General features: G+C 42.5%; 1 protein-coding gene across 2 annotated transcripts; it reads right to left on the reverse strand.

Annotated features, from left to right (window-relative positions):
* Positions 1-17,487: 17,487 nt before the first annotated feature.
* NCK2 (NCK adaptor protein 2) lies at positions 17,488-100,185 on the reverse strand. Of its 2 annotated transcripts, none has more exons than XM_084306001.1 (5): positions 100,080-100,185; positions 69,243-69,314; positions 46,224-46,465; positions 25,952-26,673; positions 17,488-18,542 (listed from the first exon to the last, which is right to left on the reverse strand). In XM_084306001.1, exons 3-5 carry the CDS (start codon positions 46,447-46,449, stop codon positions 18,348-18,350), a joined length of 1,143 nt encoding a protein of 380 aa, XP_084162127.1. In that variant the 5' UTR covers positions 46,450-46,465; positions 69,243-69,314; positions 100,080-100,185; the 3' UTR covers positions 17,488-18,347. The 2 variants fall into 2 exon arrangements, with proteins under 2 accessions (XP_084162127.1, XP_084162128.1); XM_084306002.1 differs by lacking the exon at positions 100,080-100,185 and adding an exon at positions 93,898-93,957.
* Between the last annotated feature and the right edge of the window lie 43,994 nt (positions 100,186-144,179).

Here is a 144,179-nt window from a genome sequence, read left to right on the forward strand (position 1 = left end):
TGTGGCAGATGCTGGGTGCCCACTTGACTCCTTTGTATCGAGGCAGGAAGGAAAAAGCCCTCAGATTTCCCAGAGCATTTCAGTTTCAAGACTAATGAAAGAAGAAACAGCCCCAGAAAGGGAATCAATACAAGCACATCAGCAATTTTTGCCTTAAACGGTTTGTTTCAAATGCTCTCTGTGTAATAAAAAAAAAAAGCTGTTTTTAGAAACCCTTCCCAAGGGGGTGGTTAATACCTCAGCAAGAAGCACTCTGCTTGTGAGCCTACCCCATGGGTGTATGGAGCGGATCCATCCACAGCTTTCAGCAAATGTGCTCTCAAAGGGGGCATTCTCTCCTTCCTCTCCAAAAGCCTCTCCAGCAGCACTCAGTCATGGCATACAGGCCTGTTAAGAGACACCGAACCAATTACACGTGTTCATACTTCAAAACTGTGCTCGCAGAATGACTTAATTCCCGTTATTGGCACTTGACACAACAGGCGGTTTCTCTCGACGTGACCACGGTTCCTCTCAATGCTCCCAGACCACTCCAGGGGCCACGATCCTGAGCTGCTTCAGGAGCCCACTCACATGGGGGCAAGGTGGCTCTCACCTCCAGTAGGATCAGTGCTGGTTCCTGAACGATGCAGGGCGTGAGGCACCACGCAGCATCCCCAAGGCTAGTCGGCTCCAGAAGCCATCGCTGCTGCTCTGATCGCCCATCGCTCGCATTAGCTGCCTTGCTGCTGGCATGGTCCAACCCTAAAAGGCTTCCCTACTGTGCTGTGCATCTTAAATTATACAAACAGAGCTCTGCGACAGGAGAAGAGCCATCAAAATGATTTATTTCTGGGTGAGCAGAAAGCGTCCCCCTTGTCTCAAAACAGTAATTACCGCAGGCCACATTCCACGACTGTCCTTAGTCATGTCAGAAATGCCTGGAATAGAGATCATTTAGGGAGCGAGGTATTTCTTAACAGGTACCAGGATGTAGGTTTTCAGCCCTGAAGCATCTAAGTTAAATACCACGTCTTTAAGTATTTCAATTTACCTTTAATCAAAATGCGTAACTGTAGTGCTTTCCTTTCTCTTTGCTGATAGCTGTTCCCTTAGATACACAGAAAAGCAATTAATTAGTGCAAATTTTAGAACAGAAATAGCTATGCAGATATCTGGGAAGATGCTAAAAATGTCAGGAGAGAAGGAAGATAAATGTCGATGTTATTAAAAATAAATGTCTACTTAATGCAACATTTACCTAAATGTTTGCCAGGAAAACAGCAAATACAGGGTTGAAATCCTGCTGTAGCACCATTACACACACAGGCTCAAAGGATAAACTCCACCCCTGCACTGAGAGGCAGCCTAAGATGAAAATCTCATTCAAAGCTGAGATGTTATCTGCGCTAGTCCCCTGCACAAAAGTGGATTTTATCCAACGTGCAGTGGCTCTGTAAACAATCTACTTCCTTTTACCAAGACTGTGCTGAGCTTTCTAATGGTTCCCTCCACATCTGCAACCGTGCCTTATCAAACGCTACGTGTTGGTGAAGCATCAGGATTTATATCCCCTTTTCTATGTCAGGATCCCCCAGTTACTCATCTCCAGGACCAAAGCCTCGGGGCCCACAAGACCTGCTGCCCCGATCGCTAAATACGAGCCCCTTCACTGGGCAAACCATCAATGAGCCCTTCCTGCATTCTCCCAGCTTATTGAATAATCCAGATGGCTCCTCAGCGAGCCGAGTTATTCGTTACCTCAGCAGTCTCCAGCCTGCGTGCACATCTGCAAGCATTATCAGTAATGGCTTTGTTTTCCAGCGAGCTATCGACGCAAGTGTTAAATAGTGAAACGCCAACAAATGACCCCTGGGGACCCATGCTAAACACACACCAGCTCGGAGATGATTCCCTCCATCCATCTCCGCGCGGAGGCCTGTCGGTGTCGAAACCACTTTCTGTTGGATGTTGTTCGTTTTGTCTCTTGATCAAGATGCAAAGGAGTCGTGCTCCAACTCTACCGCGCCTTTTATCAGGAAAGCTTGCAATCTCAGTAAAATGCACCATTTTTTAACAAAGTCTGTTTTCCTGAAGCCCAGGTAGATAGGTTGACATTAACCAAGTGGTCCTCCTTTAGCTCTTTATTCAGTCTTATTTCAGTCGTTCCATTATTTTGCTTTGGATCAATGTCAAGACTTGTATCGACCGCCATCACTCCATTTTCATAAAATGTTAACAAAAAGCTTTTTTTCCACTCGGTAACTAAAATGCAGGGTTCAGAGCTCCAAAGAGCTCTTCTCTCCAGCTCCTTAATACAAATTCCTTGCATTTGATGATTGTAAAACGTTAGGCAGCAGCTGTCCTGTGTAACCTTGCTGTCTCGATGGAAAAATACTTGACTTTCGTCTTCTGTGTTACAGGTCTGTCTCCTGTTTTCTAGAGCATACAAAGCCCTGGACTTGAAGCATTGGCTTCAATATGAGTCTCAAGAGCAATCCCTAAGGGTTTGTTCAACATTTCCACCTGAAAGGTTCCTGAGAGGTGGGTTTTGGTGCTGCCCAAACTCATCTTCTCGGCTCCACAGGAATAACTGCTGGTTGAGAACAGCTGAAAGCTTTTCTGGCTGAGCTATAGAAATTTCTTTGACATCTGCATGACGGACTAGGAGGGAGCTTAGAGGGCTTAATGCCAAAGAGAGTTAAACCTCTTCTAAATTAGACCAAAATAAAAGCTTTGTTTTACTTGATTTGGGTTACGAGCAAGACCTTAGATCCCTTCCTAATTTGAGCGGGCTGATTTATTCACCCCCAAAAAGCTTTGCTGGCAGCGATCACTGTGACACCAGGGCAATGCTCAGCTTCACACACACCCTGAGAATCGTGGCAGAAAGCAGCAAATGTCCTCACATGCACTGGCAGCTCCTAACCCTGCAGGGGTTTCGCTGCCTGACAGGACCTTGACACTGCTCAGACTAATAAGCACATGCTCGACTGAGATTTGGAAAGCATTTGCAATTGCCATCTGCATTATTCACCTCCGCTGTGGTAAGGAGAGCAGCAGGCCCACGTTTCTGGAATATTAGGGGAGGAAATTCAAGATGCTCTTCGCAGGTTGAGGGTCAGGGCATGCTGTAAAAACTTCCCTTCCCTTCCCTTCCCTTCCCTTCCCTTCCCTTCCCTTCCCTTCCCTTCCCTTCCCTTCCCTTCCCTTCCCTTCCCTTCCCTTCCCTTCCCTTCCCTTCCCTTCCCTTCCCTTCCCTTCCCTTCCCTTCCCTGTTGCCCTACAGAAAGGAGCTGAGGGAAAGGCTCGGTTCTGCTGAAGGAGAAGCTCACATTGCCAAAGCTCTCAGAGAACAGGCACCCCCCCTTCCCCCGTAACATTTTTAAGTCAGCCACAGACTTCAGTGGATCTGCTGGTGGGGCCAGAAAGCACAAATCCGGTGTAAGAAGAGGGAGCTGCACTTTAAGGCAGAGCGAATGCCCGCTTTTGTGCAAGCGGGCTGTCCTAGAAAGCTACACAAACACGCTCCCGAACAACAGCCCTTTTGTCTGGCCGTGACGCTGCCCTGCTGCCCTCGTGGTGTTCGGTGTGGCTCGGCAGATAGATGAGGCGAGCCCGTGTCAGTACGGATGATCTCAGAGAAAAGCAGCTCCGGGGAAGTTTGCCTGCAGAGGAGGCTTTGAGCCGCGAGCCCCGCTGCCGGCTGCCGAGGAGGGGTGTTTGCTCAGCACATTCCCGTGGTTTTGGGACGAAGCCAGCATTCCCGGGACTCGAGATAATCAAGCGGATGAAGTCATGCTGTCCGGGTGCTGCAGGAGGGAAAATGGATGGTGCCAGTAGGGAAGGGGGGGAGGAACGCGTTCAGCGTTACCACACGGAAAAGGAGGGGGAAAAACCTTCCCCTTTTACCGATCCTACACACGAGCACCACAGCTGGGGCTGCTGACAGGAAAGTACTGGAAGGGATGAGCTGTTTAACACAGGAGGACCCAGACCCGCAGGCCAAACACAGGCCCTGCAATGGGGTAGCCGGGCCTACACACTCTTCCCAAGGGATGGCAATCTTGGTGACTACAGAGGACACCATTTCCTTTAAGACCACGTTGAAATAAGGGGAATCAACATGGTCACAGCCCCTCCTGTTTTGGGAGGGGTCCAGGGCAGAGGAGCCCCTCTCAGCAGCGAGGCCCAGGCTGGCAAGCAGGCCGGGAGGAGATATCGATGACCACAAAGCAGCTTCAAAAGCAACCCAGACCTCCATCCCCCTTGGGTTTTGGAGTTCAGCTCCACGTGCTTAAGGGAGATAGATTTTCAGCCCTTGCTAGAAAATCCTACACGAGTTGCTTAAAAGCTGGGAGCTCTGCGCTGACCTGCCCCTGAACTCCTGCGCCTCCTTTCTACATTCGTCTCTGCCGGGTGCTCTCTCCGGGGAGGGATCTGACCTTCCAGCACAGCACATTTCTGGGGCTTACACTGCAATTATTATAATGGACAGCTTTCTGTTCAGGCTGGGGGAGACTTTGGTGAAAACCCTTTCCACTCGCATGTGTTTCCAATCATTATTATTTTTTTTTTTTTACCTCCTTCTTACACACACATCTCTTTCCAATTCGAAAATACATCATTTCCCTGCAGATAGCACAGCTGGAGGGGTACAGCTCATTACTTTCTCAGAAGTTTATTTTCTTCCAAATTTCTTCTTTTTTCTTTTTTTTTTATTATTTTAACTCTTGCTTTGTTATTTCTTCCATCTGTGCACGGATCAGGGACACGGTCTCTACTGCTGGAAGCTGAATAGAGGAGTAGCATATTCCAGCTATCCGCTGCGCATTATATACAGCCACCTCTGGATAAAAGGGAAAACTGCAGAGGGAGCGTGTTTTGGAAATAAAGCCCACACCTTACCATTCCAGAGATTCTCTCTGTAAAAAACAAGCAGCTCCAGCGGTGCGTAATTCACTCGTGTTTCCATTGCTCCCATGCATCAGAGGAAACGGCAGTGTAAAATTTCATCAGCAAAAAGGATTTAGGCTTCAGCATCCCAGCCCCAGATAAAGCACACCTCCCATCTCTGTCATCAAACAGCCCGCTGCCTCTCACCGCAGTGATTTTGTTCCCCGCTGAGTCTCGTGGCAAAATCCCGGCACTACTGAAGTTAATGGGAGTCTCACCCTTGGATGCTGCAGGGCTGGGATTTCGCTCAGACCCTGCAGCCATCAAATTAGTCCTGCTCACCTCTGAGCAGAAAGGATGTGCCCGCTATGCCCAGCGTGGAGGCTCGGGGCTGAGCCAACAGGCCTTTCAGTCAGTGGAAAGGCTCCCACCAACTTTAACGAGGGCTGAGATGGATGGTTAGCGGATGGGAACATTTTATTTGACAGAGCAAAAAATACACTAGGAAAAACAAAATCTGCCTTAACGTAGTTGAGAATGTGGCACTGCCTCAGTTACGTACTCTGCACTGAGCAACCCCTCAGCATTAATGTCTCAGCTGCCTCAAAAACCTTGGTTTTCCCTTATCCTTACCCCATGCTCTGCTCTTCTTCAAATACTATTCTACAGAGCACCTCCTTCAAAGGGCTTACCTGTATCGCTTACTACAGCCAATTTGTTTTCAATCCCAATCCTAAAACTGGGAGGGCAATTTCTTTCATTCTGGATGATGCAAGACACAAGAAAAGGGGTTGTGCTGACCATCTGGTTAAACTAGGTCTGACCCAGCTCCCTGAACCCGTGGGACAACTCTGGACAGAGCTGGATGACACCAAAGCCCATGGGAACCTCAGGCAAATCTTCATTGTGCATTTCCTCCAACTACCCAAATGAAATAGGGCTGTTCGGTTTGTCATCTCTTATTTTTACCAGTCTCTTTATGCCCTATCTCTGTATTGTGGTATACTTGAAAACAGGGTGTAAGGTGGGTTTGATCTGCCCCAAGCACAGGGCTGAAATGGCAGTAACCATTATCCAAAGCAACAGCCAAGGGTTTTTAATTCCATGCCTTTGGAGGGAAAAGCAATTCAGTCTTGACTTTCCTACCTTCGAGCCCCCACATTCCCATTATTATTTTGGGATTCTGAGTGCGATCTCTGAGCAATGTATTCAAATAGAAATGAATAATCACCGGCTTAACAGAAGTCATTAATCCCCTGTAAGCACACTTCTGCGCAGATCTATTAATTCTCAATTCCAAGTTTTCAGAATTAAAGCATTTGATATAGTACATGCTACCTATTCTCTTTAATTAAAAAACCTCCCACTGTAGAAGTGGGTAAAATATTTCATCAGTCAACAGCACACACAGTTGTCATGGAGAAAATTTCTGGGTTTGTCTGACACACAATAAAACACTGAGCATCAGCCGAAGTTTCTCAATTCGCTCTAAATCCAGTTTGTGCCAGAATCAGCAAGGGAATTAATTCCCTTGCATCTTTACAGTATGCACCTAAAGAGAGAACTGCACAGTTCAGATTCATCTTGAACAGCCTCTGCATCCTTCTTCACCTTCTAAAGCGGGGCTCAGATCAGCAGCAAAACCACATGATTAATAGCTCTGCTAATTAACTGAATGACAGCAAATCAGCAAGCTATATGAAGCAATTCTGCATCGGTGCAATTTCAGGTCCATTCTGTATTGCAATTCATCACTTTGAAGGCCGCTCTCGCAATGGAGGAATACACCAGCTATGCAGTGGTGAAAAACAGAGACCAACAATATCCGTACATCGTGCTGCAAAACATGTGGATGAAATGCAAGCTCTAACAGCAGGTAGCAGAAGACACATAGTGCCACTTAGCTTTATAATTCCATTTTTAATTTTACCTTTTTTTTTTTTTTTTTTAGGGTATGTGTTGGGTTCTATAAGAGGCTTACACTGTACAGAAGCAATCTTGGATATTTTTATTCATTATCAAAACTAATGGAAACACACCACTCTGTCAGGAAGGTGAATGTTCATCTATCTGATGCAAGCAAAAGTCTGTGGAGGGTTTTTAGTGGTATCTCACCCACAGTCCCCCAAATTCGTGCTTTTTGTCCAAGATGCCACCTAGAAAACTCCCATTTTAAGCCCACAGACACTATAGAAGGCCATGATATAGGATGCATCAGGGGTGGTGTGGACATTTGAGGTTATCCGACACAAATGCCCGTTCCAAACGGGATGGTGACCCTGCACACAAAGAGGAAGCATCAAGCTCATGCACAGGCAAGCAGAGCTTCGGAGCACAGGGCAAGATGACATGTCCAGAAGAGCCTGGGCATGTAAGAGCAGTGTTCCAGTAACTCGTGTTTTGGGGCCCAGAACTGACAACCGACGATTGCTTTGAGACTTCTGAGCTTTTAGGTCACTTTGAACAAGCTTCACTTAAGTGTGTGCAACTCCAGCCAGTCCCCAGAGACCCAGAGGCCTGACACCAGCGCCTCGCTGGAATTGGATTACAAGAAAAACTTGGGTCATCAAGAAGCATCATCTAATAACAAAGCCATCTCTGGCAGTCCCAGTAGACCTCAGTGTAGGAGGCTGTGAGTCACTGAAGACGTGGGAAAGTAGCAGCAAAAGGAAGGAAAAAGAAGACCGGTTTGCAACAGATAAACAGGTGTAAACCAGCTAGATCCTTCTGCAAGCAGTCGCCAGAACCTCATCCCTGCACAAAAAACTCACCGTTCTTCTCTTTAGGTAGCCAAGCTCTGATACTAAAAATCCTACAATGAATTCTGGAATGAATACTGCATCATAAAGGTGTGAATCCAGTCAGACCCAACCAGCAGAGAAGAAAAGAGCATTGCTAAGCAGCAAGAACTGTGAAGGGGAAACAAAGAGAAACCCAGAGGGACAACCCTGAAACTGCCAGACTTCGTCTAAGCTTTATGCTCTATCACCAGCTCATAACAAAGACAAAAATCAAAACCCAGGAGATAAACAAATTGAAACCCATCACTCATAATCGGCTTTTGTAGCTGATTCACATATCCATGAAGTTTTCACTACAGTAACGTAACAAGTGATTACCTCGAACATGAGGCCTGAAGCTGGGACTGTCTGCTGTATAATTCCAGAAGAATTGATGGAAATAGGTTTCTTTACTTTTTTTTTTTTTTTTTTTTTGTTAAATGCTTCTTTTATTTATAGGTGAACAAAATGTGCAAATTCCCTATGGGATGTGAATGTAAGGTTCAAGGGTGCAAGCATGATAACACATAGGCATTCCTTCATTTGAAACTTGAAATAAATAAAACATGAAAGCAATAGCATCCTTTTTTTTTTTTTTTTTTCCTCCTCCAATCTGAGGTCTGTGTGTCCAGAAGTGTGATACTCTTTAAATTCTTACTAGGAAGAAGGTTTTGTTTGATAAAAACATATCTATCATTTAGAACACTCTCCTCTAGCAAGGATAAAACAGCATCAAAAAAGGGAGCTCTGGAGCTGGAGGGCTGAATTTTAATACCTGGAAAATCTGGAAAAGGCCATAGTTCTGATTGTACAGCAGAAACCCCAGAAAGTCAGGTTCAGTTAAAGAACACTGCAACAGTTCATAGCAAAGCAAGCATGAAATCCTCTTTCATAGGACATTTTCTTTGCCAGTTTGGCACCGTCTCCACTTTTTACCCTTTTTGCCCCATTGATAAAGGACATATACTTCCTGGATAATAGTTTAGAAAACATGATTCAGTCAGATTCTCAGAACAGAAGTTTACATTTCTGATGCCCTCTATCCCCTAAAATTAGGCCTCTTAAAATCATAAAGGTGAAGGCCTTAGTACTTTTCTGATATCAAACCGAAGTCAGTAAGAAACAAATTGTACTGGAGTTTGATCCCAAGCCAACTGTAGTCCCTTTGATCTTTCCATTAAATTTCAACCTGCCTTGGTGTAAGTCCTTGGAAAACATGCATGGTGAATGTTGGTGCTCTCTGAGGGTACCGCATGAATGCTGTGATTCTCTTTACAAATTGTTTTCTGGTTTTGTGTCTCAGTTCCGCTGTCTATTAAAACTAAAACATGACCAATGTTTTGGTACCAGCCGAAGGGTATGAATCTGCAGGCAGTACCTAGGTGTGGAAAACAGCGACATACACAAAGGTTCAGGCAGAAGTCTATAAAAACACTCCAAAGATTAAGTAAATGCTATCATGTTCTAACATCTGAAAGAAAAGTGCTCAGAAAATATATGCAGAGGAACCTTTGTGCGTACCAGCGTAGACAGCATCACTGGGGGTCAGCAGTTTTGTGTCTGCGCTTGAATGGCTGTACAAGAGAAGAGTCTTGCTGATGTTAACCTGTTTGCATATTCAGTACACGCGGTGAGTGCAAATTGGAAGCATTTACCTTAAGATTGTAGTAGGACCAGCCTGTAGGACCAGAACTGACGGGGAACCAGCAAAGAGACAGGTTCGGTCAATACCAGTAACAAGAAAGGTGTATTTAGGTTCACAAGTGAAGGAGATGATAAAATGAAAAGAAAAGAAAAGAAAAGAAAAGAAAAGAAAAGAAAAGAAAAGAAAAGAAAAGAAAAGAAAAGAAAAGAAAAGAAAAGAAAAGAAAAGAAAAGAAAAGAAAAGAAAAGAAAAGAAAAGAAAAGAAAAGAAAAAGAAAAGAAAAGAAAAGAAAAGAAAAGAAAAGAAAAGAAAAGAAAAGAAAAGAAAAGAAAAGAAAAGAAAAGAAAAGAAAAGAAAAGAAAAGAAAAGAAAAGAAAAGAAAAGAAAAGAAAAGAAATCCAACCTACTGAAGGTAAGGAGAAGATTCACAATTATGTTCTCCAGCTTTACCAAAAGCACCACAGTGAATTTTGGTGCTTTTCAGGCATCACATCACACGTCCACCTGGTTACAGCAGTGGTAAACCAGGTTCTGTGGCTGGCATGTGTACGACTACAAAGCCGGTAATTTTCCATATCCAGTGGGAAAGGCTGGCGTGAAGAGAAGCAGGATCAAGGTTTACTTCCAGGCAGCAGACTTAAAAGTTGGGATGAATTTGGACAAGCAGCAGGGCTGCCAAACAGATCAGAGAAGCCGAAGGGATACGCTTCCTAAAGCAACCAGGATGGTGGGGAAGGTGGAAGAACAGAGGACTTTGAAGGCAATTGTGGGCACAACTGCATTTGTTCCAACGCTGGCCCTCCCTTCAGAGAGCACTGAGCTCATCCAGAATTAGTCACCCCGCTGCAGCCCAGGGCAAGCCTGCACACATGTCCAAATGCAATCAAACCTTTCCCCAGCGATCGCGCTGCCGCAGGAAGGTGTGTACGGACTCTGCAAGGAGAAGCAAGTTAATTCTGGAGCGATTCAAATCTGAAGAAGGCTTTGAAATGGGCGAAAAGTAAGCCTGCGTGCACGCATCTATCTGGGACAAAGGGGATTTCTTAGATGTCTTCATTTCCTGCTGCAGAAGCCGAGACTGATTGCTTATTCAAGCCTGCTGTTGTTTATAGCCAGTCTCTGCATCTCAAGAGAGAAAGCAAGAACCGCTTCAGAACAAAACTGCATTTCCTCCCGCACGGGCCCGCGGCGTCTGCGCTCTTAGCAAACGCCTTGTGCAATCGCCCGCAGCTTCCCTCCTGCTCTGCGGTGCCAACGCACGTACCAGCGCGTTGGGGTGGGCCAGCGCGCTCCTAATAGCGCTATCTGTCACCAGCCCTTGATGATACTTCATCTCCACGGCTCCTCGGTGCATGCTCTTTGTCTGCTTTCCATCATTATTATACCGTACGCTGCAATTATTTTGGCTGCTCTCTTCAGTTTGAGTTGTTCCTTCCTTTTGCACGTGGGCTGAGGGCATTTTTTTTTCTTTTTTTTTTTTTTAATTAAAGGGTTTTGTTTTCCGTATATGGTTCTTGACTGAGGATTTATAGCAGGCCCCATAATTATAATAGTCCCAATAAACTGCACGGACTATCATTTACAGCTACAGCAGAGTGTTAAAAGTTATTTATATGCCAGGAGAACATCTCCACTATGTCGGACTAACCATGCATCAATGCACTTCAAGCAAACCGGATCTCACAAAACCAGCTACTGTTGAATTGCAGCTCTCTTAGAGGACTCCTTTGCATTTCCTCTCCTCAGTGCCAGCAAATACCATCCAGTAGGTTAGGGAGAAGAAGCTTAGGCAAGCAGAAAAGGAGGGATGGGCACTAAATTCCTTTCTTTATAACAAACCAAATGTAGCTGTACTCCTCCTCCCCTAAAATACCAGCACAATGCCAGAATTTCACTGCCCGTTTTGATGAGCGTGACGTGAGACTTTTGGGGTAAACACACAAATACTGACCATGTCTTTTCCCCCTCCCTGTTGCAGAGTTGCAGCCACTTGGCCCGTTTAAATAGATTAATATTTCAAGATTAATAGATTAAATAGAGGGAAGGAGAAAAGGCGTTCTTGGAGACCACGTGCAATGGGGCAGGAAGTCAGTAGAGAAGAGCCAAGCACAGGAGAAGCAGGATTTCTGGAAACTCAACCACTTGAATGGAAGCAGTGTCAGTCCACACGGAACTGCGTTAGAAAACACACAAACAAAATCATTCATCTGACCAATCATAAAAATAAAACCACTGCACTAACAGAAAAACAAGAAAACAAATCAACTTGAACTAGAACTGAACTCACCCCCCCCCCCCTTTTTTTTTTTTTTTTTGAAAAATGGCCAGAGTTCATTCCATTAGCATGAAGTGCTTCAAAGGATGAGCATTTAGTAGGAAAGCACTGCCAGTTCTTACTTACCTCACCAGAGGATCGTGCCATTCAGCAAGAATGGCATTACTTCTCGTTAAGCCACCATTCAGTGAAAACTCCATCACTGCAGGTGGTTTACAAAGTTTCAGAACCGACAAGACGACTTTCCAGGGAGCAAGAGGAATGCCAAAGACAAATGCATGTGCATTTTCAAGGAAAAAGTGTCAGGGGGGATGAAAAGAAAAGAGAGAGGAATGAAGAGGAAACAGAATAGGGAGAAAAAAACAAAAACAAAAACAACAACAACAAAAAAAACCACACAACTAATCTAATGTTAATTTAGAGACATGAGTCTCCAGTATCACAGTTAAAAACAGGAGATGTTATTACCATCAAGGGGACCATGATTGATGATTGGCACTCTGACAAACATTCACCACGTGGCAGAGGACTGAGCTAAGACGGCTAACGTCTGAAACACCTTCAGACCTCTCCCTTTTGCAGAAGAGGTAAGACCAAACAGCATCAGAAGGCTGACAACGTAGGCGTGTGATATACTGTATCAGAAATGACAATACTGACAGCATTGGCTAACTTGCTCAGTTAGCAAGGGTAAAGGACTGAAAAGTAACCCAATTAAAAGACTCCTCCACGGTACCCATCTATTACTGGTGAACATTCATTTATCAGCTTGCTCTTCACCTCAACTCTGTGCCTAGCCAGTTGTACAAGCGCCGCGACTGCATTATAGCAATTTGCTCTAAGACAATCACTTTGTCTTAATGGAGACAGGTTATGCCAGCACGAGGTCAGGCTGACACCGGTGCAAAGTCAGGTAAACACCGAGTATCCCACTTTTTACTGGGATATAAACCTAAAAGGATTTTCAGCAGGAAAGCTGGCACCAAAAAAAAATAAAAATAAAAATAAAAAAATCAGTACTCATATTCACTTTCAGACACTGGCTGTGCATATTCAGATGGAAATAAACGTTCCACAGAAACCTTCAGATACTTGCTTCATGATCCCAGGAGCCTGTTCACACTGCCTGTCTGCTGGTGCCCTTACCCTTGACTCCTTCTTTGCTGTATTATCATCATCTACAGACTTAGTATTCTAAACATACCAGCCACCACAACTGAAGGACTTCTTTGCATTACAAATTGTAATTGCTCTGAATGCACTACTGGTTCTGCAACATAAAAAGGAACAAAAAAAAATAATCATTACCAAGCTTATTTCAACTTTACCGAGTTGAACTCAGGTGAAAAGCCAAGTCAGTAACCCATGGTATACACTGATCAATTACCATATAGAAATATGTATCCTATCTGAAGGAAATCAAAATAAAAAAATAATAATAATGTAACCCATTATTCACTACCACAGTTTCAATTACAGCTGGGAGGCTAATTCAGTTTTTATCAGTGAACTGGCTCACACCTTAAGAGATGCTTCTCAGAAGGCAACATAAAATTTGTTCAGACGCAGAATTTGGTTTGAAATCTGAAGCGAAACACCTCTTCATAGGCCTTCCTTCCACAAGTGTTTCCCTCCACCCACCCCCAAAAAAATCAAAATCGAAGTTGCTCCCTTTTGAAGATCAGTATTGTTTTCTGAGTATGACATTGAGATTAACTTTTTTTTTTTTTTTTAACTTATTATGATTTTATCTGTGAAATACAGCTAGTGGTCACTCTCAGGGCAAAACCACCTTTCAGGGTGTTCAGAAACCACACAATGCTTTGTTTCATCAGTAAGAGATACAGCAGCGAGGTTTAACATGTGACACATTAATTTGTGAACCTTTCTAATGCTTCATGCATCAGTGCCATATGATGTCAAGCTGAATTCCAAGCTGAATTCACTCAAGGAAATAGAAGAGAACATTTCTTACCTGTAACTTTTTCCTCATAACTGTGGACTCCCACTACTGAAGATAATCTGTCAATTTAAAGACCTTTTTTTTTTAAACCTCCCACTCCTAAACCACTTAATATTACCACATAGGAAAGAAAAAGCAAAGAAAAACGTGTCTAATATGTGAACGGTTAAATGCCACTTCTCTTAGTCAGCTTCTGCATAGGAGCTTGGGTAGGTACTTCAAATAAAAGAGGAGACAAAAATCTGTTTTATGAAAAGAAAAGAAGCATCAAGAAAACATGGAAGAGAAACTGGTATTTTAAAACATTACAGCAGCAAAGGACCAGAAAAAATAACCTCTATATAATATGGCTTAGGCTATAATCTTCCACATTAGGTCATTTCTGCTCCATAAACATTCTCTGTATTTATATATTATATCCAACTGCTGCAGATATGAATACCCAACTAAACCAGACAATACCAGACAATCTTCCTTTCATCCTGAGACCCTTTATTCACGTGGTCCAGGTGATCTATAGCGCTACCAAGGCCTGTGCACTCTGCACTCTTGCTGCTGTACACTTTTCCACTTAAAAACCAGCAGCACATTTTGTTAGGACTGAAGAGAAAGGAGTAGGAAGGCTCACGGCGCAATTTTCAAGAGCTGAGAGTTACTTCAGCAATTTATCTTTCACAGCTTATCGGGATGAACGTGTTAACAAGTTTCCATTTAAAAATGAGTCAGCCTACCCTCCTGGAGTAAGAACACAGAACTCATCAGATTCAGACTCCGGAGAGATTGCGCAGGTTTCCCTTACTTCCAAATTACTGAACTGAACTTGTTTAAGACCAAGAAGAAACAAATGTCCTTCCAATTACTTAGCAGGTTTTGCCAAGCAAAATGCCAGACTTAATCCCAAAAGAAGTGTGGTCCCTTTTCTGGTTTTATTTATTTAGAATTTAGGCAAAACCTGGTCATTTTTTTCTAAGAAAAATTGTACAGTGGTTTCAGCTTTGATATAACAAAACTCATCATTTAAGTGTAGATCTCGATTTGCCCTTGGTGAAACCATTAAACCAGGCAGTGAGCTTTACAATATAGGAAAGCTACAATAAAGGCTTGGAAGAACAACTGTAAACTTAAAATTTCAGACAAATTTGTAAGATAAACAAACCTGAGAAAACACTAAATAGAATTATTAAAGACCATGACTTTATAGTCCATTCATACAGTCCGTATTCATGTTAATTACCCAACCATCTCTTCTCTCCCAAAAGGGAAGGCTAAACAAACCCTTTGCTTTTATGGTACAGTGGGACCAGTCAGTTTACTTGGCATGCTCCTGGTTCCTCCTTCGCTTAATCCTTCAATAATCTGCCTGCAACTGCTGTGTGACTACCTCAGAACTGAATCAGGTCAGCCGTGGCTATCTGGAACCAAACTGTGTTGTATTTTGCTGACAGACACCCTAAATCAGCTGAAAGCTGCAGAGATGTCTTTAAACAGTTTCTGCTGTACTTCCTCGCAAGCCTTGTGGGCTGAGACTCAGTGGCGTGCTCCAGGCTCACACTTCTTCCAGTCTGGAGCTGGCTAGAAACTGCCTGGCTTGGGGTCTAAGGAGAAGCCTATGTGCATTGATCTGCCAAACAGGGTATATCCTGAAGCTCTCCCAGCTCTTTTGCCAAATACCACCATCGGTAACAGCAGCATGGCAGCAGAGGCACTTTGACAACCAGCACCAGCTCCGAGCTACACACACGGCTCCAAAGCGGCCAGAAAACAGAAGCAAAACATCTCTTTGTCTTCCTTCCAAAAATAAAACAAAGCACTGGTGATAGCCAGGCCCTACTCCACACCCATCTGGAAACTTTGTGTATACACATACTTTTGTAAGACTCCACAGCATAAAAGCTTAGACCAAGGACTAAGATATTTAGGAAGAACAGTAACCACAGCATCCTTTAAATATAACATCCTTAGGAAAAGAGTGCTACAGAATTGAAGAGCAAGGATGTGCAAGTTCAGAGGTGACAGGATTTGACCATTTTTTTGTCGTCAGAAATTATTTGAGCCTTTAATGAAAACTGCAGTTGAAGAAACTCAGGTAACCACAATTCCTATAATCTACCAAAAACAGACCCTAAGTTTTGGCAAAGAGGCTTTAAGTAGTCAAAAACCAGGAGTGCAGTTTTGTCAAAAGATAGGAAAGGGAGGTAGAAAATGAGGGGGGAAAAAGATCCATGTCATATTACACCTTTATTAAGCTGTTACCACTGAAGATTTTTAATGCTTAAGGCCCAATCCAGAGAATGAGGTCAAAAAGGCAGCAAAACTTGCAGAAACCTATCTTAATTAGCAAAGACTGGGAACGACTGAAGACCTATTAATGAGCTCGCTGAATAGACATCATGTTGATTAAATACAGCGTGGGCAAAAACAAGACGAAGCTTGTTTCAAAAAAAATAATAATTTGAGCTAGTCGTTCACAGTGCTGGGTCATAAATTAACTAACTGCTTCCAAAACAAAATACTTCAACAATTTGCACCTCTATACACAGAAGCTCTTCACAAGGCACCAGGTGAAAAAACAAACAAAATTCAACAAGATTAAAAAACCCTCAAAGTATAAAGCATACGCTAAAAGCTTCACTTGGAAGTCTATTTGATTTAGTTCTAAGTTAGCAGGACTAGAAAGGAGTTAGGAACTACCAGAGCTTGTATAAGGAAGCTAGAAAAAAAAAGTGGATTTTTTGTTTGTTTAAAAAAACAACAACATAGCAAGTGTATAATTGACTTTCATAACATCACTGCCATGCTCAAGGTACATGCTTAGATTTACCTAAATAAAGAACTAGATGTTAGATGGCAAAAAAAAAAAACCTACATTCTCAGCAGAATTCACTTGTGAAGATTCAGAAGGAAGCCACTGTGCTGTCCTTCTGCAAGCAGACTGTAAACAACTGGCGCTTCTCAGCAACTCCCCAAGGAAAGCTGCTCTGTTCCCAGAACACGGCCATAGGTAGCGCTTGCCAGAATAACACACGACTGTTCTGGGCTGCCCTGAATCTCTGCTCTCCTTCATGAGGCTGGACCAAGCAGGAGTTTCAGTGCCCAGTTTTTAGTTAACACACATACAGAAAACTACAGTTGTTAATTTGGATAATCTTACAGAAACAAGATTTCAAAAGCACTGGGAAAATAATATGCATGTAGAACTTGACAAATCATACTTGCCTGCCAGGGCTGAGCAAGAGGATGATGGCACTCCCAGAGGTACCAGTGCAGTCTCCTGGCAATGTTACAGTTTGCACCACAGCAGGCCTGTGTCTGCTCTGCCTATGCTGCAGCTGTGCACATAACACTACTGGCTGAAATATAAAATCTGTAAGGAACGTGTTTTAATCGAGAAAAGGTACCAGAAAACATCTCCCTCTTGCAGTTTTCATTAAATCTTTGAACAGACTTGTCACAGAAAGAATGACCATGGAGGTCGTTAGACACTGCCTCGTATCAAACTGTACTCCACAGTGGCAATTTTTTTGTTTTATGTCACACAAATTCCAAGAGAAACAAACCCAGATTTTACTCCAGTTCACCTTGCTAAAGGAACACCGGGACTACCACCCAAGGATAAATGCAGTACTCCATCGTGACATAATACCTTTTTTATTACAATATCCAAAAAACTGAGTATGCAAGATTTAGGAGATCCTAAGATCCCCTTCTTCAGTCTCAGGAGTGTGCCATCTAAAGACTGTATATTTAAACCATAAAGGAGTTTAAATGTAAAGAAAAGAGAGAAATGCATTTTCTTCATAAACATTCTGTGTGTCTCTTCCTACCAATCACACCATCCTCTGTAAAACCTGAAGATTTCTTTCTGTAAAGCAAATATATATATAGTGTTGGTAGCCCGCCCCACCCAGCCCAAGATCATTTTTTTTTATTAATCTTCTGTATTAGTGTCAACAATCAGCTACAGATACATATTACTTTGAGAATTAAATACATAATTGTTTAATTCAAACAAGCAGAAGGGCAAGAGGAAAAAGCATTATGTGGATGGCACATTTGGTTGTAGATTACCAAAACATTCAGTCTTTACATTTCAATGATTCTTTCTCTAGTAATCAACTTTCAAATAAAATTTCTCTTTGTTGCAATTACAGACCAAAATACACTAGATAGTTTTCTTTTACTACAATCTTACCATAGTAGTTTAGGAAGTACTATTACAAAACGCTTTTAATTAGTGTACTCTTTGCGAAGAGTCAGAGAGGCAATGTAATAGCAGAGTACAGTGTAAAGAGTGCTTCTAGGAGCTAGGAGTTTCTGTAATATGGGAAGCAAAAGAGCTACAGAACTCACAGCCACAACCGTCATGTCTACTGCGTCTCACTCACTCAGCTGCAGCCTCAGTGCATTCAAGCTGTGCCCGGTGTCTCTTAGCGAAGAGTTCTGTCTGCGGGAGCCGCTGGAAGGGGGTAACACTGGGTTGAATTGCAAACCCCCCTCCTTCATCCGAGCTACCTCCGTAAACGTACACAGGCAGAGGAGGGGGGTTCAGAACTCGCTCCCGGAGGCGAGCGCTGGCAACGGCCACCTGGTGAAGGGCTCGACCTGAAAGGAGGGGATCTGAGATGGACAGAACTGAAACACAAAGGTAGGCAAACGAAAAAGGACAAATAACAACCAACAGAGCAAACACGTTGGAAAGAGCCTACTCCTTAAGCCTGCTTCAGATATTGCTCTGCTCTATAAAAGTGAATTTAGGACCTAAGGCTTGGAAGTTAGAAGAGGCCTGGGCGGCCGAGTCCATCTTCAACGTCACTGAAGTGCTTTCACAAGATATAGCTTTTCCCCGTGTTCACTGGTGAAGATGGGAGCCTTTTTGTAGTGTTCCACCAACTCATCCATAGTATTAAAGCGACGCTGCCCAATACAATAGACATTGTCCACGAGCTGCACCTTGAAATGTTTGTTCTTCCCCGATGCCTTTAGAGATACCGAGAAGTCACTGGGCTGTTGAGAAGAATTCAAAAAAAGGAAAAGAAACAGAGGATTACACAGAAGTCAACAAAAAGAAGGCACGATTTTGCTGTTTCGGGAACAAACTGTGTAATATAGCTGATGGTGTAATTTATGCTAGCCTTTGTGCTCCACAGCTCAGTGCTTTAGCTACTTAAGAAACCCAATAGTCTATTATTCAATAAATAATTGCCATTGTTATTAACATGCACAGTTAAGTCAGTTAAGTGAAAGCTCCCCAGATGCACAGTCTGAAGTTGCCAATTACCTGACTAAATTGCAAAAATTACCTTAGTTCCTCCATCTAGAAGCACGAGAATGTCAAGCAGAAGAGAAAAAACTTTCATCATTTTGGTTTCTTTGCTAGTTAGAGTGCCCTGGAGAGACCAATTATTGCAATATCGCTTGGGTGAGGTGAAGAAAATCCCCCTATCACTTCTTTTTTTTTTTTTTTTTTTTTTTTTTTAAATCCGTGACCACTAGAGGGCCGTTCTTGCTTTGTATTGCAAAAGAATAAAAAAAGGCACCTTTTATCTTCATCACCACATGCATGAGAAATAATTTCTCCTATTGAGCACACCTTTTTCTTAACACGATAAAGCTCCAGAATTAAAGCACGAAACGCACCGTCAAGCCCCCACCCACAGAAGACAAAGTTTCAGCACTAATTAAATTATCCAGAACGGAGTAATTTTGCACGGTAAATTTCTTAGGTCTTCACAACAGGTTGCTTTAAGGAAGAGAAGGGACAAGAGCCTTCCCCTTTCTGCACCACAGAGGCAGAAGGGGAGGAAGGTGCCAGCTCCCCAGCTCCCACCCTGCTCAGCACCCTCGCCCAGGCAGAACGAGACCCATGAGGCTCTCGGTACCGCTGCTTGGGGCTGAAGCAGAGGTGTGCACACACACGAAGCTCTGAGCAAGCCCTGGGATGCTGATGCTTCTGACGGTGATCCTATGTCAGAGGAAAACCAGCAGCTGGAGGGCCCTCGTTTAAAATGGAAGTTCACAACCTGAACCAAAACCATGCTTTGTTTGGTGTCAGAAACAGGAAAAGTCTTTACGACAACGGTTAAAAACCAAAATAATCACTTTGTGCTTCACAAATCTGTAATGTTTTCTAACCACGCAGTTGTTTCCAGTATGCTAACAGTATGGGGTTCTCCAACTTCCTTGCACTCACTACGAATCGTCGCCTTTAGCCCAGCAAGGTCGCAGCACTGACAAACAGAGAGGTGCTGGAGCAGCCCCTAGACCTCTCTCCCAGGCTTAGATCTTTGTGAGGTGGCCTGCACAACATGTTAAACCCATTTCCTGCCATTTTGGTTAGGCACTTTAATGAATGAATGTCCTCCCGAACTGCTGTCCATTCTTCCCAGCCTCTGAGCTGCTAATTAGATTCGTGCATAAAGAGAAGATATCGTTATTGCTGATTTTTTTTTTCCCGGAATATATGTCACAAAGTTGCTCTTTTCATCCCCTAATTTAATTTTTAAAATAGCGGAAAGGCTGATCTAACTCTTTTGAGAGTCATCATCCGGTGCGAGGAGATGGAGGAGCCTGAACAGCTGTTGCAAAAGCCCCGAAACCCCTTCTTGGCCTCCAATTAGGATACGAGAACAAACAGCAAAAGCACCCGGGCCTTGCGTTTCCTTTTATTTTGGTACTTTCCCACTGTAACAAATATGCAAAATGATTAAAAAGATTATCTCAAAAAAAAAAAAAAAAAGATAAAAAAAATCTGCAGATCAAGTAGTGCTTTTAACACTGCTGTTCCAAAGTATGCTGGTTCGATGCAGCTTGAATCGGTTCCCTGCTGTCCTCCTTGGATCTGCTCCAAGCCTGTTTATTTTATTTACTGTTTAAGCTATTTTGTTTCAACTGCTGGCCAATTTTTTTTCTCCCTTCTCCCTCTTCAATTAATTGCTCCATTCGGGTGTTTGCACACGAACTTTTCCAGGGCTAAAAGCCTCACGCACGCTGAACAAAGGCGCATCAGAAGTTAAGCTTCAATCCCTGCGATCTACGGGGCTCCCGATGACAATGCAACAGAAGCACAGAGCACAGCCCCGTGGCAGGGAACCTGGGAATATTGTTGAACTGTCATCACTGGGGAGACCTAGACCTGAAGTTAAATCGATTCCTACCACAGACTGTTGAAGATCAGCTGTTACGCGTTTGCAGCTCCTCAGTTCAGGTGTAAAATTTCTGATGTTCTTTCAGAAACCTTTATTTTAACTCTTGCTTAAGGATTAAGGCAACGACAGGCTGCTGGTGCACGTGGGAGGCATCAGGCAGGAAAATGTTCCTTTATTTTACTTCGTTGGTCTTACAAGGGAAAACAAAGCAAACCAGGAGATTGTAAAATCTCCATTTGAGAATCAAACAAGACGTGTTTATCCTAAATGGCGATGCTGGGAAAATACCCCGTTCTGAAAGCCTTTTACTGATCCCATCCCTTAACTTTCCCATTCAGTCCATTTTCTCCTAGCACCACCTTTCCCTCCATGGAAGATTTTCTCATTTTGCAGGTTAATCCGTGAGCCTGCTCCCCAGCTCCTTCACGTTACAAGCCCAGGTTTCCCTCGCTCCTCCTCCTAATTCAGTCACATAGACATTAAAAAAAAAAAAAAGAAAAAAAAAGAAAAAAGCAAGTCATAGCTCAAAGGTCTGTCGCCAGGCTGGAAAAAACAATCTGGGAGGGTTTAGACTTTGCTTATCTACCCCTCCCGTCCTATTCAGATATATGCAAATACCTTTCTTCTTTCAGTAACATCCACCATGGTCTCAAGTAAACGTTACACAGGGAAGAAATGTGAACCAGCTCCATCGGTTTCAAATGTAGTCCTAACAAAATTCCTGTTCTTCCATTGAAATAAACCACTGGGATATATCCTCGAGCCTGTTTTAAAGCTAGACTCCCTCCGTCTCTCTGCTGCAGTTGTCAATCACAGCATGTCACGGAGCACCAAGTGCTGCAGGTTTTGAACAGCTGCCGCGTTTCATCGCTTCTACCTGATACTTGCAGGATTCAGACTCCAGGATAATAACACGGGACACCCCAAATTCTACCAAATTAGCACCTCAAAAAGCATACAAGCCCCCAGCCAACGCCTCGGTCCTCTGCTGTCGCTACGAAGCAGCCCTGCCTCTCTGGGGGCCCTGCACAATTTCAGGCCCAGCCGCAGCAGAGCGCAAGGAGCCCGCAGGTGCTGGCAGAAGCTCCCTTGGGACCCCAGGGCAGCAGCAGGATCTTCCTTCCAGATTTGCTCCTCTCCCAGCAGAACCCAAGTCTTGGATCTTCAAAGCACAGATATCACCCATCCAAAAGGATCAGCCCAGACGTTGCCTTGTGTACATGTTACAGTGAAAGCACAAACCCGACTCCTTGCAATTCAGAATGGGTAAAAAGTGGCTCTACAGAGACTCTGCAGAGATTAAATCTGCCTTAGTTGTTAAAGAGTGCTACTTAAAAGAGACAAACCTTTTATTTTCTTAAATCGGCTGAGCAGCCTGCAACAGGAAGCACAAACAAAGCCATCTTCTGTGCCCTGCTTCAGTCTCCACACCAAAAGCTAAGGTGACATTACCTCCGTGTACCAGAGCTGGCAGAAATCTCAGCAGCAGGTAACTGTGCCTGTTACATAAACTGCCGGCTTAAATGGTTCAAACAGGTTTGTGATTCTAATAATAGCATTTCGTAATTAATGAAGATAATCAGACTGCCCAAGAGTTCATCTCAGGGTATTCTCCAGTGCAGCAGCACCCCTTAGATCTGAGCGCAACCGAGGACAGCAGTTTTGGCTAAAGGAATCTGGCTGGGAAACAAACACCTGGTAAGTCAAGTCTAGAGAAATATTGTAAAATATTGCATACAGTCAAGTTTTAAATGGAAAAAAATGACAGTCTCCTGCTCATTCAGGGGAATGCAGAAGAACATAAACCCTCACCTATCCAAACAGAGCTCCTCATAGCTAGCAGCAAGCACAGAACTCAAAAAAAAAAAATCTAAGACAGACTTCCTGTAATTATGTTATGTTATTATAAAGATCAGGCACAAGAACACCAGGATGACTCACGTTTATCTATGGGCCTCTTTAGAAAGGGAAAAACCCTATACATTCAGCTTTAATGGGTGGGTTCGTACTACCATGCAAGGGGAAGCACCGATCTGGTGGAAGATGGAGCAAATGGAGAGCCAACAACTTCCCTCTGCTCAGCCCCATCTTTCTCAGTGAGATTTCCCCTGATGCTATCGAGTGCATCCATTAGCTTATTAGATGATTCTGGTACTTATGGAAAAATGAAAACAATCTGGCAATCCCTAAGACTTTTCTAATTAACGTACATTAAGAAATGGCACGATAATATAACATACATAAAAGATTAGGGCAGAAAAAATCTTGGGATATAGTAAAATATTTCTTTAAACCTAACAAAAATTCAAAGTCCCAAGCACCATCACAAGAAAGCAGGCAGCTTCATGCCTAACTATAAAGCTTCTCATTGCTTAAAAGAGCCACGTACGGGATCTGCAAGACCAGATCAAGATTGAAAAAAGAAAAAAGATGAGTTCTTCAAATCAGATTATTTCTTATTTTGTGTAAAAAACCTTGCTGTAACATGAACTGAGTAAACTCTCTGGGATTCCCAGAGGTGTTAGATGCTGGGAACACCGCAGTCTGAATGAATCTTTTGCCTCACAAAGCAACGATTTCCCCAGTAACAATGAAGAGAACAAGTCTGGAAATGCTTTGAACACCAGTGTGTTCAGTGTTATGATGCCATGTTAAATTAAAAGGTTGCCGTGTCCTTTCAAGGAAATTAGTTTACTCAGGATGTAGGCTGCTAAGCGCAAGGAAATGAGGTGTAACGTAGTGGCCAGTGTGACACAGAACGCACCGAGAAATGGGTGTGCATTTCTGTATTTTAAGCAGTGCATCCATCTTCAAACTGTCCAAGAGCATTGGCCACTACCAGCCAGGATAACCCAAAATGCAGAATCTGGATCTGAAAGTCAGCCTCCATCTGCTGGACAGATGGACCTGGCAGCCAGGGTGCTGGGCTGAAGGGACATCAGGACTGCTACAGAACAATTTAATGCTCACCAGCATCCTCCAGTAGCTTGCCAGTTTGGAAAACTCTGTGCCCTACCTCACTCTTGTTGGCTAAACAATCTCAGTTCTGTCAGCCTCTGTTTATAAGTCATGTTTTCTAAATTTCTTTTTTTTTTTCCCCCCAACCCCTTCTGGGTCTCCTCTGATTTATTTTCATTTAACCTGTTTTTCCCTCTAGTCTCCCCTGATTTACTTGCATTTGTCTTCATTTTGTGATTACAGTTAACTAATAGGAACTCAACAAGAGAGCTTCAAAGAAAGTAGTCTGACAGCTACCTGTCTGCTGCAGAGAAAATCAATTGAGAAATGATGCCTGAAACTTACTCAGACAGTTTTCTCTGTCCAGAAAAACTGGAATATTACAGATTTCTATTTTCATCAATATGATGTCAAAATTTCAGGAAATAAAGAAACAGTAATGGTGAAATACCAATGTTTTTCAGAAATCAGAAAGCATTGTTTCATTTGGATTTAGAATATTCTACAGAATTAACAATTTCTTCGTCTTTAAGCTGTTTTTCTACCATCACTAGAAGCCTCTGTTCATCTCTCTCGCCAGGAGCCAACATGCCAGCCAATTCCAAATTTTAGTTGTTATATGAAAAATACAGGCTCTGTTAATTCAGAAGATATTCTGCTGGACTAGGAAGCTGCCTTTTAATTTATTTAAGGAGGGGAAAGAAGTCTTATTATGAGGGGATGAAATGTGTGCTACCTGTCTCAACCTGCCTCAGTACTACCTGAAATTTTGACTTCATCCTGGGACCTTTTTGGAGTAGTAGAAGTTATAATTTAAGAACAAAAACAGTGAGTGAAAGATCTGAAATATGCTTCAGAATATATCGAGAACCAAAAGGATCTTTACTTGCAGATTTGAGCTCAAGCATCTTTGTCCCCGTTACTTAGAGCCTGCTCTTCGTTTCACGCCACAGCCATGCCACCGCGTCCTATTGACTGGTTAATGAAATCACTTCTGTGAGGAACACTCCACGGGAGCAGCTTCTCCTCCGTTCACAGGCAATTATGATAAAGACTACCACCAGTTCTAACCACAGGTGATTTATGCAATCAATACAGTCTCCTGAAGACACAGCGGAGCCAAGAAGTTGACTCCGCTTTAAATTAAGTTCAAGGCAGTTGACGCTGCTTTAATTTTTATTTGCAACCCGCGCTGCCAACCAGCACAACCCACAATAGGGGGGAAACCTGCAACAACTATAGCATAAAGATAGATGTCTGTAGCCTCCTATATTTTGGCAGCTGTATCCCCTCAAATTAAAAGGCTGAGCGGATATAACTGTATTGATTTCAAATTCTTATACCTGAAGCAGCTAAATACTTAGGTATGAAACAATTTGTCCTCGTGGAATAATGGTCCTACAGTTGAAGCAATGAATGCTGAGAAGCCCCGATCCCAAATTAAGATTCCATTTATCTTGAAAATCTATCTATTTCTGTAGTGTTAAAAAGGTGTTTGTTTGGGAATTATCAAAACCTGTCATCTTTTAAAAATCACAGCAAAGGGATAATTAAATTTTGGGTGCTTTAACTATGCTTTCCCTAGCTTCAGCGTACATGAAAGGCCTTTCAGTCTAATTTTAAATTTGAACTTTCAGAATTATACTAATCCCTAATCAGCATTACTTACATCCCTCTGATGTCATCAAGGCTCAATTTCCAAGTAATACGAGCTACTCACTTGGCCTTTTTTGTTGTGCATCATAATCTTAACAATTCGATACAATAATAATTTTATCCTATTACAACCTAAATCATCTAAGTAGAGCAGAAACACATGAAAATGTTTTTAATCAATAGTTTATATAACCTACACTATTAACCTATGTTAATTAAAGGCAAAACAAAACTGATCAACGCAAACATCCCATTTTAAATTAGCTTTAAATTCAAATTAAAGACTAAATTTGCACTTTACAAGATCTTATTTTTTTCCTTGGGAGCGCTGTAAATTTCAGAAGGACTGCATATGAGGAACACAGGAAAAGTCGGATGGAAGCTTTAAGTATCTAGTTTCTTGTCTGCTAATTAAGAAGCCCTGGATAATACAGTCCATAGCTGCTAAATTTCAGTGTAAATGTCACTGAATTTCTGTAAGAGACTGATTCTCGCACTCAGTACACGTATCAGTTTGTAGCACTGCAGCATTGCTTGTTTCTTTATGGATTAAAAGCCCTTTTTTTTTTTTAGGGAAATGGTCATTATGAGCTTCCACAGCTGTTAAGCCAAAAATTATGTCTTACAAAGACCGCGGCGCTGAACAGCACTTACCGAGGATTCACTATCTCTAACAAGGAAGTCTCCTTCCACTCCCCTCTCATTTAGGGCACATTCTGCTTGATGTCGGGTAACATTCCCATAATACCACTCTCTTCCAGCAAATCGTCCGGTGGAAGATGGTCCCGTGTAGCTTATCTGAGGTGGATGGGAAGTGTTAATGGTGGGACCATCGCTAACGATTACTACATAGTTTTTAGGAACAAGACCAATTTGCCCTCTGGAATTTTTACATTTCCACCATTCTGGGTCGTTTTCTGGCTTTTCAATGACTTCCATTGTTTCCCCTTTTTCAAAATTGAGCTCTTCTTCTGTGACGGAGCTGAATGGGTACAGTGTCTGAACAACGTGGAGAACTTTGGTGCCCTGGCCGTTACTCATGGAAGCGCCTTTCCTCAAGCTCAGGAAGCTCGGTGAATCTGCAGTGGCCTCCTCAACTTCCTCCACCACATAGTTCGAAGGAAACCAGCCGATCTGCCCGTTGTAGCTCCCTCTCCACCAGCCGTCGCTGCACTTCTCCATGACGATGACCCGGGACCCCTTGACGAGGGACAGTTCATCCTCTCTCTCCGCCACGTAGGCGAACTTGACGTAGGCGGGAATGTTGAGGTCGTAGATGCGGTCCGCGCTGCTGCCGTTGGACGGGTACTCCGCATCGGTGCTGGGAGTGGGCGAGGCGTCGCGCGCGCTCGTCTTCCTCTTCGTTTTTCCCAAGCCTGTTAAAGAAAAGACAGAAGCGTGAAGCGGTCACTCAGCGTCCTCCCCGTGCCGCGGACGGCTCCTGCGTCACTCCGCATCTCAGCTCGGTATCGGAGAGCTCATTTCCAACCCTGCAGACAGTCAGGAAACGTCAACACGTTTGAGAGATAATCTTTAACATCAAGCTTACACACCATTAGGCATGGTGTAACTGGCATTAAAATTGCTCTCTTCCCTTCCTGACAGCACCAGAGCCTTAACACACACTTTAAAACGCATACTTTCTTCATTATGAACATTATGAATAGTAGTTTTGCATAGCTTGGTGTTATATCTAACAACCCAGTCAACTGATCATGCCTTTTCATTTCAGTGATAGCTTTAATGTGGCTCAAGCAAAACAGGAAAACAAAAACCCTCTGCAAAAATAAACGAGGAGAGCGATAAAACTTTCGTTTCTCTACAGATTACGTTCTGCTTTCTTCATTCTTTGCTTCAGTCCCCAGGCAGCTACAGCTGCGACCATGTCCAGCTGCAAGCCCTCTTGTGAATCCTTCGCATCCTCCTCCAAAGCCCAGCCACGTATGGTAGAAGTGCAGACCTCACAGCGAAGGTGACTATTTGGGTACGCTCCTCCTACAATGTGCAAGTTCCCCCATAACTCTCGTGGCTTCAATTACAGCATGAAATACAGCACACAGGATAAACACCAGTATCATTAAACGCGTAACTTTTCTTTAGGGGCCAGGCTAATGTAAGTTTACATACGGAAGGAGGGCTGCACAATTCACTTCCCAACTTTTGCAGCAAGGACTGCTTAACAGCTTATATATAAACAGAAAGATAAAGTGAGTAAAGTAGCCTGAAACCCAGCTCTGAAAGTTGAGAAGATAAATACAAAAGATGAAATCTCATTATATCACAAACCAAGCAACACCCAAAATGTCATGCCTTGGACAGAACACAACAAAAAATCAACACAAATCAGGGCTTTTGTACTTTTCTTCGTGCTTCGAGGTCCTTGCTGGGAGAATAGAGACTCACTTGAGAGGCGATGAATGCAAACTGATTATGGAAGACTGCATGAAAAGGACAGGACTTTTGTTTCTTTAAATAATCTCACTGGAAGAAGATGCATGCAATTTTGTTTTAGCAATTCGGGGCCAGTTAAATCGGGCCATGCCACTGCTGAAGAGCGTGTGCATTTTATATTTCTATATATACACGTCCACACTTACAGAGCAGAATAGCTCATTTGGAAGGGACCTACGGAGATCCAAGTCCAACTGCCAGACCACTTTGGAGCTGGCATACAATAAATAAATTCTGCAAAACTATTTTATTTGTTTTGTTTAGAGCAATTGAAACTATCAGGCATATTTCACAGGTTTAGCCAAACAACACACACCAACAGCGGAGACGTGACCACAAACGTAGTGCCTGCTGCAAGTGCTAACCATGTTAACTCCCAGCCTTAACATCTCGGAAGACGGCAGAAAATGACGATGATCCTAAAGAGTTTCCTGACCTTCCCGAGCAGTTCCTTGCTTCCTGTTGAAGCCTGCTTACATCCTAATGTAATTCTGAGCAGATAATTGGAGCTGAGAGCCGGTGGCTGCCCTTTCGGGCAAAATGACAGCGACCCACTTATTGTGCTGGGGGAGACAATCGCAGGAAAACGGCGCCTTTACTCCAAGCGAGCCCTAATCGGAAACTGGCCAGGGGCAGATCTCTGCCAAGAGTGAAATTTTTCATCAGTTCAGAGAGCATTTTCAACCAAAAGGCAAGGAGGTGTAATAGCACAGCTACGGGGCATTAAGTTGGGGTAATATAATCAAACACAACTTGAGGGGTGTTTAGTTAGGAAATCCTTGTCACAACCTCATGCAAAACAAGCAACTGCATCTCAACAGATCCATCCCACAAAGCCCTGTGCTAACACTGAAACTTTTCAATTAAAAGCTTAGGCATTGATGAGTTTTGTAAGGGAGATGTGCAGCACCACACCTTGGGTTACAGCAGGAGAACTAATAAAGTGAAAAAAGGGAGCGGATGATGGAGTGGCTGGCCAAAATATGACTACTTAAAAGTCAGAGCACAGAGATAACTATAAAATACAGGGATGCAGTGTGATAAGAGAATGCCATGAGCAGAAGTATCTACAGAAAACAAACAAAACGTAAACAAACAATTAGAAAAAAATTGTCAAAAAAAAAAAATCATCAACCTGAAGTCTGATAAAGGTGGCTAAACGTTTAGGAAAAGGTTATCATCAGCGCACTTCCTTGGAATTTCATAAGCTGCATCTTTTTCCACAAACTTTCCAGTGCTGTGCCTGACATTATAAAGATGCCTTTCCATTCTCCCCATTCGAAACAAACTGTGACCGTGTAGGAAAGAAAAAAACACAGGAATTTTGCTGGTTTTCTTTAAAAGTTAGGGAAAAGAGAGTTTTTCAGTTTGAGCTCTAACATAGCCAAGCGTTTTAAGGCTGACAACACGCCCTCTGCAATAGCAGCAAGGTGCAGCGAAACCTTAGTTTCCCACCAGCCTGGTTAAGGTGAGGACCACCCCGAGCCCCATCGGCAGCCAAGCACAGCGGAGGGCGCACGCGGTGTTATCCGCTGCTATTTTTAAGGCAAGGTTGTACCACCCGTAGCCACGTCTATGGCAGAAGAGGAAGCAGGTTGTTCTGCAAGCACAGCGAAGGAAATCTGCTCCTGTTTTTCTCCTCGCACCGCCTGCCGCACCATTCCCCGCCACCTGCCCCGTCTCTCAGCCACAGCCCCCTTACCAGCCGGCTGCCTTGGCTTCTCCGCGTCCTGCTGACTCCTGCACCCCCTGCTGCAGCCTCCAAACTGCCTCCAAACTACCTCCATCTCCTCACTTGGGGTTTTGCCGGCTGGCCACACACTGTGCACGGCTCGCTGTGGCTCCCCCAGCAGAGCCACAAGCCAGGCTTGCTGGGGCTGGGCTTGCTGGTGTCAAGAGGGGACACCACAGCGACCCTCCCAGCCTCTGAGCTGCGCAGAAGTCCCTCCTTTGGCTCCACCAGTCTGTCAGGTTTGCTTGAAACTGGCGGAGTTATCAAGGGCAGGCAGATGGATGGCCAGTGACAGCATGACTAGCGCAAGCCTCGCTTCCTTGGGAAACAAGACTAAAAATACCAGTCAGTAGGGTGGCCGAGCAAGAATGAAGTTAGGGCCAGTGTAAATCTCACATACATCCATAACAGAAATCACAACTCCATTAAAAAAGTGCACTCTAAGTGTAATCTGTAGAAGAATCAACGCTGCGATTGCTTGCTGCTATCAGAAACCTTCATTTATAGCTATTTATAAGGGTTCCCCTATAGCTGTCTCCAAACTGAATGAAGCCCATGTGAGGAATTTCATGGAAAACTGAACATTTGGGCACTTCAGGAGTTACATCTGGATGACCTGAGTACTCTCAGCCATCATTTTGGTCTTCTTCCTGTCCTTGTTGCACTAGCAGATGTGCTGGCATTAAAACACAACAGTATTTGCACAGACCAACTCACTGGTCGCCGCTCACCTGAAACGACAATCCTGGGTAACACAACTGATTGTTGTGAAGAGAAATCCAGAACGATGCATTGGCTTTCACGTGAGGAGAAAACGAGTGGGGGCACAGCAGAGAGCCCCTTTCATGTTAGGGTGCCTAGCAGGAAATATCACTGTCCGTAATTTACAGTTGCCCCATGCTAAACTAATTCATTTTTATTTCTTACGAACAAGTTGCCCAGTACTGTGAGCAGCTTTAACGTTTAGGTGGATATATTGCTGAGATTAAAAACAAAACAAAACAAAAAACTGGCTAGCACCATTTTTAGAGTATGTTCCCATCCACAGAAGGGATCCACTGCAAATCTTTCTTCTCTCTACAGAGAACCATGCCATCTGGCCCCAACACCACTAGGGAGACCCAGACACATGCCTCCCACCTCACCTACCCTCTTCCTTTCCTCTCTCAGTCGCAGATTTACAGAGCAGGCTGTTTTCTGAGTGGCAGCACGGAGGAAGACCTCCTTCCTTTGAATTTGCTTCCTGTCTCCCCTGCCTCATTGGGAAAGCCCAACCTTGCACACTTTTGCTACCAGCTTGTCCCTGCTGTGGCACCTGGGTGTCCTGCAGTTGTACCCTGAACTTCACAAAAGGGGAATTTCCTCCCCATCACCCCTCAGACCCAATGCTGTGGCACTGTCAATTCCCCAACCCTCATCTGCTGTCCTTGGCCACACAACGTGCCCAAAGCTTTGCTGACTGGCAGACAGTCAGTAGAGATGCTCCTTACCTGAGCAGTCCAGCCTAGAAACCAAAAAGAGGATTTCACTTTCCTCCTCCTGCCTCCAGTGAAGGCACTAAAGCGAGGCTGCTTGGCTACACGCTGTTCTGAAAACTGCTGCTTAGGGTAAAAAGGTTGAACTGGCTTAAAATTGCATCCTGCTTTACCAAATGTACACACAACGCTTGTATACTAGTGGCAGAAAAAAGCCCTTTCTGAAAGCTTCTATTCCACTTGCTAATCGTGGTTTATATTACTCACCGTCTTTGCCAGACAAACGCCCATTTACAACGCAGATCTATTTGCTTCGTTTCAGTAAGAGTTATTTGCGAAGGCTTTTCATGCTCCTGCACGCTGCCGCCTTTGCCTGAAAGTGATGAGCGGCCACGTTCTGCACTGTAACTGCTTCTCCTCGTCCCCAGAGGTGAAAAGCCCAGATTCACTGATGTGGCTGCGTAATGCATCTCCGCTGCCTTATCAATACTTCCATTTATTTTATTGAGTTCTCTTGAAGAACAACGTGCACTGCACACCGGAGGTATTTGCAGTCAAATTGCCCAGCATCCCCACACCCCAAGACTGCTCCCTAAGTTTTACTACGGCTCTCATCTAGCTTAACATTAAATAGACCAAATACAGCTGCATTTCTTTTCCAAAGGAATTTGAAGGCTGTTTCATACCGCAAATACTGACTTATCCATTCCTCCCATCTTACGTGTATCAAGCCAGACAGCTCCCAAAGCCCATTTCTGAAACATATTTGGCTAGTGAAACTAGTGTCACCTGAATTCTTACAACCTGTTCTTTCTAAAACATTCTCTGATTTTAATACATAAAGCACAGACAAAAATATATTCTGTAGCTTACTGTATACCAAATCAACTTATCAACTTTACAGTAAAGAAAAGAAAGAAAAAAAAAGACGACCTTGAATAAAAAAGCTGTAATAGAGAAAAACTGTATTGCTTTGAGAAATCATCAAGGCAATGCTAAACCGTTTCCCAACCAGAATTTCTCAATCGAGAACTCATTGAAAGAGACCATGTCACTAAATATGCTATATATGATTACTTAAGAAACCACCAAAAACTTATTATTAAAATATCAAGGACAATTAAAGACTTTTTTTTTCCATTGGCCTCCCCTGTTCCTCAAGTGAGTGAACTTTAAACTCTTAAAAACGCTGCAACAACAACAGAAGTGCCTCAAAACAACAGAGTTCTTGGAAATGACTTCCTCTTTAAGTGACTAGATTTCTACTAAATGGTGTCCTTCAGATACCCTGTACCAGTCACAAGGAATGGCTGAGGCTGTCGGGGCCCTCTGGAGGCCACCAGGCCCCAGCCCTGCTCCAGCAGGGCCACCCAGCGCAGGCTGCCCAGGCCCATCTCCAGGCGGCTTTGGAAGGCCTCCAAGGAGGAGACCCCACAGCCTCTCTGGGCAGCCTGTGCCAGGGATCCTCACCCAAAGAGACTTCAGTAACCAGGTTAGTAACCCAAATCAATGCATTATGCAAGGCTCTGTCAAAAACTGGCCTGACTGTAGTGAGATAACGCAACCCCCTCGATCTTGATGCATCAGCCAAACACCGAAATCTTCTTTGGTTCCCCGCTGTCACCAGTCCTGGTCTTGGGACTTGAGCCTTGTGGTCTGCAGGGCTCGGTGACTCAGTGATTTCATGTGATTAGAGCTATTGCCCAACTTCCCAATTTGGGCTCGGTGACAACGCCTTTCAGAAAGATGCTTCATTTCAACACTGCTGGTCAATAACAAATTGACTAACGCATGAAAAGGAAAGCATGAAAAGAGATGGGAAAACGATGATGTCTTCAACTACTGCCTTAAATCTTACCCACTCCACCACAGCTCTCATGCAAAACTCAGATTTTAAACACCAATGATGATTCAAAATATATTTATGGGAAAAAAATATAATTTAAATAAAAGGATCTCCCACTGGTGTTGCAAATAACTGAAATTTCTTTATATCACTGGTAATTTTCTGAATTTAAAAAGTAAACTTTCTTGTAAATTTTTTCATACATCTTTTAATATATTTCAATTTGTGTGCTCTCCTTTTAGAATAAAAGGCTTTGAACAGTACTATTTGCTTTATGGTTCAAAATTCAGCACAGAAACCGTCACAAAAAACACGAGCAGAGTACTACTTTTTCATGAAACTATTTTCATCTTAATCTGATTTTTTTTTTTAAATATTATTTTTCGTCCTGAAAGTAAACCCATTATAATTCAAATTGAAACCAGGCACTCCAGAGCTGAACAATGTAGTGTTACATAATCTATTAAGACAACTTATATTTATGTTCAAGCAAAACATGTTTGAGGCTGAAAAACGTAAGGAAGCCAAATGAGCTAGCAGAAATCCTGGTATAAATACCTAGGGCAAGAGCTCATTTAAATCCTTAATAGCAACAGTAATCTCTGAACGAGTTAGTGAAATATTGTTTGGGAAAACATTTCCATCGATTTCAGTGACTTACATAAAAAGTTAAGAAATTAATTTCAACTGAAATGGAAATAAAGTTTTCTTTCCCCCAAACATAAAACCATATATACGGAACAGATCTTCTACTTCTAAAATCCTAAAAGCCAGGGTAACCAGAGATTCCCGTGCAATTTTCTAATTATTTGTTTGGTGTTAGATGCAGCAGAAATGAGCAAGTTCGTCAAAAAACACATTTATTTAATCAGCATTTTAGCTAATTTTAAAGGTACTTAAAATCATTATTTTTTTTTTCTTTTTGCATTTAAACAGAACTGCAATTCTGCGTGGCTTCACACACACGGAGCTAAAAACAATTCCCCCTTTCTGTTTACCAAATAAGTTATTCATTTCCTTTGACTACGGCTCTGAATAAGTGCATATTAATGCATACAGCTAATAATTATGCAAAATGTACAGTGCCTTTCTTAAACAAAACCCGAATTATTTCAAGAAAGAAGTAATTAACTTTTCAGGACAATTCTTCAGAAATACATAAACCAATTTAATGTAACTGCTTAAATGAATTCAGCCACTACAGAGGTAAATATATTAACTCTTTGACAGCTGGAATGTGCAGATCACACGTTCCTGGAGCTTTATCCTAGTGGTTATTATCTTTAAAACTGTAAATTAACTTTGCTTCACTATTAAAAAGGCATTCGGTAGACTGAAGTTTCTTACATTGAAGGGAAAGAAAAAAGTTTCTGCACATGTCCAATCTGCAACCTCCCACCTCCTTCTCCCCCTCCAGCTCCTGAAGCAATGCTCGAAGGCCAAGTGTCCATACGGGACAGGCGGTATTTCAGATGATCTCCATCAACAGCATGCTTTTTAAAGGAATTCGCTGCTGTAAATTCCCCTCCAAAAATCTTCAGCTGAATTTGTGCTACAGAAACGAAGTCTCACAGCTCTTGTAACGATTTTTTTTTTTTTCCGTGCTCTTTAAGAAGCTTGATATCAAGAAAAGTCTCGCTAGGACAAATCAGAAAATGGAAACTCTTCTTTAAATGTCAGCGCCAAGTTCTGACATTTCTACAGCCCGGCTGCTTTATTGCTGGCTGCCCACCCCCACCCTCCCCTCCAAATACAGGAAGAGGCATTGTCAAAGTTTCCCACATATCAAACGCTGTGTGCTACGGAGCTTTCCACGAGAAATCAACCCGACAACTGCACGAAAAACAACGACTTTAATTCTTTTCGTTTAGGTTAAAAGGCTTCCATCAACGGCCTCGTGTCTGTTCTTACTCCAGTGCAGAAGTGGAGTGGATTGAGTCTTACTGGGGAAAATCGAGAGGGCCTTGGGATTTTAAATTCCCCGTGGAACCAAAACAGGCACATAAAATGAACGGGCTTTGTCAAAGTCACCAATGTCTGTGGTTCCCATTTCTGCCTACAAACTCAAAGACAGCCTACTTTAAAATAGAGTCTTCGCTTTCAAACAGGGTAGTTTTAAAACATTTCCACCTACTTTGTAATCTGAGTGAGGATGCCCTACTGGGTTTCGTAGGATGCCCTGGTAAGAAAAAATAACCAGGACTACCTTAACCTACAGTAGCCCTATAATTCTAGGAATAGGTGAAGAGAAAAGGATTTCTAAGGTATGGGAAGAAGGCACGGTAGCCCCACAGGGCTTCCAAGCACCTTCTCTTCCCTTGATGTAGAGAACGAAAGCTGCAGATTTGTCTCTCCTTCACAAATATTCACTGAATATTGACAGACCCCCCTCCAAAACCAACAAAAACAAGTATGCAGGAGGTGCTCCAGTGTGTCTACCCCAATACACGTGCCTATCCTTCAGTATATATATGTAATATATATATATAAGTATATATATATTAAAATAAAATAGATTAAAATAGATTGCATTTCCCATCTGCCTCCAGCATTTAATGTAAAGATGATTTGCATTCAGATAGCTCACATTTATTAGACGAAGTAGAAGTGGATACAAATGAAATAGCTCTGGATACAAATCCAACTTGCTACCATGAACACACACAATCTTTATTTTTTAAAATAGTACTGTAAATAGAAAGGTATTTGCTAAAGGTGTACAAATAGCCTCAATGGGAGATGATGACCCTCCAGCTTGAAGGCTCTTGAAGATAACTGAGAGGGAATAATTATTTTTTGGATACAGGTGAATATAGTATTAACATGGTATTTTCACTATTGGTAGCTCAAATTTGTTCTCAATTCTACATGTGAAAGTGGAAGGCTTAATAGGTGTTACAGATACAGATTGAAGTTCAGATCATCAAGCCCAAATCTAATAAGATAAATTACAAGACACTCATCATACAGCTCCTCAGCTCAAAAAAAAAAAAAAAAAAAAAAAAAAAAGGTTTGGAGATGATGATGCAAACACGGACTGAATAAGAGGAAACTCTCAGCATCAAGCAGCATAAGGTAGCCCATCGTGAAGCTGCCACGATCAGCAAGTCTTCCTGTTAAGAATGTTTTAGTCCATCTGGCCCATACCCAACACCTGAGGGTGCAAGAATCAAAACCAAGCATGATGTAAATCCGCAGCACTTTACGAGAAGGTCAGACTGACAATGCCATAATAAACTAAGATTTGCAAGCACTAAGTAGCAATGTACAAGAAAATCCAAGGCGTTTTTTTTTTCCCTCTCTCCTTGGAAACCATTTAGGAGCATCTCACAGACAGTGCAATTTCATTCAAAGCCCCTTTTATGAAAGGAAAGCAAAGTAAATCCCACCTTTTCTTTACTAACTTCCTCTCTGAACATCAATGTCCACAGCTTCGTTAATCAAGGGCTCTCAGGTTACTTGCTACTACATATGCAAAACCTTCCTGTTACAAAGGGACAAGTCACAGGGGAAAATGGCTCACTTACCAAAACAGCCCGTCTCCTCCTCCGTATTTTCCTATGAATGGCATTTTCCCCCTATATGAAAATATGTTTTCTTTCTTTTTTTTCCTTTTTCTTTTTCCCCCCCATCCATTTAAAAGGTTCCAAAGATAGTCATTGCTGTCAATCCTGTTTAGCAATATGTAGTTTATATGGTCTGTAGCCAAAGTCCCAAGTAATTTTTCTGTTTCAAGCTTCTGCAACAAGCCCTCACCTAGCAGGAACAGCACCCTGAACACCCACCTTGTCAAAGCCAATGCTCATCCACATTAAGAGCTGTGTCTGCCTGAATCTGTTTGTGATGTGGACACCAACTAAAAATACACTAAAAATACTTGTAAGCAAACAGTCGTATTTAATGTTGAAGTGACTCTTAAGGAGAGCCATCTTGGTCACTAGAAATCCTATTTCTCAAAACAAGAGGTGCATACCCTGTTTTTCATCTGCTGTATTCTTGCACACATAGCCTGAATTTAGATTGCTGCTCGATGGCACACTCCACAGCACGAAACATCTCTGAGACTCCGGAAAAGGAAGGAAATCTTCTCTTGTACGTGCTAAGACAAAACCCAATTGCTTTTTGGCATGAGTGCTAGTTTAGAAACTTTGTGCAGCATGAAAGTACATCAGTGGATGGACACCTATTGTCCAAGTCTTCAAAAAAGAAAAACCCAAGGGACAGAGAGACAGAGACCTATGGAACCTGAGTGGGCCCGTGCACAGAAAAAGAAAAACTGATGCTCTGAGAGCTCCTGGAAGATGTAATGTAACTCGGCCTGAGGCCTCAAGAAAAAGAAAGAAAAATCACCAAAGAGATCCAATAATACTGAAAGAGTTACTTGGGGATGCACGCTGGAGGAAATACTTGTATCTGAATCAGAGGAAATCCTCCCGTGATGCTACAAGAGCATGAAGAGCAGCCACTGCCCCAGCGAGAGAGAAAAATAAATAGCTCACCCTTTGAGTCAGTGGCGTGCGCTGGGAAGCGGTGATCCTGAGAGTGTTCCTCACGCACCTCGCACACACGGGGCTTGTGTCAGCCACAGCCCCTCGGGCTGCATGGGGTCACAGCTCCGCACGGCATATCAGGGACTGCCTGGGATGCCTCTGCTCCACAGGGAGCCATGAGCTGGGGTCTCACTTTGGGGCTTGCTACAAGGCCAAAAGCAAGCAGGTGTTGAAACCTAAGAGGCTCGAAGAGGCACCAGCAAGGCCCTCGGACTGTGAGAGTTTAGGGCAGCGACAGCACCAAAGAAGCCACCACAGGGTGCTCAGCCGAGCTGTGCTCCAGGTGCCAGCTAACGCTGGAGCTCAGGGGCACTGCAACAAGCGGCAGGCTCAGCTTTTGCTGCCACCACCTCCGACTTCACACCTCGCATCAGATAAAGGGCCTCCTGCACGCATCCGGCGTGAGGAGCAGCAGTGCTCTGTGCCTTCAGTTCTGCCGAAGTTACCTGCTTGCTCTACTTTCAAGTCTTTTGGTTGCAGGTAACAAAAAAGCGCCACTTTTGGTGGTTTTTCCCCAGTAGCCTGCTCTGGAGTTTCAGGGGTTTTTCCTCCTTAGCACATGTTCTTTTAGAAATTATAACCTGGTATTTTTTGAGAAAGTCTGGGTTTAGTTCCACGCAACACGGACTTCAGTTTGTTTAGTGCTATTTTTACTGGACATAGTTTACTTGGCATAAAAGTTATATGATTTATTTTTATATTTTTTTACAGCCATATACTATGTCCTTACCCATGAATTTCTCATTTTCTTTTGCATTCTAGCACACAATGAATACATTCTTCTGCCATTACGTATATACCAAGCACTGAGACAGCAGACCTACCATGTCAGCAGTATCCTCTTGTATCATGGCCCATGGACAGAGCTACTGCTGTTCGTTGTCTCCAGGCCTTTGAAGGTCATCAATGGACTAAAAATAGCTGGTTAAGGCAAACTTAGGCTTTGATGATGATCACGAGGCACACGTATTTCCAGCACATCATCTGCTACCACTAGTGGTATCAGCACTGCTAGCTCCTAACCCTGCATGCTACAGGTGGGGATGCAAGAGCCGTATTCCCAGCGTTGTGAAGTCATTGCAAGCGACTCCCATTTCTCCCTTCTTGGCATCCAATGACTTATTATTGTTGTGAATATAGAAAAAAAAAGCAATTGTTCCAGCTTCCTCTTTAAAAGCACAAAAGACACCACACCTAGCCAGTCTCCATCTGCTTTTGCCACCACCACGACACCACGCTCCTCAATTTCATCACCAGGGGAGTTGGTACTTTTGCCAACTCACAAACCAGCACACTTATTTTGAGCAATGCAACTACAAAGCAGGATGTGGTGCAGCAGCAGAAGTGCTTCTGTTAAGGAAATGCAGCTATGGAATAAGCGACTTTAACCCACACGTTCAAGGAAGCTTAGCAAGAACTTGTACTGCATATGAAAACCTCCACTGCTGCTTTTCTCTAAATCTGAGCCTAAATTCCTGTACAGCCGCTGCTTAGCAGTGCCGATACAAGCTGATTTACGTAGTCCTCCAAGAGACATGACAAGACACCACTATTGCCACTATATGCCTACATTTTCTGACAAACCAGAAAGCTTAGAAGCATTATCAAGTGATATAAGAAAAATACTTCCTGTTGTTTTCCTACGGGAGGATTTTACTGCTAATTCCAGCTAGAAATTCCATAGAAAATCCTGGAATCATTTAAGTTGGACGCTTAAGGTCATCAGGTCCAACCATCCACCTAGCCACCAAGTCCACCTCTAAACCACATCCCTAAGCACCTCATGAAAACGTCTCTTAAATACCTCCAAGGATGGCAACTCTACCACCTCCCCAGGCAGCCCGTTCCAGTGCTTGACCACCCTCTTCAGGAAAAAAATCTTCTGAATACCAAATCTCAACCTCCCCTGGAACAACTTGAGACTATTTCTTAAAATAAAAATTTTAACAGACTGGCCTCGGTACCGAGCCCTGGGGAACAGCACTTGTGACCGGCTGCCAACTGGACTGCACTTCATTCACAGCGACCTCTGAGCCCGGCCATCCAGCCAGCTTCTTCCCCAGCACGCTGCACATCCGTCCGAGCCATGAGCAGCCGGTTTCTCCAGGAGAAGGCTGTGGGAAACAGCATCGCATGCTTGGCTAAACAAAAGACTTCCTATCATTCTTTCTTTGAAATCTTTATAGATGACTAATAACTTGACAACCAGCTCCGTTCTGCAGAGAAGATCAGAATGTTGTTTTGATTTAAAGGATCAGATTTATTAAATGCCTGCTCTTGAGTGGGAAGACTACCGCTTCTTACACGACTGCAACAAGGAAGTCCAACAGCACTGGGAGCTCAGTTCTAAAGAGAATAAAATAACTCATGTTTGTCTTATAAGGCAGGGCTGTTTTTATTAAAGCGAGCTCTGCAAGGTTTAAGAGACCGTGATGTACACAAATGAATTTATTATACAATAAGAATGTGTTTATTCTTATACTCATCATTTTTTTTTTATTCTGTAGTAAATTTTACCAGAAGGTGTCCAGAAAATATTGGAATTGAAAACAGCTTATTAAGAACTAATAAAAGTATTTTCAAAGTAGTACTTGACCATCCTGTCATATTGCTAATTTAATGTATTTTCCATGATACTACAGCTAATAGCGCTGTGGCAGTTTGTAGATAAATGACCACAGATTTATCAAGCTAAGTTTATGGAAGACAATTTATAGCCAGGCCTGTGACAGAAATACTGTGTGCATTTCTCATGATTACAGTTTCTAAAATAGTGTTGAAAAAGTGGAAAATGTTCAGGTAAGAAACACAACAGGGAAAAGTCAAGCAAGCGAATTTCACCAATGAAACACTTAAGTTGTAATCTAATTTCAGGACTCAATAAAAGATTTAGGAGTGATTTGACGAATGTCGGAATACAACCTTGAACAAAGAAGAGCTTTCTGTTAGTGGATAGCTCTTAAATCCAGGGGAAGGAGTTATGGAGAGTGACAGCCAAATGGAAGCTGGAACAAATCAGGTAAGGCAACAATTTTTTACATGAGGTTTAACTACAGATGGAGGAGCTGTTTTTTGAAACCAGAAACTGAGTCAAGAAGGGTCAAACTTTGAGAGATATTTTGGCTAAAACATAGCAGCCTAACTGGGAATAATCAAACGGGAAAAGAAGAAAATAATCTTGGGCATGTGCTGGTTGAAAAAACCTTCAGCTGCTGCTGGCATCTGTCAGAATCTGGGTAGAAAAGAAAAAAAAAAAAGTAGGGCATAACATGCCAGAATTACCCAAGTTTGGCCACTAAGAGTTCATTTTTTCCCTGTTTGTTTGTTTTTTAAATCCTCAAAGCCAAAACAAGAAATAAAGACTGACCCCCACACAAGTTAAAGGCTGATGACATATTCGTGGAATTAAGATTTCATGGCAACGGTTTAGCTTTGAGTTGAAATATTTGTACTAAAAAAAGGAAGTACGCCAAGCCTCTTAATCAACAGTGCTTTCCAGTGTTAAAGAAAGCAATGCATTAGAAATGACCTATTCTGTATTTCTACATTTTACTAAAAAAGAGGTTGTTTAAAGAAAAAAAACAAACCACCTCTCCTGGCAGTTTCCAGAAAGGCTGCATTAATTTGCCCTCATATAGGAAAATGTTAAGAATACGTGCGGGAAAAAAAAACCTTTTTATATAATTACATAAAGGAAAACAATTTGGGGAGGGGAGAGGTGCAAACCCAACGATTTCTAGAAGTGATGATACATAAGCACTCGGGAACTGATGCACAGATCTCCAGACTGACACGGGTGCACAGCCCGGAGGTTGACAAACACAGGAAACTGTCCCGTACACTCCCAACACGCTGAAATAACGCACACGGAACGGTGATGCAAGGAGGGACTCTTTGCTGTGCTTTGCATCTCATCTGGCAATTCTGACTTTCCATGCGAAACATCCGGCATCCTGAGCCAACTGAATCAAAAACAGTTACGGAAACGTTCTGCTGACACACACAAGCTGAGAAAAGAAGGAATTTGAGGAGTCTCTCAGACAACTTAAACACTTCCATCACATCTTAACAAGATGACTTACTTGCCTTTCATTATCTATACTCTTCCCCAGCATGTCTCTATTGTTCCTACGCATACCACGTACACTTGTCCTGAAATGTTGATGTCCAATCTCTCTGCCTTCTAACAAACCTTTGTTTTCTTTCATTGGGCATCTGTTAGAACAAAACATTAAGAACACCACAAAAAAAAAAGTCTAATTTCTTTTGTTTTTAATGTGACTGCTTATTAAAGGAAGCAAGGTGAGGCACGTTTAGAAACTACCTGCATACTGTGCTGGTTGTGAAGCAAAAGCAATGGACAGGAAATCACGGATTCACATGAAACACTGGCATGATGCTTCCTGACCCCCCTCATCACTCACTTTTGGCAGGCTGCTGTCAGAGGAGCTGTACTGGTGCTAGGAAAATGAGCTGTAAATGCGTAAAAAAAATGCTGAAGTGTTTTTTTTGCTTACACAAGCAAGTTCTTAAATATTTTTGCTTTCTTCAGGTACTGCTTCTATTCAGAATGACAGAGATGAACCAGAAGATGCAGATCACTGATGCCACAGAAAAGGGATCTTGTAACCATGGATGCAGAGAACTTGGAGGCAGCTCTGGGGGTGGCACTGGCAAACACCCATTCGGATCCAACCAGAACCAGGATCCCTTCCAACCTCCCAACGTGTGGGAATAATTATTACAGAAGATCTCAGTTTGGAAGATGTGTGCTGAAGGTCTCTTGCTTAGTATGACTTAACTGAAATGTGTAAGAAATAAATACTGTACGCAATACCCCACAAAATAAATACTGTACGAGGAAACTATTTTAAACTTCGTTATAATGAATGAAAATGAAATTTTAATCACAGGCCTGGAAGCTGGCTTTTGCCTAAAGAATAGTAATAATTACCAGATTTCATTCAATATGAGCAAACACAAGACAGTAATTTGACATGGCTAAATTGCCATTAACTTTCTACTCTCAGCATTACTCAGTTAAGACAGAGAAGGGAATGAGAAGTTAAATCATTTAAAATACTTAGCAGGTGGCCTATACTCTACATTTCCTTAATTAAAATGGTCAGTTGTAGCTACGTGCTAGGAGAGTTCACTTGAGAAAGAGACTTAAGCATACAGAAGTAATATTAGATAGAAAAAAAAAAAGATGAAAAAAGACAACCAACAACATAAAAATCACAAGTGTTGAAATCTCTTAAAGTCATTTTAGGAAGCTGAGAAGTTTGGGGAAATTTCCCTTATGTCGGGACAGAAAGAAGATAGAAAATAACAGAGTAAGCCCTTAGGAGGAGGAAAAAAAAAAAGGCTACTGGTGCATAAAAGGCTCTTGTTTTGCAAAAAGAGTAGGATATCTTGTCAGAAATTACTGGGGGTCATGTGGGATATGAGGTGAGCTGGTTTTCTGTCCAGCAGTAACTGATTTAACGAATGTATGCCAACAAGTGTTAATCAGTCTTTTAATGTGCATCCAATACATTTAAAAGAGCTGGCTCTGAAGGCGTTTTATTTGCTGCTATTCTTTTTGCAAGATGCTGAAGTACAAGGGAAGTTCCAGAAGACTACCACAGTGCTGAAAAAAGGGAGGTATTTTAAAACAGCAAGCTGCATGTCCCAGGTATGCACACGCTCATTAACCTCCCCTGAAACCCACGCCAAACAACAGCAAAGCTGATGGGATTCCATTAATAAGGTGTTAAGGGTCTGAAACCCAATTAATGACAGTCAACAGTTTTAGGAAAATCAGTTTTTATCATCAAACATGCATGAGTTAATTCTCTGATGAGATTAAATCTTTTTTCCTGATAAAGGCAATTGCATAGAGGTAATAAAACTTTTGTAGTGCACTTGGCTTTTCCTGTATGAGACACCGATGCATTAACTGGTGCCATAAACTTTCATCAGAACACACATTACACAGATTAAGAACTCTTTAGCTGATGCATCTTCAACAGCCAACTACGGAGGCTATTAATTAAACAGCCATAGATCTTATGGGGTCTGTCACAATTTGAACTGTGACTGGCGTTTTCTTATTTACTGAGAACTGGGAAGTATAAATCAGCCACTGCTGGGGATAACTGTAAGACTGGCAAATAGTTACAGGCAAACTTATGAGGTGGCTGCCCCACCCCTGGAGGTGTTCAAGGCCAGGCTGGATGGGGCTTTGGGCAGCCTGGGCTGGTGGGAGGTGTCCCTGCCCATGGCAGGGGGTTGGAATTAGATGGGCTTTAAGGTCCCTTCCAACCCAAACCCTTCTGTGGTTCTGTGCTGTACTGCATAAGGCACTGCATCACTTGTGTGATAACAGTGCTTTCACACAAGCTGTGTTTAAATACAGAGCCATGCTCTAAATTAAGGATGAGGTAGGGAGAAGCAGATCTCCGGGTCACAACCACTTGCTGGAGCGCCAGGACTGACACCCATGACCACCATTCCCATCTGTGCTTGGTCAGTGGGTTTTTAAACGTGAATTTTCTTGTGATCTTAGGAGAGGCATTTGACATATTCCTCTACGGAGAACCTGAGAATTTGTTTCCTTGGACTCAGCAAAACTTCCCCAAACTGCTTCACTAGATCAAACATTAGTCTTCAATTAAAAAAAAGAAAAGAAAAGCACAAAAAAGCACATTCTTGCTGCTCACTCAGAACAAAGGATCCTCTAAGGAAGGACATGCACTCTCCTCGTTCTGAATGGGAAATTAGTCCTTAAGCCTTGCCTGTCTTGCTGTACAGTAAAATTTACTGATGGACTTCAGCTCAGAAAAGGCAAAAAGAAAATTGTACAGATGTCTGGTACACGGCACAGATTGAAGTTTCGTTATACTAAGCAGTTCACTTTACTAAAACCACGAAGAAAGAAAACTCAAGCATCTGCATTTCTGTGTGTGAGGGGATGTCACGTTTAACGTGAGCCAACTTGTGGGCTACACATGGCTAAGGCAGTTTCTCACCATCAGAGGATGTAGCACGAGAGCTGCTCTGCACTCCGTACACTTAGCAGGTACACGTGGTCACTCCAAAAGAAAAACCCTGGCCTCTGTTATGGTTTTTTTTGGCCTCTATTGAATAAACTTAACACACAAATAAAATTACAGGCACAGGAGGATCGGCAGATTGCAGTTGTGGTCCTTCAGAACTTCGAAGTCTGTGCTGAGGGTTAAAGATGTGACACGAGGGCAGGTTCAGACACGAAACCACCACGGCTCTTTCTCACACCATCTTGTTGGTCACTGCATGAACGCAACAAAGCGCCCTGCAGCGTGCACCTCCCTTATGGTCAAAGCGGTAAACGTGACCGCATGCTGGGACGCTTCTGCGTTCCTTCACAGAAAAGAGAAGGAACCGAGGAACACATTGCTGTTGGGGATAAATAACAAGTGTGTTCATGTTCATCTGGTAAATGCTCTGCACATTTTACTCTAACACTTGGTGCATTATCACAATGGAAATGCAACTGGTTCATAACATAACTTTCAGAAAATATATACACACGTGTGTACACACACATATATATTTAAAATAAGTCCATAGAAAGGAGCTTAAAATCCCAGCTGGGATTTGGATTTCAACTAGTTAACTTCTGTTGGAGCTTATTCCTCATACAACTCTTCGGAGAGGCATAATCACATTTTCTGGTGTTTTAATGAATATATCATGACAAAAACTGCGGAAAGGTCTATTGTTTTAAATATTACCACTGTACATTTGGTGATAGCCTGCCACCCATTCTGTCCTCGATTTCCACATGCTTCATGGCAGCTCAGCAGTGGAAGACATGGTAAGGACAAAGCGACCAAGAAATCGAAGCTGTTGGACAACAATACTAGCACTTGACACCCAAAGTAAACCTGCATGAGCTCTTGCCATGTTACTTTGAAGGTTTTAATGAACCTTTTCATTTTCTAAGAAGTCCAATCCAAACACTATTTTTCTACTAACGAGCTGATACTTTCTGCAGAAAAATGCAGCAGAATGAGTTTTCCCTACGCAAGAGTTTGCAAAACACAGGCAGAAATCCAAACACATGCAAAAACATCTCCAAAACACCTCCGGGTACGTTGCTTTATTTATTACATCCTAAAACACCACTAAGCAGGATTTTTGGCCTCTGTACGTAAAATAACCACTTATCACTGCGTTTAACTGTTAACAGCCCTATGCAAAGCCCTTCAATTTTCAGTCACTAAAAAATCATTGCAAAACCAAGAAAAACTCATTTCACCTGACTTTCAAGTACATTTCTTCCAAATACACTCAACGTGTTTGAAAGGTATGTTATAACATAAGATGATACACTGTCAAGAAAAAAAAATACGTGCAAATATAAAACAGAGCACATATTAAGAACTTGTAAGCAGAAGGATTGTCATCTCAGACCACAGAAGCAGAACGCCCTGACACTGTGCACGGCCACACTACATCACCCCATTCACGAAGTGATCTGGCTTTGCTCTGGTAGCTATGCTGAACAACCCATCTACACCCTTGTATTTCTGAGTGAGAGGACTTGGCATGAGAGGAGAGGACTCCGCAGTTTGCATCTCAATGAAAACATTGATCTTCAGCCACTGAAAACATATGACCTCTAACAAACTGGAACAGAAGTAAAACATTATTCTCCTGGATGGGATGTGAGAAAACCAGTTACAGGCCACATCATTCTCCCCCACCTCACACACTCTCTCCTCCCTTCCCCCCTCAGTCATCCAATGTCACCTAAGAAAAAAAGCATGTTAAAAATATTTACATGCACATTGCCAATCTGAAGCTCAGCAAGCCTACTAAAATTCCAAAATATAAAAGGACTTACCCAATGTGTCTTTCAGATTTTTAACCAGAGAACCTTTCTTCAAGCTGTTTTTTCGCTCCACATAGTTTGATGGCACATATCCCGTTTTGTTGGCCGCGTTTCTTACCCTCCACCATGTCTTTGAATCATCTAATAGCCAAAGACGTTCATTTTTCTTGATGTCAAGTTCTTGGTCCTGCTGTGCAGTGTAATCCCACTTTGCAATAACAATAACTTCTTCTGTCATCTTTCATGGAGTCCTTCTGCAACAAAATAATGTAACATGTTCATCAATACATTACATCATGCAAGTCTTGCTCAAATTTTTCAAGTTCTTCTGAAATAGGCCAGAAAAGGGAAGGGAAAAACAAGAAAGCCACAGAGAGATAAAAATCTCAGAAGGGAACTCCTTTAAAAATAAGGAAAGTACCACTGACCTTTCTTGCTTTTTCTGCCACTGAAATATGACAACACCCTCATAAGGAAGTTTAGTCATAAGCTCTTTGCTGTATATGAAATATTATTCAGATACATATTAATATAGTGTAAGTTATAATCCCCATTCAGTTTTTGTAAATATTGTTACAAAACTACCCCAAACCTGGCATTTGAAGTCCTGATTTGAGAAAAAAATACAGCAGTATTCCAAAGATGTATTTCCTTCCACCCTAGTTTTCATACTTAATACACAAATCCTATACTCACACTCATGCAGACATATTACTTAGAAGTTCTCTGCATTTAAAGTTATCCATCTTTAGGTAGGAAGTTAGGAGTATTTCAGTATTCAATATATTGGGTAATGTATTTTAGTGGGGAAATCTCTGCCACCACGAGGGTACTGGTGCAGTAAGCCTTTGTCCAACTCACCTCGTAAAGGCAGCACACGAGTGCCATTTTAGAAGCCTTTGCTTCTGCTTTGCTGCCAAGAGGAGCACCCACTGCGTTTTCCTGGACCTACTGCCATTTATTCCCTACCCTAAACTTCTCCAGAGTGCCAGAGAAGCCCAAACAAGCAGTCTTTTTGACTTATCTGTTGCAAGAACTGTCTTTTCAGAAGCTATTTGTCACCTGCATGCCTCCACATCTTCCTACACATCAGGTAATTGCCAGGAACAGAGCAGCTCTGTGACGATCAGCGAGCACGATAGTGAGCAAGGAAGAGAGGAGTCCCAGGCCAGTACCACCAACATGCTAGGACACTATAATGCCGACCAAAACAGGGTTACTTTTATCCCCTAAATTAGAATCACAGAACCAACAAAATTGGAAAAGACCCTCATGATCACCCAGTCCAACCATCAAGCGACCTGCTGAGCCCCATCACTAAACCATGTCCCTTAGTGCCACGTCCCCACGTCTCTCAAATACCTCCCAGGGATGGGGAATCCACTGCCTCTTCCAGGCAGCCCATTCCAGTGCCTGACCACCCTCTCCATGGAAAATTCTTTCTGATATCCAATTTAAACCTCCCCTAATGCAACTTGAGGCTGTTTCCCCATATCCTATCACTTGTGCCTTGAGAGAAGAGACCGACACTGTCCTCGCTGCAGTCTCCTCTCAGGTCTCCTGCCAGCCTCCTCTTCTCCACTAAACAGCCCCAATTCCTTCAACCACTTCTTGTTAAATCATTTTTTCCAGAAATTCTTTGAAAAACTTCTGAGAAGTCGCTTCAAGTTCTCTGATTGCTGGGTTTTTGTTTGTTTGCTTTTGGGGGTGGAGGAGGAGGTCAGGAAAGAGTGGGAGATGAGAATTTATTTGAAGATCAGTGTAGCAGACTACTTTTCTAAAAAGCGAAAGCTGTGCATTTACAATAAATAACAGTTTAGTAGAAGCAGTTTCCTGAGTACTTCAAATTATTCACGTCCAAAGATCTTTTTTGCATGATTTGACTTTGTTGCTTAATTCTTACCAGTCCACTAACCCATGGTAAGCACGGACACTTTAATAGTCTACTTGTCAGAGAATTTAAAATCCATCATGTCATTCAGAAATTGTTCTGTTCAGCACGTAAGTTACACCACTTCTCCTCAGGAGTGATATTGCGTTCTGTTCTGCAATTTGTAAGTGAACGCTCACCTCTCCAAACAGAAAATGCCGAGGAATGTACAGCAGTTACAAACACAATTTGAGTACGGGTCTTCACAGCTGACAGCCCCAAGATGAATTCAAAAGGAAGCTGTGATGTTTTGAACAATAAAGAAGAAGCAGAAGTCTTCCAGTTCAAAATGACTGTGGTGCATGCATATAGAATTGTGATATTTACAAGAAAAATCATTATACCCTTAAAAAAATCCCTTCCTAAAACAGCATTGCTGCCTGACAGTGACAAAGACAGCAGAGCCTGAGCTCTGGAGCGCTGTCTCCCATAACGCATCCCGGTTTCTGACTCGCATGCAGGGGGCAGATAGCCTGCGGATCGATGCGCTGATGTAGCCACAGGGAGACTGCAATCAAGCGTGTGCTGGATGCCGGTGCCGTCGATATAAACTCTCTCCCCAATCTACATCGATTCGTTTTTATCTCGGCAATTGTAAAATGGTCAATCCGCACTGTTCCTGGGGGTATGGAGAACATGGAGAGAGAGAGAGAGCTCTCTCAGTGCAGCTGGCTGCTGGTGCTCCCAGACAGGTTCTGCTTCTAAACTGGTTATTTTCACAACACAGGCAGGTTGAAATTATCTATCTGTATTGCAATCTGTTAATTAAAAATAACACATTAGGTATAACGTTGGACTAATGATTGATGGAAAACTATTGAACTCCTCCCATTCCTCTAAAGCTAAAAAAAAAAAAAATCCCTGAGCTGTCTGCTGCTCTACGGGTCACTGAGCTTTCCCCAAAGCATTGGGTAAGAACAGAGTGCAAGAAGAAAACATGCGTCAGGGCTGATGAGGTCAACTATAGGGTCCTTGGAAACTCCCTCGGGACAGGATTTCCATAGCTCCAGCTTGGTGTTACACAGGACTGCCACTCTGAATGAGAACAGTCACCACGACACAAGCAGACCCCTTGTGTCTGTAGACATGCAGGAAAGCCAAGCTGCTCAGGTGCCATGCTCATACACAGCCCAGTTTAGTCAAGCAATCTGGGTTTTGCTTCATGTTAATGACACAAGCATCTTTGCCCAACAGGGGACAGGAATGACACATTTTGACCCTTTATAAAAAAGGAATCATACAACTGCAGTTAAACATTTGTCCACTTAAAGCTGTCTGCGTACATCTGGAGGGGTTTACTTTGCTATTTTCTTTTTTCTTTTAAGGGTGAGGGACCAGTATTAAAGTTCTTAAAGTTGCTTTCTTAGGGTTACTTCATTTGACTTGCTCCATCGAGGACAATCCAGTTCTTCCTGTGACATTTGCAGAGCTAAGATTTCCTTGGACGTGAATAAGGCCACATTTGTTCTCCAGGAGGGGGGCCGCAGAATAAATGGTTTTGAAATGTTTCTGCCGCACAGCAATGTGCCGAACAAAGGGTTAGAAGCAACGACATAACTCGATCTGGGGGAAAACGTAAGGAACAAAAAACAAAGCAATCTTCCAAAGCTTCTCAGTGTCCCATCTAAGCTCGACATGCACTCAGAAGGCAAAAATTCTTCAGTATATTGCTTCTAGACTGCACAACCAAAACCACCGCAGCCCCCGTAGACACTAATGTTAACACGACTCTTTCATACCAAGAAAACCCATTGCTGCTAGAAGCCTGCAAGCTTCTGGCACGTTCCCCTGCAAAAAGCTCAGAAGTCCTAACACCGAATGACCAAACCTCCTCCTCACGTCAGATACGACAGCATCTGGCGCTTCAGAAAGCGCTGATAAAAAGCTTTGAAATACCTATGCAAGGAGCGCCGAGTTCATCGAATGCAACACAGCCGCTTCTCACTACAAAGGGTTGTTTTGCTTTAAAAAGCGTGTGTGTGGCCTTGGGTTTTCAGCTTACTGCATCCACAACCCACACCTTCAAAAGGTGATCTCAGTGTTAGCTACAGGACGTAACGCTCCCAACCCCTCTTCTGCCTTCCTTGTTAGCAGGGCTAGTAAGCTACTTGGTTTTACCAACGCTGTATTTGCCAAAACGTTGTAACCGATCAGCTGGAAGCCACAAGTTCTGTGCTTTCACTGAATATTCATGGACTATAAAGGCTAAAGCCAAGCTTGTTCAGCAGACAAGGGCTTTTGGAGATGGCATCCAGCTCTAGCAATAAAAACGAGTGGTAAGTGGCAAGGCTTCCAACTGGACGGGAGCACACCCCTCACTGCTCAGGCTTAAGCACTGAAACACAAGAGCAACTGGGCAAGCTGTAGTTATATCCCCAACACAGCTGCAAGAGGCCCAAAATAAAAACCTGCTGTTTTCCAGAAAACGAGGCTGTTTAAACCTGATTTCTCTAGAAAACACATCACGTTTCTTTCTGGAGATTACAGCCAGAAGTTAAAAATGAAGCATGGAGAAGTTGCAAACGATGATTACAGTGCTCTGCTCTGCAGGAGAAAGCTCTGAGCAGTGGGTACTGCACTGAAACGACAAGTAGTTTTCTTAGGGGGACTTCAAGCAACTCCACTATAACAACAATTTCATTAATGCTATCAATGCTACCATCAAAATTCCAGGGTATCCTTCCACAAACTTCTGTGTCTACGGCTCCTGAGGCAGCAGCTAACTCGAGAGGTAACATCTGCACCGTGTTTCACCCAAGCAGCCATTAGCAGATACATAAAAGATAAAAAGATAAAGATAAAACACCTCAACAGCAAACCAGCACGATGTTGTGTGATTCTAAAAGAGCTGCAGTCTTTGAACTGAAGACAGAACTTACTGACGTATAAATGTCATGGAAAATGTCTTTGGGTACAAGAAAATTATTTTTTTAAAAAATTAGTTAGCTAGAAGTAAAAGAGCAGCTTTTGGCAGCTACAGAAAAACACACGCCTTGGGGAAGGAAGACAAGCAAAAGTGAGATGGAAAAACAACTGAGTTATTGAGAATGGATTTCTAATTCATGCATAAAAACAACAGCTACCAGAGTTTCCACTCTGGTCCTAAATCTGGATGGTTCTGAATCAGTTTCCAGAAAAACTGCAGCAATGCTCGGAATACCTGCCTGTAAGCACTGGACCGAGCTCAGCTGTTTCAAACACTTTGTGTCTCTTCTCTCCAGCTGATGACTTGGTTAGGAGACAAGGTCCTCCTTCAGTGGCAGCTGCACCACTCCAGAAGGCCACATGCAAATGTTCTAACACAAATACACCCCTGAGGCTGGAAACTCTGCTAGGCTAGGATGGCAGTGAACAAAATCCCAGCCAAGATAAAGCCAGTTTTAAATAGACTGTACTGAAGTCTGCTCAAACAGGTGAGGGACATGAGCTAACCCTGTGGTAGGACAAGGCAAACATCTGATACTGCTGCTCCTTTATCAGAGGAAAATCTGGAAAAGAGGTGACATCCAATAACTATCAGTGCTTCAAGAATTTAACAGTGTTGGGAAAAAAGACAACCACCCACTCATGGTCTTTGGAACCAGTGCTCTTAGCACTGAACCATGCAAGCAATATTTAAGACTATTCATGGGAACTCCAACGTCGAGAAACTTAGTGTGCTCCCACAAACTTGTAAAGCTGCTAGTGATTTGTCATACGAAATAAATTACTTGCTCAGTTGATAGCATCATCAATACAAGACTTCCTGAAGTTGTTACACAGATCTCACTCTCTACAGAGGTCCCCAGGCCAGGATTCTTTGTTTTCCTCTCCAGACAGGAGTAATGGGTTTCTTCTACAGCAATAAATAGATACGGGTACACTCTGGTATGCCAAACAGGAACCTTCTGCTTGAGCCTTACACAGGCACAGAGAGCCACCAGCTGAATGCCTGGGCCCAAGAGGCAGCAAAACATCACCTTCTCTTGCCTGCCGGAGGAAGGCTGAGGGCTGTGCGGGGACACACGGGGTTAGTGAGGACAGCATGCACAGGAGGCACGACTGAGCTCTGAAGGCACCCTGAGAAAAGAAGCGGTTGCTCTCCCCCTGCGCACGATTCAGTTTGCAAAAAGGAACGTGACTGAAAAATGACTGACAGTAATGGCTGAAATGTAATCCCTCAGCAAGGGAACAAGCAAAAATGCTATTAATAGGTGGTGACAATGCACATAACAGGCTGTTCTGGAATTGGATGTGCTCCTAAGAAAAGAGAGGCATTATGCTGAACTGATACTGAGGCTCCTAGGTGACACTGATGTGCATAAGACAATCACTATACAATATTAAGTCAACTCTCTTGGGTTTTGGAGGAATGAAAAGCTAACTAATGAAACAGCGGAGTTTTCCCTGAGACCTGAGGGCTGAACAACCTTCCCTTCTCCTACCCTGAAACTTTAAAACTGGGTTTTGAACCTGCAGCCTGTGCTGTTGAAGACCCAGCCACCCGCTGACCCCTCACTTCCTCTTCCACAGGCCACAGCAAATGAGCAACGCTTGGTCCTCCAAGGCAACACAGCTGTGGAAAACAAACATTCGAAACCCGTCTTCCAACTGGGACTCTTTCACAGTAAGTGGATGGGCCTGCTGCATTCAGTAATTAATAAAATAGCTTTTATTGTACCACTTCATCTGAAACATACTCTATTACACTGAAGACTTCCTATTTATGAAGATGCAGTCTACACGAGCCTGCCTACTGCGTCAGGAGGTTCAAAGCTTCATCTTCACTTAAGGTTGTTTTTAATTTGTTGGATGTGTGGTTTCTTTTGTTTTTGTTCTTTTTTTGTTTGTTTGTTTGTTTTACATGTGCACCTGGATGGATAAACTATCCATTTCATACCGAAGGGGTTCAATAAAGTGCTGTTCTGCATTAAGAATAAGTTTCACTATACTTGTGGGGATCAGGCAAGCACTGAAGTCAAAGACCAAATTCAGAAAGAATTAAGAACAGAAAAGCACATTCAAATGAAAACTTGTGGAAAAGAATACACTTTTTGGACGTGCTGTTAGCTATTTCTAGTAGAGTGTAGCATTTCTGATGTTTAAAGTGTGTATGTTTGGGGAAAAACAATACAAAACATAAAAATACCATCTCCTTCATTCAAAAGCCAAAGTTACCAAAAAACAAGCACAACGTCATACTTCTAATGATTGCTACAAGGATGTCTCAAAATGCAGAAGTTTAGGAAGAGTAAACAAACTGGCCCAAATTACAGCAAATAGCAGCCCTTTGCTGAAACTGATAAAACCCTTTCCACGCTTTGTCACGGCAGCTCTCTGGTGGAGCTCAGAGAAGTGGAGGTGGATCACATAAATGCCACCTTTTCTAACTGCTTCCACAGCTTAACACTTTAATACTGCATGTAATGTGTGTCAGTCAACCTCAGGAGACATTATTTCTTTGGAAAGAGGTCAGTGCAACAAAAATTATAGCAAGGATACTTCCCCCACCATTTTCTTTAAAGAAAGTTTCAACTAAATAGCTTTAGTGACTAAACATTCACCATTTGGCTATGCAGTTTTGAGGTGTCAAACAGATACCTGAGCAGAAAAATCTGCAACAGGATAGAAGAGAAACCACAATGGAGACTCACGTTTGATGCTTTGTTGGACTTGAGCTCAGCAGCCCTCAATCTCAAGCTTTAAATTCAAGAACTGCGACTGACCATCGAAATACAACCTCACAACTGGAGATTTAAAACCAATGGATGCATTGTTTTTATCAAAGGGGGAGTTAAGAAAAAGCTGAAAATGAACAAAGACCTCTCTTCACACTTTAATGACTGAGGAACAGCAGAATTTGAATGCTTAAATATCTATACATATACTGAAAGCACCACTATGTAACTACAGATACCAAAACCTGTTGCAAATATATATATACACACATAAATAATCTCATACATATCTCACACGCATACAAATATGTACACATCTCACTGGAAACCAGTGAAACAGTTCCTAGAACACTATCAGAACATATAAAATATGCAAACAGACAAAAAAAGAAAAAAGAAAAAAAAACAGAAATTTAAGGAGGCTTCAGACTGGGGACGGAGGAAAGTGATAAATACTAGCACAGAACGCACGGTTGAGTATAAAAACATACCCGGACTGCCTAAAGTTGCTGACTTTTAAAACAAGTGTGACAATTAGTTTGGGGATATTTCAATGCTAGGTCTTATTAGGATGCTCTGACTACTGAGCTAAAACTGATAGCTAAGTAAGTGCAAGTGATTATCATTAAATTTAATTTGATGTGTATTTGATGGCCAAACAGTCACAATCCATAGAAGCTGAAGGAGGTTTAAGGAGGAGGTCAGTTTCCAAGAGCTGAAAACAATGATGAATGGAAACTGTACTGAACAAATGTGAACAAAGATGTAAATAAGTTGATTAACTCTGAAGGAAGAATGTTTTATTACATTCCCTAAACTACTCTCATAATTTTGCATTTATGAAAGAACTATTATATGGTTAAAAGGACAGCCTATTTTTTAAAAACAAGAGATCAAAAGCACTGAAGATTTTCTGCGTCCCCTCCCCCTTGCTCCTTGTTTCTAAAAAGAAAAGTCTGACAACAACCAGCACAAACTTTTCTGGAAATGCAAACTGTAGTATCAAAACAAGTACAGTCCATCTAACTAAGAACCGCAAAACATTCTTAAAATGTTTCTGGCATAAATTAAACATTAGCAATAAAATTCACATAAAATTAGAATATTAAGTTTCTTAAACACAATTTAAGAAAAATTAAACATGATTAAAAAAAAAAAAAGTGTTGAATATGTATTTCTACACTGTGGGATTATCCTACAGTGACAACTATTTTCTGTTCTGTCATTAAATAGGGTAATAAAAATAGTAAGAATAATTAAACACTTAATCCTCAAATACACCCTAAAATAGCAGAACTGCCCACAAAGCTTTTACAGTTTCAGTATCAACTCTGAAGAAAATGTGGAGCTGTGAAGAAGTTCTAGAGAATTAAATCCGGGCCACTAATTCAAAAGCATAAATTCAATGTCTTTGGTAACACTGCCAAGAAGTCAGCTTAAGCCTAACTCCAGAAAAAAAAAGAATAGACTAAGAATCCCACAAAAAACACATAGAGTATCAACATATTACAGATGTGTAGTTAGTATTTATTAAAAGGGTTTCCAGGAAGACAGGCATAATGATATAAATGTATATATTTCATTTCAGCTGCTGATTTAGGTCTATGCATCTACCTAAGTCCACATCCAGGAGCTGACTGGCAGCTCCAAGGAGTAACTTCCCAGGCAGGCTCAGCAGAAAATGTGAATGCTTCCAGAAGGCCCTGAGCCATTTGCTCTCAGGTACAACAGCACAATAGCACTCAGCTTTGAGTCACCTGGAGAACAAAAAGAATAACTGCAGATAAACGCTTGAGGGAGGGCGATACAACCTGGTGGACTGGTTAATTACGTCTGAGATTTTTTTTGGCCTGTTCACTGCAATGATCCATTTCTGGTCTACTCTAAAGACTATTCAAGTGCCTTTTTTTTTTTTTTTTTTTTTTTATTAAGATGCCAGTTCTTACTGAAGCATAATTGGGCTGTGCATCTTCAAAAAAAGTAAAGGATTAGTCTTAATCAAGCAGCAATTCGAAACTAAGCCAGCTAAGTAACATTATCGTGATGCTATCAAAACCCCTGCCCACACACATCTCGAACCCTCTTCCCCTTTTTTGTCATCTATTGTTTAATGGCACAGTGCTGTGAGGTTTTGTTTTTTGTTTCTTCAAACGGATGCCTCTGACAGCTTTTAACCAGCGCTTGCTCCTCTCTGCCCTACCATGTATCTGGTGTCCCCATCTCTAATACGCCGAGCTACACCACGGTGCCTTGCATCTTGGGTTACAAAACAACTGCAAACAGGAAACCTCAAGACTGGTTTGGCGGTAACGAATTTCTGCCTAGCTCCAATAGAGCACAAAAGTTAAGCTTGTTTTCTGCCTTAAGAGTGGTTTAGAAGCCTTTTGAAAAGCTGCATAAAGGAGCAGAGAAGAATACAAACGAAACACACCCAGAAAAATCTTCCTTCCTGCCAAGGAGCCCGTGCGGCCTTTTACCACTCGGCAAGAAGCCTCGCTTCGTGCACGTTCATGTAACAACACGCTGCAAAAAGGCGTTTGAGAGAAGCCTCACAGCCAATGTTTTCGTGAAGCCTGCCCCATGAATCAGCCTGTCCAGAGGAAGCGAGCAGGGACAGACCAAAAGGCTCGTTCAACACGTGGGCTCCCCGTTGAGGAGAGCAGCACGGCCCACAAAGCGTGAGGTGAGGCCCTAAGGACGGCCGCTGCGGGGGGACTGGGCCCTGTGGGGCCGGATCCAGCTCCCCAGCTCCCACCGCTGGGAGCAGGGAATAAATTGGTACCATTCATTTGAAAAAGCAACAGGTTAAAGGGTTACTTCTCTGCCTGAAGGTAGAGAGAGAAAACCCTGGGCAGTTACCAGAGAGGCCTCTGCAGTGACCAAGAGCACCAACCCCAGTTCCAGCCTCCTATAAATTCACGCAGTGATGCCTTAATTGTACGGGGCGTTCACTTTGCTTCATGTCGTAACCTCCATACCATCTTCCCGATTTCACATTTATCTTTTTTTCCAATTAACGATACTGCTATGACCCAAAGTTTCCTGGTCTGGGACACTTCAAGACACAAACAGATAACAAACCCGACACTAAAACACGGAATGCAAAACGCTTCTTTTCCTGTTTATGTGATAAGCACCGAGCTGTTCTGGGAAGGTGAAGTTCTACAAATTTTCTGATGCCTTACTTGAAAAGGGTATTTCTCTACCCTCCCTGGAACAGCATGCCTATTGTGAGGTAGGCAGTGTTCATTTTTAGCTTCTGACAGGTGATTTAAATTTCAGATTTCAAAAGACAAAAGCTGGGATTCTACAAGAACAAGCTAGGAGCACATTAACACACGTTAAAGTTCAGCGCCTTATAACTTACCTATGCTTAAAACAAAATAAAAATAATAGAAGTTATGGAGAAAGCGCTCCCTTAGGTCTTAGCTAACAGAGGATGGTCACCTATGCACAAGAAAAGGGTTTGTAATAAAAAGCTATCTCAAGTCCTTCCCTACCGATGAGATCACTATTAAGCGATCACCCAAGGACAACCTTCAGGAATTTAAAACCAATCCAGCAACCAAAAAAAAACAACCCAAAACACCATATTTCAGCTTGGTGGTTTTCTCTCTCTCTTTTTCCTTTAGAAATCTGTCATTACTTGCATTTTTATTTCATTAGTTAATCTTTCATAACAACTATTAACAGCCATTCCTAGCAATCTTCTAGAGACCAGACAGAAAATGGAAGTTTTTTGTAAAGTATTTTTGTAGATGACTTTAGAAGTGCTTCAGCCAACCCAGATGGCGTTTTTGGAAGTAGGTATTTCTCTGTATCTTAAAGACCACACAAAATTGCATCTCTTCCTGTCCCTCTATTATACACTTACCAGAGAACACAATGAGCATCAGTTTAGCTCTGGTCTCAGTCTGCTGCAAGAAACAAAAGAAAAAAAAAACAAACAACAACATCTGACACTAAAGCACCTCCAACCGCAGATAGCCAGCTTGCATCACTTCTTACCCATTACTTCCTCTGCCCCCAGCCCCCTGTGCTCGCCCCACCTGCCTTCAGAGCCAGGCCCTGCTCCTCGGGCTGGGGACTCTCTCCTCCACCCCCCCAGAGCCCCGTGCAGCTGCAGCTACCGCAGCTGAGCTGCTGTGCTGTGACTTTCTCCACAACCAGGCGAGGAGCTGCTTCTGGCTTTGTTCTGAATGGGCTGCCATCACGAACAATGCTTTTCTGCACTCTAGATAGCGATGGTGCAACCCCACAGCGTGCAGAGAGGAGGTCTTCAGGCTCTTCAGCTGCACGCAGCACGAGGCCGCCGCGAAGAAGAGATCTTTTTTGGCTGCAGAGTAAACCAACCAGAACCACAGCCTCTGCCTTACTCTTAGGTAAATATGGCAACAGCAACAGAAAAGAGCAGCAGCTTACCTTATACTGATTTCTTTTAAAAGCGTTTCTTGAAAAGCCACTTGGTGCAGTTGAGCTGGTTATCAGCTAAAGGAAACTTTTTTGGGGGTTGGAGGTGGACAACAAGCCCTTGCCTCTGCTCTATAAATAGCAGCAGCGATGAATGGCCCAATCTCAGAATTATTTTATGGCTGTTTCTGACAGTCAGAGCTACGGACAACCTTAATGTTTGCTGGTGTTTAGATCGTTAGTTCCTGGTTCCTCCCAGCAGACAAGACTTAAGCCTACTTGCAAATTTGGAAAGAGGTGAAAACCAAAAGATAGAAAAGAGGGGAATATCCTGGAAGAACACAACACCCATGAAGTGTTTAGATGAGATGAGATGAGAAATCACTTCCCAAACAAACCTCTCCCCGGTCCCTTACAAAAGCGGGGTGTGGGAAGCCAAACACACAAAGTCACAGAAAAACAGGCACTGCTTTCAAGTCAACATTTAGGTAGCACTACCTACACGACAGACTGACGAAACACGCTCTGTGGAATAACAAATTAAGCTTGCTGCTGCTCACGCACTGATGGTCTCACTTTCACAGCAGCCATCAATAAGGCTTCCCTCTCGCCTTGAAATTTCAAGTCAGCCACCTAGGACACGGCAAAGGTTATGAAATTTTATAAAGGACGCATGCTTTAATTCCTTCAAGGACTCAGAAAGAAGCGTTTGAATGATTTGCTTCCATTGTTTCTTCTCTTCCCTTAGCTCAAACATTCAACGATCTGTATGAATTATATTTCATTAGAAGGGCTAGTACATTTATGCACTGTACGAACAAAGAACAGTCCTCAAATGTAAGAAGTTTAACCTTGATCCTACACAGAAGGACACAGCTCAGAATCACTGTAGATTGCTACGTTTTACAGCTAATCCCTTGAAACACTGCTACCTACTTTTCCAGGGATTTCACTTTAAACTGTCTATAAAACGCTGAAAATAAAATTGAACTGCTGACCTTCTGTTCCCCAATAGAAAAATCATATTTTCTAACTAGGAAGAGGAGGAGATGTTTTTTTCAGTTCAAAAGAGCATTTATTCCCACCAATAAAAGCTGTTTAAGAAAAAAAAAAAAAAAAAAAAAAAAAAGGACATTTTTAATTTCTAGGCAATACTCCTTTTACAGTTTTAAGTAATTTATCCGTCACTTTACAGAAACCCTCATTCAATCTACCTAATGACATATTTTGAAAAATATGTAAATTAAAACAATTTTTAACTTTCTGTTTCACAGAGAACTGAGCACTTTAAAGTCCCTGTCCAGCCTCTGTTCCTGTGAGCTTTCCAGTTTGCTGCTATTTCAAATATTGAATCACTTTTTACGCTTATGGTTTTATTTATTTATTTTACTAAGTTGCCTGGAACAGGATTTTTATCCAATATAAAAGGTGTGTGTGTGGTGGAAGGAAGACAAATATTTCTTCAGTGAACTCTCACAGCACAATTCTGTGCAGAATCTCACCAGAGCTCACGGTTACCCTAACACCTATTGCCCAAATCTAGAACAGAGTTTCTCTAGACAGAAAGCTACTTTCCAGAATCAAGGTCTTTGACTGCTACAGGTTAAAATAATCACTAGATATAAGATATCATCATTCTTGATTCCATGTGTAACCAAAGAGGCAGCTGGAAAGATGTTGTATTAAATTTCATTAAAAGACAGCTAATGCCATTAAATTTATTCCTGTGTAAATTTGTGCTTCGTTCTGAAGAAAATCAGACCCAAGACAGTTACTCAGAAACCCATCTTTTTAATTTCCTGATAAGAGATGTACACAGAGAAGGCATGATTTAAATGAAGAGACCTTGCATGTTGTGTGAGATATAAGCACATGCTACATCACCACAAGTCACTTGCTGGTCAAATCAATGACCGCTTTGCTAATGCTGCACAACCCAAAAAGCACAAGCACGGGTGAGAAAGGGCTGCCTGAGTCTCCCTCTGAAGTTCTCTGCTCCCCTTTGAGCTAATAACTTTGCAGAGTCAAAACTCTTACTACTCTCAAAATACAAATGCAGATGAAACTCTAGCCATCCCCCTTTTCCCAATAAAAGAGGCTTCAAACCAACCTGTCCTGTAGATCTTAAAATCATTTAAATATGAAGTCAAGACAGAGCTCTTGGTCTGGAATGTCAGCAGCATTCATGTATTTAAGAAAATTATTTCTTACGTGTCCTCCTCCAGTTCGAATGAGTTCCTCTTCCAGAAGAACCAGCACTTGTGAATGCTCTGCCACATGACTACAGCAGGAAGCCTCTGTAAATTCCTCAAAGGGGAGGGCTACAAGGCAGCACCAAAAAGCAACACCATTCACAGAACAGGGACGTTATTAAAGCATTTCTGTAGAACATGCTCCAGAGAACGCAGATTACCATGAGCATGCTAAGGAGTGCACTTGATACTGAACTCTTACCTCTCAGTTCAAGGGTCAGCTGCTCTAACACCGCTTACACAGATAACATAGAAAGTCAGTGCACTGCTGTTAGCCCTAATGTGATTCTCCACTGCTCCAGAAGCTGAGCTTCTGAAAGCAAACTTTCACCAGGCAGAGACTAGGAGTATCTGCCTTGTTCCATACAAACAGTTAACCAAGAATAAGTCATTACAAGAGCCTACGTTTCTATCAATGAAATATATATCCAACAGAGACCAACACTGCCTGGCAGTGCTGGGCTCTTTTTTCTTCTTTATTCCTACTCTCAACGCCCATGCTTGAACAAAATTGAGTCTTCCCAAACTCCTCTAAATATCCTCCTACTGTTTTATCTTCTGCCAGAAACTTCTCCTCAGCTCACTTCTGAGTGAAATCCGCCTGCAATAAGGAAACCAGTTCAAAATTAAACGTTTGGCTTTGGCTGCTACATTGCATTCCCTTTCATTTAGAAATCTCACATACTCTTACATGGATGGGATGTCCTATACTCGTGCACTCACCACACGTTTTCATCCTTCCTCCCACCAGATAACAATAAAACGCATCAACAAATGTGAAAGGAGAACAGTAGCAGCCACATTTCCAAACATGAGAGAGTCTCTGAAGAATAGTATCTGTGCTAGAAACAAAGTTAAATAGAAGAAAAACAAGTTCAAAATCACACAGCTCTGAAAACTGGAAGTTTAGCTACAGACTTATTCCTTCTAGATGAATACAAATAAAAATTTATATTCCTGCTGCATTTCAATAAAAGCGACTATGCCATCATTGTTTCACATATAAATTTAGTTGGGAGCCACATAAAGTATTGAGTGCTCAACAGCTTCTTACAGTACTTTAGTATTGCTTGCACTAAAAATGCAAGAGTAAAACACCACAACTCTGTTGTAAAGAATATTACAGCAGAAGTAGAGCATTTCTTTGTTATCTGTATCTTTGACCTCACAAAGAAGCCAGTGGTGTTATCAAATCTGTCTGGGACCTCAAAGACTAACTTTTCATGAGAATTCACACACAAATACTGGAGTTACAGAGAAGCATCAGAAAGGAGTGGAAAGCAGCAAGCCCTTGGCTCACCAGAAAATAGCATGCTAAGTATATGAAGAATATACCTCTAAGCATATAAAAATTCACAACTTGTCTTAAGGTGATGAACACAAGGTGGGTGGGGAGAAGATAAAAGCACCCCCTGCCCACCTTGACGTCAGGGAGAACTTAAGGACACGTATGAAAACACCTCCTTTCCTGGATCACAGAGCTTGTGAATGTTTCGAGTGACTAATGCAAAGCATTTTTAGTTTATTTGCTCTTGTTCTTGAGCTCCTTGTTGAAAGTTAAGCTCTGAGGAACGGTTCTTGGCCTAAGGTGTTAATTGACACCATGTTTTTGCTCCTCCTGTGTGTAACACATTTAGGTTCAAAAATTCTCAACCCTGAAACCAAGTTTTGGTTCCACAAACGTAAGCAGTCATGTGCATTGCATCAAACACCTCCTTCAGTGTTTCTTGCTCTTATTTTTAAGGATTCGAGAGAATTAGCCAGGTTACTGGCTCGGGAGGCAGAGATGCCCAGCCACCACTTACAGGCCACGATTTGACCTGGGTTTTGCTTTGTGCTACCATTTTCCTCAGCTTCTCCTAAACCACAGCAGCCTACGGATAGCTCTGCTGCCACCTTTTTATCCTAAGAATAGCAGGCAGCTGTTCCTCACACAATTAAGACACATGCACACATATGGGACCAGAGCCCACCACCACCACCATTTTGGCCACAAGATGACGGTAGTACATGGGAGAAGGAGCACACCTTACGGCTCTCCAGATACGTGTAAGTTTTACAAAGTAGGTTGTAGCAGCTGTGCTCCCAAAGAGTGCCTGAAGTGCAAGTCAGCATTTGAGAAGGCAACTTTCCGTCCTCCCACTGATGGAAACTTTCCACTTCCAAAGAGCACAACTGTCAAAATCTCGTTTACAAGGTAGTTTTCCAAATCAGTTTTATAAACATTTATATATAGATGTATAACACACACATATGTATAAATAAAAGGTTTATTGTTCCAGTGAAAACTTTTAAGTGAAACTAAGGATGTCACACCCTTTGATTTTGAGATAAACGTTTTACCTCATGAAATACCTCAGTCTTTCATTATAAAGCAGCACTCTGTCCAGAAACAATGGAACAGACCTTTCCAGGTCCTGTACAAATCCAGGGCTGGTAGAAAATGCCATTCAGCAATCTTCAGGGAGAACTAAGAACAAAACCCAATACTTCCTCTGACTGTTTAATCTTGAAAGACAAATTCATTAATCAAATGTAAAGAGAGGCCTAAGCCTCATCCCAACAGCGTTTTTGGAAGGGTACATGGCAACTTGAGAACTAATTAGACAACCTAACTTCCCAGGGCACCAATGGACAAAGAATCGATGATTCTGGTGCAAGACAGAGAACTCAGCATCAGCCTCTTGGAAAAATCCAGATCCCCAAACTACCAGCTGCTTCAGGTAAAGGATTTCTCTGACGCTGCCTCCTGCAGCCTACTTGCACCAGAGGTAAAGCTCAACTTGCACATAGGGATGCGTTGGTTAAGATGTCAGTATTTACCAGTAATAAAAAAAAGTATCGGGCTATGGGTAGGTTTTCTAGGTTAGTGGGAACAAGGGGTCAGAGGGGAAAAAGAAATGCTAGGAAGAAATGCAAGGACTCAGACCAGCAAGGAAATAAAAATGCAAATAGCAAAGATGGTAGCAGGGGGCCTGCTGTAAGGACTGCGCATGCAGCTGTTGCATGCTCCAAAAGCATTCAAAACAAAGGAGGAGAAAAAAAAAAAAAAAAGGTGGCAGAACAGGTAGGCATTATGTTGCACAGAGGCTCTATTATGAGTAACAACTAAGAGCAGCTGACATGGGAAACAGCCTCCAAATTAAGTAGGGATAGGATGAGAGCTGCAGGGGATCCCTGAAACAAAAGGGCATGCAGAGAGAGCACAAAGGGAAGGAGTGTAAAACCCAAGAGACTGCAAGGAGCCTACAATAAACTTAAAACCAGGGACAGAAAAATAGAACTTAAAAGGTTTTTATCTGTATGCATGGTATTCTGTGCTTCTTACTACTACTGGCTTAAAAAAATACACAACAGGACAAGCTCATTTTCTCAGTCCCCTCTCCTTAGCACAATCCCAGCTTTGTTACTGCAGTGCAAACAGTAATTGTAATCCAAGATTAATTAACCGAGTTATTAGCAACAGAATTCCACAGCAAATATATCACGGCAATTTTTGAACGTTTTGCTTTTTGAAGTCTACCAACTTTAGCAGTTACCAAGAATTCTTCAACACACAAAAGATGATCCATCAGATGTGAAATAAAATGAACTGCATGTACAGTCCCTTCCCATTCATTAAAAGAAAGAAGGAAGTAAACTTGGTTTTTAATATCATAATACATTTAATATATCATTTCATTTATAACATCATTTGAATTTTATATTAAATTTATATGTATTTGGATACAGAACCTGTTAAGAGCACTACTGAAAACATGCGCTGTATAGTTTTAGCTGCATTTTTATTCTCTTTTCTTTTTGAATGCAAACAATGAATCATTTAAAGTTCCCTCAAAACCTCCCAAACAGAAGAACCGTCTTCCAGCAATTACCAAATGGAGAAACAATTCTTCAGCTGATATGATAACAAGGCCCGATGCCAATGCTGGCCTGCATTGCATTCCCAGCTCTGTGAAGCCCCAAATCCAAAGCTGCCGAAGCGCAGAGCCCTGAAACACATGTGGCATCCCTCAGAAAACCGAGGGGAGGGCATCTCCAGGAAAACTTTGAAAGCAGCAGATAACAGCAGTGCCTTCAAGGGCAGGCCAGAGCTCTTTGGGTAACTAGATCTTGGAGCAAACTTGGTAACGCCAGCCTCGGCTGCCTTGCTAATCTGTTTCCTCCTTTAGGAGGGCTGCGGATTACTGAACTGCCCCGGCGCTGATACAGCCTTATCACCCCGCACAGCGCTGGCACACAGACCAGCAATCCACACATCCCGAGCCCTCCAGTCGACTTTTCCTGACAGATGCCCCCACATACAACACTTACCTAACTAATAAATGCTTTCGGCACCACGGGATCCTCTTCCACTAATGCAGCTTAACTGCATAAGCTATCAGCAAGCGTTTCTATAGATCATACTGTAAACCATGCCAGTTGTCCCTCAGAAGTGCAGTGCGTGCTCCAGCCTTTGCACTGAAACTGGTTTAATGCAGGGAGGTGTTTATTTAGTAACGCAGGAAACATGGGCTCAACTGCTCCAATGGCATTCCAGTTAGCACTGGTCAGGACAGCAGGTTTGCTCACCGAGTATTTCATTGTCAGCTCAGGAACAGGCACAAACTTAATCTTAGCTTATTTGTGTGTGAGTGTATGTATATAGGCATATAAAGAACATACAGCTTAATTCACAGCAATGTTCATAAACTAAGTAATATGCTAGATTCTTTTCAGCAGGCAAAGCTTTTTTTTGGCTCAGAAAAAAACTGACACGCGGGATGAGAAGACAGCCAAAGCCCATACCGGCTATCGGACCACAAAGCTACTTCCACCAAGGAAAATGTTGTCACCTTTCCATTCTTTCTAAACTGAATTTACACTTACAGATGAAAGCTGGAAACTGTTCTCTGTGACTAGGAATTGACTAGGAATCCGTATCACAGTTAGAGTATAACACAAAGGCTGTTTTGGGGTCATAACAGGTAGTGTTGGTATCCATAACTTTAAATTGCACCTGAAGCTACCAGAAAAAATGGAAAAAACTATAAACAAATGCCTCTTAGTCTATTTTGATATTATTAGTAAATAAAAGCATACTTTTTTCCCTATATACTCAGTATTTATCATACTTTCATGCAAAAAAAAAAAAATCTACAATCTGATTACAAAGAGAAACAAAAAAATACATAGTTAAACTCTGGAAAAAAAAATGACTTAATTCAGTGAAAACCTATTCTGCAATTTATTGACAAAATCAAGATATTTGGAGGTCTATTAGTTGTCACAAGGGCATGGGAATGGAATGGAAGTGTTCTTTACCAGCCACAGCTCCAGATCAGAAAGCATTATGCCACCAGCACGAGAAAAGCAGCAGTGTTCCCTGAATTCCATCACTATGCTAAACTTCTGGAAATGTTTTTAAGTAACATTAGAAGTTACATCAGAAGGCTTAAAATCAACGCTTCAGGAACTGAGGATAACAGACCTAATTACATGAGATTTTTTTTCCTTAAGAAAAGGAATCTAGACATCTAATCAGTCCAGAGTTTTCAATCACTTAATTACTGTCAGAATAAAAACTTCCCACGAAACCAACTCATACGGGTCATTAAGAACAGCTACTCTTTTCCTCAGGCTTAAACTCCTCAAAAATCCATGAACAACTACAAACACACTGAGCCGCAGAAAAACACCAAGAAAGACTTTGATACAGCATTACAGATAGTCGCATCAAGTTGAAATCTGTATGGTGCTTTTACGTCTTCACAAGAAGATGACAACAGATCTTTCAGATGCTACGAGCCTTGCAATACAGACCTGGCTCTCCACAAAGCGTCATGATACTGTAATCATTGACATCTGATCTCAGTTTGGCAAACCTGCTGAGTATGAAAGACTGAGGAAACTTTGCTTGTACCTGCTTAGTGCTCCTCTCATCAAGCTATCTCCCTTCTGTGTACACATATATCCCTGAATAATCAAACAGGACATTCCATAAGGGTGTATGAAGGCAGGCTTATTCAAAAAAATTGTATTATTGAAGAAAATTTCCCAAAACATGTTATCTAAACATCACCACTGAAAGGTATGTATTAAAACTGTGATCACTTTTTAAAGGATTTTATTGTGAAATACAAGATGTAATCTTTTTGTTTGTTTTATATTTAAAGACACTGTAAGTGAATGTCTTGCAAGTCTGAAAGCACAGAATACCATTACAAACAGTATCACATTCTGAAATTGTTAAATGCTTTTAGGATAGTTGCAGATTTGCAGCTGCTGAATGACTGCAATAAATTGCCAGAACATTACACTTAGTAACTTCATACTAATGTAACTGCAGAAGTGACAGAACGTTTTATCAAACAAGCAACAACAAAATAAAGGGTGCCTTTCCATACAGTTCTCTTTTTTTCAAAAAGCAAACCCAGAGAAACAAATAGCTGAAAATAGCTAGTGTGCACAGCTAGATAAAAGATGACTCGGCGGATTCAGCAACCACATACAAATTATGCCATAGCTCTCAGACTCAACAAAACTCTGTAAGGACACACTACTGTCTGCAGTTTGGTGAAGTTTAAAGAACGTTTTCAGTGTAATTTGTGAATGCTGACCAAAGGGCAAAGGCTTTATTATATTCTGATTCTGCAAAGCACTTCAGGTACAGGCTTTACTGAACCTACAACATTCATTTCTGTTTTGGAAAGGTATCAGCACGCTCTGTGTTCTGCACAATCACCTTTACCAAGCAGAATACAGGCCACCAGAAACACGCACTTTGGTATATGTGTGCACACAAAGGACAGATAAAATGTTAAATATTAATACAGAAATTAGATTTAATTTTGTTACAGAAATAAAGTATTGCCTGACTGGACATTGCACATGTCCTGGGTACCTATACAGACAGACAGAGAGCAGAGCAATAATTGAGATGTCCAAAGACAGACAAAGTTCCTCCTCTCCTACTCTTACTGAACTATTATCTACTTACAGCCTGTTTGGGAAGTATATAAAACCTTCATATGCTGTATACATTTTCAATTTGAGTATTTGTGGTGTTTTGTTTTTTGTTTGTTTTCTTAAGTTGTTGTTTTGAAGAGTAGGAAAAATATTCAGTAAGCCAAATATCTCAGAAATAAGACAAGAGAAATATATAGTTTTATGTTAAACGTTTGAAATTAATACAAGATTTGGACCATAGTTAAAAAGCTCAATTTTGAGTTGAAATTTTAGTGGAAGTTAGAGTCATTTAACTATGACTAAGTTCATAGTTTAACAAATCACTGTCTTTGGGATTGTATATTTGTTTTCTATTTAAACTAACAGACTTTTCAAGAGTTTTTTAATTTTACTATGTAGGTCTGCTACCTACATAATGCACAAAAACAAAATCAACCAAACAAAAAAAACTTACCAGCATTTCTAATCTAAAAATTAAGTCAGAAGACTTCTCAACATTAATCTTCAGTTATATTCATTTATTATTCAAGGCTATACACTCTGATCTGCTGCAGAAGTTAGAGTTATAAATGCATCTTTAAATATAATGGGCAAATATCAACTGATCTGAAAATGTAGTGTAAAAGCCCACCCATTTCGAAGTATTTCAGAACTTCCTCTTCTACCTTGAAGGAAACCCAAACATTTCCAAAAATATATGTAGATGTTAAGTTTAAGACTGGATTAAATTCTTAATTCTAACTGGTTCAGCTGCATTTTATAAAACAAATTAAGTCTAATTTTAATGTCTGATAACACTTGACTGAACAACCATTTAACACAGCTCACAGCAAAATCAAGACACACAAGGACTTCATGCATTGCCTTCCATCTAAGGGCTCCAAAATGTCAATAATTATCCATCATAACTTCCTTCTGAAGAGGGTAATGTTATTTTTATTTTATAAACAGAGAGCTTGAGTAAGAAATAATAAATTTGTCTGCTAAAGTAATGAAGTAAAACTGAAAACTAGGATTCCTGGTTTCCTGTTCTGTGCTGCAGCCAGTACAATGCTGAAAGTTCATCCACTGTTCTGCCTTTTCTGTATTGTTGGTACGGTTGTAACGATGTTTCATTTTAATAAAAGTTTCTGTTAATAAATCTCGGCTAAACCACAGAGATCAACTACAGTTACTAGAAACAGATAACAAGGTACATGAATTAGCAAAAGGAAGCCAGACATTGCCCCAGAAATGAATCCTATGGAAAATATCAGCTTCATAGCACTACTTCAGGTCCTCAGAGCCTGCCCAGAAGGTACTTTCTATATCTTAAATGCAATTCTGATCTACTCTTACCATAAAAAGAGGACAAAAAGCCTACCAGGGGTATACAAACATTTCAGTATTATATAATTTATTACTTAGTTTTAAGAAATGAAATACTGACCTATATACTGACCTGAGCCTTTTTGCAATAGGCTAGGACTGACCACACCAATATATTTCATCTACAGCTCCTCTACAGGAAAACCCTCTGAAGTCAAACTAGTAGGTAACAGGACATAGGAGCCAAAAACAGCTGTAATAATATCTAGTGCTTAATTAATAATCTAATCTTTTTTTAAAAAATCTTCTAATCATCTTGCTTTAAAAAAAAAAAAAAAAAAAAAAAAGCAAGAGCTAAATCAGACTTATCTCAGATTGCTGAAAGAAAAAAGACCTGCTATTTAATAAATGATCCAGCAGTTTGAAAAAAAAATTACACGTACCATACCACATGAAAGCACAACCAAGCAATACATCTAGTTAACTCCTTATCTTTAGTTACAAAAATAAGAGCTGAATCACTCACCTTTGGCACACTGTTAAAAGGATTCAGGCAGTGAAAGGCAGGACTCTCCAACAAAGTTACGTACGCAAGTATCTGAAACAACAAACACGTATCTTAGTTTTAGCACTGAACTTAGAAGATCATTATCAAGATTTCGTTTTCAAACTATCCAAATCTGTTAAGAGATTACGAAGTAAGGGGACACGAGCACAGGCAGCAGCCTGAGGGATGGACTGCCTCCAGCCAAGGGACACCAGCAAGATGGCGCCTGGGCTGGGCTGCATGCTTCGGGGCCCTCCGGGACAAGAGCGAGCGAGCTCTGAGGGAGGTCAGGAAGCTGGCCAGACGGTGGAGAAGTCCCTTAAGGGACGCCCTGGCTGGACATGAAGAAGAAGGGTTTCCCCACTGATTACACAGTGTGTAATCCAAGGTGTTCTGGAAGCTTCTGCCTGGAGAGGTTCAAAGTTCACCTGGATGGAGCCGCAGCTCTGGCAACCCCAACGAGCCACAGGCTGGACCACACGACCTCCAGAGGTCCCCTCCAGCCCAGACTGCTCTTTTAACTATTTCTAGCCATAAATACAGCATTTCACAAGAGACTTCGAAGTATTTAAACAGTTTGTTTCTATTTTCTAATGAGACTTCTAACTCTATAGGATGTCTGACCAATTTAGGCTGTGGAAATCCATGAAGATCCAAATCAAACTGAAGGAAAAAATTCTGAATGTCTTCCTGTGCTTCAGCCCTTGGCTTGTAAGGACACACGGTTACAACTCTGACTCACTTGGAGGCTGCGCATGCACAAATGTTTGTGTTCAAAATCTTCCCTGAACAGATTCAAATCAGTTGCCACACTACAAAAGCATCCTATGAAGAAATTCCATTAAAAGCAGAAATTCATCTTGTGTTTTGAATTAATCTAATTTGTGAGTGCACCATGATGGAAGAGGGGTAAAAAAAAAAAAAAAAAGTATTGATGAAGTATTATAAATACCTTCCACAGACACTTGAAAGCCAGATTCAGACTTCCACCCTTTAACAAAGGGAGCAAGTGAACCACTGAACCCCAGTTTGATAAACATTGAAGTCAGAATTGTTACGGGGTGAAGAATAAAAGGAGAGTCCCTGCTCTCCAGCTCCACTGCAGCTGCAAGGCAAGTGGGATGCTGCTCACCCTCCTGACATGCAAGGGAAAAAAAATGCAGGAGGCCAATTTGCGATGAAGTTCTGTTCACTGCATGAATGAAAATACACCTGTGACAGCAGAGAGCAGATGGGAGAAGAGAATGACCTACCACCTGCCCTCCCTTCTTCCTTTGTGCACTAGTGTGAGCTGAAATGCCTTGTATGCTGCAGCCTGGCGCTTTCACCGAGTTCTCAGTAGACACAGACAACTACACTTTATCAAATCAATTTTCCTCCCCACTTACAGTTTTCTTATTCTCCACGAACTATATTCTCCATGAGAACTTGCCCTATATTCTGAATTACAGGACAGATCTCAAGATGTATTGTAAAGGGAAAAGATACTTTAATAAATGAAGCATCATTAAAACCCTGAGGCAGGGTAAATCTGTTTTCCTGCTGGCTAAATGTTTTGTAGTATGTTTCCTTTCCTGCCAATAAGGCAAGAACAGTGTTAATAACAAGGGAAAAAAGAGAGAAAATAAAAATCACATCATTCTGTTACAAGATCATCTTCTTCCCCTCCCACCTCACAAATCATCTACTGCCCATCAACATCTACAAATAAAATACTGTGCCAGGCTTCTGACTTGGTTTGGGGTTCTATTCACTGAAGAAAAACCTCAATATTTCTCAATTACTGCTTCCAACTTCACAAATACACATCAGTGTACAGAGCTTGCCTCTGAAAGTGAGCAGAAAAACCAGGATGGATAATCACCAATACCTGAAAAATTAATCTTATATTTATTAGTTAACTGGAAAAGCAGTACAGTTGGTGAAAATAAAAGTTCAAATCTTATCTAAACACATAAGGAAAAGAGTCGTGATTGTATTTCAACACAACAGCTATTTTCTACAGCAAGAAAGGCTCTGCTTTCACAGCTCAATTAACATACATTAGAAGTTTCTCAGCAAATTAATGGCAGTAGCACAAGAGTCAAAGGAGAAAAATACACCAAAAAAATCACTCCTACCAACACTTTGACTGAACTAACGTTTGGATGCACAGACAGAAGATGCAGACTGGTCTGTCCTCTTGGGGCTCAATTCCATTGCACTTTGACCTCTCTTTCTGGTTTTCTCCTGGTAAAAATCTTCATTTTATTACAGAATAGCCAGAGGAAAATTTCTACTCTGACTCTTGTTAAGTCATTTCCCGCAAAACACGAATCTATTGCCATCACACCTCCCCTGCCGAAAGCTATATCGGCAACACTGCAGCTTGCCAAGTGACTCAAACTAAGGGTGGAAACCTGCACCACAGAGAATTCACTTATACACCAAATATGTTCCTTGAAACAGCATTTCAGTTAGAGATGTTTGAGATCTTCCTTCTCACACACAGTGAATGGAAACAATGGTTACGGTTTGAGATGGCTCGCCCCTGAACCACAGGCTTTGCACCATGAGTAGGGATTTTTGTTTGGTTGGTGGTGCTCCAGCAGCCAAACTCCAGAAGGCTGTATCTGCTGATAAAGCCAGGGTGGACCGGGAATATTTAAGCTTAGAGAACACAACATAAACTCCCCAAAACTCAAAAAGATTTTGAATATATGTGGAAAAGTCACTGTCCGCCCACAAGACATACTGGTGAATCACGAGGAAACTTTGGAAATGAATGCACGGCAGACAGCCACCGCCACAGCTGCCCAACAGAGCTGGATGGGCTTCTCTATAGACATCATCAGTGTCTTTCTTCTCTACCTTTTAGTATCACATCTGTGTGCCGCATCCATATGTCTTATCTCAGTTCAACTCCAAGACATGCCTGGAATGCTGGGTCCAGTTCTGCCTCCCCCCCCGCCAGTACAGGAGAGACTTAGACCTACTGGAGAGAGTCCAAGAGAGGCCACCAAGGTGATGGAGGGCCTGGAGCAGCTCTCCTGGGAGGAGAGGCTGAGAGCTGGGACTGCCCAGCCTGGGGAAGAGGAGGCTCAGGGGATCTCATCCATGTCTGTAAATACCCGAGGGGAGGCTGCAGAGGGGACAGAGCCAGGCTCTTGTCAGAGGTGCCCAGTGCCAGGACCAGAGGCCCTGGGCACAACCTGGCCCCCAGGAGGCTCCCTCTGAGCTCCAGGAGCTCTGTGCTGTGCGGGTGAGGAGCCCTGGCACAGGCTGCCCAGGGAGGCTGTGGGGTCTCCTCCTTGGAGGCCTTCCAAAGCCGCCTGGAGATGGGCCTGGGCAGCCTGCACTGGGTGGCCCTGCTGGGGCAGGGCTGGGGCCTGGTGGCCTCCAGAGGGCCCTGACAGCCTCTGCCATCCTATGGTGCTGTGGTTCTCTAATGGCAGTACTACCACAAGACTGTCAATGCTCACATACGCAATATACCAAGGTCCCTTACAGGTCACGACTCAGTCAACATCCTACACTTACTGTGAGGTCCACAACAGAGGCACAGAAGATGAACATTAAGAACAGAAACTGCAGAGTAGAGGAGCCAGGTGAACATGTGGTTACGGACACAAGGTAGAAAACCAAAGCCGTCTAGATATGAACTGCAATCTCAGTCACTCATTTGTTTGCTAGACCAAAATCTTCCAAACACATGAACTATTCAAGTCCCACAGTTAGAAGCGCTTCTGAATAGTCAAAAATGGGTTTGAAGACAGTACTTCCAAACAAGCATCAAAAGATAAGAATCAGTATCATCTAATGAAATAAGCACCTTATATCTGTGTAATCTTTGAAGATTACAACTCTAAGAATAAATTAGTGCTCTCATAATGATTATTTTAAAAGCAACCTCCAAAGTTATTAACCACCCTTCCTTTCACTAATGTGCTATAATGTGCCCCATTTTCTTTATCCCCATGGCTAAAATCCAGATTCAGCCTTACAATAACTATTTCAATGACAATTCTCTCAGGCTCTTTTCCCAATACCCGGCCACCTTCTATTTAAATTCTGACATGAAATAGCTAAAATAATCTCTTTGATACTTAATATGCTAATACACAAAAATGACCTGACCATAAACCTGTACTGCACAGACTGGGAATTTTAACTCAAATGATAAGTCATTCAAGTGACTCTAATAACTATGATAAAATTCAACAATTGACGTATTGCTGGTGACCTTCTGGAGAACAAATGAAAAGCACCACATTAATACAAATTCTCCTGCAGAGAAGATCATACTGGCAATCTGCCAGTTCATTACACCATCTAGCTCCACTTCAACATTAAATATTGCCTTCCTTTGTAATTGACTCAAATACACTAGAGCAATTGCAGGTAACCACTTTGGGCTATTAAAGTATTCCATTAAGACTTCTCCATTAGGCAGATATTTCAACTGAAGTTACATCAAAATATGCTATGCTCAAAATATTTTAACTGTACAGACAATTGGGCAAGCACAACCCAGTGCCATGCAGGAGCAGACAGATCAGCAATAAGCACTCAAAAGCTCAGTGCCTGAATTTGACTGAAGGGAAAAGAAGCCATAAAATGTATTCAACATTCCAGTATATCCTTAGTATTTTAACAACCTACTTATATAATATATAATAAATATAATAATATATAACATATATTATAACAACCTACCTCACAAAACACAGTTAATATTACCTTCTGAAACTAAGATAATGGTAAAGTTAAAATATGCAACTATTCTTTAACTCAGATAAGTGAATGCAAGCAGTGAGCACTACATCAGGTATACAACAGACAGAAAACAAGACTGGATTCATGTCATAAGTTTCTATGTTACACAATGTCTAAGACATCCTGAAGCAAGCAAACAAACAAAATCTAGTGTCTTCTGTGTGGCTAAGCTTTTCTTCTCTAAGACAGTGGCTCCTTGAAATGCATGTAAGGAAGTAAAATGAGACAAAAGAACGGATTCAATGCTTTGCACGCAGACAAGATTGCCAGGTACTTAAAACGCTGGAAAAGATTTAAGCCTGTATGCCAGCTGCAAAAATGAGACTAGCCCTTGAAGCAAAGGCAAGCTTCAGCGTTTAAATGTGTCTTCTTAATGGTCCTGGTTTGAAGCTACTACCAAAGGCCGTGACAGTAAGCTTAAGAAACGTGCTTATCTCCCAAACAGGGCACAGACTCTCTGGGGTACCCTTCCTGTCCATGCCCTCTGTGGTGAAGAAGCATCTATTAGGCATTTAAGTATCACTGGTCACTCAAGCATTATTTTTTCTTCATAATATACCTGTACTTTTCCTTCTTTTTTGGTGCGTGTGGGGAGGAACACAGACAGTGAAAGCATGCAGTGGGGTCACACTTGACCTCACTACAAGCAAAGAAGCTGCACTGAGCTATATTCTCATTTAAATCCTGCCGTCAAATCCCTATCCTCTGCAGATTCTGGCACAGATATGGTATGTTTCCAAAAACAATAACCAAACCAAACCAAAAAAAATATTTTGCATCTACTTGCACAACCACCAACTCCTAAGCCCCTACTGAAACACAGGCAGTTTGTTTCCTAAATAATATTGACATTTATTTTAAATATATTTCAAAAAACAACTTCCATTACCAGCTTCCTCTGAAGCTGCAATCCAAAGTGCATGCATAAATAGCATCTTTCTAATTTTGCTAGAAATGATGAGGAATGATGTATCTGCCTATTACTGACTATCTGCCAAGTCTACCGTACACAGTATACCGGATCACATTGTTTTATTAAGGGAACCATGCATTTCTTGTGTTCATTTCAACCAGCAGTTTCCCTCAAAAGTTTGAGCTATTAAATAACCTAATACTGATACCGAATTACTACCCAAACTCGCTACAATATGCAAACCTTTACAAGAAAAAAAAAAATCTGGCTTAAGCAGGATTTTCCACCTTGATACTTATTGATATTGAACTTATTCAAATTTGATTATGCTCAGCTGCAAACTTCCAGTACAGTCCTTGCACAAGAAAAAGAAAAACCCACAAAGCAGAAGTGGAGAGCTCACGGAAGCAAGGGCAGAGAGCCTCATCCCACTTTGGGTGCAAATGCTTTGAGAGGACACACGGCAAGCACACAAGCAAGACAGCGTGCCACCAAAACAGCCCGAGTTTTGCTGAGCATTCCCATTCAAAAGCAATCGGTGGAAGGAAAAAAATTTCAACTCCGTTTTATCCCCATCCAGCTACTTACTCTTTTCTACCATGAAATATGAGCTCAGAACCTTTCTCATTTTCCTTATTTAAGAGTTTGCAGTCTTGCTGTGTAAGTGCACATATCCATATCCCTGAAGCCCACAGAGCAACAAAGGTCTCCATTAATGCTTAGGGCAGCTCTAGGCGTCTCATAAACCCTTACAAAGGTGCACTGAAAGACCTGAATCATCACTTAGAGCTGCAGATAGATAAGCAGAAACCCAACAACACCTATCAAGGATGTTCTTAAATGCTGTATCACAGGATCTTTGAGGAAGGAAAGGATCAGACTTCAAACCTTACATAGTGCTTAGCTTAGCAAGGTTCTCAGGCCGTGGTTTGAACACTAGGTAATTATTTGCTTTCCTTGATACCTTACCTGGATTCCTTACCTTACCTGGATACCTTTTTATTCAAGCTATGGATTTGCTTTTTAAGAAACATCTTTGAATTTACAGCTAGATAAACTAACTTTCTTTAGCACCTTAGAATCTAGAAGGCAGTATTTATACTTAACGGCGTAACAATTTATACCATGGGAACCTCAGCCTGTTTCTGGTTGATATTTTAATTTTAATTTATTGTAAAAATCACACATAGACAGTCTTTTCCATGAAGATCACTTCAGAAACTTTCAGGACTTGCGTGGTGATTAATAAGCGATCAGCCCAAGCAGCTCCCCAGCAAATCCACTTTTTCTACTGTAACTTTGCCATTTAATGCTCTGCACACCAAAATACATGCAGAACCAACTGAATCTACCAATTCTTCCCAATGCCTCTATTCAAGCTTTTAATTCAATACTCACAGATTTCAGGTTTGCGGAAGATGTCTACAAAGAGCACGTCGATATTGTCTTTATGGTAATCTAGTGATCTGCACATCTGAGTAAAAATGCTTGCCTCCACTGAAAAAAAAGGCATTCACAGATGCCTTCTGGAGAAGTGAAAAACCACAGATTCTGATGAATTAGCTACCACGGGAGGATGCAACGCTTAGTCACTGGCAGATTATCAGAGCAACACGAAGCAGACACTCCTGGTTACCACTCTTGGCTAGGGACACATGTTTGAAGTAAGCGAAGAAATCTCCCATCTAGATAATTAGATTAAGATCTGCTCTGGGGTGAGACGTAACAGAAAAAGGACTGTAAGAGGGGCTACAGAGAGCCTTCAGGTGACTATTATGGTGGAACAGAGCAAGGCATGCTCATCTCAGTGGCAATTCAATGATAAAGTCCAACTGTAAGCCTTATTAGAGCTCCTGTGCTGCTAAATTACTCATTATTTCTTAGTCAGAAAGAAAACCTTTCCTATTTCTGTATGCGTGCTTTCAATGACATCACTTGTCTGGCCATGGCAGAGCTGCCTGCCTTTGGACAGCAGTGCCACGGCTCTCTCCGTGCCACAGCTACAGACACAGTGATGTTAGAAGGGCTACAGCAAGCTCGGTGGCTTGTCTTCAAAACCTCCAGGGAGATGAAGGGAGTCAGAGGAAGCGCACAGAGCAGATTTTGTGCTTTTTTTTTTTTTTTCCTTCAGTTGGGCCATCAAAAGACATTTGGAAAAACATTAAATCTGGAATGTCAGTATTTCCCAGCCTTGGATATATGAATGTGTTGGGACAAAAATGTCCTGCACCTCCCAGGAAAGATCCTTTCGATCAGTGCATTGCTGGATTTTACCACCAGGTGCTATTTGAAGATATTACAATTTAATTATGGGATCCCGCTCTCCCCAGTTTCATTAACAGGTTCCCATTTACTGTCTGTTGATGCGAGTCCTACACCCCTGCACTTTTTATTTTTATTCAGTTTGCCTGAACAGACTAGGGCAGAGCTTGCGTACTCTTCAGAAAAAAGATCTCTACTTTGGCAGCAATGCCTCCGGCATCCCTGCATACCCAGTCACTGTGCACCTGGAGGATATGGGAGAGAGCCAAAAAACAAACATCCCCAGCAAAGAGGCGATCAACTGCTTTAATAGCAAGGGGGAAGTGCTGAGACCAGGCCTTGTTCTCAACTGAAATAGGGTAGGTTTAGATCAGATATCAGGAAGAAATTCTTCCCTTTAAGGGTGGTGAGGCCCTGGCACAGGTTGCCCAGAGAAGCTGTGGCTGCCCCACCCCTGGAGGTGTTCAAGGCCAGGCTGGATGGGGCTTGGAGCAACCTGGTCTGGTGGGAGGTGTCCCTGCCCATAGCAGGGGGATGAAACTGGGTGGGCTTTAGGGTCCCTTCCAACCCAAACCTTTCTGTAATTCTGTGGTTTTCTGGACGTTGCAGAATGGCGCAGTCACCAAAGTCAGCACTTTGAATTTGCAGATCAAAACTGAACTGTGAGGTTCATCAGATCCAAGAAAAGAAACAAAAACTTGAGTTTTTAGTTATTTCACAAGAACAGAGATCCTAAAACCACCTCTTTTTTCTTCCAAATTTGTGATCGGAAACCGTTGAACCATTTTTTTCTGAACTTACCGAGAAATTTCACTTTGGGTGGGCAGGAAGAACAGAATCCTTCACGTAGCTCTGATACTACTGCAACACAGGCACTGCTATTACTGGTGTTTGAATGATAACTAGATATTCCCAAATCTCATAACATCCAAATAAAATTTGGCAACAGCTTTGCTTCTGATGTTTTCAGCACTGATTTTCTCCCTTTCTTGTCTTGCCCACATCTGATGGTGTCTTGTTCCACTCATTTTATTCACACCACTTCAGTGAAAAAAGGCAGCAAATGAAAATGCAGTGAGAATTTTGCAGGCCTTGTAACAATAGCCAAAACCCCAAGATTTCCTATGGCAGCTGTCAAATGAACGACATCTCCAAAGCTATCTATATACAGTATCTGGGCAGAAATCCAATTATGTCATTTCTGTCTGAATACCCCAAAAGAGAGTCCTACTGGGGTTAGAAGTGGAAATAATTGTAAGCACAGATTAGCTACATAAGCAGCTCCTCGCTCGAAACCAGAACAAGGGAACAGAAACCTGAACGCATGACATTTACCTGGACACAAGGGAGAGGCAAAAAGAACCACTAGACAGCTGGCAAAAGGTCAAAGCCAATTACGGTGTCCAAATTTGCCCCCCACGATAATAGCTTCCAGGTTTGTTTCTTAGAAATAAGGTGTACTGACTCCAGGAATTCAATGATTTCTGCTTATTTCTACATCCTCCAGTATCCCTGTATTTTTTTCCAAAACTTCTTTTTCCCCTCCCAATGTATTTTTCTAGACTCCAGTGTCAGGCTGTTATTACAAACCACAATTACAAGTGATTGTCAACATTTTCCATAGGCTTTTAGAAAGCTACTGGTAGGCAGTAACCGAGAGCTCTGGTACAGCAAGGCTGCGTGTCTGACTAATGGAATTACCTTCCCAAAAACACCAACTACATTGATCTAAAGCTTACGTAGTCAAAACAACAACAATATTCTTCCCCTTTAAATATTCCAGCCACTGATTTCCCTTCTACCTTTGGAAGTGTCTGCTACTGCTTAATTATGTGGCATTTGCAGCTTGCTGAACTTCACCACAGAGTTCTGTTTATTTGCGGTTTTAGAGCATGCAACTATCAAATAGCCTTTTAATTCGATAAAGAAAAGGGAATGAATTTTTTGTTCTTTTTCTTTTTTTTTTTTTGGCCTATTAAAGTAACTGCTTCTGAAAATATAGGGAAGTACAAGTTTATCAGTGTTTCAAATGAAGCTATCCAAGAGATTGGCTGCTAAACCAACAAAAATGCAGGTGACAAACAACTGAAGGAATATAAATTGTTACTACCTAAAAAGTACCCAGAAACCTTTATCTTAATTACAAATAGATAAATGAACATTTAAATAAATAAAGTGAATGATGATGAAATACACCAGGCTGATTGAGACCACATTTCTAACCCTGATCCTGGATGACCAGAATAAACACTTTGACGGGTAAGAATATAATTCACCACGTATATACGGTGAGTGCTTCTGCTATCAACATGATACCAAGTTCAGGAGAAAGGGAAGCTAATTTTAAAAAAATAATGCAAAGAAATGGGTAATGCACAAACATCAGGTTGTGCTATACGATTCCAGACAGTCTTAATTGAGCTCAGTACCTGTAAAAGCCAGCTATGGTCCTCACCTGCTCAATATGTTTAATCCCAAAGTGACTTCTACAGGCATGTGCAGAGTCCCCTTTCCAAGCCAACAATTTGGGGTATTATCAGCTTGGACCAAATTTAAATCAGAAACTTGCCACATTTTCTGATGCCACAGCGTAACATGGAATATCAGACTTTAATTTTAACTAAAATTGCTAATAATATGATTTACTTCAATTCTCATTTTACAATGAAAAAACCCCACCATACGGTTTACTCAAAAAATACCTTCCAAGTGAACCATGCAGCCAGGTAGCCTGTCAGACACATTTAGGCAAAGCCCAGAGAACAAATTTCTTCAGCTTCCAATTTATTTATTAAGGGAGCAAGAATATACTCGAGGAATCTATTTGTTGCCACTTCTTTATTACAAGAGACTTCATTTTTGCGTTTGCTCTCCATAGCACACAGAGCAGCACTATCATGAATCCTGCTCTGTCATACATGCACTGCAAATCCAATTACTGCTCTATTAGATCTCATTTAAGTCCCATACGGCACGACAATAAACTGCACAAAACGAACGCCAGCATGCTTTTCAGCCATCTTTACAGTATGATATAGGTGGCAATCACGGCTTAATAAAATTTAATTTATAACAAAGGCAGCTCCAAATTGTCTCTGTCTGCCACGTGTTCCAGGGAGAATTCAAGAACACCTACCAACCACAACCCACTGAATTCAACTTGTATTTCAAAGGCATCATGCTTTGGTTTGGATTGGTTGTTTTTTTGCTTGTCATTTACTTTTAAACTCCCCTGGGTAAGCAATCGCGTCGATGCAGGGAAACGTCAGGTTGGGAAGTAGGAAGGGGAGAGCAAGCCAAAACCCCACAGAAAAAGGTAATATGATTTTTTTAATTTTTTTTAAGGTAAGCTCTTACCCTGTCTGGCTGTAAAAAAAAAAAAAAAAAAAAAAAAAAAAAAAAAAAAAAATCTCTCATTGCTGAATATTGCAAAGTAAATCTGCAGAAATTTCATATGCTCTGAACACTTTGCCACTTCAGTGGAGTTACTTTATGGATATATTACTACCACATGCCCCTCTACTTTCATTACAGCATTCCAAACTTATCTCACTACCCAGCAACCTACTAGGTAGACATGTTCAGAGCTATACCCTTTTTTTTTTTTTTCAGGAATTCAGTGGGGAAAAACAAATAAAAAAACATCTCAACATCATTTACCAGTAAGCACTTGCCACACTCAGAGCTCTCTCTAAAGGATGCCTAAGAGCCCTGTTGAACAGCTCACTCTTTAGCAGCTGACCTGACTAAATTGTCTTTGTCGTGTGGGCTAGAAATAAAAATGTCACATTGACATTTACACACACAATCTGTTGTTAAAACACGAACGCCAGGTAAACATATTCCGTCCGCTTTCCAAAGCGGTGCCCAAATCTGGACACTTTGCAAAACAGAAAGGCTCAACCCTTCCAGAACTGGCTTTTAAATATTTCTGTCATCGTGTTAAATGATTTTAGTAGTAATGTCAGCACTCCCTCCCGTTTATCTTCGTTGTAGACCTAGAAACGTGGGCAGGGCACAGCAGGGAATCCCCTGACAAGAGCTGAGGACCACAGACCCCAAATTACCATCCCACTCTGTCTGCAGCTTTGAGCCAAGTAACAGCCCTTGAGGAACGTAGGCTTTGCCTACAAAAATACGGAGGTGTCAACTTCCTGACTCAAACGTCTTGCCTGAAAGCACAGCTAAGGGTATCTCCCAGCTTGAAAATCTCATAAGGAACCGAAAACATTAAGTTTAAGGTACTTGCATATTTAAATGGCTGGGAAAATTCTGGTTTCCTTCTAAGGAAGCGGAATGATTTCCCCTCGTTTCTAGAGAACGTTCATCACGGCTGCGTTCATTTTATTTTACCATTCCTTCAGTAGCCTATGCTGGTAAATACTGACCCTGTAACAAGAGCTTTCTCTCTCGAGAAGAAATTGGTTCTCAAAAATCAATCAGAGGAACCTTCCATTTAAATCAGTAATATCACAGACGCCACAAGTGTCTTTCCTCTTGACAAACATAAAGGAACAGTTCCCAGTAAAGCTCAGGGAGTTTCAAAGACAGTAACACTGTAGTCTGTATTTAGGCTCTAAGTGCTTAAATTATAGTTCCTGTATTTTTGGAAGCATCAGATACCTCAAGAAAGCAGTGAAACAAGCTTCAAGTTCTTAACACGTCTGACATATGGTATCAAAGAACTATAAAAGATATCAGTTCAGGAACAGACACCCTGCGCAAACGGGATTCAAAATTCTGGTGATCGTCCAAAAATCAGAGCCAAACACAGCACCACAAAGTAATAGTGTAAAATGAATGATACATCACAGAATCACAGAAAAATTAAGGTTGGAAAAGACCTCCACGATCATCTGGTCCAGCCATTACCCTACAACCCATGTCACCCACTAAACCATGTCCCTAAGCACCAGGTCCAACCTTTCCTAATGCTGCCTCCTTATGAGGTATGCCATTAATTTGTTCCTTTGCCAAAAAACAATTCCCACCTTACGTTTTACTAAGTTGTAGTACATTTACGTGCGCAAACTTATTTGTTCAACTACAATTACCTTAACTTTCCTGCTGGTGATGTGTATTAATGACCTCAAGAAGCGTAAGACCATATTCAGCATTTCGAAATACAGCTGGAACAGAGCAATTCCGGATTACTGACTTTTACTACAGACAGTTTACAGTCTCATTTTGTGAAACACAAAGGAAATAGTAGACCAGGAAAAAAGCAACCCTCAGGAGTGCATATCCACCAAAATTTCCTACCATGGATGTGTATGGCTATTACTGATCAGCGCTGTAGTTTTGAAGAAAGCTGTGTGACAATTATAAAACATATAGCAAAGCCTTAAACACTTGGCGTAAATTATGTTTCTGAAGCCAATTTCAGATTTGCCACCTAGAAGCTGGCAGGCTTCCTCTAAAAGGAAAGTAAGAAAATTCCTTCCAGCAAAATAAAGCTTCAGATTCTTGAAGGAAGGATCACCACAAAGGAGGGCAGCGTTGCTTCCCCATCAATCCTTTTAATATATCCACAAGCGGAAAAATTATTTCCCACGACTTTCAGAGAACTGCTGGGCCTTCTGCTGAAAGAAGAGAGCTGCTAACGAGTCAATGGAGTATGCACACTGACAAACACAAGCTTTAAAAAGTTCTTGGCACCTATTGCTCAAATTTATCAAGTCAACTGAAGGAGGGAGCCACCAGACTAAGGAACACGTCTGCAAACTCTGAAATTATCCTGCATGCCTATATAAATACATTACTGAAAAACACAGACTGTAGAGTCTCACCCAAAAAACTACAGAACTTTTGTAGGTCGCAGTCGGGTAGGATTTTCCCCCAAAATCTGGGAGACTGACTCAGGCTAATTACGACCAAATGATAATTAAAAAAAAAAAACACACACACTATTGCTTCAAAGAAAATTTACAGAACTAAAAGTATTTGTACATCGATTGCCCGAAGGCAGCCTGAGTTCTGCTTCAGGTCCCCAGGGCTTTTCCAAACAGCACCGAAGAGTAAAGCAGAGTACCAAATCTACAGGGGATCTATTCTGGTTGCTAGACCATACTCTCCCATCTTCATTACTGTCATTACCTGCAATATCTAGATTAAAGCTTGAATGGGCATGCAATCATTTCTTAATTTTATTGCAGAGAGATCTGCCAAATTGCTTCTCGCTGATGTCTTTGAAATGAGTGCTTAGATAGCAGATTTAGGCTTTTAATAAGCGACTGCTAAAGATCCCACGCCTCGCATAAGGTACGGAGCGAGAGACTGGCGTAAAATATAATGGTGTGAAAATAAGTAACAAGGTCGAGGGGTGCAAAAACTACGGAAGAAAAAGGACAAAAACAGTCAAAGTGTAAGCCAAAAGACATTGAAAAAAAATGCAGGAAGATTTTATGCAATTAGTAATTCCTTGTACAGACAAGGGAAAGGAAAGCACATACAGAAGCACTGTGCAGTTTTGTTTTGATAATTAAGCTGATGACATTTAAATGCTATTTATAACCAATTTGTAAAAGTATTCAGAACAATCTGACAGAAAATAAAGGTAACAGCCTAGAGAAGGACATCCTTTCTGATGCATCTAAGTTTCAGAGTCAATAAATTTAGAGACATTTATAAACAATACAGAAAATGCAGACCGCCTACACTGAATACTGCAGCGAAAGAACACAGGTTTCAGCTGAAGTTTTGTATTTGACAGCTTAAAATTTAATACTGAAACACAAACTAAGATATTAATGTATTCAAGCCAGCCTTTCAGAAGACAGCTGTGGAGATTTCTGTTGTTAATTTTGATCCAAGTCAAAGGTACAAGATGAAAAGGTTCAGCATACAGGGATTCTTCCAGTGGCTGAATCCACGTTGACTTGGCGATTTTAAGCGTTTCTTTTAAAAGGTTAACATGCCCAGCTTCCCTACAAAAAGTGAGAGAAGAGTTTTAGGATGAGGATACAAAGAAAAACGCCTTCCTAACAAACCCATGGTATATTAACATTGCCCTTAAGCTATTTTTCAACCAGCATTTCTGCACAGAGGGAAGCCTGAGAGCTGCATCGCACAAAGGGACCTGCTTATAGCATCAGGAACAGCACGCTGAGTGTCAGCCCATTCTGAATTAAGATGCCCTGAGCAAGGACAACAGTGACCTGTACCTGTACGTGGGGAAAGGCACCCTGGGGTGCACTGGGGGAACCTGCAGCATACGTCCCAAAGAGGCTCCTGGTGCTCCTACAGGCACCGCACCTTCCTGCTTCTCAGTCCTGAGCAGAAGCTTCATCCTTGCCAAACGGGTGTATTAATTAACATAAGCTTAACGAATCGATTATTTCCCAGGAATAAGAAAAACATTCTTTCCCCTGGGACACCACGGAAGGAAGAACTGCTGGTACCTCCACACACGTGCAGGGTTACTGCCCTGCATCACTTCACAGCACCCCTCCACGCTGATGCTGCTTCTGCGGTGGGAATGCACAACCACATTTCCTTCCCAAGGTCAGAAAGAAGCAGTGACCAAGCACACGGCGCTGAACCCAGCTACGGAGGTGGTCGGACACACAACGGTGAGCTTACAAGCAGGGCTGGAAGCTGGTAGGAACAATCACCATGGCAAGGTAAAACAGCTCTAAAAAAATGGGGGGAGAGGATTTAGTAGAGGAACCATTTCCCCAATGAACCATCTCTTACTGCTGAAGGAAGACAGAATTAAATTGAAATTCTACCAGCTAAGTGACTTCTGAAGCAAAATACTAATCATTCAAATTACGTATGCCACGAGATTTCCCCCTCCTCACACAGGAATGAAATGTTAAAATTCATCATCTTTAACTCTGTCAAAAACGTGTGCAACTGATCTTAATAATGAACTCCCTTATTAGTTTCCCCTTCATACAACTGAGGTGCTTTTTCTAACCTAAACCAAATTCCCCAAACATCTTTTCTACATTTCAGAAGCTTTCACAGAGTCTCCAGGATTAAAAATAACCCTGGGACAAAGATCTCCGGATGAACTTCCTCAGCTTTTGCTAACCAACGAGAGCTTAAGAAAGCGACTCAGGAAAAAACAATCAATAGGGTACTTTTGAAGGAGACGCGGATACAAAAATAACAGTTCGACCATATGTAAGAGTTAAGATCAGTCATTAAAGCCTGAAAGAAAGGTTAACCCATGGAAATGGTTGAAAATTAATGACTGAAAATGGTAACGGAGCTGCCAGGAGCAAAAAGAAGCACAGGGCACGGGCTCCCTATTCCTCAGCATCTGTGAGAATAAACACAGCCTCGCATGAGCCGACAGCCCTCCCGAAATTAGCGTGCATTTTGGCACATAAATTACTTCTACACCTTGCTGCATTAGGGCTGCAGCTCAGAAATAAGCATGCGATCCCTCAAGCTGAATTTACTTCAAAGCCTCCCCCGTCATCTGCCTACAGAGCTCCGCAACAGATAAAAATTGAGAATGTGGTTTTCATTCATTTCTTCCAGGCACTCTAAAATTCGCACATGCACCTCCGAGTGGCTTGAAATCTGGTGTGCCATATGGCAGCGCATTTGTCATTTCCAGAAATATGTTGAGTAGCGGTTCCAGAAATATAAAATCCCTATATAAAAAAAAAAAAATACAATAATAATAATAAAAAAGCCCACAACTCCCGAAGCCAACAGATTCTACCCAAATGCCAGCGACTTCATCCCGCACACAACCGGAGAGCTCAGGCTTTGATCAGGCTTCAAAGCACCTCTTCCTTCGCCCCAGAAAATAAATCTAATGCCTTACCTCGTGGAGGCTCATTTCCCTACTGTTTTACAACGATGTGAAGTTATTTACACTTTCCTTAAGTGAGACTGAAGCAGAAATAATACATAAACATTGGTGCCCAAATTATACAAATGCGTTGCACTCGTGCCACCAAGTAAATGATTTACACGCCACGGAAGAGTGGAGAATTGGGATCAAGAGTTTTATGGCTATTTCAGCGTGAAGCAACTGAAGAAGAAATAATTACTTCTCACCCTTCCTGCATACAAAGTTTAATGGTGCACGTTATGAAGTAACACTCAAAAATTACAGAACAATTAGCAAACAGATACAATTTTGATTATTTTTATTTTTTTTTTAAAGCCGAGAAAGAAATAAGATCTCCTGCTGGCTGAAAGAACCACATAGTCTCCGAGCTAAGCAATTTAGGGTGAGGTTTCCAAAAATTGGCTGAGCTGAACTAAACATCTTGCCGTTGCCAAAATGAGCAAGTCCTGCGCCGTAGGTACGCAGCAACTAGTTCATCCTTGTACTACAACTTCTGCTTTGCAGGGATGCCTGCCTTCCAGTATTGGCAATCTGTGATTAAACGATCCTTTTTCAAAAAATAGAAAAAAACATGGATTAGCAAACTGCGTTCAAATCCCATTCCATGACTGGAATGACTTTCTTCCTCACTTTCTTTAGCAAAGTCAAAATCACAAATCATGGTATTTTCCAATAGACATAAATGAAGATTTTTTTTATTTATTTTTTTGCTGGCACATTCAGTTTTACCTTCTTTTTTCTCCTTATGTCACCTCTTGAAACTAAGTTATCTTAGCAAATAAATACCTTTTTACCCCAAGGATGAAAATGAACAGCAAGTAATAACTCCACTGACAAGAAGCGCTATGGGGTGGTACTTAGTTTTTTGAAACACACACACCTGAATTAAGGACAATCTTACTGCAGACAGGTGGATCCTAGTCTTTGAAGAACTTCCTGTGTGCATATTCCACAGCAACATTTGTTTTGGAAGCAGAGCACTTCTATTCTATCCAAAGAAACCACTCGTGAGCACCTAAAGCACCTTATGGCAGCAGCGACTGGGATATTTACCACTGCTCACCCACTGTTGCCGTACCCTCATCAATCCTGTCTGTCCCAAAGCAGGATCCACGCAGCTGCTCCAGCTCCCCAGAGACGAGGTTACCGCGTGGCTGCCACTTGCATCTCCTCCCCGTGACAGCGCATCTACTCGCCGCTGCTGGAGGCAGTGGGGTTTGAGAAATCTGGAGCTTTTTTCCCCAGGCGTAATGAGCACAGAGCTGCCAGCTGCTGATGTTGCCATCTAGGGAACCTATTCCTAGAAAAGCAGGAAAAAGGTGTGGGCTGAGCTGCAAAGACAATGTTGAAACTAAAGCAGGCAGACGAGTCCTCTGTAATGAAAGAAGAAGTGAAAAAAAAAGTCACCGTGCCTGCTGAGATTTAGGTTGATGAGCAGACCTCTCCCCCTCAGCCAGTATCTGGGCTTTTTAGGCAGACTGAGCTTGTGGGTGGGATGAAAAGCAGCTTCCATTCGCTACAGCAAAGTTTTACTGTGTCCAGCAGACAAGTGAAGTATGCTAGATTTCCTGAAGACTTTAAGATTTCGTTGCAAGGTGGAATAAAAACAAACAACCGCCCTGCACTTTAGAGCACTTTCTATGTGTTTTGCAGGTTGCACGGAAACCACCTGCTGGTGCTGCCAGAACAACTCAAGAAGAGCCCAAGACTGCGCCTGACACGTCCAGACCTGCTGCAAAGAAAGGAAAATCCCACTCGGGAAGCTGAAATGAGAGAGACTTCAGTGCGATACACAGAGGTGTTTCTGGATAAGACAGAAGAAATTCCTACTGGACATCTTCTTGCAGCAAGACATGGTGGCCATGGGTTTGAAATTCGCCATCCATCATGATCTGTAACCCCCGGCGTGGGAAGCAGAAGAGAAGCCAGCTAATGAAGCTGCACAGGCGCTGCCGTCCTCCCACTGCTGTTTCCACACCGTTGGCGGAATTGCTCCAACTACAGCTGCCCGTACGGGCACGGGCACGCAGCTGGACCCGAATTGTAACCCTGCCGTCACCTAGGCTGGCTCCTGGCCACGCGAGTGGCTACAGGCCTGCGGTAGCTGCCTGTCCTAAGGCTCTCCGGAGTAACTACAACAGGACAGAAAGACGAAGTTTTATAAAACAAGATGCAAGACAACAGCTTTGAGTGCAGAATTAAGATGTAATAACTACACGAGTATCATACCCCTCTGCAGCAGGCAGATTATTGTCTTCCCGTTACAATGGGGTTTTGGTCTGTAGGATTTCCTTCCTTTGAAGCAAAAGCTAGCAGCCGCTGTCAGTGACAGGATACTAGCCTGGCTACATTTGGGACAGCAATACAGGACCTGCCAGGCTCCTAAGGACCTATCCTAGGCAGGAGTATCTAGAAAAGCAATTCTTACAATGCCACAACTAAAACGTTAAAAAGACAGAACTGATTCTCAGCTATGCATACACTTCTTTTAACCACCGTTTTCTTCTTCACGTGTTTTTTCTTCCCAAAACCCCAAATCTAAGTCTCTGCAAAGTTAACTAAATATATTCATGCGTAAGTGGTTTAAGTATCCTAACTCGGTTTATTACATTTTTGGAAGAGTTCAACTGGTGGCTTTGAACTGAAGCAGAGAACCAAACCAGGGCTCTGCAAGTAATAATATACTCCTTGGGGATCTATCATTAAAATGGTAACAATCCCTGAGCTGAAGCAAAGCCAGAAGATTCAAGATGGGAAACGAAGGTATAAACAGTAAGAGCGCAGAAGTTCACTTCCTGAACCCAAGGTTAGCAAACTATTACAACTTCAAGGTACAAGCCAGTAAAGCTATTTTCCTTTCTCACTTACAGATTTAGCCTTTAAGGTGTTCTGTGCAAATATTTTTTAAAGCTTTCTGCATATTTTAATTTTATACTTAAAGATCTTCCTGCATTCTGAGACAATTCTTATTATTTTCCTTTGATGCTTTTCTCCTTGGATGTTTTCCAGATCAAGCTCTAAATTGAAGTTCAGTAGAAAAACGATCAGAGCACTACATTTCAATAACAGAAGCACTGAAAATGTGGCCTTCGGTGTATTAAACTCATTGCTGGAAGCTACATATGAAAATATATTACCCACCTCAGAAAACTCTCCATTGTTATAATTTGGTCATTTCACACACCAGTGATCAATCTCAGCTGAGCACATTCTGTAAGTCCACACATAATGATAAAAAATTAGACATACCAGAGAAAAATTAAAGCCCTTCCTTCACGAACAAGTTTATTCACCTAGTGACTTCATATAAAAATCACTTTGCTGCTGCTTCTTCTTGTGAAGCTAAACTAGCTGAAGATATATAAGTTGTTGGTTATATGGGTCAACAGCTTAGCCACCTGCGTTGTGCCTACTTTGCAGCGAAAGATGGCAGAGACCAAAAATCACCTTTTATAAATATAGAAGAAAACAACCTTAAAAGTACGCTTTTTTTTTTTTTAAGCTACAAAAGGATTTAACACTAATGAGTGTAAATCATGAATCCCTCTTTTCAGTCTCTTTAAGCTCAAGCTTTATATCCTCCAACTCGCTTTCCTGTACCTACCCTTAAAAGTAAAGTTTCAGAGTGCACTAAGGAGCCTCAGCAACTGGCATGAAGTATGTTAAAGCCCATCTACAAGCTGAAAACCTAAAGCGATGTTTCAGACTTTTCATAATAACAATGTTCTAGAGGAATATTACTAAAAAATGAACATCTAGCTTACTTTCCTCCCAAACAGATGAAGCAAGCAGCCGACCATGCTTCTGTGGCTGGTGTGGCACTCCATGCTCAGCATAGCGAGCCACCACAGCAAGAACAAAAATATCTCCAGCCAAATCCCCTTTGCAGCTGTTAATTTCAAGGAATGACTCCCTGGACGTGAAGGATATACGAGTAACAGCCTCTACAGAGGCTTTACGAGGGGCTGTTGGACAAGGGGCTTCTGACACGCCAGCAGGATGCCATTCAGCTCCTCGACAGCCACTCGGAAAGTGAATTAATCCCAACACGTGCATTTCTAAGGCGATGCCCAGCGCCCACACGGGACTGCGGAGGAAACAGAAGGGAGGCTGGGGGCAGGAGGCACACACGGATGCTCTGAAAGAGGGGTTAGGGCACGGAGCTGCGGGATTTCCGCAGGGGGTGGGAGGAAAGACAATGTCCTGCCACGGCGCTCGCACCGCAGCTGCAGAGCCGCACAGCCTGCTCCCCAGGACTGCTACAAAAACACAGCACTCCCCGTTTCAGCCTTCTGCAAATTTACTGCCATTTTAAAACAACTGCGCTGAAAACGATACAAACCCGACATAAAACCTCACGATTCTTCCTCCGTGTGAAAGCGCTGCTTTTCCTTTGGTGAAAAAGCCACTTACGGACTGAAGCGCGTGGGGACTCACCTTCCAGCTGAGCCCATCCCACCGTCCTGCTGCAGCGCCAGAAGGCATTAAGGGAAGAAGAAGCCAGCTGAAAACAATTCTACAGAAATGCTGCAAACAAGGGTTCAAAAGTGTGGATGAGCTGTGCTCAGTTCAGAAACCTCACCCACTGCATTTTCAACAAATTTTAACTGTGGCGTTTGAGTCAGCTCGTGCTGATTTACTTCTTAAATGAGCAGAAATATGCTACACTAGATAGAAAGGTTTTTTTTTTGGTTGGTTGGTTTTTAGTTTCATTTAATGATTTTTTTAATTGCTAAAATATTTCCGCCATACGAATGGATTATAGGCAACCCCAAAATACATGCACTCGCTGTCAAGTCTATTCCCACTCACAGCTACGTACAGAAACACTGCAAAATGGAAAAGCAGGAAGGAAGAGACTCACAAACTCCCCAAACTGAAAGGCAAAATAGGATTTATTTCCCCCCGGCCCAAGCCAGCTGGGCTGAGAGCTGCTGGGTGGCAGCTGGCTGGGGGATGTGACTGAAGCTGTGTGATGCTATGTTTCATGATCTTGGTTTCTGAAGTGTTGGCAGCTCACGAGCCCTGACCTGGACCTTTACGGGCACCTCCCACACGAGCAGAGAAGGCCAGAGGTGACACGCAGCAGTCCCACGGTTACTGATTCCTAACCCCTCCTTTGTCAAACACATCCAGTTTGTACACTGGAAAACAACCATTAAACCGCCAGCTGCAGCTGGAACTCGAAATGCCAAGCTGGTCTTTACATAGTCAGTGGCAAAAGAGACTTTACAATCGCCGGGTAGCCAGCAATTATTTTGCTGAAGAGCACGCTCCTTCCCAGGCTGGTACTGGCATCTCAAAAATGTGCTCTTTCTACAGTTAGCTAAAGACACAAGCAGAAAGTGGAGGTAAAGAAAGATGACTCTAAATACACAAGCACTATTCTAGCCAAGACCTTGAGGAGTTGCATCTAAAATGCACTCTATTCCCATCTTTAGGTATTACCTGTTAAACAGGGCAGTTATGGAAACAGTTTATGATTGCTTGTAAATCAAGATTTCAATTTTTTACAAAAGTTTAATAAAGACTACAGAATTTGTATTAAAAAAGTTAACCTGTAGTACCCATATTCTGACCTTATATTTGTATATTCAAGTGATTTTATTTTGAAATGCTGAAGTATTTTGACACGTACACATCTAAAACCATAAGCCAGTTTGAATGAACGCACCACTTTTTATGGCTGCACTTGCCACAGCACACCAACCCCCTACTACATTTCTTCGTAACTGAAGGGACTTGATAATACAGCAACAGGTGCTCAGCCTGAACTACCAGAAAAATAACCTAGTCTGGTAAAACTCCACCTTGACTACCTGCATTCATGATTTTCTGGCATCAGGCTCAGGATTTCCATCTTTGAGGAACGCAGCATTTAAAATGACGCTAGCTACTTAGCAAGCACAGCACAACTACTGGATACTAAGCTGCTTCTGTCGCTGCACACGCTTACTAACACACGAATGCCATTTCTGCAGAAGAGTAAGACAATATCCATTCAGCCAGATACCATAATTCACAGTTACACGTGGTATCATCTTTGAACCATGAGCACGTAGCTTGTATTACCTCTAAGGAATCCAGATGCCCAACTACTTGACCGCTAAAATTATCCATCCAGAAGTAAGAAAACCAAAGAACAAAGCAGATAAATCACAAGGACAACCTGAAAAGACTTATCAACTATGCCTAGTTACACTATTAAACAGCGTATTATAGTTAAAACGTGTTGAAATAACCAGTTTTTAAAACTTTCCCCAATCAGCATTAACACACATCTCAATTCCTCCAGAAGAGAGGATTCTCAAAGCCTTTCAGGGCTTTTCTTGTACTGTGCTTTTCACCCTTTTTTTCTGAGTTGCTTTCATACAATCTGCTTTTCTGTTTTAAATTCTAGGTTTCCATATTTTGAAATTAAACACCAAGCTAAACTATTCCTTGTCCTTCCCAGTGTGGAGTTTTCTTTGTCCATCACCTTCAGCAGGCGCTCCATCAACCACTGCCTGATCCCTCCTTGTTTTTCTATCTCAATACTGTGTTGTTCATTAAATAGGGATAAACTACCAGCAGCCCCACTAATTTTATGGAAATGCTTAGGGTTATGTCATTAGTTAGTGGATAGGCGTTGAGCCTGGCTGTGTGACACTGCCGACAGAAGTTCAGCACATAATTTAGCATACGTGTCTTGGCAAGTTAAAGAATGTATAGCTTAAAAGAAAAAAAAATAGTTGACCAGCAGTGCAATTTTGGTTCTTGACTTGAGAAGACTTACGGGCTTAGCTTCGTGTTTTGTAAACACAGGGAGGCATTTCAATAGGACCACTAGCAGTAGCTAAGCACATGCCTCCGTTTTCACAGGGCCATAGTAACAACAGGAAAAGTTGGGATACAAAAAAAAAAAAAAAAAAAAAAAAAAAAACAAGAACATTGTGACTAAGCTCTAACAACTTGTCTTCCTGGTATTCCGGGCCGACAAAAGGAATATCTGAACAAAATAAACAGCCAGGACCTCTGATCAGCAGAAATGGAAAAGACCCTAGCGGAGTACAGCCGACAGGATGACAAGGTAGTACTGGCGGCAGAAGGCTCACAAAGCCCCAAGAACAACATTGCGCAGACTTCAATAGTTTCCTGTCATAGGAGGCCTGTAACAGTTCATTACGATTCCCCGCGCATCCCTTAAGAGCCTCCGAGCTCATAAAAACGATGTGTCATATTTTGATACTCGTGCTAAACACAAGCTTTATTATTACCCGTGTTTAAACCCAATACAATCCGCACAGTCCTCACTGAGCGATCTGATTAAATTTCTAATATTCATGAACTAGATTTTTAATATTGAATGCTCAAAATGATTCAAGCCTTTTGATGTAATGGAACATAAGTCATTCAGTGTCAAGTGGAAGGCAGATCCTTTATTATAGCATTAATTATTTGGGATATTAGCATTAACTTCTTTCTCTGTTTGAATTAAATGGAATTCAAAACAGTGTGAATTTATGAATAGCCCACAATATAATTATTTCTGTTATCCCCACAGCACTAACAGAAAGAGTGCCTACAAACTGAAAACATAAAGGAAGGATATTGATCATCGTTCTTCTTTCAACCTTTTTTTTTTCCTTTTTAAAAGACAGACACGGTGATGCTCAATATGTTTATGCTCTGAAAGGCTTACACTCTCTTTTGATGTAAAAAATTTCAGCCTTTATACCTACAAACACCATCTACATATTTTTTTATTCAAGATGTAATGATTAAAGGAAAACAAATTTAAGCAAGATACACCGAAGCCAATTTCTTTTATGACTGGAACAAAAACATTCTTAATTAAAACCACAAAGCTCCAAAAATAGCAAGGACTTTCACAAAATTTCAATACTCACTGGGAAAAATGCTGTGCCTTCGCTTACAGTACCAAAGTTACTGCATCAACAGGGTTCCACACAGTTCTGGTAGGGAAGACTAAAGATACAAAAAGGCACTATTTAGCTGCTGAAAAAAGTACCTTATTTTTAATTCTTTTGTGGTACAGGCACAGACGGTGTTGCTAAAAAAAAACACAAAGCACTACTAAAAATAAAATAATAATAATTATAAAAAAGTCAAATACTAGTCATTAAAAACTGCTGTTTGCCTATCAGTTGAGTCAGGGCAACCCCAGAGTGCCAGATCCTTCAGGATTATAACCCAGCATAACATTCCCATCCGAAATCCACAGAATCAGTATTTACAGGTTTGTATTGAGCTTTACAAGACTTCTGGAATCGGGTTAAACCAAAACCAGCTGTCTAACTGAAAGTGCAACGTTATGAATAAACAACAGCCGAGGCCAAAAATAAACCAAACCAAACGTCTGTGCCACCGTCCCTGCTCCATCTATACAGGTGTGAGCTCCCTGCCCTGCTCTCTGCAGCACACCTAACAGGGGTGTTTGCACACTCCCTGGCAAGACAGCAGGAAGACTACCTGAAATAAAATAAAATAAAATAAAATAAAATAAAATAAAATAAAATAAAGATCAGTAAATAAAGTGCTTGCTCTGGACTCAATGCTTGTCCTTCTGGTTTTGTTGAAGTCCTTAATAAAAACACTGAAAGCACTCAAAACATACTGATCTTTAAAGTGACCAGATGACGTACAAATGTGTTTTCTCTTCTGTTAACCTGGCAAACTTTCAAACTAAAATTACTAAGTAACTTTTCAACAAATACTAAATCTATTTTAAAAAAAAAAAAAAAAAAAGCAAAACAAACAAACAAACACAAAGGGCACTCGTTTTTCTACCTGAGCTCAAAACAAAGGAAAACCTGCAATAAGTTTTGTGAAGCCAGACATTCATCCAGCCCCGGCCTCCAGGATCCCCGGCACGTCATCCTTCCAGACCTGTCAAATTGGGCAACACCCTTCGTATGTTTGGAGGCGCACCATCCATTCAGAGAAACGAGCATGCGATTTGTTGTCGTGACAGCTCTCACAATCCGCCACAAGAATCTATCTTATTGTGCAGCCGCCTATCTTTCCTTCCACGTTACAAAGTTCAAAATAATTCCCTCGCCTCCGTCCGCAGCAGCGCTGGGGTGTCAGCTCAGAAGTAACTTCATCACGAGCGGCAGCAGCCCGAGGTGGCACTGGAAGCACGTCAGGACCCACAATGGGCATGGGAGAAAATGAAGGTAATGAACACATGGCTACTGCAAGGGCAGGAAGGAAAAACAGCCACACCTCACCGCGCTGAGGGTGCTCCCCCGTTCATTACAGGCAGGAGGTCGCGCCGATCGATACCTGGGATCCCTCCCTGCTGTTATCAGTGCCAGGCTTTGCTAAACAGGAGGCTTAATTTATTGCTGTTCCTTGAAATGTTTGCTTAGTCCAGAATGCCCTAAAGAAATTCGGAGTTATACAATTTAACTCCCTGTGTGTACAGTAAGTTTTAGCTGGATTTAGTGTTCCTCTTCTCTCCTTCTCTTCTTTTCCTCTTCTGTCCTAAACCTGAGAAGGGACTACTATTTTCCTACATAGTGAAGTAACTTGAACAGTATACAAAAAAGGATTACTTTGGTCAACTTAAATGGGACAAGTTTGAGAATCCTATGTTTACAACCATAGATTTAACCTATCTTTTGCATACGTAATAAATGCAATTCCTTTCTGAAACACTCCCAACCTGCAGCGATCTATTCCCAATCTGAAGGGCAAGTTCTAAAACTCTGCTCAGCGACTACTCTTCAATATAAGGACAGTAAAGTTAAATCATAAGAGAACTGGGCTTGCTTTTAACAGCTTTTATCTTCTTTAAATAAAAAAGCACACAAAAAAGGCCAAACTACCACGCAGACCAGACCTTTTTTGCTAACCCTGCTCCCAGCATCCTGCAGTTGGACTGCTTCCCCAGATGTGCACCAAGCTGACCTAGCGTAACCCATAGAAAAAGGCAGCCGAGCAGCTCCTCGCACCCTAACGGGACACGCCTCAGCGCCCCTGCTTCACCAAGGGGCCTCAGCATCCTCCTCCCTCAAACTGGGCTGTCTGCTTTCATATCCCTGACATTTCTCCTTATCAAAGCCCCCACAAATACTCTCAACACTCTAGACCTTAAAAACCGTAATAGGGTTAAGGCTGAAATTTGACTTTCCACAAAAGGAAAAAAAAAAATCTGCAGGCCTGCTCATTTATTTTTGGTTATTAATCCATTTTGGTTAAACGCTCCAGCCCTGACACAGCAAACACTATCCACGCTCCTCCAGAGATGATGCTTTAGGTCCCTGCTAAGCGACAGACAAAGAAAATGCCCTACCTATCAAACATGTTTCTGAAACCTGATGAAACACTATGGTAATGAGCTACCACTTTCGTTCCAAAATCATTTTTAATTTAAAAAATGTATTTCATTTGACTTTTGCTTCTCGTTACTATCAGATTTGGTGAATGTCCTAAATATAGCAGGTTTTCATAGTAAAGTTTCAGCTACACTCTACCTGTGGTATCTCTCAACACCTGTTTTCACATTTCCATAGCTATTTATATAGCTGTGAGCTGTCTGCAGACAATAACTTAAATGAGTCAAGGTTGAGTAAAACTGGATCAAGTTTCGTCAGCTCAGATCAAAAGTGCACCTGTATTGCATTCATTTTGCATCTGTATCCTCACGACTAAGAGAGATGCAACATTTTTCAGCATTCAGGTATCTGTCAGGAGTCCCAGCATGTTCACTCCACTGTGCTTCACTGGCTAGTGACTATTAGTTACATGTCACCATATTAACGCTCGTTAATGAGATCAGGACCAAAAGCAGGGCAACGAACCTATAGAGGGAAAAAGCCTCTAAGCCACGCAGCGCGTTTCTACCCCTTTGAACAGATATTGGGCACGCTGCCACGTCTGAGCTTCCACTCTAACAGACATTTTTCTCAACAGGAGTATTTCTAAAACTTCACTGACAGCGGTTTATTGTGCAATACCTGCAATAATGTAAAATGCAACGGGTTGCTGTTCTCTAATCAGGATTTATTTCTCTCCGTATGAACTCCCCAAATTTACAATACTCTACCCAAGGCTTAAGAACATACGCCGCCAAGGCACCTCACTGCACACCAAGTTATTTACGCTGGTTTTAAAACAGGAACTCGGCTTGTTAACGGTGGGAGACAAATTCATTTGTTGTGTCATATATATTTAATGGGATATAAAAGTATGTATTTCATATCTCAATGCACTTCCAATTTACTCACTTCATTAGCATTTATGAAATAATTAAGAATCCTCACGACGGAGGAAAAATTATTACTCTAGGAAAAAAAAAAAAAAACAATTGAAAGAATCACTGTACCCACCACGAAACAGAGCAACAGTTTAACTGGGCAGAACGCCGATGGCTAAGTTACGATGAGGAAACTAGTGGATCTAATTGAATCGGTAAGAAAAAACTAAATGGAGCGCCCTAAAACAGGAAATAGCTTAGGATACCTGGGCTGGCCAACCTTCATGCACTCACAAAGCAAAACAAACAGGAAAGCTGTTTTTCAAAAGGCAGAAGTCACCAGATCTCATCCAGCATCTATTTCAAAAGACCACATGAGAGTATGCTAGTTAAATTCGTCGTATAGGCCTCACTTGTGTGCTTTAGGAGGAAGAAACAATGCTATCTGCCTATCTGCCACATGACAAACGCCATCCCTGTAGCCTGTGAAGGCCTTCCAATCCAGGAGCTACCAGGGATCCTTGACTCTCCGGCTCCGTGGGAGCTATCGTTTTGCAACATTCCTGTATGCCTGGTAAATAGAAGGATAAAGGGTATTGCCTGGAAGTTTATTATTTCAGCAGAAGTAGAAAGCAGCCTGACTGCAGCGCGCCTCCGCTCACAGCACTGGCAGAGCAGACCACGTGCGATGACCTACTTCAGCTCAGCGGTGTGTCCAGCACCTCACCTCAGGTCTGACCACACTAACCAAAATGCGGCAGCACCTGGGGTTTGTTGGTGCCTTCCTTCAAACATCTCTGCTAACTCCCGCCAGCAACCCCCCTTTCGGAGAGCACAGGGGATGGGAAGAGCCATGGTTCAGAAACTGCAAGCCCTCGACGCAAGCAGAAATCATTTTCTAGAACATCTGTAAGCATCAGATTCAAAGGCATCTTGGTTTTGATTTCGATCCTGCAGCAGGTAAATTGATAGAGCACCTGCCTCTGTGAGCGTGGAGCAGGTTTTATGCTCGTGTGGCATGAAAAAGAAGGACACTTCAGGTAGTTCTGCTGCTGCTTGAGGCTATGACCGGCAAACAATACTGCCCAAACATCGCTTTTGAGTCACTACTGTAACTGCTAAGGAAAGCACCATGAGCAAAGGAATAACAAATGTCAACAGCAACACCACGCTAAAAAAAAATACAAAGGCTGGAAACAAAGCAGATGCTGCTGACCTTGTCCCTCTTCTTTAGCACACAGTAGATGTGACGTGACACATAAGAGAGCAAATACCTTTCCTCAACGCTCCCACGCAGCTAGGCAGGAAACTATAGAGAAAAGAAAGAGACGAAGGACAGAAAAGGGATAAGTTCCCTTTCCATCGCAGCAGCTAGGCAAAGGCTGAAGTTTGGGATTTATCGTACATTCAGCAGCAAGGACACAATATAAGCAACCATCAGTGACTAACTCTGCTGTTGGTTTTGGAGAAAAACAGCACAAGAGATCCTGAGTCCCACTGTACCACAACAGACATCAGAAATACCATCTAGCAGAGGTAAAAGGCTAGTACGAAAGATAGCAGCGCAGCGACAGAAAAGCTGCAAGGAGAGCTAACGTTGCAATGAGTCTGTATCTGTTTCATGGCCTATATTAAAATATTTGCTAATTACAGGCTTGATCTTAGCAGTACAGGTGCCTTCTGTCTCTATGCTTACTTTCTGCTCCCAAAAGCGACATCTTCTGTCAAAGTTTCAAGAAAGTCAGCTATGAGGACGAGGCTGCTTAAATCGACCGGGGCCAGCCCTGAGACTTCCAATCTCCCCCGCCGTAAACCTGGCTATTTCTGAGAAGCTACAAAGCAATTTTCCAGCAGAAGCCACGATCCCCCCTCGGGCTCACCACACGGTGCCACTGCCACGGTGCCGGCTGCCGAGGATTCCTCAAAAGCAGGAGGAGAAGCGAGCAGCGCTCTCGGGAGACATTCCTGCCGCGCTCCTGCCCTGCCAGCCCTTCCCAACTCCTCCATGTTAAGCTCCCGGCCCCGGCTCTCCGTGACACCAGGCACGCGTGGCTAGGCCGGGGAGCTCCGTGGCTGTCGAGGACGCTGGTGGACGACGAGCCCGGCTCTCCTCCGAGCCCAGCTCTCCTCCGATGAGCCCAGCTCTCCTCCGTTGGCCGGCCACGATGGCAGCAGCGTGATCCCGGGGAGCAAATGTTGCCTCCCGGCACACAAAAGGAGCGGGGTCCGGCTCGGGGAGGCAGGCTGGGACGCGACCAAGTTGGAAACTAACAAAAGAACAGGAGGGCGGCGAGCGGGGGCCACATTTAGTCTGTGGAGGCACCCCAAAACCCAGTGAGGTTGTGGGCACCCTGCCTGTGCCTTGCCCTGTGTGTGTGTGTGTTTTGGGGGGGCTGTTAACTTTTGGGGTTTTGAAGCTTTCTGTCGTCCTGCTGACGGCGAAACCCCACGGTTCGGGGTCTGACGTGGTCCCACTCATCGCTTTTTCGGGCTGCTGAAGTGGGAGCTCAGGGATGGAGAGAGGGCTATGGTGTTGGGGGGGGGGGGGTTACCAGAATATTCCCCGCACCCCGCCGCCTTTCACCCCTTGTGGGACGAGGACGCGGCCCCAGCGGGGTCCCCCCTCACGGCAACTTTTGGGGACCCCGCACCCCACGGACCCCCCCACACCCCTCCGCGGGCACAAAGCGGCGGCTGCAGACCGGGATTGCGATTAGGATTGGGACTAGGATTAGACTGGGGGGGGTGGGTGGCCAAGAGGGCGGTGCCCCCCCCAAAGGAGACACCCCCCCCCACCACCCCCCCATACCCCGTTGGCCACAAGTTTGCGGCGCGGGGCCCGTCCCGCACCGCCGCCACCGCGCTTACCTCGGCCGGGCCGGCGGGGAGCGGAGCGGAGCGGAGCGGGGCGGGGAGGAGGCTCCCAGCCCGGGCGGGCTCCGCTTCTTTGTCTCCTCGGCGGCGGCGGTGCCCGCTCGCTCCCCCCCCCTCCTCCTCCTCCTCCTCCTCCTCCTCCTCTTCCCTCCGCTTCCCTCTTCCCTTCCCCGGAGCGGATGCGGGCTGCGTGCTCGGCTGGGGGCCGGCTCCCTCCCCCCTCCTTTCCCTTCTTCTTCCTCCTCCGGACGCGTCCAAGGCCTCGGCGGCTCCTCCGCTCCCCGCCCGCCCTCAGCCCGCAGCGCCCGGCGGCGGCAGCGGCAGCGGCGGCGGCCCCAGCCCCGGCCCCTCCTCCGGCAGCCGCCCCCCCCCCCTCCTCCTCCTCCTCCTCCTCCTCCTCCTCCAGCCCCGGCAGAGGCACGGCCCCGGCCCCAGCCCCCGCCCCCGCCCGGCCCTTCCTGCCGCTGCCGCTGCCGGGATGGCGCGGGAGGAGCTCCCCGGGCTCCCCCTGGCGCTGCGGGAGCGCCGCCCTTCCTCCCCCCGCAGGAAGGCCCGGCCGAGCCGAGCCGAGCTGAGCCGTGCCGAGCCGGGCAGGGCGGCTCCGTGCCCCCCCCGGCAGCGCTCGAGTTGAGGGGGGCACCTCAGCACCTTCCCCCCCCCCCAGCCATCCCCTCGTTGTGTTGAAGTTGACGCCCCGACGCCTCCCTCGAAGTGGAGTCACAAAAAATAAGAAATAAATAAAAGCCCCAGCCCCAGGCTTTTGTCCTAAAAGCAGCCCCATGCCGCGCGGTGGGTCAGCCACCCGTGGCCGAGTGTGGGAGGTCCCGCGGGGACATCCCGAGGGATGAGGTGGCGGTGCCTCTGTCCTGCTGCCAGCCCCATCCCACCCTCACAGATCCATAGTTCGGGTTGGAAGGGACCCCAAAACCTCCCAACTCCAGCCCTCTGCCTCTGTAGGGACACCTCCCACCACACTAGGTTGCCCAAAGCCCCATCCAGCCTGGCCTTGGACACCTCCAAGATGGGGCGCCTCCACCCCAAGGTGGTTCTCTGAGGTGGTGAGCTACAAAAGGTTTGGCCTTGTGGAGGTGACAACAGGGTCCAGTAGGTAGAAAACCACGTGCAAATCCAAAGTAAACTCATCAATGCCGAGAAACTGCTGTCCTGCTTTCCCCAACTGAGGGAAAAAACAGTGGGGATAACCTCACACAGATTTTCAACTCTTTACACGTACCAGTTACAGAAACACATGTCCCGAGACTGGCCTGTGTTTCTGTTTGAAATAGTTCAGAAGTCTTTGAATAACTCCCTCTTCCCCTTCTTAACTTTTATGTGTTCTTACAGCGTTTAATTGAAGGTTTCAGCAGCCCCAGTTGCCTTTCACATGCCTGCTAGATAAAACCGAAAGAAAAGCACGGCCTCTTGTTTCTTCCAAGACTTAGTGTGCACCTCAGGGAGGAACAGAAAGACTCAAGTCCTTATGTGCACACATTTGACTGACTCAGAGGGTTGTTAAGCTCCCCTTCTGAACGATAATCTCATCCTGCTTTTTCAGAACTGGGAAATATTTGAGGTCCTAGGAAGGGGAATAGCACCCTGCTCCACAATCTCCACCTCGCCGCAAGGTGAGGCCTCGCTCCAGCCTCCCTCCAGGCTTCAGCCTGCAAAGGATTACACCAAATTTAGATGAGACCGGCTGCTGAAGGACTTTTGGAAACAAGTCTTTTGTTCCTGGAATAAAATATACTGTAGGGACAATAGTAGAGAGGTGAATAACCCAGCTCTAGTTCACATTTATAATGTACAATCCGTTTGTTGTTGTTGTTGTTGTTGGTGGTGGTGGTGGTTTTTTTTAAGGTTTTGTCCCTCCTTACCACAACTTGCTAATTTCATCATGCAAGAATCTCCTTTCTTGTCATTTTTTTTTCTACAACGCTGCTGAGCTGAGGCTGTGCAGGGGAGGGTGGCAGGACGGTGCCAAGTCTCCAGTCCAAAAGAGACCTCCAAAAATGTTACCAGCGTAACACACCAAATGGGCAGCAGAGCTCAAAGCTTCCCAGGTACCTGAAGGAAAAAAAAATAAAAAATAAAAATGATGAAGCACACCTAGCTCAGGCAGATTAATGCTAATAGGATTTATGGACAAAAAATGTTCTGAGACAGGATTTGAATGAAGACATTGTCTTCAGGCGAAGGACTAATTTGAGGACTCTGAAGCATACTGTTGTTAAATATATCTAATTACATTAAGAAATGATCCATTAAAGCTGGTTTTGCCATACTGTGGCTTATGACAAACAGAGGACACCGTAGAAAGGGATTGGAGTGATATGTTGAAGGGTGCTCAGATTGCCTGCTCGAAGTATCCTTTTGTTTCGCCAGCAAAAAAGACCATAATGTTGCTTTGAGTAGTATTTCAAAATGTTGAGCCTACTGAAATATTAATGTACACTTTTTGGAATATCATAATTAGCTGTTATCTCTGGAATAACCGTTATTAAAAAGATCTGACTGCTTGTGATTCGAATGAGAATTATGTTCTATATATGAGAAGATGATAAATTTGGGGGAATGTGCACAGAAGTGAAAGCAGTGCGTGATGCGGTGGGCATGCTATTTTGTATAAAGAAAGTAAATATGCAAAGCATATACTTTTGCATATGCATAAGAGTGGCGCAGTCCTTAGAAACTATATACACAGGAGAGAACAGCATGAATATTTCTCCCAGCCTAAGGCTATAACTGTATAGTAAAAATAAAAGAAAAAGTGGTTAAGCAATAGGAAGATATCTCTCCATCTTGGTAGAAGAAGCAGTCTGCCTCACACTACTCAGAATAGGGTTACATGCAAACTACAAATCTAAAGGTGACTACTTAATGGCAGTGATTTGCACAAAACACTGGAGAACTATGTTCTTATCTTTTTGCTTTTATTTCTTTATTTTTTCTTTACCTTTCTTATCTTTTTGACCACCCGTTTGCATTCCCTGTGTAATGCTACCTGTGCTGTATTGCCCAGCAGAGCCATAGGTTCCCCAGGACTGTGACGCGCTGTAATCTTTGCCACGAACTCCAGTCCTGCAGATGTCATACATTTACAATTCAGAGCGACATGAATGGGATTGCCATCTCCGAGATGAGTCTCCTTCCTCATTCTTCACGAGTCGCTCACCCTTACCCAGATATTTCAGTTCTCAGCTGCCCAATCTAGACTCTGAGGTAATACAGAAGGTACCTGAAGGGTGATGTGAGAAGTTCCTGTGAGGATGTCAGAAGGAAGAACTTTCTGTTAAAATCTGGAAAACAGCATAGCCCAGATCAGATATGGACAGCAAAGGCATTTTGTCCCTCTATGTTAGTTCACTGCAGGGAAAATATATCTAAATCCAAGTATACCTCTTTTAAAAACTGTTACTCCTGCTTTTCAAAACTGCCTTTTAAAGGCAACAATATTTTAGTAAACTCCATATATGCATGCACTGTTGTAATACTATGATGGAGAAGTGAAGGAACAAAAGGTACTCTGGAAAAAAAAAAAAGAAAAAACAAAAAAAACAGGTGGGCTTCTAATTCTCTGTAATCTGAAAAGAAAAAAAGGTTAATTTTAATAACACCTTTGAGAAAAAATACCAGCTTACAATTAAGTAAATTTTAAAACACTGAAAGCAGTGTCAGTGTGTTTTCTCTCCCTCAAAAAAAAAAAAAAAAAAGAAAGAAAAATCTCCTTGAAGGGTTTGCATTGCTGCACATCATGTAGTTTCTACTTGAAGCATCTGCTTGATTCCCCTGTACATGATGAGGAATTACAAGACCACTACCAAGGGAGAATAGATCCCAAATACTCAATTAGTTACTGCTGAGTCACTTAAGTATATTTGCACAATGATTCTAATTCAGCCTGACAGTAACACGGCTGCTTTTCGCAGTTGCTGCATGACTGCTGCATCTTCAATGACATTTACAAAAAACATTGAGGGGGAGAACGCGTCCTCAGAGCTCCACATACATCCAAATTCTTCTATTCAATGGACCAGAGCTACCCAAAGGTGCTGTAAAACTGCAAGCTAAATCTATCAGCGGATCACATTTTATTATGACAAATTCTATCGTTATCTTTTGTAGACAGTTGCTAAGATTCAGTGTATTTCTGCAAGGAAAACAAACCCGTGTTGTGGGCTTTGGAAATGTCAGGGCCCTTGATTCTGCTGTTTATTTAAAAGTGGAAGCGCGCTGAGGGACGCCTTTTGAACTCCTCTCAAAGGTTAAAACTGATCTTTCATATAGCTCTGAAATTCAAAATACTGCTGCTAAATGGTTTGACTCTGCAGCGTAATCTCCGCTTTGCATTTAAATACCGAGTCCTGTCCAGAGCTGGCTGCTCGGCAGGCTGCAGCAGCCCGGGTGCTGCATCTTCCAGCCACCTCTCAAGGGAGAACAACCCCGACACCTGGCAGCACCTTGCAAGAGTTGAGAGCGAGCTGCGCGGGACATGGAGCCTTGCTGCCAAGGTGGGTGATGTTGGTGAGATGCTGGACCCACTCTGGACTTTTCTTGGGGCCGGAGGCTGGTAGTCCCTTCTCGAGGGGAAAAACAGGCAGGGAGAAGCAATGGAAGAGAAACAGAGCAGGTCACACCTCACTCGGAGCCCCAGCAGGCTGCCTGACTGATTTAGAGATTGCACAGCACACGGAGCAAAGGGATGGTGGCAGTGGTGTGGGCCGAGAGGTTGGAAAAGCAGCTGCAGGTTGTGAGCGAAGGCAACTCGGCAGTCCCATGAGGTGACACGACCTTTAGACTGCAGAGAAGGAAAGCAATATTCCTTCTTAGCCTTCCTATGTCTTTTATAAAAAAAGATTGCCTTTGAAAACTGTATCACCAATTGTGGTATTGCCTTCATTATACATAATATTTGCTGTCTCCTAGAGCCCCAGCTCCAAGAAGCATAAGGGTATGCAACAAACTCAACTTTCAGAAAATATTTTCACCCTCCATGACTGACAAGGTAAATCTGGAAGCCTGATATCCCTATGAACTTAGAAACCTGTAGATAAAAGAAAAATCAATGGGCTTTTAAATGAGGACTTCACGTTGGTCTCGTGGTTGGTGTTCTGACTGCATTTCTGAGTATTTGAGGTTGGTGGTTCTGAATCAGGTCAGATACTGAAAGTGTTTTTCTCCTGTTACAGGCTGGCTATGAAATTTAGCTTCATGCAACGTTTCATATCTGAGCATGCAATGTGGGCTGTTACCGAATGGCACACAGTGTTTTAGTCTGCGATCCACACAGATCAAACATCATCTAGGGTCTGCACAGGTCATAGCCATTTCTGCTTTGTCTGATTCAGGCAATCGGAAACTGCAATCTGTATTCTACATTTCAATCTAGGATGAAAAGACAAAAAGCCCATAACTGTAAGGTGATCGTGGAAAGAATGATTTTCCCTGCATCTGCAAGATCTACAGTAGTAAGAGCTAAAACACCAGGGATATGCAGTAACAAACCAAGACTGCACCTGCCTCTGATGAAAAACTTGACTTGAAGATGAATTGCTTGGCCAGTTTTTAAAGTTATTTCTTAATCTTACAGAGCTTACGCTTCCCACACTTAACAAATGAAGTCATCCTTGTTTTCTAATGAGAAAATTGTTTTAAAAGATTGGAGGAAGACAATGTGTGACAAATGTAACGTCTGTCACATCTTTTGTCAAGGATGTTTTTAAGCAAGGCTTGTTACGCAGGGAAACATTGGAAGTGAGTGTAACTAGGTGTGACTTTAAAATCATCATTTGGATATACAAGATGATATACTGCTGTTTCCAGTAGAACTGGTACATAATTATTGTAAAATACTGTGTACTCTGGTATTTTGCTGTCACTCAGCAAATAACCTCAGTCACCACTGCGGAATTAATTGAATAGTACATCAGCACAATCAATTGCTGCTGTAACTAATTAAAATTAGAATTAGCTGAAAGAAAAATAGTATAAGGAACTAACACGATTGAAGGAGAAATTGTCCTGTGACTCCATCAGTTATAATTTAAATTGCTGAATGATTATACATAATAGGAAAACTGAATACAAGACAGCAGTGTAAAAATCACTGGTCAAATACAAATATTATATAAAAGAATCTGGAAACACTGAATTGTTAAATTGGCTATGGTGAGACTTTTAAGCTATACAAAATGATAAATATAGGTTGTTAACTGAAATCAAGACAAAGTAAGATTTATTTTAAATGCTGATTGCATTTTAAATGGAACTCATGCGCTGTATGGTTAATTTTAAGGAACAAATTTATTTTTTAGTTGTCACAAAAGAGCTGGAAAAAATAATCAGGTTGCAAAATATGGTTACAGGTTCCTTCTTTTTTTGCTGTTGTTGTTTGTGGGTGGTTTTTTTTAGCTTTAAACCAATCCATTTTTCAACAGCTATTGCAAAGACAGCAACCTGGCTACAGCAAATGGTTGAGCATATCTAACCTCAGATCTGCTCCACTACAATTCTTTTAGCTGATCTCTATTACACACAGGTATTGTCTAGAGACAAGAGAAATAATTCAGAAATCAGTGTTCTTAGGCTTTGTTTTCTATCTGTCACTGTCACCAAACCACTGTATAGCTTTAGCTTAGTCAGTAAAGCTTTGGCAGTTTAGCCCTCCTATATGATTATATATATGAGCGCACTTTTATATGATTATAGTTCACTGGGATGATGGAGGGCTAATTTGTAGATGTAAAGCACGGCGGGTGTTGTATACAGGTAATATATTTTAGTGTTATGACTTGCAGCAGCTCAGTCAATTCTGATTTAGCTGAAAATTTCTGCACTCAGCTGATGTGTATCATGTGCTTTTTTTAAAAAATATGGTGGGGTGGATCTTCTGAATTTATAATTCTGACACTCATTAGGCAGATACTTTTGTCATATTAATGTACGTCAAGCTGTGTTGAACTGTAGTGTGTGAACTTAGATGGGCACATGAAACAAGAAGAATCTGGACGTGCATCTGAGCCAGTGCCATCTCCCAAAGGAGGAGGAGAAGCTGACAGCGCTCCTTAGAACAAATCCTGCTGCTGGCAAGAAATAGGCAACTCTGGGCAAATGGTCCACATGGTTCTGCAGATTCCCGATTTGACATATCACGACTCTTTCAGTGCCAAACTCCTCTTCAGCAGAGACCATGGGTTCTGCCATCAGGCAGGAGGGACACGGAGCAGGTGCTGCACTACTCAAAACACCAGAAAGAAAATGCAATGGTTCGATGCATTTAGGATCTATTTGACCTAATACTAATGACTGGGCCTATTCTCGGTTTTCAGTCACCAACCTGTTAACGTTTAAGTGTATGTGAAGCAAGTTGTTTCTCACGAGCATCCACGTGGTGTTCTCCTCTTGGCCTGCTGGAGGGGTTTCTGCAGAGCTCACCACCACAGTATCCTTCTGCTCTCCTGGGGTTTTACCCGAGGCTGGTGAGGTCCTTAGCTGGCAGGGCAAATTGTGAAGCAACTTTAATTGCAGCTCGTTTACTTTATATCAATACCAATAAGCCTTGATGGTTCTTTCTCAGATCAATCAGCCAACAGCCCGTGTCCTTTCCCCGTGCTCCACAAAGCAGTAGGATCATTGACCACAGGAGTCTCCCTGCAGGCCACAGGGAAGCCCACAGAGAGCTGGAGGTCCTCTGCCTCTGCACCCCCCCCCAAATCCCCTAAATCCCTGTCCACACAGCCGTAGCCGGCTGCCGGTGCTGGAGTTCCTGTGGGAGGAAGGCTTCACGCTGTGGGAGGGCGGGCGAGCAAAACGATAACGGGGAGTGGCTGCATTCTCCCCATTCCTGCCCCAAACTTCCCAGTCACCGGGCCCTCCCCACCAAAATACCCACGGGAGAGGAATTCCTGGGAGGTAGCCAGGCTGGAGGGAATGAATTGTGCCTTGGGTCTCCATGTTTTTGTTCATGGAGACCTAAACAGCTGGCCCCCACGCTGTTCTGTGCCCGGTGCAGGACATCACTGGCACTTTGATTTTGTTTTTTTTTTTGCTTTTTTTTTTTTTTACTAGGAGATAAGTAAAAATAAGTCCCCTCTCACACTTTGAACAGTGCTTATTTGGGGTCATGAGCTCCGAATAGTGGTGGTTGACAGTCTGGGTGTTTGGCTGCTCAGAAATTTCCAAGTATCTCCATGTGGAGACTCAGAAACTGCATTAGCTCATCATTAGGGCATTGATGTTTTAACCCCTTGCAGCGGGGTTTTGAGGCTTGACAAATGTTCGTGAGGCACTTTGACACCCACCAAGGGAAAGCTTTGGTATGGTAATTCTGTGTTTCTTCTTAGGCTTCTGAATAGCCTAGGTCTGAAGAAGGAACAGAAAGCAGGGCCAGCAGGGACTGTGGTGGGAGTCTTCTGAGATCTCTACCACCACCTGGCCACCCTCTAGCCCAACGTTTCACTTTCTGCCTCAACATGTGGTGCAGAAATGAAGTCAGCCTCATGCTCTTTTGCCAAAGCTGAGCCTACGGAGAGCACCAATTACAGTGAAAAAAATTGAACTATGCTTGTGGGGGGACCCTTTTTGCTTTTCGATATGCCGGAGCCAGGAAGTCACTAAGTGAGTGCAGCCCTCTGAGCGGTGATGCCTCTGAAAAGCAAAATCCATCCCGGTTTCGAGAACAACACATTCAGCTCCACTGGCCAGGCTAACAGAAGGGTAAGTTATTTTTCCCACAATTTGGCTAAAAGTGGCCTAACTATGACCATTACTTTATCAGAGTTGTTACCTTTGCAGTTGTAAACAAGAAAGCCTTGCCAGTTTTCCACTCAATGGGAAAATTCTGTGTGCTTTGATAGCAATACACCAGGGACAGCACATAATGGAAATGCTATCACGGAGTGCCAGCTCAGAAAGAGAGGAAAATGGCTGAAGAATTAACTCACAACTGACTTTTTTCTTTTTCTTTTTCTTTTTCTTTTTCTTTTTCTTTTTCTTTTTCTTTTTCTTTTTCTTTTTCTTTTTCTTTTTCTTTTTCTTTTTCTTTTTCTTTTTCTTTTTCTTTTTCTTTTTCTTTTTCTTTTTCTTTTTTTCTTTTTCTTTTTCTTTCTTTTTTATCTTTTTTTCTTTTTCTATTTTTTTTCTTTTTTATCTTTTTTTCTTTTTCTATTTTTTTTCTTTTTCTTTTTTTCTTTTTCTTTCTGTTCAGAGCTGTATTTTGGTCCTAATCCTTTTCCTGCAGCAGTGCAAAGCTGTGCATTCGGCCCAAATAGACCGAGTCCTCTTTAATTCAGATTAATTATTTGCTGACCAACAACAATTGATTATTTGAAACAAATGCAGACTTTACACTAGACGTTTGTGGTTTCCCTAGGGCTAATTCCTAGATTAAATCATAAATGTTTATACTCTGGGATGAAAAGTTTATTTGAAGCTAGGAGGGAACATATCCAGTACGGACATATCCCCCAGCAGCCACCATCTAGGCCGTATGTCACTCCTTGGACAGCTGCCTACATTCAGGAAAATGCTCGTTCATCTTTTTTTAATAAAGTTATACCAACATTCGTCACTCGTCAGAGCCTCGTGCGAGCCTGTGGATGCGGCCACCAAAATGCTTGGCTTGGGAGAGAGGGGAGAGGACTGGCATCTCCGTCCCTCTGGTTCATCATCCTAACCCTTCCTCGTTAACTCGCAAGGCATAAATCTGCACGGGATTCGCTGCTGTTTGTTTTGTTTTCTTCCGGGCTGTTGAACTGAAGTGGTTCAAGTGCAGAGCCGACACATGAGCATCAGCGTCACTGCATGATGCAGAGTGGGACCGTGCAGTGGCCATGGGTGGGACCTCCGGCTTTGGCGTCACCAAGCAGTTTTTTGGCTCCCCAGGACTTGAGAAAGCAAATCCTTGGGGAAAAGGGTGACAATAAGGATGTCCTCAGCCAGCACTGTCTACAGGAAGCTCCTGGAGGCATGGGGATCTCCTGGAGATCCCACCACTGCTCCTCCAGCCAAAATGAAGGGAGAACAAACTTGCTTTGCAGATGGGCATCTTAGGATCCATCTTTGGTTTCACATGCATTTGATTGACTCTTTTCCACGTGAGGGCCTGGTACATTAAACGATGACACCACACACCCATACTCTGGCCCCATAAATCTTGCCTTTGCCTTCAGAGACAAAGCATCAGGGACATCCTGGGCACGGAGCTGGCGGTGTTCTGGAGTCAGACAGCAAGGCGTGGATTTGGATGATGATTGTAGGCACCTTAATAACACACGAGTCTTTTGTTAGTCACTTAAGCCTTTCATTGGGTCCAGCCCTAAGCATGTCATTAAGCTCCATTCATGCAATCAGGAAGCCAAAGCAATGTCCTGTAGAGTCACTGCCCCCACCTTGTCCCTCGTGATTACCTGTGAGGGCACGGTGAGCCATCCTGCCCAAAAATGACTTCTGCCAACTGTTTCACAGCGACTGGAAGGTAAGGTGCATGTCTGTGATTTGTGAGTGACTGGAGAACCAACTTTCATATTCCCCCTAGTTTTCTCGAACATTTGGTGTGCTATTTGAGCAGCTGTCTAATTTCTTCAGATTAAATTGACAGTTGTATTTAGACGAGGAAAAATCTAGCACAAATGTCTTATTTTACAGATTCTCATGTATTAGGAACAAATTCTTTATCTACTTCAGGTGGAAGTGGATCTAATGAAGAAACAATAGTCTGAGCATTAGCCTTTGGGAGCAGCAATTTGTTAGCAAAAATAACAAATACAAAAAACAGCTGTAGAGAGGGAGGTAGAGGTATCTGGAAGTTATGGGAAGATTGCAGCCAGAGAAGAGGGAGGCTGAGGGCAGGATTAGCAAATGAATTTCCCTAACTCCTCTCCTACAAATAAGTCAGTGGAACGTGGCTGACCCTAATTCTGGGAATGAGGGGAAGCAGGCAGTAACCCTACCCATCTGCTTGCTTGCGGCTTGCTTTGCCCCTGCAACGCCTTGACCCCGCCAAGCAGGCATCCCAGCCTCGTCCCAGGTATTTAAGGAGCCCCAAAGTGGCAGAGCATCGTGTCTGCGTCCAGCTGGAAAGTCAAACTTCTCCTGCAAAATTCATCTGTTCGCTGCTACTCGAAAAATGTTCTTCCCAGGGTTCATTTTTTAGAGAAGATATATCCCCATCCAAATGCTTTGATATAACAAATGAGTTTAATAACACTTCCATTCATTTACTGCTTGCTGAATGAACAATGTAATCAGTATGTCTGATAAAGGAAAGCGTTCAAGAGGGATGTTCGCACTAGGACAGACTTAGAAGAAATAGTATATATACAAGAAGCAATTTACTTTGGCTTTTCTTTTTTTTTAGTTATGTTGCCTCCTATTCCATATGATGCAGTGCTGCCATTTGGAATATAAATGATTAATCAAACATGATTACTGATTGCTGTATTCATTTTTACTGAATCTGAGGAGATAAAATATATCTGCTATAAAACAGGACCATAAACTTCAGATACATCTCATACAGCTCAGGCAGGTAGAGAGAGAAGACACCTCTACATTTGATATATATCCTGGAACTATGCATCTCTTATTCATACCTAGGAAAATTTTGCTTCAGAATTAAGTGCTCACTAGTTCAGATGTTAGGATGATGGGCCAGGTATAAAATGTTAAACCTATTGCATAGGATGAACACGTGCACGTTGAGAACTTGGGGAGGGGGGAAAGGAGATCACCAGGCACAATGCAGAAGCAGCACAGAAATACCAATCTCCCAATTTCCCCCCGTGACAGCTTTTGTGGATGATTTTGGGTCTGGGCAGAGGAACAGGCAGTGAGCACATCCTTGTGCCCCAGCACTCACGTTAGGGATGCAGCCTGAAACACCCAGGTGAAAGGACCAAAGCAAACGCTCATCTGTAGTACCAATATAACCCCTCAGTTTAGTCTGAAACACTCAGCCAAACCACAATATTTTGAGAAAGAGAGGATATTTAAGTACCCATGTCCCTCCAGCCAGTAAAACAAAATAAAATAAAATAAATGCAGCACGCAGCTGGTTATAATGGACAAACATTCCTTTTTGGAAAAATTTCCCAAGTCAACCATTAAATTCAATACATTTTTCCCTGTTTGCTCTGGGCTTCTAAAGAAAGGGTACAACTCAGGGGAGGACAGGGTAACTGAGGAAATGAGATAAAAAAGCTACAGAAATTGAATTTCCTTGCAGAGTTATGCTTCCATAAGCTGCATAAACTCTCTGTACTTAAACAAATACTTTGAGGCCAACAAGTTTTTACATTTCCAGTGTAACTAACGGTGGCCTTTGCCCTGTGTTGTGACTGTCCAGGAATCTCAGAAAATAGCTTGTACATTTGCATCCTATATAACACCTTGAGATAGACAAAATAAAGGGAAGCACAAAATTCTTCCAGACATTCTGCAAATACCAGAGCCTTATAAAAAATGAAATCTACAAATGATTTTAAATATATATAGAAGAAGAACCTTGGTCTTTTTGGTGACCGTACCATAAACACCTCTGTTTCTTTCAGTGTCAATGCTTGACTGATTCTGCCTGGACAGGCCACATATAAGGACAAAAGAAAATAATGAGGAAAATGTTTCAGATGCCTAGGCTAGAAAATATCAACCTGAATATCAGCTATAATAGCACTAATGCAGTATTTTCAGTATATACAGTTCTGCTCTCTCCTGGAGCTTCCCACGAGGCAGGTGTACTTTATATAGAGCTCCATTTAGGACAAAGAAATTGTGGCATACAGCAGTTAGGAGAGTTGCCTTTGATCAGAAAGCAGTTCATTATTAGAGATGAAATTCACTGCAAAGCTCCCGATTCTACCGCTCCCATCCATTGTCTGAACAGGAAGATAAATAATTCTGCATTTATAAAATGAGAATTAAAATTATTTTTGCTACAAGTGATTTTCTCAGTTCAGAAATATTCTAAAAAATAAACTCAGCCATCAATTTCTTACCTGATCTGTAATCTAAATGAATGATAATAGCCATCCCTTAACCACTAATGCCACATATGTCTTATACAGCAGCATGGAGTCTAATAGCATCAGCTCTTGACAAGCAGAGATGGATAAAGTCTTACCTCCTTGATCTACCACAGCCAGCCTTTGGAGAGTTTATTTTTAATCCCTTTCCTCTCTATTAAATGAACAGTTCAAATCAGATGGATTGCCTTAAATGCATTAATTTATTTTTTCCTCCATGAGACTCCTTTATAAAGATCTATTTTCCATCCCTGAAAGAAAAAAAAAAAAAAAAAAAGGAAAAAAAAATCTAAATAAAAGCAAACAACAAGCAGCAAGGCAGGATCTGTGATTTATTCAGTCTGGTCCCTTCCGAGGGTCCAAACAGCTGCAGTCTGCCAGGAAGGCACCTCACAGTGCTGGAGAATCAGTTCTTCACTCAAAACTGAAGCACAGAGAATTTAGAGCCAAATTAGCTCCTTTCATTCAAAGAAAAGACAATGAATCATCACTTGTTTACACACAGTCTGTCTTACTCTGCTCTGGGTAGAGGAAGTGCTTTCACCCACACATCGCTCCGCCTGACCTGTTCTTGTTCAGATTTCATTGTCAGATGTCCTTGTCATCAACAACAACAGGAACTAAACATGGTTTTGTAGTATTTAAATTGTTTCATCCAGACCGTCAATAAAATATTAAAAAAAAAAAAAAAAAAAAAAAAAGACACCTTAAAGTTAACCTCCTCAGCAGAAAGAGGGTAAAACCCATCATCCATATAGATTTTTTCCCTTCGCTACTCATACTGCGCTCTGCAGTGTGGCCTTCAGCTCTGCATGGCCGGAGTTAATTACCTTTAGCAGAATTTTGCTGTCCCCTCACTTTTATTGTTCAAAGTAAACTCTTTCATCATAAATTATGACCGCCATAAACTGAACCACGGAACTAAGATGATGATTATTGCTACCACCAATAATGAAAAAAGTTATCTACCGTACTGGAACAAATCCCACAGCCTTTTAAGTTTCCTGCATGAATAATCTCTTATGTGCCTAGTTTAAACCTTTACTAACACTGTCTCCCAGTTTTGAGAGTTTTCAGAGTTTGACAGGGTAGTTTTAATTTATTGCAGCCTAAAGATCTTTACAAGACTGGGAATAACAAGACTCCTTGTCTAAATGGCAGGGAAGAGACAGCTGCAGGCCCATTACCTGCAACGTTTGCAAATACTGCACTAGCTGATGATACTCACGGGGGCTAAAGCCCCTTCCATGCTGCTGTTTTCCCTCTCCTCCCCTTCCATCATCTCTTCTCGGTGGCTGAAAACAATATTTTCAATAAAACACTGCCATCGGAAATAAGGGAAATACAGCGGAACGAAAGGTGAAAGTGTATTTTTAGTGCACTGACCTGAAAACTCAAACCAAATCGAACTGATTCATTTATAGTATGAAGAGATTTATGTTATTTGTGCTGGCTGCATGCATACTTCTGCAGTCTCTCTTACCAAGAAAACACCATCACTTCAACTGCTTGGAATAGCATCAAGTGAATTCTGTGGTAAGAAGACGCATACGCAATAACATCACTCAGGTATGAAAGCAGTTGTAGTAAAAAAAAAATATTATTACTTTATAATGAGGCATTACTTTTACTGGAAACATTGGAGAATGTACTAGAATAAGTGGCTGTGCATCTCCCCAAATTTCCTCAATCTACCTAAATTTCTTCAATCTCACATAAAGAGGGACAAAATTGATGGGAAAATCACTTTGGGAAAATGTATGAATAAAGGTAATATTTAAATAATTCAGTTCTCTAGAATGGTCTCTAAAGTCTTTTCCCCATCATAGTGAAAAATGTAACATCCACTTGTGGCAGCCTATAGATGAGGACTGTACTAAGAGACATTTAAATCAGGATATGATTCCAACAATTTCCAGCTTCCCATGCCTCAGACAGCACTTCTGACATGGACAGAGATTATAGGAGGTGTAATAAATACTTAATTTATTAAAGAGCTTACATAGTTTTTAGACTATTTGCTACCTAGTAGCAGAACCTTTCAAAGAAGAGAACTTAAAACAAGGAGAGAAACCCAGCTCTCCCACAAGATTTCCATCTTTGCAGGATTTGTGGAAAATCAAGTACTTTGCATCGACTAGTCAAAAATTCAGATGTAATGGACATGGATTGGAACAGAAGAGTGTTTTTAAATAGATGGAGACGTCCCCAGAGATACATGGTTCTTGGGACTGCAGTATTCTGGCATCTGTGCTTGGGGGCAGGGGTCAGCAAACCTCAAAAGCTGTTCCTATGGGTGTTATCTGTAAAAAAGAGCTTCATACACCCACTTTTTTTGGAGGGGAGGAAGACATGACACGGGGGACACTGAACAAGAGATATCCATAGGGTAAAAGGTCCTTTCCCAGGTCAAGTGACAAATGCCCCATGCAACACCCACAGCACCTCCAGGGAAGAGGGGGTCACAGCCCTGTTCCTTCCCCTATAGGTCCCCCCAGCACATAGGTGTCAAAAAATAAAGACCGGGCCTTCAAATGTGGTCAAACACAAGAACCACATTTTGAAACATATATTTCTGCACAATCTTTATTAGAATTTTGTTTTCCCAAAGTACGAGGGCAACAGTGTTACAAAAATAAAGCCAGAAAGATGAATTGGAATAAAACATTTGGGTGGAAACACTGAGTTGTTGCCATGACTAAAGGGAGCTAATTTATTTACTTATACATTCTTTGTAATCTCATCTTCTCCCATGTGACTGCCAGTGACTCACAGTTTGTTTACTGATGAAGAAAACATGCTTTCTGAAATCTATAAATGGAGGCATCTTCTCTGGACGGACCACATTCCTCCCACGCACAAAGGGCTCCTCCGCAAGGCCAGCCCCACGGACGATGCTGAGCATCTTTGGGGTCGGCAGGGCAGGAAAAAGTGGCGAGGCACCTGCACAGGTGCTGCCCATAGGGACCACTTAGGGCAAATAGTATGGCTTGGGCTTGTTTCGCTTCTCCCACAGGGTTTCCCGACCTTGGTGGTTTGGGGACTTTCTGGACAGAGAAACTGCCTAGTAATGATGCTAGGAGAGCTGTAAGGCCAGTAGTTCAGAGCCAGCTCTGGTGCGCTCTGCTGCTGTAGGAGGGTTCAAGCCTCCTGAAGGCTTTTGTGGGCATGGGCTGCTTCTCAGGATCAGCCAGGTTGGGCCACGTGATGTTTTGTCTGGTTGCATTAACAACCCTCTGCATGGGGCTTAACCAGAGAGAGAATTATCTGCCTCATTGGCACCATAATGCACGAGGCAAACTACTTAGCAATCCCAAAAGAAAACAAAACAAGGAAGTGCATAGTTTCTAGTTCACAGATTTCTACAAGGATGCTCCAGCTTCCATACTGAGACCAGTCTGCTGTACTTCTGGGCTTGATATATGCCTTTTCAGACATCATGACTGAGTAATGCAAAAGGGGAGATGTTTGCCATGTCTCTCCTCTCCTCTCCTCTCCTCTCCTCTCCTCTCCTCTCCTCTCCTCTCCTCTCCTCTCCTCTCCTCTCCTCTCCTCTCCTCTCCTCTCCTCTCCTCTCCTCTCCTCTCCTCTCCTCTCCTCTCCTCTCCTCTCCTCTCCTCTCCTCTCCTCTCCTCTCCTCTCCTCTCCTCTCCTCTCCTCTCCTCTCCTTTTTTTTTTTTCCACTCACATCCCCATTGCGATAAAGATGAGCAGAAATTGAAATCTAAAGATGTTCATGGGATGCTTCTTCATGGTAGCAAAACAGAAAATTTTCTGTTGTTAAAGAAAAGAATAGAAATTCATAATTGCTAACAAAGAAAGCCAGCAAGAATCACTGTGGTAATCTGCCAGCATCTTGGGAATGAAGGAGGGTTGCCTGTAGGTGTGTCATGAGAAAAGCTGCTACTTGATAGTTTGTCTTTCAAAGGGATTTTCTGGACCTGGCTCCAGGAGTTGTTAACTGGCTGTGTACGTTACCAGCAGCACGGCCGAACACGGCTGTCCCTCTCCGCCTGTCCCCAGGCCACAGCCCAGTCCTCCATTGGAGATGACAGAGAGCCGCAGTCATTTGATGCCGTGGCTTTGCATCACTCTAGGCCTCCACTTATTAAAAAGTAACAAAACTGCTTGCAGGTAAACACATGAGATCATCAACCCTCCCATTAATTAGGAGGGAGTGTTCCAATACTAGCCATAATCATCTCAAGCGGATACGGAAGACCAGCCTCGTGGTAGGACTTACTACAGCAGGGAAGCTCTTAACACCAGGAGGTAACGTTAGTCATCTAAAGGCCTGAAAGGCCTCTCCGAAAGTAAGGCTAGGCTGCTGTCTGCAGCCGGAAAACAAATGATGTGCTGTGGGTTAAGTCACGGCATGTGCCCAAGCCCACAAATTCTGTCCATTGCTTGGCTGTAGAATGGCCTTTGACAGCCCACTTCATGGTGCTGCAGCTCGGTTCCTGTAACTGTAACATAATGCAAAAGGAGAAAGCCCTGGATTCAGAATAAAAATAAAAATGAAATTATTGAATATAGATGCCTAAGTCAAAAACTGCAGCTTTGAAAGCCTCTGTCTTAGGCACCAGAAAAATCACTGATGCCTTGATTCGGCCAGTGAAGCCTTCCCCAGCCAAATCTACAGGTGTAGCTCATGCCACTGTTAAGGTCCGCAGTGCTGCAGTGGTTAAATAGATTACTAGAAATATTTTTAGTCAAGATCTTAACCTACACTAACCTTACGGGTGCTTTTGTTTCATAGAAATGAGCTGCAAAAGCAGGAAGCCCTGTTGAGCACAGCACTCCAGGAAGAACACAGAGGGTGCCAGCAAACCTGACCGCCTCGGAGTATGGCGATTGAGTGCTTTTATGCGTGTTCATCCCTGAACCTTTGCTTATGTGAAGATTCAGATGGACGTATAATTTATCTGTCTCTAACCTAAAATTCTCCAGGGTGATTGTTTAGCTTGTAAAATATTTAGATGCACACACCCACACATGGCCCATTTTGTTTTTTGAACGAGGTTTGTATAGTTGTATGCCTAATTTGTTTGTGCAGCTTCTGTCACTGAATATTCAGATTGTAAATGGACATGCAAATGCTTAGATACAAAGATACCAAACTCACTTTTCCTCATTTTTTTGTGAAAACGAGAATGCATTTTGTCACACAATGAGTAGACAGCAGTCTGTGCTTTTTAAAGGGAAAGTGGGCACAGGAAGAAAAAAGTTCCAGTTACCCCACCACTACATGCATTAAGCCTAAAATAAGTTGTTCTAAAAATATATGTACCAAAGCTGTAAGTGGGAACTATTCATAGTGGTGGCCACATTCTTGACCCCAGTCTGTGCTGGTTATAAGATAACTGCAGGAATTCCCAAGTTGCAATTAGAAGTGCTACCCCATTCTAGAAACACTTGAAAATGAAGTTAAGGTTACTGTAGAGAGGTGCTTCCTATTTTTTTATTTATTGACTAATTCAAAAAAAAAAATTAAATGTAATGTAATTATCATATTCCTACAGGTTTATGCTAAACTTCACTAGGGTTTTACCAGATACCTTACATAATTCCTAGTAAAAGCTCACATAAGTTTTAAACTTGCATTAAAGGAACAGATGAAAATAATGTCACAGTCAAGGTGCACACAGAGCCTATATAAAAATACGTGGTGTTGGCGCATCAGCCAGTGCTGTGACTCATGTTAAACTGCGTCGTGAACACTATGCCGCTGGGGTACAGCTATTGACTTTGAGAGATCTTTTGCTTTACAATGCTCTATTGCTTCCTCCGTACTTAAGAAGCATGGTTTTCCAAATTCCTTTCTGTAAATTTGTAGATGTCATCCTCGTGGAATTCCTGACTGACTGCTCATCCTCATCTCTGCAAACTGCCTGTCTTCTAGTTGCACTCTGCATCTCTCTCAAAGGAATCCCTTCCCTCTCCTTGGCATTTTATTTACCCTCAGATTTTTCTCCACTTTCCCTCTGAACAACCACCTTGTGTCTCCAGAGGCCGGGAGGGAGAGCCAAGTGCTTTCTCTATTTTACTAAAGGCCAAGACCAGAGGCATCAGTTGTGATGGACTAGGGAGTCTATGAAGTGTCTCCTTCCTCTTCTGAAGTCCATGGGACATTTAGGGTTGAGTCTAGGGGCTGCTTGTGCCAGCTGACATTCCCAGGGGAGCTGATATCCCTACACGGGGCTGGCAGATACGATACCTGCGTCCTCCTGCATCAATGCCAGGAGTTTGAGGAGCTACTATGCTGGTTAAGTGTAGGTGCCTATACTAAGATTGTCTGACATCATTTTAGACATGACTTTTAGCTGTCAATAACTATATTGAACTATTTGTCCATTGGGGGAATACAGTAGGAACTTTAACATCCAATGTGTGTGCAGAGACAGACATTTGGTGTCTTCATCAGGAGCTAACTCCTGCTCCAAGCTCTCAATTCAGTTGGTTAAATGGAAAAACCTGGAGCATTTTGAGATGCCCATGACCTGTCCCCTCCTGCTTGGCCTCCAGCTCTGTGCTCCAGAGGGGCATGGGTTTCCTGTGGCATATCTGTCAGTTCTCAGTGCATCTCACAACCTCTGGGGCAATCAAGCCATGTCTGCATGTGAGCAACTGAATGAAGCCTTAAATCACTGCTGATTATAAAAGGACATTCAATATCTCTATCGTGTAGACACTTCCCTGTTCAAACCAGCAAGCTGAATCTTTCCCCACATCCTTTCCCCCATCTTAATGTACTTTTCATTTGCTCTAAGACATAAGAAATAATATGCAATTCTGTAATACTTCCTTCAATATTATGGATGAATTTAGTCAGGGCAGTTAATCTACCAAATATTTTCTTGCATGCTTTTTTATCAACAGCTAAAATGTTGTCAATACTTCTTAAGTGCCAGCACTCCACCTTCATTTTTCTTTCTATTAAAATAATAATAATAATAAAAGTTTGAAAATAGTTCTGTATTATTCCTATTTTGTAACAATTTATTTCACTTCCATCTATAGAAAGAGGTCTGCTTCCTCTTTGGTACAGTGTTCATTTTATCTGATGCCCCTTTGGCTATCCTTAACTCATTCTGCTTTCTTGCTGTTTTTGTCTTTTCCTGTGGACTTTAATCGAGTCTGACAAGCAGTCTTTCTAAAGGCACACTGTCTGTTTCCTTCTCCATTTTGTTTTCTCTTTCATGGGGACTGCAGACAGATATGCTGCAAATGCAGTTTCTTTTAAAGTTCTCCAGTGTTCCTGTAAACTCATGTTTAGTTGTTTGTTCAAGTGCTCCATTGCATCACAGTCACTAGTGGTCTTAATACCTTCCAAATTTGATTCCACACCTCTTACCTCCTGTAGTAAACATCTAATCCAAAACTTCTGGTTATCGGTGTTTATCTCCTATACAACAGATTGTTTTGGTTTTGCTTACTTGAACTCGTTTCACTGTGAGTGCCAGAATCAAACTTTCCTACTCCTCTGACATACCTAATTCCCCTTCTCTGGACAGAAATAACTCAAGGCTGACATCTTCTTTGAAACAATTCCAGCTGTGCCAAACCCAAAAACATGAGGAACTTGTAGATCAGCCTTTCCGTATATAACTATGTGATCCTGGTTAAAAAAGGAGCATTGAAGGTCAAGAAATCATGGAAGTAAGTTAGCTTTTATTTGTGTTCAGGTCCTCTGAGTATACAGGCCATACTTTTATGCTTTTCACTACATGAAGGAGAGAAAAAGAGATAGGCAGAGGGATGAAGGAGGGAGAGAGGGAGAAAGGAAAGGAAGAAAGGAAGGGAGAAAGAAGGGAGGGAGGGAGGGAGGGAGGGAGGGAGGGAGGAAGGAAGGAAGGAAGGAAGGAAGGAAGGAAGGAAGGAAGGAAGGAAGGAAGGAAGGAAGGAAGGAAGGAAGGAAGGAAGGAAGGAAGGAAGGAATTTTTGTGTAAAAGGACAGCTCTGACAATGATGTTTTAAGACAACTTTGAAAGCTCACATTAAAGTTAAAATGGTTAGCAGCACAAAGGCTCTTTATTATCAGAATTGTGATGCAGCTGTGTCTGCAACGTAGAAATGCCTTGATATTTGCAGTAGCTATAAATGTCACACCACAGATGTCCCCCTGGGGTGGGGTGCCCCCCTGGTCCTGGTATTCCCAAGCTCTGTGGTTGTCAGTCCTGGGATTGCTCAGATTCCCTCTCCTCCAGCCAGGCCCTCACTTCCCTACCACTTGTCCCTTGCACCCGTTCTTCATTTTCCCTATTAAAAACAGCCTAACTCCACATACTCTGCCATCTCCTTTCCCGACCTTATCACATTGTTAGCACCCCCTGCCCCATCCCTGTCTGCTGTGACACCGTGCTGGGCCTAGGCCGCATGCCCATGACCACCCCACAGAATCACAGAATCACAGAATTTCTAGGTTGGAAGAGACCTCAAGATCATCGAGTCCAACCTCTGACCTAACGCCCCACCATGGCACAGCCCCATGGCCTCTCTCCTCTGCTGGGACCCCCCCAGTGCCATGGGGGCTGCTCCCTGCCATGGGGGTGCTGCCATGGGGAGGGTGCCCACCCTAGGGTGCCGTGCCAGAAAGCCCACGTCTGCAGGATAGACGGAGTCCATGCTGCAGGTGGCCTGACACAAGTGCCTCACATGCCAGAAAAGAAGGAAATTAGGAGGTTGGCAGCTATCAAAACTAATAGTGGCTTTGTGCTGGAAGCACTGGATAGAGGCAATATGAAGACAAAATGATAGGAAAACACCATCTTTGTGCAGTAAATCAATACTGTTAATATAACTAAGACCTTCTTGAAAGGCAAGGGCACAAATTTCTGACATTAGTTGTTGTCATAACAAGTGGTCCCTACCGCTCACATTTAAAAATTGACCTTTTCATCTTTCTTTACTGCCATGGAGATCAATAATCTCATGCATGAGGAGAGCTACTGGTATCTGTAGGATGTCCCGAGGATTAAAAAAATAGAGTTGTACTTCCTGCACTGTCTGCCTGGGCACCTTTCTGTGAGTCTTACAGAACAACCTGGGTGAATTTCTTCTATGGTGCAGAGACGGAAGATAAGACGAGAACTCATCATCATTCATTCTACATAATTAATCAGCTATGATAAAAGCTTGATGAAGCAACATTTGCAGTAATGCAGACTTTAAAAATAGATTGTATAATTCCCTCCATGTCTACACTCATGCAGAGTGCTATGCAAATGCATAATCACATCCCTTACTCCCACACACATGTACTCGTAGGAAGGCTCGCTGATACATATGGGAATAAAACACACGTTCCCATGCAAAAACATGCTTGATTTGAGGTGTATAAATTAAACATGCTAACATTTAATATTTACATTGTTTTCATCGTTCTTTTTATCCGCATATTTCTGTATGTGTTTACATACCATGCCATCATAAGATATCATGTAAGCACACTGGTATCCATATATCAAGCTATCAAGCTGCAGAGACATAAGATGAACACTGCTGGTGAGGGACACAATGTATGTGTTCAGATGCATCTTCATTACACACAAGTGTTCAAAAGATTTTTGTCCTCCCTAGGTATATATCACCAAATAATTGGTTCGAAGGCATTTTTAGTTCCTAATTATTAGTCCTACATCTGAAATCTTTCTTTTATCTCTATATACATATACATATAAATCCATATTTTCATTTGTGCTTGTACCTATACACGCAAGTGTGTGTATATACACGGCATATAAATACCAACCCAAGCACAAAACTTCTGCAAGAGGAAGACAGCAGTGAATCCGACCCCAAAACGCCTTACAAAACAGGGCAGCCAGCTTATGCAACCTGTGTCTGCAGCTCACCCTAGGCACAAAGGGCTGGTTCCCAGGGGACACGCCGCTGCTGCCAGCAGCGCCTTGCAGGCAGGTTTGCTGCACGAGCAGCATCAGCCGCGGCAGAGTGGGGATAAAGTCACTAAAATCGCTGACACGGCTCCTCAGCTAGAAAAAGCCCCGCGGTGGCCCAAAAAAAGAAAAGAAAAAAAAAAAAAGAAAAAAAAAAAAAAAAGAGCCAATTTCTTTCCTCATCACGTCCTAATATACACCGCTGTCATGTCTTGGAAGAAATTCAGGGCTTTCTCCTGCAAGAAATAGCAAAAAGGAGGATAAATTGCTTTATCTTTGGCAGAAGTGGAGCAGGCCTTCAGTTATATCCCCAAAGCTGCTCCAAGGAGAGGATTTCCTCGCATGCATTCAGGCAATTATTTCACACTGAATGAGGAGCAGAAACGTTTCTGCTTTGTGACTGAGCCTCCCCCGGGGTCCTCTGTTGCAAATGCCTGGAGCCTGCCGTGCCTGGGGACAGGGCTGAGGGCAGGTCTGCTGTCGGCAGCCCTTTCCTCCCCCAGGGTCACACTTCCTTCATCAGCATCAGTTTTTAGAAAGGCGAATGGGCAGCCAACACTGATTCTGCATGCAGTGTGACCATTTTAATTCTCAGCTCCACAGTTTCCTTCTAAACTCTGATATAGCCAGAGGTCAAGCACAGCCCTGAGTAACAGCAATGAGGCATTCATAAACTAAAGGACAAGCAAACTTCCAGCACCAATCTACTTATAATTTTGTACAGCAAAAGTTTGTTTTCCTAACTATCTGCTTACACTTATGGGCATCAGACTTTCAAATTTACTGGGGCACACCCGTGGTGAATACTGTTTTCTGCAACTTTTATTATTCTGGAGATTGAATCCCAGCAGAACATTAGAAGAATAAAATTGGACTTGTAAACTTTATGTCCTGAATCCACCCACATGTAATTGAAATAAATACTTGGATGGTTCAGTTCCACTTAACTGAAACTCATATTGATTGTGAGGGTGACAAATATTACACAAATATATACATATACATAAGTACATATGCAAAGATTTGTCGATCCTTTGCATCTCTAAATGATCTTAACCTGAATTTTCACATTGATATGTAGCTTTGAAAAGTGGAAACAGTTTCATTTTTGCTACACTCCCATGTGAAGACTAGCCCTCAGCATGGATTTTTACCAGAACTACAGCATCAGACTGACTGCCACTTTGCCTTTAAGTGTAATAATTAGTTTCTTGGTATATTGAAAGCACTTGGGACAGAGGTCAAGGAAGGGGAGAGAGTTGCTCTATTTTAATGGAGTGGAGGCAGAACAGATTTGGCCAGCTGTGCAAAGTCACAGGGCTGGCAGTATTGCCATGAGTAATTTGAGTGGGAGAGGAGCCTGCTCAGCACTTGTCCATTTCCAGGTGCTTTCTGCACCTACGTGCACAAGCTAATGCCACAAAGAAACCGAGTCTTTGGTACATCGCTGTGAAGAGAGTGGAAGTTGTAGGGAGTTTTATTTGTAAAATGGATGAAAGATATTTCCCAAGACACGAGGCTTTGCTGAGATAAGAAGAAGCCATAAGGAGGAGACAGGAGCAGCCCGCTGAAGAGCAGTGTGCTTGCTTTCAGCAACAGGGATGTGTCTGGCGCAGAGGGTGCTGCTGCTTGTCTGACACCAAAGTGCCCTGTGGGATCTGTAACAATGGGGGCTGGGAAAACAGGGACCATTTCTGTACAGAGAGCATCCTGCTTGTGGCACAACCACTGCGGTTAAGGGAAGAAAGGGAGACAAGAAACAGGGCACATGGCGGGAGAGGGAAGAAAGCTGTATTCGGCGAAGGCTTAAAACTCAGAGACATTGGCTGGCTGAGACACCCTGCCTGTGGACGTTTCTGAGCTCTCATTTCACCTTGGCTAGTCGGCGGCACGCTATCGCATCCCAGCACACCCACCACAGCCCTGGCGCTGCCCAGGCATGGCACCCGCGGAGCAGCTGGGGCTCGAGTCACGAAATGCGTGACAGTAAAAACACAGCTGAAAGAGAAAAGACAGAGGCTTAGGAAACAATTAAGCTGCTTAAAAGCTATGTGAGACTCTTGGGAGAAAACAAATGAAAAAGAGTTCTTACAGCTCTCAGCAGGGGAGCAGGGAGAGGTTTGCACAGCTCTTTCTCGCGGTGCTGTGCCTATGACATTTTGCAGATGTGAGCTCACCTTTGTTTAAGGTCAACTTTCCGGAGCTTGAAGTTACTAATCCTGCTGAATAGTCAGGCCCCAAATGAGCTCCATCCCAAAGGGAGCTGTCAAGCAATGCTTCCCTGCTTAACTGATTAAGACCTGCTCCTAGTTTTTTTGCAGGCAATTGATGGATCTTTCCCATGCACAGTAGATCAATTGACAAGAAAACTGTTTAATGGCAAAGCTTCTAAATGCTTGTCTAAATTCTTTTTGCATTTTAAGAGTGGAGACAAGTTATTCAATCAAGCGTGGCACTTCACACCACGGTGTCTAGTTAAAACATATCAGCCTCTCTGAAGAAAATGCTTCAGGTCATATTGTGGACAGAATATCCTGAGGAACATTTAATGTGACAGGCTTTGTCATCCAATATCTATGAGTTTTGGTTGGAAACGAGCTTGCAGAGGTGCTCGAAAATGCCTTCTGAGCTTGCAGGCATGTAGCCTGATTTGCTGGTTTAATCCCTAAGGGCGCTGCTGTGGTTGCAGCAGTGTGAAGGTGCAGATGGGCAGCTGGTGCCGTGCAGTAGCCCCAGATCTGTTTTCTGCTCAGTTGCTGGCTGCAGGCTTTGTTTCACCTCTACACAAGCATTTCTCTGGTCACGGTTTTGTTAGGCAATGCCTTCTCAGAAGGTCTCTGTGTTTTCCCTACCTTTACTAATTGGAGGCACAGTAGATTACACTCTTGCTGAATAGACTAATGTATTTCTAAGTCAATGCTCTTACACATTTATGAATTTGGCGTGAAGGAGAACTTACATCGGTCTGGAAAGTTTTCAACCATAGTCTGTTTTCCCCATATTAATAATCCTGTTCATAAATAAATTTGACTGATTTTATACATTTTGTGCATTTTGGGAGAGTACCAAACTTTCCAGAGCTCAAAGAGGCAATGTAAACAGTGCACATTTTGCCTCGCTGAGCAGGGCTTCAGTTCAAGAAGAGCCCATCTGAGTCATTGTGGTAATGGCTCTCAAAGATGGCATAACCCGGTCTGCTTTGAGATATTCAGAGCAAAAAGCAGGCTGACTCCAAGGTAAAAAACTATTCTCTCTGAATTGGATCCTGCTCCTCTTGTCAAGGAGTCATCTTGCCCAGCAGTCACTTCTAAACTGAGCATTTCGAGCTGAAGAGGCTGCCACCTGCATAGGGTCAAATAAAGTGGGGGAAGCCAGCCTTTTGTGTGCTGAGGTACGTGCCCTTCCTGAACTCACTAACAGCAGAATCGTGCTTCAGTACACCCTCCTTCTGTCAGAGAAGCAGCAGAGGAAAAGCAAGCCTGGAGCAAAACCACAGGTTGCCCTTGGGATTTTCACCTTTTCTCATCATACCTGCTTGTCTAAGGCAGGTTGTGCTTTCCAGTCTTTCATGCTTGTGGGCAGCCTGAACTAAAGACCCCAAAATGCAGGCAGCTGCAAAGCTGCAAGCTGTTAGAGAGCACAGTCTATTGCTCCAGTCTGAATTGTGGCATTCCTGCCTTTAACTATCTTTCCCCCTCTCTGGCACTGCCATTTGTTAATAGAGGCTGCCTCGCCTTTTAAGTGTTAACATGAAGTTTATTGCCTTGAAAGATGGGGTAAGACTAGTTAGTGTATGATACCGCACTCATATCTATTTAATTGAAAATAACCACGATTTCCCTGCAAATTTATCTGGCCAAGGAAACCAAATAGTCCCTTTCATGATGTCCCAGTTATATTTCTTGTGTGCTACAGGACAATAACAAGTCCAGAAAGTACTGCTCTATTACCATTGATCGGAGGCTGATGCTCCAGCTGCGCCTGCTGCCATGCTTCAGCCACCCTCAAGATCAGGACTGCTGTGAGTATCACTTAATAAGCCTTCTTACACCGAAGTTTTGTCAGCCGCAGACTCCTGCAGAGCACCAGCTGCCTCAGTATTTACTCTGTTTTACAACAAAAAAGTTGAGGCTGCCAAAAAATTGCCAGACAACTTCCCATTTTTGCACATGAAACAGCTGCAGCTACATTCCCTTCAAGGCATGAAAATTGATCTGAGAATGAATTTGGGGTTTGGGGAGGCTTTAGGAAAAAAAATCTTTTTCTATTTTTGAAGTAAAAGAGGGTGGAAGAGTAAATACACTGAGCAAACCACTTCCCTAATATTCACTGTGTGGTTTGCTCAGACTTCTTTGGAGGAGAAAGGCGAAAGGCAATGGTTTGAACACATCTAAGAATATGTAGCCCAGCTGGGTGCAGGCAGGTGTGCTCCTCTTCCACCTGCATTTGAGAATATGCAAAGCAAAGGCACTCATCCGCACCTGTTTATGTAGACACCCTGCATTTTGAAGCTTGAAATTTGGTATCAAAATAATCCCTTCTGTGCTGAACAGGTGTTTGAGGAGCTGCGCACAGCTCGTTGTAGAAGAGCAGTCCTGAAAGCTAGGCAGTATGTGCCAGCTCTCTGGAGCAGACTGCAGGCTTTGGGCTGTTGGTTCAGCCTGAATGCACCCACAAAGAGTGCATTCAGCTCACCTGTCTCGTGACATCAACCTACAGCCATGACCTAACACATCAACTTCCTACATTTCAGGGGAAATCAAAATGATAATAATAATAATGTAATAGTAATGCTGAATAGTGATGCTGATAGCAATATAATAACCACTATCTGCTGGGGCTGCCATTGGACTTATGCAGCATGAGATTTTGCTAGAATTGCAGTTTGGATGCAGTTTGGCTACACGTAGCCAATGAACTGAGGGGGCACAAACCACCTTGTCCAACTCATTCCCTTCCTCGCCTTGTTGATGGATGTTTTGTGCAAGGACTTGTTCTGATGGCTTGAGGCCCCAGTGATTTTGGCTTTCTGTCAAGCGTGTTACAGACAAAGTTGGATGCAAGTCAGCCTGTTTATGAAACTGAGAGACCTTTATAATGACACGTCTACACTGTGGCAAGACAAAGGAACATCTACACTTCTAAGAATCTTTTTTTTTTTTTTTTTGGGATGGGACTGAGTTTGTTTAACTGCACTGTCCCAAATCTTCTACTGGCAGTACTGAATGCCTCCTCCATGAGGTACCTTTCCCATGCACAAGTACTTACAGAGCGTGGCCAAGGTGTCACTGAGCCCCCCGAATGATTAGTTGTCTCCAAGAGCCATTGGAGGCAAGCACTCTGATCATTCTATGATCCTCATTTCCACTGGTTTTCCATCCTGAATCAATTGGTGTCCTTGCTCTGACATCCCTCAGTATCTCCACAGCAAATACCAATAACAAACCTGCACACAACAGTCCTCACGAGGCTTTGTTGATGTGGCAGGCAGGAGTAAACTCCTTTCCTACTTCCCTTCTCAACACTATTTTAGGCTGTTAATTGTTGTAAAAATAGCTTTCCTTCTTGTGTATTTTATGTAGATCTTTTCAGAATGCTTTTTTTTTTTTTCCTCACATAGGAAGACCTTGCTTTTCTAGTCGAGCTGATCTCTCACTACCCCAACCCTTAGTAGTTGGGCTAGATGAGAAACATGAATGCTGAAGGCTTTCTCTGCAGTCACTTGTAAGCTACCTAAATGTTTGGTGCCTTTAATTATCCCCAAAGTGAATGTTGCAACACGACCGCACCACCTGGATGGATGGCTTGGGAGCCAGAGAGCTGTGCTGGCTGCCTGTATGGTACTTGCAGGGCTTTACTTTGTTCCATAGCAGTATCTATTAGGCACGCATGCATATGCATTTCTGCAAGACAGCCATGCTAGAGCTCTCCAGGCTACCAGCTGGTGTGTCTCCGTGGTGCACAGCAGCTTTGATCCCAGAATCTCCATAATTATGTTACCGTATTGCTACCTCCCAACTGCTTAGCTAAGCCGAGAAGCCATCTGCAAGACGCTTTGGGTCGGATGACGTCTTGCTCTCCCATATCAGGTGGTGATGCAGGTTTGCTCCCAGCCAGCTCTGGAGCTGCCAGCCTCTCTCACCTGGCCCCAGCCTGGAGCTCCCCAGCTGTGGCTGCTGCACCATGGCACAGGCACCGCTCGGCTTGTCAACCAGAACGGGGTGCCTGCATGCCGACACCCGCTGCTCATCTGCTCCCACCCAGGGCACAGCGAGACCACAGAGCTGAGCAGAGCTGGGGTTGTTCCTCCCGTGCTGAATGGTGCTTTCCCTCACTCAAAGTACCAGCTGCTTATCCTGGTGATGGGCATTTATGTTGGATTCTCTCTCACAAGGGCTGAAAAGCGTGACTGGCTACTAAGGGGGCTTGAATGATACATAAAGGGAGACTACCCAGTTCCTACTCACTTCTGCAATGACAATATTTGTTTACTAGCTCAGGCAGGGAAACTGAACCATGTACATTTTCATTGTCTTATCCCTGCTCTGAAAAGCTCACTGGTGATGGTTGTTTGTTTTTTTTTCAGGACAACACCTGAAAACAAACCTGTCAAAAACAGAGAGATTACGTGAGGGTGGATCCAGATAAAGAGGAGATTGCCTGTTTTTAAAACCCCGGGGTGAGAAATAATAGAAGGAATTTGGGGAACTGCAGCTCTTCAATCAATAAGTTTTCTGTCTGAAAAAGAGAGAAAGAGAAAGAGAGTGAAGACGCGCGGAGTAGGAAGGATTGCCTTGTGGTTAAGGGTCTCAGGAGCTCTAGCCTCATTTCCTGGCTCTGCTCAGGCTTCTCGCATAACCTTGGCCAAAGTCACTCAATCTCCCCGTGCCACAGCTCTTCTGCTATTACATGCATCCCCATCTCACAGCATTGCCCCTCTTCTTCCCTCCTTTGCCTCACCTGCTGAGAGTGTAAAATCTCTGAGGTGCAGACTGCCTCTCATTTCAGATTTGTCTCTGTTTTTATTGTCTCTGGTTTGATTTGTTTCTGTTTGTACCCTATCCAGCAACCTCAAGCAGAGCCTATAGGTGATACCATAACACAAACAAAATAGCAACTGAGTTTTTGAAAGCTTCTGTGTTAAAAATAAAAAAAGAAAATCTGAAATGTTCTGCTTCTGATAAACTGGCAGTAAATTCTGAGAAAGATTGGCTTGTTCTGACAGTGTAATGGGTTTGCTGTATTGCAGACACTAACTGGCAGATTCTTATGGAGTTACTCTATGGATTTTTACATAACACATTTAATGTTGTAATCTTAGTCTGCTGCATTTAAATATTTGAACATAGTCCTATGCTCAGGGACTGTAAACTTAATTTTGCTAACAGTCAGCAGAGCTTTCCACAGGTGAAACTCTGGTGTAAGCAGTAATCCCTGACATATGGCTGTTATCTAACTGGGCTCCAATTACCTCACTGGTGATATCCCTGTTGCTGGTAAGAAGCAAATTTCCATGAAGTCACACGGTATCAGTCAGAGGGCTCATACATTTGCTGTGCTAGTGACGTAATCCACCCGTTTAGATAACTGCTGTTCACTGTAGGAATGAATAAAGATTAATTCAGAACCTAATGTACATTGGTAAACAAGGAAGACAAAGAATGTGAAAACTTTGTTTTCATCCAGAGTGTTTGCTTTCTCTTATCAATAAGCTCGCTAGCAATAAAGCTTGCTGCTGTTTCATTAGGGAAAAGGAATGCAAATCAATGTGTACAGGTATAGTCACTGTTCAGAGTTTATACACTATTGTTCAGACATACCCACAACATTTTCCAGGCAGTAATGGCTCTATTTCAGGTAAATTTTGTTGAGATCTTTGCCACTGGGTAGAGGCAGGGAGATCCTTTCTCAGTGCTGACCTTGACCCATGGCACATGCAGAGAGGGTAGGCTGGAAATGGAGGAAGCACGACCCAGGGGGACTGCCAAAAAATCTACTTTTCTCAGCTTGGAAAGGGGAGAAGCCTGGCTCAATGGTTTATAGGATTTTGTTGCTTCTGTCAAGTGGGAAAGTGATCTAGTGACAGTCATGGATTTCCAGTTCTGACACATCCCGTTCTGGAGAGATAACACCGCTACTCGCAGGCCTTTGGAGCCAACTGCAGGGATGTCTCCACCGAAGCCATTTTACAGTGCTTGTTCTGACACAAACCTGGCATTAACAGCTTAAAGTGAAGCGAGATAAAACAGTTCCTTTTATGTGCTTTATTTATTTATCTCCAGATCCGAGATAAGTGCCTGGCCAAAAACAAAATCTCGCGTGGCCCTGGTTCAGCGTCTGCAAACAGGAACCTGTGAGAACCCACCAGTCACCAACGCCGGAGTCTCCTTGCCAGGCTCATAATTAAATATAGATACGCAGGAGATGAAAGCACGCTACAGTGCTGAGACAGTTTGCTATCACAGCGCTGAGAATGAGAAGCAGCCAGTGCAGAGCCAACTGTGAGGAGTCAGTGGAGCTCATTTGCAAGGGAAATGCAAATCCCGAGCTGATTGCGTTCCCTTAAATGGGAAAGTGTGCTAAATCTGATAAGGGCGCTCCGAGGGCCTCCTGAGCGTGGGCTTGTCTCGGTGCTGAGTTTCTGTTCTTCAGTGGGTGAGGGAGTGAATGCTCTTCTGAAAGCGCGCACAGGTGAGAGATAGCAATTATTTCCCTCTACTTCTTCCACTATCTGCATAAATTATCATCTAGATAGCCTTCATATCTCCAAAGCACTCCACATATATTAACTAATTAATGCTCGCTCTATCCCTCTGTATTAAAGAAAGAATTATCCTCATTTTGCTAATGCTGAAATACAAGGAGGAAGATTAAGTGCTAGGGAGAGAATCCAGCTAAGCACTTTAGTCACTGAAGTCAAAGGGACTAAAAATTAATCATATGTTTGAGAGCTTCGGTGGGCTGGGACCTCGGTCTTGCACAACGCTGAGCACCTTGTAGAATCAGGCGTGCCCAAAGCCGCGGAGGAATGAGAATAATAATAATAAAAAAAAGCAACGAATATGAGAACATGGCATGGAATTGCTCTCCAGGAGCCGTCACGCAGACTCTGAAAGAAGCTGAAAGTCAGCTCTAGAAATGAGCTTTGCAAACTTATGCCCGTACAAGGTAGATATGAGAAAAAACAAAAACAAAAACAACAACAAAAAAAACTCCTTGAAACAAAACGACATTGCCCACATGTAAATTGTGCATGTTTTCCTCATGGCCACATTTACAATGTGCTAATATACGAGCCTGGCACTTTCCAAAACCCCACTCTGTCATTACCTGCAGCGCCCATGGCAGAACGCATTAGCTGCTACCTGCATGTTGCATACAGCTCTCGAGGAAGCTCACTGCATCTTCCCACAGTCATAAAAGCAAACAGTGAATTTTGAAATACTTTTTCCTGGCTTCAGAGCAACATTGCCAGGCAAGTGATCTGACAGTCCTTTCCAGAAGAAATTAATTGAGAAAAAGTATTTAGAAGAGCCGTGCAGACAGTGGTCTTTAATTACCTTCATTTGCATATATGCAAAAGAACTTTTTGAGAGACAAAGAGGGGAGAGCTCTACCTGAATCTTTAACAAGTGCTTGTTTTATCAAGTTCAAGTTCAGGACTAAGCCCAGATCAGATACCCAACAAAATTTACATAGAGCAATCCCAGGGCCACTTGAATGTGCCTTTCCCTTACCGATTTGCTGCAGTTTACTGATACTGCACAAGATTGCAAGTTACTTTTGTAAGCAACCCTGAACTGCTCGTATTAAAAATCCTCCTGACTCGTGTTTGTGGGGGGCCTTATTTGGGGATAAATATTCATCAGCACCTGACTATAGTGAGCGGGGCATTTTCCTTTTCTCAAGAAATGGCTCTTTTGTTGACATTGAAAATAAACGGTGAGCTTCTGAACAGACTGGTCTATTGTAAGAGTTCCCAAAATTAGGCTAAACGGCTGGTGACTCATTGCTGGAATATTAATCAGAGCGAGATAAATGTGTGTGCAAAGCAAGGGACATGGCTTATCTGATTGGGTTATTGATTGATTTGGAATTAATTTCAGAAGGAGACAGGTGTTGAAGGGGGGTGAGACCCACAGCCATAGAAAACAGTCAGGGCTCAGCTCCGTCAGCCCCTCCTGGCGCTGATAAGCTGAGAAGAAAAACGCTTTCAGAAGCAGAGGAGGGATAAAGGAGAACAGCAGGGCAGGGCAGCTTGCGAAGCCTGGTGCTCACAGGCAAACAGGAGGCAGCTTTTGTGTGTGCAGACAATAAAGTGGCAATGTGCAGGAGGGGTCCAAGGGCCAGCGAAAGGGAAACCTGGGCCCGGGCAAGCCTTGTGCAAGAAGAAGACCTGTGCCAGCCCTACTGCTGTGGCTGGTTGTAAAAGAAGAGGGGTATTGCTATGAGATGAACAAACTCAGATGGGCTGGGTATGGCAGAGCAGAGTTCACCCGCGGAAGTTATCAGGCCCAGCAGTTGTGAGTAACGTGGAGGGAGGGAAGTGCAAGCGGCCAAGTGTGGAGAGGAAGCTGCCACTGGTCCCGGGGGAAGGAGGAGGCAAGCAGCAGAGAGAAGGGCTGGTCCTGGGGAGGCACAGTGAGCAGCACCACCATGGGCGAGGAAGAAAACACTAAGGTGGAGAAAGTTACACCAAGGTAGTGACTTTCAGCAGCTCCCAATGAAGTCTGGAAGAGAATAAATGAAAAGAGTAAATACCCTTCTTTCAAAACCAGCTGCCTAACTTGACTATTTTGGGGGCCTGCAGAATTTCCCTGTGCGATAGGGATGCACTAGATGGGCACAGCATGAAGGCAGTCCTTGGTATTTAGCACACGTCTCCACATTACAGCTATCGATATGTTCTCACCCTCTGAACTATGTAGCACTTATTTTTCACATGAGTAAACTAGCTTTAATATTGGCTTTGAATGCAGATAAATACACAGAGCATATAGATTTCTCTCTGTCCCCATAATACTGCATGCATCTCTGGCCTGGATCTCTGGCTTTTCGCACTGGTAGCCCATCGCTAATATTGATTTGGGACGTAGATAGATAGTACACACATTATGGATTTATTTCAGTCTTTGTTGAATCTCTGTTGGTTTGGAAAGTAGATAATCTGCAAGAATGATTTTTCCCCATAACATAGCTTTTTGCACGTACGGGGTGAGAAAATATTATAATGAATATCTTCCAGTGCACTCAGTAACTTCCCTTTTGCTGACTGTACCTCATCCTCCCCAGCATCTGATATCTGTGGCTGACTATCTCAGTGAAAGGGCTGTGTATTGTCGTAGCACGGCACTTTCGCAGTGAGCCATCCCATCTGTCTTCCTTTCCCACAGAATTTCAAGTGTCCCTTCACTTGAATACCAGTTGCTGAGCCTGTCTTTCATCTACTGATGCACATTCAGAAGTGGGAACGCTGTAAAAATGTCAGACTGCTGGATTTGGGGTGTTTTTTTTGTTGTTGTTTTTTTTTTTCTTTATCTCCTGATGGGTTGGAGGTGGCTTTTGGTTTTTACTTGAGGGTGGCACATAGCTTGTGACAGATGGTGTGCTGTAAAATGTGTGGGAGCATGATATGCTACCATCAAGGAAACCAGTATGTCCACACCATGCCCCACTGCACAGCCAAGTGTGGTGACATGGGTTTGGGTCCTGAGCACAGGGAAGCCAGGCATTACCTAGCATTGACAGTTCTTCAGAGCCAGGAGCCTGAAATTCTCAGAAGGCAACCTGAACATTTTGTGACATTGTTCTTTGTAGCACGATGGGATGAATTCTCCAGCTTCATTTTTACAGTGCTGTCAGGTTTGTTGCTTGCCAGTAGAGGAGGGCACCCAGTTGTGTGGTGTCCAGGTGGCTCTGGGTGGATGCCTGTGCCCACCCCTTAGAGCTGCTGGAGAGGAACAGGTACTCTCAGGGCCTCCTCCATCCCACCCAGAGAGGAACACCGAAGATAAGTTGCAGTGACTCCTGTCCTTGAGGTGTTGGTTTGCAATGTAGGATGACCAGATCACATACAGACGTCTGCAGTATGACCGTCAGAAGAATCCCACTTCTTGTAACTAATGGCCAGGCTCCTGCCCTTACAAAATCACAAATAAGAAATCCAAAGGATAGTTGATTTGTTTACCTTGTCATTTCTCCTCTGTGCCCATGTACAGTACCAGCCACCACAGTAACTGGACTAAAAAAAGACTTAACACTTGTCCTGTTTAGACTTGTTCTGCATTCACTTGTTTTTGGCCTACAAAACATTTTCTGCATGCCTGTTTCATCATCAGCCAGGCTATTTGTAATCCACCTGCTTACTTTAATAGGATTTTGTTGTCAGATAGGATTCCCTTTAATATTATAATCAGTCTTAGCTTCCTTAACATCTTGCTGTTCTTTATTAGATTCACCAAAATTGCTGGAGGGTTAATGTAGGTCTGGCCTTTTGGGGAGGACCCTTACATTTTGGAGCCTTTATGTTGGTGGCTGGCTATGTGCAAAGCATCTCAGGTACCATTACACTATGTGGTACTCCAGACCTCTGTAGAAACCTATTACTAAACACAAGTGTCTAATACTGTTTGAAGCATGTGAATGGGTAGAAAATGTAGTGCTGGTAGATATAACACAGGGCTTCTGAAGACCTGTGTCTTTTTGGAGCAGCTGCTGGAGGCAGGGCAGGAGACCCCAGGACTTCTCAAATGGCACGAGACTCTTCCATGTGTGCTAAGACATTGGCTCTCCAGCAGCCAGTTGGCTATGCCCTGGATGTGGTCTTATTCATGCAGGCTGTAGAAAATACTGCCTTTACCAGCCAAAGATTTCTATGTAGCACCATGCTCCCAACCTTCATTTTTTTTTTCTGTTAATTTACTGCATTTAGGGGATGCTATCCAGAGCCTTTGCTTTGCATTGATATCAAAAACATAACCACATCACTTCTTTTTTGCTAAAAAAAAATACTGGTGCAAATAATTTTCAGTAAGGGCTTTTATTATTTTTTTTTTCCTTTTTCTCTGTAAGCCTGTATTTTGACTTTAAAAATGCATATAAAGCCCACTTTTCCTCTCAGGTCCCCAGACCTCAAAAGGCTCGTCATAACTTCAGCCAAATATCATCAAACCTTCATTTCCTGCCTATAGCTGCTCTTATACTGAAGTTTAATAGGGACTTTTATGAATTTGAGCACAATGGAGATAAAAATAGGCAAAGCACAGGATGTTCATCAGGACTCCTTTGTAGAAGAGCCTGAAGCTGCTACCTCTCTCTGGATCCCCATTGTTTCCCAACTTTACCCCTTCAGGGAGAGATGTATCCTTAGCCAATTGACAAGAAGGAAAATATGCTGCTAGAGGAAATATCTTACTGTGATTTCTCTGCATGAAAAATATGTTTAGCTCATTGCTATCCTTAGCTTTCATGGAGCAGAGTACGGATAGGATCGTAAGATCCACCTGTCTTCAACTGTCTTTTGCTAGAGGGATGAGATGCAGAAAACCTATCCACGATATGTAGATGAATGCCAAAAATATCTAGGTCATAGGAAGCTCCTGATTATATCTCTATCCATTCTTTTAGAACTAAAATTTAAATTACATCACCTCATCTCCAAAGTTTTTGTCTGGAGTAGCTTCTGAAAAATTTAAGCAAAATTCCCTTAAATTAAACTGCAGCTGAGCTTGTTTTGCTTAATTAGCACTTTTTTCACATCAGGGAATAAGAGCAGAATGCAAAGAGACTGCCTTAGTAGATTGGAAATTATGAGCATTTTATACTGTGTAATAGGACTTTGTGCAAGTACAACTAGCAGGCTTAACAGCTCAAACTCTCCTGGCTTTGAACACTGAAAATGCTGTTAAATTATTAAGCTTAGTCTCAACTGGCAAGGACGTTCAGTGTCTGAAACCTTACCAAACCTCAAGGCAGTTGCCAGCAGATAGTATAATGAACTGAACAAGGAGAAATTAGGACTTTTTAAAGAATTCATTCTTCAGTTCATCCTTCAAACCACAAAATTTTAAAACAGCAGCTATAAAACATGAATCAGGATTAAAACTTTTTGAATTTCTCTGGTAGAAGAAAATGGTAACAATTGCCGCTTCAGACTGAAGGAAAACTTATCAAATCTATTTCAAGCCTTTAATCCCACATGAAATGAATTGCAAAATATAGGCATTGTTCAAAACTGGGAAGGAAGTGAAGAACGTAGTGCTTGCTTTACACAAAAGCTCATGGGTTAAATATAAATTGAGTGAGAAGCAGAGAAAGATGGATGGAGTGCAGGTCAGGGTGTTCCTCTGGGACTTGTAATACCAGGGTGCCAGTTCCTATGCCTGTAACTTTTCAGATATGAAGATAAGTTACATTAACAGGAGCATCCTTTTATTACACAGCCCAGTGTTTAGGCACTTCTGGGAGGTAAATGTAGGTTCAAAACCACCCTGGTTATTGCACAAATGAATTATGGATGTCACATATTCTAAGGATCACTTTAATTTGTGGACTTCAGCCAAAACATGGGAACATGTGCAGCAATATTTTCTTCTCTGTCCACCTGGTTTCATGCAGGCAAACCTCCCATAATTCAGTTTAACCTGTTCCTCTGGTTCGGAAGCCCAGGTATTAACATTTCTTAAAATGTTGATTTTATATATAACCAAAGTGAAAATTATTTGTAGATGTTGCACAAAAAAAAAGTAGTATAACATTCGGATTGTGATAAGAAGAAACCTCAATGGTATATTCACTAGCTTCTGAAAAGAGTTATAAAGAAAAAACTGTGTAGGGGCATGGGAGAAGATTATGCCAGTTGAATCCGTGCTGACTTTTACAATATTGGATTTCTGCAAAATCAAGTGAGGAAATGTTTCTTTCACACCGTAGAAAAATATGGTTTTAATATGGTTTAATAAAATTTCCCATATGAGTAGTAGACAGAGACTCTACATCATACCACCTTGTGTCTCCCACCCCATTGAGATACCCACCACCACAGTGCCTGGTTCCTTCATGGGATCTCCTCCTGGTCTGTGTGTGCTGCCATTCCTCCTGGCACTTTGCAGCAGTGCCAGGCAACAATGTGGAGCATCAGCTTAAAATGCTGTCACTCTACTGCCAAGAAGAAGCCCGTGAATCTCAGTCATGTTGCATTTCCTACACTCACAGCTAGTCAAGGTCAAGATGTCCTAAATGTTTACAGGAGATCACTGATGAATGAAGCACTGTTCAGACATGCTGAATTGCAGATAGCTACTTTAACTGACTTAATTAGAACATGCTCACTATAAATACTGGGTGAAGATGAATTTTGCTTCTGCTAGAAGCTAAGTGGTCTTTATCTAGAGGCTAAATAGGTTGAAAAAAAAAAATGAGGCATGGCCAAACTTCAAATAAATCATAAAAGGAGTGTGAATAAATGAAGAACTGAGTGCAAGGTTGAAATACATATGGTGTTTAGACAGTATGCATATATACTGTGCTCTCCGATGGTAGTGTCAATTTTCCAGGTCAAGCAGAAAGAGTTATGAGAGAGTTTGACCCAGTTATTGCTGAGACCCTCTGAGGCAATTCAATATTGGATTACTGCTAGTAAAGGGCATGCAGAACAAAATACAATCTTTCTGCTAATTGCTGTGAGCCTGCAAACACTTTTTTTTTTTTTTTAATAATAATAATAAATAATAATAAAGAAAGCCAAGTGTTATTCAGGACTCTTGGACGGTACTCAAGATCTGTCACCAACAGCAGATGCCAGTAATAAATACAGACACGTTTCCAGAAATGCAATAAATATGGAGGTACGCTCTGTTTTTTTCCCATTGGTTCTGTTTTAGAATAGAATATATACTGTAAACAAGAGGAAACAGTATTTTGGTATTCTCACCTGGAATTTATCAATTAATTTTAAATATTTTATTGTTGCTTTTCCTCCCTTCCATCCAGGTAACACAAACTCTCACTCTCTCTCTCTCACACACACACATACACACACACAAAGGCACAAAATAAGCACATGGCAGAGAGGTACAAAGGGTCTTTGTTCTGAGTCACCCTGCAATGTTTTCCTTTTATTCCTTTCTGGAATACAGAAAGATGAAACCTTTGCTGGAGAAGCAGGGTGCAATTTCATTGCATCCCTAAATTTTTATGGAGAGCACTTCTGTCTTTTATGTTTTATCACTACAGGCAAAGCTGCCCTGTTTCAGTTCTGACTTCCAGAAAGAAAAGGACTGTGCCCTGCAGCAAACTATTACATGGGAAGATCCTGTTTTGAATGCAGACTTCCTCTATTATGACAGATGATTCCTGTCTGCTCTACCAAAGACACAGAACACACTGGAGAGACACTTGATAGCATTCATCTCACCTAACCCGAGGCACCTGCCAGGTAGATGTCTCCACCTGAGCAGGACTGGAGTTCCCTTCCTAGACTAATGGCTAGAAACATGCATTTCTAGTTCATGATTCATCTGATCTGGTTGGGATGATTACCTTAGGACAAGATGAATCACAAGTGAGCAGGGCTCATTTCTCTCTGCTGATAAGAAGAGAGTGGGTAGGAGAAGAGCCCTAATGGAGACATCTCCTTTGTAGGCGCCTACATTTAGTTGAGTGAATTCCACCTTCTGATTCAGAAAGATCAGTAATTAGTGTCTGACACATATTCCGTAAAACATGGACAAACAATTTTGCTGAGCCCATTTAGATATTTTGGCCATGGTTGCTGGGGTTTTGTCAAAACATTTCTGGCACAGGTAGGGCTGTGTTTTCTCTGGGTGTATCACTCTCAGCAGGAGAGTTAGCCTGTTAAACAAACTTGCAGGAAATAAAGTGGTTATTTCCTTAGCGTTGGGGTTAATCTCTTGTCTTGTGATTTTAAGGAAATCATGAAGCTTAAATGCTGTAATGAAAACCCATGAGAAAATCACACAAATAAAAACCACACAATTAATTTATGTAACGTTATTCCTGAATGTCTAGCTATACTTCTCGAATCATTAGTGCAGAACAAAGCATTACAATTTTTCCTTGTTCTGACAAAAAGACTGCCATTTCAATACAATTTTATCAGCAAGTTCTACAAATTACTGCTACTTACTTTAAATATCAAGTTAACTAGAAGGCCTGGTAGTTTTTGTGAAAAAAATGCAGGATTAAAATATTGCTGGAGGCCTTCTCTCAGCTGCCAGGAGCCTGGGGTTTCTGAATGAGACATGGTAATTCCTTCTACTTCACATTTCATATGAGTGGAGCCCCTGGGAAATAGGAATGGTACCAAGGGCAGGTAACAGAGGCGTTACTCAAGTATTAGCTGCATTTTAACCATCTGTCAACAAAAAGTATAAACCAGAACTGCATGACCAGCCAGCACTCAGAGAGTTCAAGAGGGTATAATCCAAGCAGTACAATGTGAAAATCTCTTTTCCGCTCTTCAGACAAATATCATCACTCCTCAGCTCCTGCACATCTCTGGGAAAGGACCATGAGAGTCCACACAAAGCTGGTGGCCCAGAGACCAGAAGGAAGATCTACGCTCCAAGGAAAGAGTCCAAGTTCAGCTCACTATAGTGTAACATAATTTACAGAGTAACTCATCATTCAGATCACATTGTTTAGACTTGGAGATCTCAGTTAATTCTGCAGTAGGTGCAAAACTGAACTGAGAGTGGGGAATACAGGGATTTGTGAGAGGATATTAATGCAGGAGAAGAATCAATATTAGGGAAAACCTGATTTTTCTAACTGTTATGGCTTTCATGTACATCCAAGGACATCAAACACTTATCTCTGATTCTGAAAACATATTGGGATTAAAAAAAAAATAGGCTAAATTAATACTATTGCTATTAATAACCATAATAACACAAAAAGGAAACAAATCCCTCTGTTCTAAATTTATTCAGCTGTCTTTGAAAAGACGCATGTGTCCTTATTAAATCAGATGTATTCCATTTTCTCATCAATTTTTGTTCTGTTTTTTGCCCACTTGTTTTCTTTAAGAAAAATTCTGGCATTCTTATTTGAAATCATGTAGCTAACTGCATCGTGTATCCATCTGACACAAATGGTTATGTATTGCCTGTGATAAATTAACTGGTGATGTTATACACCCAGATATTGTTTGACAAAACTGTCTTCATTCTTTGCATAAAGAAATCACTGTAACAACTATTTTTATTGAGGCATTGTCCAGATATAAACAATATAAACACTTAAATGAAACTTTATTAAAAGCTACTGCAATAATTAAAGACTTTAGTACATTAAAAAGAACTTTATGGAACTGTAGCTAATAGTAGAAATACAATGAAATTGAAGTTTCAATCCTACACACAGCCCTAACTTTCAATTTTAGCATCTGTCCCTCCAAAACCCCTCTGAATGAACCCTCCTTGGCCAACCAAACACAACACTTCTTCCAAATCACAAGTGCTTAATGCAGAATACCATCTACCACAATTTAAATGAAGTCACAAGCTGCTCTGCATCGCAGAGATATGGGATGCCAGCTCAACACGTGGTTATCTCCGTTTCTACGTAATGCCTGTTGACAGCACAGCACTTCCCCTGTCTCAGCTGTCACGTACTTTCCATCTACGTCCGGAGTCCCCCTTCTGATATATGTGCATTCAACTCATCTGTGTTTAATCCTTCTAAGTATCCCCTTCCCCTCCCTTATCCAGCTCCCGAAATATCTTAAATATATACTGTGAGCCTCTGAACTCTGATATTATGCCTCAGTTACTCATTCATACAAGTTAAATGAAGTATAAATAGGAGGTAAGTGGGAGGTAATAGGATGGAATTAACGTCATTTTGGTGGATCTTGATTTGCAGGCATCAAACTTGTGTTTCAGGCTTTAACGTCCTGAAAATAAAAGTTCCTGTGTGGACACGAACATTATGTTATGGCTTAAGATAAATACATCGGGAAGACATATTACTATTAAACCTTTTATCGATTCATTTAATAGATAACTCTATTCAACTGTTTCTCAGCCCTGAAAGAGCCGTACAATGAATCCCATCTGATCCTGATTTATTGGTATTCATCCCTCCCAATATGTGTGGAGTCCTTTTGGCAGAGGCTTAAGTTCTCTCATCTGCTGTATCCTGGTACACATCTGCTCGTAAGTGTCACATGTAGGTCAGGCACAGCCAGAGCCACAGACAAATAGTACAAAGGCAGATGGTTACCAACTGCATTCTGGGCAAGATTTTGGCTGAACAAGGTAATCACTTGCTCTGCTCTCAAACACAGTCCCTATTTCTCTAAAGTTTTTTTCTACTTTTTTTTATTTTTTTTTAATAATGATAAATTTTGGACAAGGAAGGTTTCTCTACTGAGTGATGCAACTTATCATTGCCGACAACCTTTGTTATTTGCCAGTAGCTTTAGCAGAATCGAGTAATTTAGCCATAAATTGTTCACATATCACTCTTTAGAGAGGTCATAAAGGGGGGCAGTTTTTGATTGAGAAGAATTGCATGGAACCCTTCCACCCTGATCTCTAGTGTAAATGTTAAACCCATCACTCACACCTAATCCAAAATTAATAACATAGTCTAGCAATACCTCTGCTGGAGTTTGCATCTCTGTTGCTTCCCATGTTTTATTATCTTGACAGCTTTTCTTCACAGCAACATAATAGTTTACCCCAAAACATCAGATCAAGCTTCTATTTTTAAATGCAGAAAAACAACTGTAGCTAAACATAAAAACTTTAACTTACTCAATAACCTGTGTAGGAAGGTTGTTTTATTTCCATTAGGAAGCTGTTCGAGGTTTGGTATTTTGGGATTTATTTTCAGCGTCTACGTGATGTGTTTAACAATACTAATGATGAACTGATAATTATATCTTGGGCTATTGTATGATGTCTAAAATGTGATGGGTGTTTACCCTGTAAATTTTGAGTACAATTCTGTATCAACCAGCGATTATTTAGCTACATGAAAGACTACTGCAATTAAATGATCAATCTTATGTGAAGATTAATGCTGTTTTCAAGGCCATTGTCCTTTTCACCAGTCATCTATATTGAGTGAATAAACTGGTAGAATATAATTTCCCCTCACCCCTTATAAAAATCACGTCAATTCTGTTGATATGTGATGTACTACTGAAATAATATCTCAGATGAATATTTATAGGCATTTCTGCTCTGTACACATACATTGATTGGGTTCATCTGCACTGTGCAGACACACGTTTCTTGTTGGCTAATGATAATAGTAATTATAATAGCAATACTAATACTGCTCTTCTTTGTAAGGCATGTTGATATCTCTGATTCAAAAGAACTAGAGAAGAACTAGGGATGATTGGTACAGGTTGTTATTGCAATAGCAATATCTTACTTCAATATTTTTTCAAAATCTGGGCTTCTTAGGTATAGTAATACTCTGAATATTTTTTGCACATCCTTGTGTTTAAATGCACAGAACCCAAAGTGTACAGAGAAGCTAGGTTTATATATGTTGTTATTTATGTGTTTGTTTATTTTCCCATTCAGAGCATGAGTAAGAATGATAGCTCTCAAGCCTTAGATTTTTATATTTCAAAGCAATGAGATAACAAGGGGCACAGTTCAGCTGAAATTCCTGTTTACTTTCTTGACTCTTTGCCTATGTAACATGTGCAGGATCTGTGCCCGACACGAGCTCCAGTTGCTTTGATGTGATGAACATCATCTGTGACTTTTGAACCATCACTGGATGCTGAGAGATGTGCTATTTAATTGTCATGGTTAGGACTACATCTGACTGTGCTAGTCAAGAAAAGTCATCATCTTACTTAACATCAGCACACAGCTACCCACCCCTCTCCAAAAATCTCTTCTCCAGTGAAGTACCCCAAATTGGTACACACAGGCTGAAAAGACGCCCATCTGCTCCATGAATGCCCCTGTTAATAGTCAGTATTTGTAAATACTGCAAATGGTATTTTTAATATGTCGCAATCACATTGTGAAATCGGTTATTTTGTGAAATGACTGTTTTATAATGTCACTGTAGCACATACATAATTGGACTCTCTCAGAGGAGACAAACTGACAGAACACATACTGAGAAAACTGAAAAGTCTGTGTACAGCTCCAGATTTCCTAACGAATGAAAATGATTGAAAAAGT

This window comes from Netta rufina (assembly GCF_964035555.1).
Source record: "Netta rufina genome assembly, chromosome: 1".
In the NCBI taxonomy this organism is placed as follows: domain Eukaryota; kingdom Metazoa; phylum Chordata; class Aves; order Anseriformes; family Anatidae; genus Netta; species Netta rufina.

Coding starts and splice junctions, on each gene's coding strand:
- NCK2 (XM_084306001.1), bottom strand. CDS start 46,449: ATGACAGAAGAAGTTATTGTTATTGCAAAGTGGGATTACACTGCACAG. Junction 26,674..46,223: donor AAATCTGAAAGACACATTGG/GTAAGTCCTTTT, acceptor TTTCTTTAACAG/GCTTGGGAAAAACGAAGAGG. Junction 18,543..25,951: donor TTAGAGATAGTGAATCCTCG/GTAAGTGCTGTT, acceptor TCTTCTCAACAG/CCCAGTGACTTCTCGGTATC.